The sequence below is a fragment of the Eretmochelys imbricata genome, chromosome 2 (genome assembly GCF_965152235.1).
Source record: "Eretmochelys imbricata isolate rEreImb1 chromosome 2, rEreImb1.hap1, whole genome shotgun sequence".
NCBI lineage: Eukaryota > Metazoa > Chordata > Testudines > Cheloniidae > Eretmochelys > Eretmochelys imbricata.
In genome coordinates, this window is record NC_135573.1 from 15,958,690 (window position 1) to 16,102,868 (window position 144,179).

General features: G+C 43.6%; 2 protein-coding genes across 2 annotated transcripts; one reads left to right on the plus strand and one right to left on the minus strand.

The window, feature by feature from the left end:
* The first annotated feature begins 14,625 nt into the window (after nt 1-14,625).
* On the plus strand, nt 14,626-80,015 carry NDRG1 (N-myc downstream regulated 1). The gene is made up of 16 exons (XM_077809764.1): nt 14,626-14,687; nt 34,587-34,665; nt 38,142-38,177; nt 51,760-51,865; nt 57,494-57,614; nt 60,509-60,571; nt 61,968-62,028; nt 62,443-62,529; nt 67,086-67,142; nt 68,462-68,565; nt 68,931-68,987; nt 70,522-70,573; nt 71,414-71,461; nt 75,024-75,059; nt 76,714-76,765; nt 78,150-80,015. Exons 2-16 carry the CDS (start codon nt 34,603-34,605, stop codon nt 78,413-78,415), a joined length of 1,209 nt encoding a protein of 402 aa, XP_077665890.1. The 5' UTR covers nt 14,626-14,687; nt 34,587-34,602; the 3' UTR covers nt 78,416-80,015.
* Nucleotides 80,016-94,227: 14,212 nt separating this feature from the next.
* Nucleotides 94,228-105,779, minus strand: CCN4 (cellular communication network factor 4). Its single transcript, XM_077811394.1, has 5 exons — nt 105,597-105,779; nt 103,509-103,788; nt 98,553-98,810; nt 96,362-96,555; nt 94,228-94,527 (listed from the first exon to the last, which is right to left on the minus strand). The coding sequence occupies exons 1-5, from the start codon at nt 105,777-105,779 to the stop codon at nt 94,228-94,230; spliced, it is 1,215 nt and encodes a 404-aa protein (XP_077667520.1).
* Between the last annotated feature and the right edge of the window lie 38,400 nt (nt 105,780-144,179).

Here is a 144,179-nt window from a genome sequence, read left to right on the forward strand (position 1 = left end):
TTTAGGCACTACATTCTCACTTTTGCTTGGGATTGCTCATGCACAGTGAAACTCACAGCACCAGCTATGGTGAATATGGCCTGCCAGGGGTTGGGGAAATGAGGAGGGAATTGCTTGGTTGAATGCATCTAGTGGTTTAGGGTAATGACACTGAATACTGGCACCAATTTCCACAGGCAGTGGTGATTTTAGCTGATATCTCACTCCTGAGGGTCACAAAGGCAGAGAGAGGTCAGCTGCCGCTGGCATCCCGAAGTCCCCTGGGCCCATATGCTGCTAGCCTGGGTACTGCAATGGCACCTGCTGAAGTTATCACTGAGTGGTATGGGAAAGTATCCTACCGCAGAGGAAGAAATAAGGCAGCCCTCCCCAGAAATCCCCTTGGCAGAGGATTGCAGAGTATCTCCAGGAAAGTTTCATTGAGATCTCTCAGGAGCATTCAAGGGACATCACTGTGGACATAAACTGCTCCGCATGGCCACCCCTGCCTAACTCTAGAGGAGAATGAAAAGCAGATAGCAACTCTACCTCTCTTGGTTGTACCACACTCAGTACCTATTCTAGCACAAGTAAATTAATGAAAAGTCAAGAGATTGTGACCTGCTACTCTGGGGGAGCATCTCTATAACTGAAAATTTATCTACACTCTTACCCAAGGTTCCTTCCCCTGCATCGGGCTCCCCTGTGCTTGACTGGCTGGATTGCAGTGGAGTCAAAAACAGGTCCTGGCTCACTGCACAGCTGGACTCCCCAATCGCCTGTCTCCCATACTCCTCCTCCTCTTCCTCATCCACCACTTCCTCCTCCTCATCATCATTCATGGTAAGGGCCTGTGGCTCAGGCTCCTTGGAAGTATCCCAGATGCTGTGGCGGTGGTGATAGTTTGCAGCTCTTTGTAAAAGTGGCAGGTCTGCGGCTTGTCAACAGATAGCTTGTTGGCCTTCCTGGCCTTCTGGTATGCACGCCGCAGCTCCTCGGCTTTCATGTGGCACTGCTGCTGGTTCCTGGTGTACTCCTTCTTGTCCATCCCCTGGGCAATTTGCTCGTAGATGTTGACATTTCTACAGCTGGTTCGAAGCGGTGCCTGCACAACCTTTTCTCCCCAAAAAGCCCAGGAGATCCAATATCTCCTGTCTTCTCCAGGCAGGAGCACACCTGGAGTGTGTATCTGGCGTCGTCAGCTAGGCAGTTGCACTCAACGATGGAGAACTGCTAGGTGTGCTCACCAAGCCGGGCAGTCAGGAAAAGGCATTTCAGAAATCTGCAGGGCTTTAAAGGGTGGGAGGGCTTCCAGTTTCCATGACACCTGGGCACTGGAGTTCACAATGGCGACCAGAGTGGTCAGTGTGAGGGGCCAGTTAGGGTCAACGTAAGTAAGCATCTGTGTCAACCTAAGTACATCGACCGTGGCTCTATGCCGCTCAGAGAGGTGGTGTTACTGTGTCAATGTAAACAGAGTGCTTACAGAGATGGAAGATCAATTTTAGTGTAGACACATAGAAAACCAGGTTGATGTAAACTGCCTCGCGTTGATCTAACTTTTTAGTGTAGACCAGGCATGAACCTTTTAAGTTTACACTTGTGTACATTGGGATTTGATCGTAGCTGAGTTACTGAGCTGGTAATGGAAATGGTGGAATTTTTTATTTCGATTTGCTAACCTTGGACAGACTCATGATGTCCGATTTAATAGGGAGTCATCTTTAAAGCTACTGGGTCAAAATCAGTGTTGATTTAGGGCCAATTTTGGTTATTATCTCCATTGTCTACAACAGGAGTAAGGAGAACTCAGATGAGTAGGAGCTGCTGCAGTATTTGACCCTTACATTTTGTGTAGTCAGTCAGATGGCGTGTCATTCCCGGTAACAACTAATCATCATCTCTCCCTTGTGTTGAAACAAGTAAACGCAAACAAACCCACAAACCCTATTTCTGAATATAAAACAAGGAATAAACCAAAACAAGGTATTTGTATTTGTTTACTGGGTGTTTATATTTTGAATCCAGAATCACAAGACCATGTGCTTAATTAAGGGCACGTGGTTGCAGTCCTTGTTCATACAGTCAGTTCTAGTACGCTGTGGAAACAAGTTAATTGCTTTGAGCTTGCATGAAAGTGGGTACAAAGCGGTGAGCTCAGCATTCACAACATATGACTTTAAAAACATTCCAGGGTCATCCCACAGTTTGAAAGTGTTACACGTGATTCAGGACAGAGCTGCCTGATCCAGACTTTTTCTTTCCTTCTGATATTCATTCCACTTGCTGTTGCTATGTGAATGTGCACTCAGCCTTAGAGCCCAGAAGGATATATACCTTCAAATGCAATCAGGGGCTATACATTATCTGTCTTCTTACTGACGTTAGACAGCAACTGTGCCATTTTGCTGGCCTTCCTTATAAGATCTAAGTAAAGACTGAATTCTACTTGTTTCTGAATTGTAGTCAGATGTTCTCTATAACTGATAGGCACCTGCAAGCTTGTTTCACCTGATTTCAAACCCACTCAAACTTTATGGGTTCAAAACTTCAATTTAAAGGCTACTAGGATTCTGCTTAGGAGAGACCATGCAGGGGGAGGAAGAGGGAGACATTCTGATATGGGACATACATGTGCCAGCCCAGTTTTTGAGGAGGGTTCTTCAGTTCCTAATTTACAGCACTGGCTTCCATCTAGCTAGAGAAACATATTTTAAAACAGAATCGGAGCAGGAGAGCGAATGGTTTTGCAAAGTCAAATAACAGACTAAGTTAATCACAAAATGTCAAACTCCGCTCAGTCTGTTCATCCCTTATGCATGGTATGATTCAGGGGTGGCAAAATGTTAGCCAGAAACCAGCACTGCAGCCAACTATTTAGCCTTTGGCAACCACAGTTCCCAATATGGATTGCTCAGAGTAGCCTGATGTATCAGATCAAGAGGGAGCATTGCATGCTGGGCCATGTAGTCTCCATGGATCATACAAGTGTGTTGAACAAGGTGGTTGCAAACTGCTACATTTTACACAAATCAAGAAAAGCCCTCGGGCTTGTGGCAAGTTGCCTGTACAGTCCTCAGCTGAGTAAAGCATGAATGCCCCTCAGACAGTGTCTGCTGTGGCAAATGCTGCTCAGTAAATTCATCTCATCACCAATGATTAATGAGAATCTCAGCTTTCATTTTTTAATAAAAGAAATGTATAGCCTTGATGGTTGCAGAGTAAAGCTTGGAAATGTAAAGCCCTATTGCCCGGAAGCCAAATAAAGTCCTCAACATTTATTATTGTTTTAAAATCTTATGATTTTTAAGTCAATCTAATGACTTTTGGGGGCTTGCCTCATGAATTTTGAACATTTGCCATTGACAATACTGCATCTGGTTCCATAGGTTTGAATTTAGATGAGAAGGTGTATTTAAACAACTTTTAATATATTTAAGAAGTAGCAAAATAATTGGGTTTTGTATCTTTTATAGAACCAGCTTTGAGGGATTTTAAGCTCTACGATGGAGGGCACACTAATGCAGGATAGGCTAGGCGGGGGGAAGTAAACATGAGCTCAAGTTGCAAAGTCTGGATCATATTCAAGCATGTCCAAAGTTTGGGAGACTTTAGATCCAGGGTTTCTGCCCTTTACAGCACTAGAGGTTGTAAGGATACACATACTGTTTCTTTAAAAGTTTACCAGGCAGCCTGTCAGAACAGGCTGGGGAAGCTTCTACAATGAAGTGGAAAGAGAAATGGGGTAGCTTTGGGAATAATACCCCTTTCCTCTGTCTAATAAAGTTCAGTGTTAGATGAAAAGTAACTTTCTGTTATTCTTAAGTATTATCACATCACAGATACCAAGATGATGTTCAGATCTGGATCCAAAGTTTCTCAAAGTCTGCTCAGGACATGAAGCATTTGTTTCAGGCTCAATCTTAGAAGTTTAATCACATAGATTCTATTCCCTACATAGCAAAACTGGCTGTGAGGCAGTTGTCTTGGTAAAATGCTCAAAGACTTCCTTATTAAACTGCATCTGCCACTTCAGCAAAAGAGCATATTGAAGGAGAGTGACCTTAAAGACAAATATATAAAAATCATCAGCACAGGATCTCTTCCTCTACAAATGTTTCAGATTTGACCAAGACTCATGCTCCCAGACAGAAAATGACTTCATCCCACTTATAAATTCTGCTGAATTAGTCAGATAAACAGGCCAAAAGCAGTTTACAAACTGGAAATGAGTACTTTTGTCCGGATATGAGTAATGAATTAATTTCAGGCAAGCATCAGGCAAATCTGTGACAGCAGCAAAGCAGCAGGGGAAAAGGAGGGCGGAGCTGATACAGCAGGAGGCAATCTGTAGTGTTATTTATTTATATTTTTAAATTGAGGTCAGCTTCCTCGATCCAAAGCTGCAATGGATGATTTCTAGAAGGACAATTGATCTGTGTGGGTGCATGTCAACATCACCGAGGGATCCACAGACAGCAAGGGAAGGTTCTATTACACCATAATTCCCAGTTGATAGGGTGTCTCTCGAGAGTGGAATTTCACTTCAACATATATCAGCAAAGCTCTAATATACTGTACATAATGTATAGGTTAGCTGTTCAAAATTACAACTGTAGCACTATTAATAAGCACATGGAAACACCCAGAGTTACTCATGCAGTGACTAATCATTTTTCTGGTTTCAGAGTAGCAGCCATGTTAGTCTGTACCTGCAAAAAGAACAGGAGTACTTGTGGCACCTTAGAGACTAACAAATTTATTAGAGCATAAGCTTTCGTGGGCTACAGCCCACTTCATCAGATGCATAGAATGGAACATATAGTAAGATATATATATATACATACAGATAAGTTGGAAGTTACCATACAATCATTTTACTGCTGCATGAATGTAAAGAGTGTGTAGGGTTTGTTTGTTTTTAATTAAATGCACAATGGTCTAACTGGAAAAAATGATACTAAACTTTAACTTTTACTCAGCTTTTCTTCCTTGTTTACAGCTGGCACCAGTAACACGTCCACTCCCACTTTTAACACTAGAATTGCACTGATTTATAAGTCAAAAAAAAAAAGGAAGGATGGTCTTGTGGTTAAAGTCCAGGAGACCTGGGAGCAATTTTGGGCATTGCCACAGATTTCCTGGATGAGCTTGTGCTTCAGTTCCCATCTGTAACATGGAAATAATAAGTCTACCCTTTGCTGGTCTGTCTGTATTTAGATTGCAAGTTCTCTGGGGCAAGGACCATCTAGTTTAATGTGTTTGTTCAGTGCTTATGGCAATGAAGCCCCAGTCCAGGTTGGGGCCTCTAGGCCAGTGGTTCCGAAACTTGTTCAGCCGCTTGTGCAGAGAAAGCCCCTGGTGGCCCAGGCCGGTTTGTTTACCTGCCGCATCCGCATGTTCGGCCGATCGTGGCTCCCAGTGGCAGTGGTTTGCTGCTCCAGGCCAATGGGAGCTGCTGGAAGCGGTGTGGGCCGAGGGATGTACTGGCTGCCACTTCCAGCAGCTCCCATTGGCTTGGAACGGCGAACCGCGGCCGCTGGGAGCCACGATCGGCCAAACCTGCGGATGCGGCAGGTAAACAAACCGGCCCGGCCCGCCAGGGGCTTTCCCTGCACAGGTGGTGGAACAAGTTTGGGAACCACTGCTTTAGGCAATACTTAATACAAGTAATAATCATGTCCTACATTTCCGGAATTCCTGAGTCCACCTTTAGCGCTAAGCATTATTGTTAACCTGCCTATATTTTTACGTTCCTTGCCTCAAACAGCAGCATTCTATGGAAGGCACTTAGTGCAGTTTGTTAGGTGGTATTTAGACATATTTCAAGTCCGCAAGGCACTACTGACACAAGAGACAGAGTGGGTTAGTGGATTAAATAAAAATGTGGATAGCAGGAACATCTGTGTTGTAATCGTAGCGCTGACACTGATTTGGAGCCTGATACAAGTCCAAGCCCATTGAACTCAATGGGAGTTTTACCATTGACTTCAGTGAATTTTAGATCAGGCCCTTAACCTATTAGTGCTTCATTTCCCCCCTCCTCCATTCCCTGAGGCATTTGGAGGATTCATTAGTTAATGTCTGTAAAGGCAGGTTTCAGAGTAGCAGCCCTGTTAGTCTGTATCCGCAAAAAGAAAAAGAGGACTTGTGGCACCTTAGAGACTAACAAATTTATTTGAGCATAGGCTCACGAAAGCTTATGCTCAAATAAATTTGTTAGCCTCTAAGGTGCCACAAGTCCTCCTTTTCTGTTTGTAAAGGGCGATCTAAATACCTGCTCCAGGTCTACACTCAAAAATTAAGTCGACCCAGTTATGTCACTAAGGGATGAGAAAAATTCATCCCCCTGAACGAGGTACCTAAACCGACCGTACCCACAATGTAGATAGCAGTAGATTGATGAAGAATTCTAGCCACCACCTCTCAGGGAGATGGAATAACTACTCGATGGAAGGTTTCAGAGTAACAGCCGTGTTAGTCTGTATTCGCAAAAAGTAAAGGAGTACTTGTGGCACCTTAGAGACTAACCAATTTATTTGAGCATGAGCTTTTGTGAGCCACAGCTCACTTCATCAGATGCATACCGTGGAAACTGCAGCAGACTTTATATATACACAGAGAATATGAAACAATACCTCCTCCCACCCCACTGTCCTGCTGGTAATTGGGAGTGGGAGTGGGGTGGGAGGAGGTATTGTTTCATATTCTCTGTGTATATATAAAGTCTGCTGCAGTTTCCACGGTATGCATCTGATGAAGTGAGCTGTGGCTCACGAAAGCTCATGCTCAAATAAATTGGTTAGTCTCTAAGGTGCCACAAGTACTCCTTTACTTTTTACTCGATGGAAGAATCTTCAGCTGCAGTGTCGCTGCTTTGCTGCTGTAGTGTTTCAAGCGTAGATAAGGCAAGCTCTAAGCATTATGACTTCTCGCTATCAGAACACAATAGGCAGGCGAGAGAACCTGGTCAGTCCTTTGCTCAGGAAGGAATTGTGTACAATTTCTCTTGGGATTTAAAGTCTTTCTGTATAGCTATATAGATATAGATACATAGAATCAGAGAAGTGTAGCATTGGAAGGGATCTCAATAGGACATCAAGTCCAGTCCCCTCCACTCAAGGCAGGACTACGTAATAACTAGACCACTCCTGACAACTGTTTGTCTAACCTGTTTTTAAAAACCTCCATAACTGTTAGCAATTCATCTTAATAAAACAAAGTTTATGACATCTCTAACTTACTTTAAACCACTAATGATAGGATTGCCTGTTAGGCCTCCAGCTACTTGGGCAATGAAACAGACAATAACATCTGTTATATTGCAGGTTAAAAGTCTTTGTGATAAATAGTGCCATTGCAAGTGAGAGCCACCCACACATAGAAGTGGGGGAAGGATGGTACTGCATGCACATTAGTTATAAGAGACAGACTGATGGTGGGAGCTGGAGGGATCTTGCTGTGCAGGTGCTGAGAGTGCCCCTGGCTAGGACGTGTAGCACACTGCAGTATAAATACTAATTAGCTCCATAGGGATTGTGGTACACTAGTTTGTATGGCAACTTGCGTAAGTCTCTAGCACTCTTCTGAGCCCTAGGTAGGCCTCTTGCTGTGAACTGGGGCAGCGGCAGAAAGAGACTCCTCAAAGCCTTGTCAGTGCTCCTCTGTAGCATAGGGCAGGATTTGGCCTTTTGCATAGGTTAGATATTGCATCTTCACATAGTAAATACTTCCTAATTTGGACTTCTGAAATTACTGTTTTCTCTTGCAATCCATCCTCCTGCCCAGAAAAACATCATAAACCACTATGATATTCTCAGCCTTACAATGAGTAATAAATCCCATCCTTACAATGGACAATATACCTCGGAATGTTGGCCCATTGTGGGTTTTGATTCCCAGGGTTTCAGTTCACATGGGTTTGCACCCCTTACATTGTGGATGCATCTTTCCATCTATTTTCTGTCTGTCTCAAGTATTTCTGAAGTGCTTCTAACCATGTGTAACCTAAATTTCAAATAAACTGCAAAGCTCAAAGTGAAACTCAAATGAAATGACCAACTTTTGCCTTGTTTTCATCCCAAACTCAGCAAAACTTTCAATGAGCCTGGTTAGTAATAAAACCTGAAACCAAGAGACGTTCTCTTGGTTTCATTGCAAATGTTGCCAAAGCTTTGCCCAGTTCTCGTCTGACCTCCGGTTTGTTCCACTGAATCTCTTCAATCTGCAGGACCCTTCCCCAGGAAGCACCGAAGCAGAGCAGACTGAAGAACTCCTAAGTTCTGCATGAAGATGGACTGAGCCACAAAGTCCAGATCCTGACCCAGATTGGAATTTTCCCAAAATTTGGGTGTTTATGAGCTGGGGGTTTATTTCAGGCTCATCTCTATGAAGGATTAATCCCTTGGGCAAATAGTCCTGTCTACCTTTTCCTTCCAGTGTTCTCGTTCTTATTGCATAGTTTTAAAAACTGATGAGCTATATAGATGTTCTGGCATGATCATAACAAATGCAGTGAGATTCAGTGGGGCAGTGCATTGTGCTCACCTCTTATTTTTGAAGGTTTGGATTCAAAATAGGCTCAAGTTCCAAGTGAACAGATTTGGATGGCTTCATCAGCTTCCAGGTCTCAAACTATAAAATGAGTACAAAGACGGTAGAACTACTATGTCTAATGTAAAAGACCATGGAAATGCACTAAGCAAACATGTCCATATTTTAAAGTTGTTACCTTTGCTGTTTTTGGCCAGTGCGGGGGAAATGATGTGATGAGGATATGACCTTTGCATCAAATAATATTATTGTTAGGAGTACTTTTTACAAACATTAACTAATTAATATTCACAACAACGTTTTGTTGGTAAGTATTGTAATGAACCTGCATCAACCTAGCCTTAATAGTTGTCTTTATGCTGCACAACATAGTTACCTGGAACTGTTCAGTGGAAATGGGGATAGAATTCGAGTGTTATTGTTCCAGAAGCAAAACCCCCTTCCATTTGAGGCACCGGTGTGCTGGTAGCAGCATAAAGACTATGGCCTTGTCTACATTTGTGGTGACATGTACTACGTAGCATATGTGTAGCTACACCACAGTGAAAGGCTCTGGCATGGGGGAAGCAGAGAGGAAAAACTTCTGCAGAGGGGCCCTACACTGGAGCCTTTCCCTGCTCCCTTCCCCCACCTCTCACGCTGGAGCCTTCCTCTGCAGTGGGGCTCCAGAAGCATGACACTACTAAATATAGCAGTGTAGATGTGGGAGGCACTACTAGGGCGTATAGAGACCCATACAGGGAATACATCCTAAGGTTCTGGCATGGCTTTCCTGTACTTGCCTAAGCAGTTCCTCACTGTCTACACATTTATTTATACCTATGGTAGCAGGGCATGCAGTGTCCGTATTCTACACGCCGCTGCAAGTTTAGATCTACCCCATGACATGCAACTGAGCAGTTCCGAATTGTACACACACACACACACCACACACCATAGCTTGCATTATTAGGCTTATTTTACAGATCTGAAAACCGATGCAGAGAATTTAAGGGAGCCAGTTTTAAAGCTCAGTTTAGAACTCAGGAGTTCCTGGCTTTTGTTCTGCTGTTCAGACAACTACGCACCATGAGGACACTTTATTATTATGTTAGTATTTCATAGTTCTGGCTAGTGCAGGACGCAGAACAGATACATTAAAATCAGGACTCCTCTTTGAAATAGTAAACAGCATGTCTCACAGCAAACCAGAGAAACCAAAGTAGCTCAAGCCTGTAACAATTTAAACCTACTCCATTGTGGACTTGCGGACATCATAAATCTAATACCCACAAATATGGTATTTATTGGCAATCTTTACTCAACAGAGCCCAGGCTGTTACTTGCAGAAACAGCTCCCTGAGGGGGTGCTGGCAGAAGATGTTTCTGTGGCATGGAGCATTTGTAACCCCCACTACTCTGCCTGGACCGAGCTACAAAGGTGTTATAGCCAGTGGTGAGCTGGAGCCAGTTCGCACTGGTTCACACGAACCGGTTGTTAAATTTTGAAGCAGTTTTAGAACCGGTTGTTAACCCGCTTCCGTGCAGGGGGTACTGAGGCTTTGATGGGCTCCGGCCAGGAAATGACGTAATTCTTCCTATGGCCACCGGGGGCGCGGTGCTGGGGTGGGGGGGGGTGCATGTGAGCTGCTGCCTGGCCTTGGGCACAAGCCCTGTTGCTGCTGCTGCTCCCCGGACCACTGGCCCTGGGGATCCCGCTGCTGCCTGGCGGGTCCCCAGCTGCTCTGCTGGGCCTGGGCTGCGTCCTGCTGCTCGGGCTGCTCGGAGCCGCTCTCCCCGTGAGCACCCACCACCCTGCCCGCAGCCAGCCCCTGTCTCCAGCCACCCTCTGCACCCCCTGCCCGCAGCCAGCCCGTCTCCAGCCACCCTCTGCACCCCCTGCCTGCAGCCAGCCCCTGCTGCACCCCCGGCCCTGCCCGCAGCCAGCCCTTGTCTCCAGGCAACCCCACACCCCCAGCCCGCAGCAGCCCATCTCCAGCCACCCCTGCACCCCCTGCCCGCAGCCAGCCCATCTCCAGCCACCCTTGCAACCCCTGCCTGCAGCCAGCCCTTGCCATACCCCCTGCCCTGCCTGCACGCCCTGCCTGCAGCCAGCCCTTGTCTCCAGCCACCCCCGCATCCCCTGCCTGCAGCCAGCCCCTGCCACACCCCCTGCCCTGCCCGCACCAGCCCCTGTCTCCAGCCACCCCCACACCCCCTGCCCGCATCAGCCCCTGTCTCCAGCCACCCCTGCACCCCCTGCCTGCACCAGCCCCTGCCGCACCCTCTGCCCTGCCCGCACCAGCTCCTGCCGTACCCCCTGCCCTGCCCGCAGCCAGCCCCTGTCTCCAGCCACCCCCGCACCTCCTGCCCTGCCTGCAGCCAGCCCTGCACCCCCTGCCTCCAGCTAGCCATGCCCCACACCCCTGTCTGCAGCTGGCCCTACGTCCACTGTTGCCTTGCAGTTCCCAGGGCAGTAACCCTGCAGACCTGCTTCAATGAGGGGGGCATGGAACAGCTGGGACCCACACATGTGCACACCCTAGGGTGACCAGACAGCAAGTGTGAAAAATCAGGACAGGGGGTGGAGGGTAATAGGAGCCTATATAAGAAAAAGACCCCAAAATCGGGACTGTCCCTATAAAATCGGGACATCTGGTCACCCTAGCACACCCCAGGGTGTGGCGGGGACCCACACATGTGAAACGGAGCTCATTTCTGGTTGAGGCCCATCTTTTTAAAAAAGAACTTTAGGGATGGTTAACATACATCTGTATTTTCCCAGACAGGTCAGGCTTTTTGGTTCTTAAATCACCTGAAAATACGGACGTATGAACCCTGTTGGTACAAAAAATACATACTGGGGCACATCCCTTAAATCAGAACTTTTTATAGGGAACAGGTTGTTAAGATTTTGGCAGCTCATCACTGGTTATAGCCCAGTCTTGTTCCCATTGAAATAAATTGGAGTTTTGCCATTGACTTGAATGGGAGCACAAGTAGACCGTGTTTTAGAGTACAGATGTGATATTTTGAAATTCATAGTCTTTCTGTCATACTGGTTTTGCTTTATTTTAAACTGATACTTGTACATGATACTCTTTTTACTTTCTACAACAAGATTTCACTATTATACACATTAATTTTTCAACATTTCCTACAACTACTGAGCTTTGGACCCTTTTATAAATTGCCACTGTACCCCACCTGTATCCAGTAGGTGAACTGTGAGAAAAAGGTTCTTGTGCAGGGAAGAAAAGTGTGGGGACTGAGAACCCTGAAGCTGGGTTTCTATTTTCAACTATTCCACTAGTTCACTATATTTTGGTCATTTCTTGGGACTTGATGCTAAAGTCCTTGCTCATGCTAGTAGGCCCACTGACACTGTTGCCAGCTTAGGCCCTTGATTGGCATTGCATCACACCTATCTATAATTGGAAGGAAAGATGGTCCTGTGGCTAGAGCATTAACCTAGGATTTAGGAGATTAGAATTAAATCTCTGCTCTGCTACAGACTTCCTCTATGGCCTTGGGCAGGTCAGTTAGGGCTGGTTTACCCTGAAAATTCATAGCAGCATAGCTGCGTCTCTCAGGGGTGTGAAAAATCCACATCCTCAAGAGACCTAGCTATGCTGACCTAAACCCTGGTGTAGACAGTGCTATGTTGACATAAGAATTCCTTTGTCAACCTACCTACTGCCTTTCAGGGAGGAGGATTAACTACAGCAATGGGGGAACCCCTCTCGTCCTTGTAGTGAGTGTCTGCACTGAAGCGCTACAACAGCACAGCTGCAGCTGAGCTGCATAGCAGTTTAAGTGTAGACATAGCCTTACTCTCTGTACCTCAGTTCTCCATCCATAAAATGGGGATAATAGTACTCCTCTACCTCACAGGGATGTTGTGAAGATCAATACATTAAAGATTGTGAAATGCTCCAATATAAGTAAATATATAAAGTGATTTGTAAGAGTTTAAATATAATCAGCTAAATTCATATAAAATATGATTGTTAATCTGTGTCATGAGCAAATTCCATCACACTGTTCTGTCTGCCAGAATGCTTCACTTCCTGTCCTAATCTGATTATGATATCACCATGCACTGTTAAACCACTAGTGGCCTGCTGGGTGACCTTGGGCAAGTCACGTCACTTCTGTCCCTCAGTTTCCACATCTGTAAAATAGGAAAAATGATACTGACCTCCTTTGTAAAATACTTTGAGACCCACTGATGAAAAGTGCTGTATAAGAGCTAGATATTTATTTTTATTATTATTGCATTTCACACCCAAATTGCTGCATTTCAGAGATGGGCAAAATGATCCCTGTTTATAGCTTTTATTTATTTATGTGGAACAGCATTTCCAAATGCTTTAGGATTATTATGTATAGGGCAGCTTCAGTGTGGGTTCATTGGTTCAGTTGCACCCACAGAAACTGCACACATGCCTCTGCAGGCATTGCGAGCTGGCTTATGGGGTCACAGGACCACTCAGATTTGGCCTGGTTTCCCCTCCACCCTGTGGAACAGAAGCTACTGCTGGGGGGGTGAATGTGGGGTCAGTTTGCTCTCCAGCCTTCCCCCTCCTTCTGGGTCCTCCCCTTCTCACAGGCCAGGATTAGTGCCTGGGTGAAGAGAGTTACAGCAAGGGTCAGTGTCCCATGGCAGTGTAGTATAGTGCATATATTGAATCAGGATGCTACATTCACCACTGAATAAGGATTCACACAAGAGCTGGGCAATCTAAAGCCAGGGTCCCTGCCTGAGGAAATGTATGGTTTAAGGAAACTTTTGAATGAAGGGTCCTCTAGAAATTAAACCTATTTTATTCCTACTTGACATTTTGATTTTTCCTTTGAAATGGGGGAAAAGAAGGATTTAAAAAATAAAGCTTAACAAACATTTTAAACATCAAGGAATACATTAGAGAACCAGAGCACTGGATCTGACACTGAGGACATTTGCACCCTGGGCCCAAACCAGAACACTGAATCTGAACACCACTGAACATGGGGGAAGTCAGGATCCAAACTGTGCGGGCTGGGCCTATGAGGAGCAGGGACTAGAGATTCACGAAGAGGACCGAGGCGTCACAAAACTCAACAATTAGGGCTTGTCTACATTTACAGCGCTGCAGTGGTACGGCTCCACCACTCTAGCGCTCACCCTGATCTACACTACACACTTATGTCGATTTAATGACGTCACTCAGGGGTGTGGAAAATCCACCGACCTAACCCCCCGCTGTAGGCAGCACTCTGCCGACTTATCCCATCCCATCGACACGGCTACCACCCTCTCGGGGAGGTGGATTAGCTACCCTGACAGAAGCTCTCCCCTAGGTGTAGTTAGTGTCTTCACTAAGTGCTACAGCGGCACAGTCACGTGTAGACAAGCCCTCAGCGAAGATGCCCCCTATGCCGATGAGGAGCTTCTCCTGTCCGGGCCGGTACTCCACCCCACGGGGAGGTGGTAGCTACGTAGGCGAGAGAAGCCCCCAGTTGACATAGCACTGTCTGCACCGGGGTCTAGGTCAGTCAACTGTGTCACTCGGGGGGTGAGTTTTGCCACCTCTGGTGAGGGCCAGGCGTGCCCTGCAAGCAAGCCAGGCGACGAACGCCCCCTGTGCCCATCTCGCCGGTGGCGCGTTGGCAAAGGCACCTCCCGCTCGCGGGCTGCCGATGGTGTCGGGCCAGGGGGCAGAAACATCGGGGCCTGCGGGCTTGGCTGGCTGGCTGGCAGCCAAAGGGTGGTTTTGTGACTGTCCCTGGCCTGGCCTGAGGGGCCCAAAGCGGCAGGCGGGGCCCAGCTCCCCACAGCCTCAGCTCCAGCCGCGCGGGCCTGTGACGGGCCTGGGGCCGTGGGGCGGAGGCTGCTAGCCTGGGCCTGTCACGAGCCAGGGCAGCGTCCCTCAGCTTCCGCCTCGCAGCGCGGTCCCGCGGGGCCGGGGCGGGCGGGGTCTGCGCCAGCCCAGCCGCGCTCCTCGCCCCGCCCGCGGACAGGCGGAGCCCCGCGCAAGAGGCGGCCGCAGGTAGCGCTCGAGCGGGGCGGGCGGGGGGCGGGGCCGGAGCGGTATAAATAGCTCGCGAGCCGGGGCTCGGACCCAGACGCGATCGCGGCGCTGGGTGACGGGAGCGGAGTCCTGCTACCGAGACGGACGGAGGCGGCTGTGAGGGTGAGCGGCGCTAGCCCGGCTCCTGCCTTGCTCGTCCGCGGGGTGCCCGGGAAACCTCGTGAACAAGGGGCCGACCATGCCGGCCCCCCACTTCTCCCCCCCAGGGGACGGGGGTCCTTCTTCGGCCCTTGCCGGCCCCCCATATTTCTTCCCCCCCAGGGAAAGGGGGGGTGCTTCGGCCGTTGCCGGCCCCTTCCATATTGCCCCCCAGACCCTCCTGAGGGTAGAGAAAGGGGGTTCCTTTGGCCGTGCCCCTCCTTCTCCATGTTTCTCCCCCCTCCCAGGGCAGGGGAGGGGGGACCTTGGGCACGCTTGGCTCTCCGTTGCGTGCAGGGAAGAGGGGGCCCGGTGGGCTTAATTTGGTGCTGCTGTCCGGGGTGCAAGTGCCCTGTCCTTCTGGGTGGGTGTGGGAGGAGAGTGTTAGCCCCCCTGGGTGTGGGGATCCAGTCTTCACTCCCTCCCTCCCACAGGACCTAGTGGTCAGAGCCGCTCTGCTGTGGCGAGCTGCAAGAGGCTGGAAGGAGGACTACTTAACTTCCCAAAATGTGACTCTTCTGAGGGCTGAGCATCCCAGCCACTCTGGCTCTGCTGCCCTAGAAGGTCTGTGCACTGAGCTCCTCTGTCTTTCCTCACCCTGCTTCCCAGAGCCCGGCCTGGAAAGGGACGCACCTGCCCCTCTCTCTGCGCAGCGGTTCCCGCTTGGCAGGGTGCGTGCTGGCTGTGGGTGGGCCCGAGGGACAGGGAGGGTCTGGAATCTGAGGCTGCACCCTGGGGTGGAGGGTAGTCCCTTGTGTTCCTCCGTTGGAATGGTGGGAGGGGAAGGAATGGAATAGGCAGGATCAGCAGCGTGTTGACAGACGTCAAGATGGGTGAAATCTTTGGTGTCTACCAGCTGGACCCAGAAGAACTGGGGGAAATCCTGGTACCTATGGACTTCAGTTTGACCAGTTACTACTGTATTATCTTGAACAAATTTACTAGCTGGGCTCTATATTAAATCTGCTAGGATCTTAGGGCTTGGAAATGTCACTGGAGACTTGTGGCTAATGGGAGAGAGACCAAGTACTGGCAGTTCAGGTTTCCATAGCAGATGTCCCAGATCTCCTCCCTGCCCCTCTCTGAAAGCGGTGGAAACAGCTGGAATCTTGTTAGATGCTGATGTTATGATTCAGCCTCTTTGCACTTACAGAATTGGGAAGGGTTTGGAACGGAAAAAAACTATTTCTCTGTGTGAAAGGCGTTACATAAGTTAGTTATTAGTGTAATTCAGCCATATCTACCAAATTTTCTAGCTTAACTGTAGCCTTGATTGCAACAGATCAGTTTTCATTGTTTACTCTTGTCTCATTATGTGTTTATAGCTGTAGTTTAAGTACTGTATATTGAATACTTCTGGGGCACTGTTCATGTTCAAAGCATCTTGCTTTGAAGATGGAATTGGGTGAAAGTGTGTGGCTAAGGATATTTCTTTTTTTTCCAGTGTTGCTGCCTTCCTTTGAAATGCTTGCAAGTTGAAGGCCCCCTCTGTATCTTACCCATTGTTTTAGACAGCCCACAAGAAATGTTCCTTATGTTCCCTTTTTAAGGATTGCAGCGGTTAATGAGTAAGATGGCAGTAAACATTTGTTAATTTCTCTTGAAGTCTGAGGGCATCTATCTAAAAACAAATCTCTGAGGACCAAAAGAAGTAATTTAAAGGGAAATGGTTGGTTTGGAAATGGTCAGCTTGAAATCTAGAAAATCGTAAAAAATAAAAGGTGGTTTCAGGCCCTATAGCTGTTGAGTGTCCCTGCCAAATGTGGTTATAGGGTCATGATTTCCTATATTTGACACTTTTTTTTGTCTCCTTGTGTGAAAGACATGCAAAGAGAAACTGACCGCACCGGGAAAAAAACCATGAAACTGACTTGTCAGACGCTCAAAATAAATGCTAAAAATAGGGAGAAACATTCTTTGTCTAATTTGCAGTTCCAACAATGGGATGTAACTTGTAACAATGACAACAAAAACTGAAGCAAAAATTTAGACAAATTCATTAGAAATGATGTCACTTTAAATTTAGTGCTGGAAATGGATACTTGTATTCTTGTATACTTTCTGTACTCGTATTAATCTAAAATCCTTGTTCTAGCATAGTTTGACTCTCAATGCCTTTACTATGCATGTGATAAAAACACATACTGCTGTTTGTGGTGTGTTTATGCTCCAGATACTTCTGTGGACTGCAAGAATCATACAATTTTACAGATCAAATAGTAAAACTGGGAAGCAAGAGAATAAGACTACCCAGAACACAAGTAAATTTCTTCCATGCAAGTTTGTGCATTAGTCTGTTTGGAAAGCAAGAGTTTTCAGAAACTGTGTAGTGCACTTTTGTGTGTGAGTATTCTCCTTTATGAAATACTAGTATGAGCTAGTCATTTGTAAAGGGCTCAGTACAGTGAAAACAGTTAATTCAGTGAGGATGGAATGTTTTGATGAATGTAAATAGGAATATTACAGAAATTTGTTTACCTAGTACTTTGCAATACAACCTGCCCAGATACCATGACATAGGGTTTATAGTATGGAGTATTTTCAAACTAGGGTAAAAACTAAAGCTCGGTAGTCACTTGAGACCTAAGAGTGTTGACATTTAACTTAGAAACTCTGGCCCAAATTCTTAAAAATAAGGTGAGCAGAGACATGAAAACTGTCACATGGTAGGGAAATGAACACATAGGGTAGTGGTTAGACTCAGCCAAACTTGTGGTGAGCACAGACTAGAAGTTTTTAAAGAGCTGAATCTTCTGAATTGGACAGTTTGTTTTTCAATAAAATGCAAGAAGGGGGTCAGAACTATGGCAGAAAGATTCTTTGGACAGCTAAATCTATTTGAAATTGCAGTACAAAGCAGAACTCTTGTGCTACAGGATAAAAAGAATACTTTGGCCCAAATGAAGTATTGGTGCTAGTTCACTTAAGTGAGGTTGTATTTCTTGAAAATTTATTAATCTGGATGAAAATCAGAATTTCCATTTCAACATTTGTTTTAATCAGATTGGAACAAAACATCTTTTTTTCTCTGAGCAGAAAGTTCTGTTCAATCAGTTTGGAAACATCTGATTTGAAATGTTACAATAGTCCTAAACTAAAACGTTTTGTTTCTTTGAAGAAAATCAAAACACTTTGGGTCAGTGATGTTAATCTGCATCCACCTGAGCTGCCATGGTATCTCATGCCCCCTCTTCCTTTCATAGGCTGGGCTCCCCAGCTGGACTACATCTCCCATGATGAACAGTGGTTGTCCAACCAGATATGGAACCACAGTGCGTCATGGGAGATGTAGTCCAGTTGGGGAGCCAGGCCTATTAAAAAGAATGAGTTCACAAGGCACTCAAACTAAAACTTCCATGAGACACTGCAGCAGCTGACAGATCAAAGTCAACGTTGCTTTGACAAAAATAAGTGTTTTGGTTTGGGTCAGCTCCAGAACAATGTTTTGATTTCCCTGACTCATGCAAAAAACTTACCTATGCTCACACACGGTTGGGAACAGAATCCAAGTGGTTTGATAGCCAATGCCTTATCCAGTAGACTCTATTGTCCCCCAAAACTAATAAAAACTGCACTTAAGATTTACCAACCATATACTTATGCATCATGGGTGGGGAGGCCTTTCTGGAAAGTTAGCTGTTTACTCTCTTTAGCTCAACATATGTCCTCTCCAGAGTCTAGAAGTGTTTTAGTTCTATGAAACAAATAGAAGAACCTGGGAAAGTGACTAGACGGAATTAGTTCAGACCTTGCCAGCATACAGGACCAATGAGCAAATCTGTGGTTTTCTCTAATTTAACAACAAAATAGGAATTGCAGCGTGCTCGAAGGAATATTGTGGTAGCAATGAGAACATCAAGCAGTAATTGCATGCATCGGTCATTGAAATAATGAATGACTAAATGCTGATTGATTTTTAGAAAAAACACCCCTGGAATCGTGGTCATTTTCAAACTTGCTTTATTATTTAAGGGACAAGAATGTGAAACTTAGACCTGAACTATAGAAAACTGAACAGAATACTAAAAACAAAATGCATGCAATTATCAATAACCACATTACTTATTACTTACTTACTGAAACAAAATGAAATGTTAGAAAATTTGTGTACCATTAATCAAAATTGCATGTACCATATTAATCTTCCTCCCATCACTGCCTTATAACTAATCATATTTGGAAGTTGATTGGTGTTTGGCAAATTTGTACCATCATGCAATATGCAGTTTACTCTATAGCAAAAGGAGGAAGAAATAGTAAACTCCATTCTCTTAAAAGCTGTACTTGGGTCACAATGTACTTCTCAGAGATGCATGTTTTTTAAAAAAAAGAAAATAGTTTCCTTGGCGTTGGAAACTAGTGCAGTAGCCTTAAACCTTCTGTATAAGGCTTGCAGTGGACAGCAACTCCCTTTTCAAATACTGATTTGGATGCCAGTGAAGACCACTTGAAAATCAAACTATCAGTACCACTGATTACTGAACTGTTCAGTAATGCTCTCCACTCATGCTCTCCTCCCTACACTTTTCCCTTCTGTAATTTTTCTTCAAGATGAAGTGAACAATTGGCTGGATGTAATCCCATTGCCAGTTCTGCCTGGCAAAATTAGATTTTTATAATTTTTGTTGGATAATATCAATTACCTTTAGGCAATTTAAAATAAATGCTTATCTGTAAACTTTGATTCTCAATGGAAATTTTTTTCATGTGTGCATGGTGAAACGACCCTTCCTGACACAATAAAACTCTAATCTTTCCATCTGGTCAATGATGTGGACAGGACTGAAAGGGACATCCTTTGTTATGAGTCCAGTTCCTTGCATCACAAGCAACCCAACATATGATTCCATTCATAAATGTATCCATCTTTATTTTAAGCTATGCTAAGGAATAGCAGCAGTAAGAAGCAATTCAGAACTGTTCCTGAATATGCATCACTTCAGATAGTTATATCTGAACAGAACACAATATAAACAGTGCTTGATTTTTGGTGGGTTCTCTGATCGACTTAAGAGTAGTAGGTGCTGCTTGCACAGGAGAACATGAGTCACTTACATGCAGGCATCATATTCATCAGTCTTGGGTCCTGTAGCCCCAAGAGTAGAAAAAAAAACCCTACACCTTGAACTAAAGTCAGTTTCCAGTTAAACTTACATCAAATGGATGGCGCAGGGTCAGGCCTGTTTTCTTCATACATTGCATAACAGAATGTTACTGTCTCTGGACTATCCCCAGTTCCATAGGCCAAATTTGACTTTGTACAGCATAGGTATACAGTGTGTTTGCTGATGTAAGACTGAGTAGTCTAGTGTTTTTTTTTCCCCCACAGACGTGTTTGCACAAAGCAGGATGCATGTGACTATTACAGTTCTGATTTTAATGTGTGGCAGACACTTCCTGTGTTCCTTTTGTTTTGAGTTACTTCCCTTTCAGTTGTTACCATTCTATTAAATCTTTTTCAGCTGTCAATAGTATTTCTCTGCACAGCTGGAGACTGACCACACAGTTCCTTTCAGATCTGACTTATAACCGCTGATCTGTGTTTGGAACACTCCATTTCCACTGTTGCATTCACTATGTAAACATTATGTTGAGGGCCCTAGAAATCACAATACCAAGAAAGCTCATACCCAAGCTGTACTGCTCTAACACACCTCTCCCTAGTGATCTAATCCTTACCCTTCTCCCTGTTTCCACCACTTCCCCACCCTTAACGGTTATTTTTTCTTATGTTTTTTTTAATCTGTATGTGCAGGGAAAGTGACTGGACATTATGATTGGTCCCTAATGCCTATGAAATCTTTATAGCAAGATACCAGGAATGTTACTCTGAAGCCTATGTCATGTCTGTAGAATCATTGTGAAGTGAGGGAAACAGCTATAAACATGGCTGAGAGTTCATTTTGTTCAGAATATCACCAGGTTGAATCACTAGGTTTTGCAGTCTGTTGCAGTCCAATTTAAGTTTTCAGCGATGTTCACTTTATGAATTACATCCATGCAGTCTATAGCTACTGGAAGGCATGGGTCTAGGTTATCCCAGGCCAAGAGTCTGATGTCAGAGCTAACTCAACCAATCCCCACCATTGCTCTAAGATAACTTATGTGCAGTGATTTTCATTGGTTGTGTGAGGAAGAGATGGACAGATGGATTGCCTGGCTCAGCTGCTACCCTCACAGAGGAACACAAAGCATCCCCACCCCCCCAACACAAACAGCGCATGCTGTAACCTCAAATATACACAGGTTCTCACCTCAGCACATGCCCATGATTTGCCACCTTCACAAATAAATACAGATCTTCCAGGATTGTCACTGTCATGCTGAAGCCTAAACATCTGAGGACAGGTGTACCCTGGGACTTACATCAGTATAGCTAGGTCTTTTGGGTATGAAAAATCTGTCCCTGAGGGACATAGCTAAACTAACCTAATCCCTGGGGTAGATAGAGCTAGGTCAGCAGAAGAATTCTTCCGTTGGAGTCCAAGGTTCTGTGCTGGTTGGAATGTGACTGCTGTTAAGAGAAGATGGGAGTAATAGCTATGTGGAGTAACACAGCTGGTGGTGCCTCTAGCCCAAAGCAGAAATCTGTGCACAAATTATAGGGAACGTGAACAAACTGCTACATTGCTTATTACAGCACAGTGTATGCAAATGAGCCATTTTTGGCTGTTTTTCACAATGACTCTACACATGTGACAGTCTGGGCTTTTAGCTACTAGTTGATAGTAAGATCCTCAGGGCGGAGGCTTTACTCAGAAAAGTGTGCAATACCTAGACTACAGACACAGAAGAATCATAGAATATCAGGGTTGGAAGGGACCTCAGGAGGTCATCTAGTCCAACCCCCTGCTCAAAAGCAGGACCCATCCCCAATTAAATCATCCCAGCCAGGGCTTTGTCAAGCCTGACCTTAAACCTCTAAGGAAGGAGATTCTACCACCTCCCTAGGTAACGCATTCCAGTGTTTCACCACCCTCCTAGTGAAATTTTTTCCTAATATCCAACCTAAACCTCCCCCACTGCAACTTGAGACCATTACTCCTTGTCCTGTCCTCTTCTACCACTGAGAATAGTCTGGAACCACCTCTCAGGTAGTTGAAAGCAGCTATCAAATGCCCCCTCATTCTTCTCTTCCGCAGACTAAACAATCCCAGTTCCCTCAGCCTCTCCTCAAGTCTTGTGTTCCAGACCCCTAATCATTTTTGTTGCCCTTTGCTGGACTCTCTCCAATTTATCCACATCCTTCTTGTAGTGTGGGGCCCAAACCTGGACACAGTACTCCAGCTGAGGCCTCACCAATGTCAAATAGAGGGGGATGATCACGTCCCTCGATCTGCTTGCTATGCCCCTACTTATACATCCCAAAATGCCATTGGCCTTCTTGGCAACAAGGGCACACTGTTGACTCATATCCAGCTTCTCGTCCACTGTCACCCCTAGTTCCTTTTCCACAGAACTGCTGCCTAGCCATTCGGTCCCTAATCTGTAGCTGTGCATTGGGTTCTTCCGTCCTAAGTGCAGGACCCTGCACTTATCCTTATTGAACCTCATCAGATTTCTTTTGGCCCAATCCTCCAATTTGTCTAGGTCCCTCTGTATCCTATCCCTGCCCTCCAGCGTATCTACCACTCCTCCCAGTTTAGTATCATCCGGAAATTTGCTGAGAGTGCAATCCACACCATCCTCCAGATCATTTATGAAGATATTGTACAAAACCGGCCCTGGGACCTACCCCTGGGGCACTCCACTTGACACCGGCTGCCAACTAGACATGGAGCCATTGATCACTACCCGTTGAGCCCGACAATCTAGCCAACTTTCTACCCACCTTATGGTGCATTCATCCAGCCCATAATTCTTTAACTTGCTGACAAGAATACTGTGGGAGACCATGTCAAAAGCTTTGCTAAAGTCAAGATACAATACATCCACTGCTTTCCCTTCATCCACAGAACCAGTAATCTCATCATAAAAGGCGATTAGATTAGTCAGGCATGACCTTCCCTTGGTGAATCCATGCTGACTGTTCCTGATCACTTTCCTCTCATGTAAGAAATTAAGTACCAGGGATACTTATGGTGCTAGACAAATGTAAGTCTCATGTTTGAACAATACAGGTTTTTAATAGGCATTCTTTGTTACTAAGCTAGTTATACAATGGAATAGACAGCCTGGTGGCAGGAGTACATGATTCGTAGGAAGGAGTGTGGTTGATCTTTTTGCAGATCTTCATTACTTTTCCTTTTTTAAGAATCTAGGATGTTCTTATGCTTCAATGAAGTTGTTTATGTACAGTTAAATTCTTTTCATGTTGTGATAATTTTTAGGTTATTACAAGCTTGGTTTTGCTTCTTATAAATATTTAAGAGTCATGTTTGTGGATACACTTATACCATGTTAACTTATACTTAGTCTTTGACATCAGGTTTAAACTACTTCTGCAATGACGCAACACTTGTTACATTAGCAAGCACAAAAGTCATATTGCCATTTGCTTTCACATAAAGTAACAAACTTTACACGTTTTATTCTATTTTACAAGAATTTATAAAGAGAACCTGTTACAAATATTACATATAAAATGTTAAAGTCTTTAATTACAACTAAAGATTTGTCATTCTTATCTGCTAAATGACATCTAGAACGGGGAGATTGAAGGGCCTCCCTCCTGGTCAATACATGCTGTCCTGGAACACAGGCAGAGATTTTTCAAAAGTACGTAGTAATTTTGGGCACTTCAATTTTTTGACCACCTACAATGAGGCAACTTGAGGTTTCCCTTCTCTCAGAGAATGCTTGGTACTTGCTGAAAATCAGGCCTTAAGTGTCAAGTTGGGGATTCAAAATCATCAATCACTTCTGAAGATTTGTCATATATGAAAAGATCTATTTTTCTTAGAAATTTGGAGGCTTGAAAGAGATGCTTTATTAAAAGCCAAACAGGATTCACCTACTCTTAAAACATAAGTGGCAAAAGGAATTTTGTTTATGCTAAAATGAATTGGACTCTGTGACTGGATTCCTAAGGGGGAGCCAGCTGAGGTCCCTCAATGAGGGTGAACTGCAAATAATGGGACAGGCATTCACCAAAGTTGGTGGATATTCCAATACTTAAATTTACCAAGCCAGCATAAAATAGCTTTTATTATAGCTCACTGGTTACTCAGAAGTTACCAAGTTTCCTTAAAGTAACTCTGCCTCCGGCCTCCACCTAGACACCCTAGTCAAATATGACAATTAATGAAAATATTACTCATCATATAAAGTTCTACCCATCACAGAGGATGGGACACATTAACGGATATTCTAGATCTTACCCAAATACACACTTATAGCCAATTCTTATTAACTAAACAAATTCTTTAAAGAAAAGAGTTGGTTAAACTGTACTCATGTTTGTATGCATACTGATAATCTTGAAATTCAGATTCATAACAGAGATGATGAACTTTGTTGTTGCAAAGAGTTATTCTAGAATTAATCCATTGGTTATAGTCCAGGGATTGGCAACCTTTGGCACGCAGCCCATCAGGGAAATCAGCTGGAAGGCTGGGATGGTTTGTTTACCTACAGGGTCCACAGGTTCAGCTGACCACAGCTCCCACTGCCCACGGTTCGTTGTTCCAGGCCAATGGGGGCTGCGGGAAGCAGCACAGGCTGAATGATGTGATGGCTGCCGTCCCACCAGCAGATTTCCCTGATGGGCCATGTGCTGAACGTTGCTGATCCTTGTTATAGTCCAGTGTCCAATATCCTATTCAGGGTGTACCAGCTTAGGACTGGGATCTCAGTCTTGCATCTCAAACTTCCTGTCATCACAGATCTGCTTAAGCTTCATCAGAGGATCAGGACCCAAGCCATGTTAATACAGTTTCAGGCCTTCTTTGACAGCTCGGAGCCTTTAGTCAAACAATAGGCACTCATGGGGACTTTAAAGTGGACCCATTTCCTAAGCATCGCTGGTAATTATCCATCATTAACAGATTTGCTATATATTTCAAAGAGATGAATATAGCAATATCCATGTTTACAGTTCATTTAAATGCTAAGATGTCCTTTATGCTGTATTCTGATAATTCAGAGATCAAGACAGGGACAGTTTGATTACATTTTGTGCATTACATATATATGTAGTAGTAAATAAACATGAACATTCTATCCCCATATGTCTTTAAGGATTGAATTGGAGTCATTCATCCTCCTGCAGGATGCTTAACCCTTTCTGGTTGTGCCTCAGACTCTCTTAAAGGCTTCTGTTGTGGGTAGCTTCCAAAAGTGATTACAACAGAAAAGATTGATTGAACTGACCTTTTTTCTTAATTCTTATTAGTGTGTAATTTACTTAGTATTTTGTTTTACTCTGATACCTTATCCACATATGATTCTTACCCTGCATTAAGTAGTGGGGGTCATGTTCCTGACTGGTATTAGGTTAAATGTTCTTAAACTTCCTCTTAATTCCTGTTTTTCTAGATGGTACATTTTAGTAATTTTGTGGATAAACACTACTTATTACAAACAGAGCAGACTTCTCATATGTGAGCTAAAAAAGTAATAACTGATTCTCTGTGGAGTAGCCACTAGAGAGGGATGTGTTACTTTGCCAGTGGATTGCACAACTGCCAGACAGCAATGAAATGCTTTAGAATTATGATTCCTGAGTTTTCACCCTGGCTCTAAGTGTGCTCTATTGGCAGAACAGGTGGACAGAAGTAGAAGTCTGGGGTACTGTTTGTTGTTAATAATGCTCCCAACTCTTTGGTTGGATAGTCAAATTTCACTGAAAGCAAAGTCAAGTGTGGTGACTTGGCACATGGCAAGGTGTGTGAATCTGCTTATTGATTCCAATTTTGCCAGTAGTGTCCATGTGCAACTTCAGATTGATATTTGGCTGCTTGCTAGGGTAGATGGGGGCGGGGGGGGGGTCTGCTTTATAATAAATGGTTATACCCAAAATTAACACCCATCTGTGGAAAAGGCAAGTTGCCACTTCCACATCAGTGCACCTTCCCTTAGCCCAGGGGTTCTCAAACTGGGGTTGGGACCACTCGGGGTCATGAGCTGTCAACCTCCATCCCAAACCCCACTCTGCCTCCAGCATTTATAATGGTGTTAAATATGTGTTTTTTAATTTATAAGGGGGGGTCGCACTCAGACTTGCTATGTGAAAGGAGTCACCAGTAAAAGTTTGAGAGCCACTGCCTCAGGGTAATTTGAAGTGGAGGGTGGACAGGAAAGCAAGCAGTAGGAAGGTTCAGAAAGTTAAGGAGCAAATGTAGAACAGCTTCTATTGAATATGTGCAAATGGAAATTTTCAGGAACTAACTTTGCTGAGTTTAGGGTAGAGTTATCATGGGTGGGAGAGGGAACAAGTTCTCCCATGCTGAATTCCAGGGTCCTACCTGGAACTCCTGATATGCTTAGCTAGTCAAAGCATGTTTAAAAAAATTAATATGGGTAAAACTCAGTATTTCCCCTCCACCCATTTTCTTGTCCAATCTGTGATTTCCCAGATTATACCAGTTTCTCTTCTCCCCATCAGGTCCCAGTTTTACCAGACTCCTTGTCCCAATCTATTCCTTTTCCCTCCTGCAGTCTGGCTCTCTTCCCCGTTGCATTTGGACCACTTGGCTTTCTCCTTCACACTGCTTGGCTGCTACTGAAATGGCTGAAAGAACAGGAGTAGGGCTCTGTGCTCCTTTTGTGTCTCTATCTTGGGCTGGGATCATAGATCACAGGGAAAATCCAGCTCCCCTCTATAGTCCTGGGCTGAAGCATCCTCAATTGTTTTGTGGAGCACATATGCAGTTCAATCGGTACTAAGAACTGAGAGCGGCTTGAGCATGCTCAATGAGGACTGAATTTTCAGTGATTTTTAGCAAGTAAAATCTAAGTTTCTACTGAGCATGTGCAAACAACAATTCTTCAAAGATTTATAACTTGGCCAAATTTGTGTCCTCCCACCTTTCCCCCCTCTTCTCTTCTTCCCCTTCCCCCCCATGGGCAACAGAAGGCACATCCCTGACATGCAAGCACCATCTGCCAAATTTAAAGTTTCTAGTCCAGAACACCAGGGTGCTAGAGCTCTCTAAAGGAAAGATCATCAGAATTTAATGTAGGCAAAATACATTTTAACATGTTTTTCCCCAAAAAAATCTGCCTGAGGGAGATATCCAGCATGGGAAAACTTCAATCCAAATGGTTAACTTGGCAAAGTTATAAGCAACTAAAATCAGTCTTGTAACAGGAAGTGTCAGGCAACCTTAATATGTGGCACTACCAATGTACCCTCTAATTTTTTTACCTCCATGTGCAGAACAAATTTTATGTGACCCAATATGGAGGAGATGTGTGGTGGGGGTGAGACAGAGGGGTGGGAGGGGACACAGGGCTGGGGCAGAGTGTTGAGGTGTGGGCTCTGGCTGGGGGTGCAGGCTCCAGGATGGGACCAGGGTTGAGGGGTTCAGGATACAGGCTGCCCTGGGGCTGTGGCAGGGAGAGGGAACTCCTCCAAGCCCTCTCCCCTGGCTGCAGCAGCCCTTGATAGCCTGCTGTATGGCCACACAGCTTAGAGGGAACTTGAGGCACTACCCTCTGCGCCTATAAGAAGTGGGGGGGCAAACTAAGGGTGCAGAGCCAACCTTAATTCTGGCATTTTGTAACTTGAGTGCTTTACTTTGCAACGTTAATGTTCCTTCAATGTAGACTTTGGTATGGCATCTATGGAGCAATTCTGTACTGGCAGGGGCATGAACTAGATAACCAAATAGGTCTCTTCCCTCTCTAGCTCCTGTGATTCTATGTATTTGGATTTGGCATACTGTCTCATGAGGGTTGTTCCTTGATAGATTATCTGTCCCATCCCGTCCCCCCAAGTAGATATAGCTTGGAAATATCAGCCACAGTCAGACCCAAAAAATGAATGGGGAGAGGAACATGCTATGGCACTAATGAGCTGCAGGGACAACGGCTTGCTTCTGCTGCTTGTCTGTTTGCATTCTATTCTTTGGACAGAGGCTGGCTTTTCTATGCTGTGAGATGCCTAGCACATCTTTAGGTACACAATAAAGAATATTGGGAAGCCTGCTTAATGATATTTTGTGTGTAATGAATGAAGTTGCAATCTTTAAATGGGGAGGGACCCATACTTTTGAGGAATATCTTTAGTTCTCTCACTTAGCAGAGGGTTTATGTAATTTAAATTTGTAAATATTGAGTTTGAGACCCCTTAATGTTTATGTAGTAGAAGTAGGGTGTTCCTCCTGTGATGAAGTCTGTAGTGGTTTACTGCCAGCTATGTACTGCTGTCAAAATATAGGGCATGGGGCTAAAAGAGTGAATCCTGTTCTAGAGGAGCTTCCAGTTTAAAGGCATAGCATCTAGTCTCTGCCCTGAAGTGGTTACAGTGGAACAGTACCATGGATAACAGATTATAGTGAAAATCATACAGTTCAGAGGTTAAATCAGGGGTGGGCAAACTACAGCCTGCGGGGGCACATCCGACTCTTCAGATGTTTTTAATCCGGCCCTTGAGCTCCAGCCAGAGAACAGGATTGGGGTTTTCTGTGCTCTGCATGGCTCCCAGAAGCAGTGGCATGTCCTCCCTCTGGCTCCTAGATGTAGGGGTAGCCAGGGGGCTCAGCATGCTGCCCCTGCCCCAGGCACAACCCCCACAATTCCCATTGGCTGGGAACTGCAGACAATGGGAGCTGCAGGGGGCGGCCCTTGCAGATGGGGCAGCACCCAGAGCTGCCTGGCCATGCCTCCACATAGGAGCTGGGAGGGAGGACATGCTGCTGCTTCCAGGAGCCACTTGAGGTAGGCACTGCCTGGAGTCTGTATTCCTGATCCCTTCCTGCCCCACAATCTCCTGCTTCAGCCCAGATCCCCCTCCTGCCCTGCAGTCCCAGCCCAGATCCCCCTCCTCCACCCTCATCCCCAGAGCCCTCACCCTCTCCCACACCCTAATCCCCAATTTCATGAGCATTCATGGCCCCCCATACAATTTCCATACCCAGATGTGGCCCTTGGACCAAAACATTTGCCCACCCCTGGATTAAACAATACTGGACTGGAGAAGAGTCTGGGCAGATTAGCCTCCTACGTGCAAAGATATATTTCTGGAAGGCATGATTTCATAGAAGTATACTGTGGCTTAGTATCCTTGCAGAGTTGAATTGGTTTGCAGAAACCCAGTTAAAGATCCGCTTCTGGCTCAATTACAAACAGTAGTCTCATTGTGGCAGTTTATGCTGTATACATGTTTGGCACAGGACTTGCAGATTGTCAGCTAAGATGTTGGTTTTCCAAATTGACTACCACATTGTATAAATCTACATTAAAAATATTTTGGCTTTGAAAACAAGATTTTGCTACCATTTATATCTTATTTAAAGGACCCATTGAATACTTGAACTGGTCTTATTTTTTTAAATGAAAACCCTTGCACTATTGCATGGGATTATCAAACTTAATTGTACCACAACCCTCTTCTGACAACAAAATTACTATCTCTCCATGCGGAGGAGAGAGGCCCAACTTCAGCATCAATTCCAGGTCCCAGCAAGTCTAATGCTGGTCCTGGCAACCCCATTAAAGCAGGGTCATGACCCACTTTGAGGTCCCAACCTACAGTTTGAAAATCACTGGAATAGTGCATGAAATGCTTCTGGAGTAGTTGCCAAAGGGTGACTTCCATTTAGTTATCAAATTTGCAATAAATGAAAATATACTGAAAGGTTTCTCTAATAATGTTGGCAGAATAACAGTGGTTCACAATTTTTTGTGAATAAATGAGTTTACTCTTATGGAATCATAGTACAGTAGAACCTCCATTACAAACATCCTGGGAATGGAGGTTGTTTGTAACTCTGAACAAAATGTTGGTTGTTCAAAAGTTTTTACAATGAGACATTGACTTAATACAGCTTTGAAACTTTACTCTGCAGAAGAAAAATGCTGCTTTCCCTTTATTTTTTTGGTAGTTTGGTAGAAAACAGTATTTGGTTTTTTCTCTCTCTGCTGCTGCCAGCTCCAAATGAGGGGTGTGGCTGATTGGTCAGTTTGTAACTCTGAGGTTCTACTGTATTGCCAACCCCAAATGTTCAGTAACCATTAGGCAGGTCCCAGAAAATCCTGATTGACTTAAGTAGTGATTTTTAAAGATAATATGTAGTTCTTGTTTCTTTGGTTTTAGCTTTTTAAGGTACATTTGGGCCACACTTTGAGTTAAAACTTGAATCTCAAGACTAGTAACTCTTTACTTGAGAATCCTTTTTCAATTATCACTTGACTCTGAGGCTCTATAACGCTAAATCACAAGAGTTAACACTGGCTGTTTGTTCTCAAGTATTTATTCAGATACCAGTGTAATTGAAAGTAGTCATGAATGGTTTTGCCCCAGAAAACATAGTGAAAGTGTCATTTTTGCCTGTTAAACTTCTGCTTGGTTTGGATTTTTTTGACCTATTGAAGCAATGATCCTCATGCATCAACTCTGCTGGGCTGGATATTGTATGCCAATGCCAGACTCTCACCTCCCATACCAAATCTACTCTCAGCTCACCTATGGTCAGGGATCCCATGGTGGCCAGAGGAAATGCTACAAAGGCAAACGAAGCATATATCAAGAAAACTGATGTGGACATCACAAGCTGGGAGAAGTAAGCTACCAGCTGACTTCAGTGATGCCACATCCTCCATCAGGCAGTGGCCTGCTTTGAGCAGAAGTACCTTGTCCTTGAAGCTGAAAAGAGAAGGAAGGAACAAGGATTTCTCCCAGCAGGCAGCTGACATGCCAGGAAATGTCTGCACTTGTTGTGGGTGGATCTGATATTCCAGGATGTGACTCCTGAGTCCTCTCAGGACCCATATGTAAATCTGTGGTAGAGAGCATCCTCGAATCTAGGGATTGCTGCTGATGACACCATGATGGGGCCTAAAAACATGAGATTCCCCACCTTTTCTGTTGGAACCCCCATTGTAATGGATGAACAGGTTTCCTTTCCTGTTCCCCTTGTCTTGCCATAAACTAATCTGATTCTGCTCCTGCAGGTTGGCAATCACTGATGTATGATCAGTTTTGAGAAGATTCTGTTCCAATAATTAAGGTGCATGAAGCCTTTAATTCTCCTCGTAATAATGTGTGAGCCTTTTGAAATTTAATCCTTTAACTTGGCTGGAATTGCATCTAATAACCAGGTTCAAGTTTGTGGGAGCCTACTGCTGAATGTTGCAAGGATGTTCAATTAATATAGACCCAAAAGCTGAACTAGTGAAGTGAAATGAGAACCTTGGTTTTGTTTTTTTCCCCCCCAGTGCTGGCAACTTTACACAAATGCTTGCAAATATAGATGAACTTTGTGTATTGAGCACTTGTGCAAGAGCAAACTATTTTGATCCAGGAAATTTATTTTGTTAAATCAGCTACAAGCTACAGTGTAGTATTAGAAGGCAACACAAAGCACCTATTTAAACATAATGAAACTTGCAGTGAACATGTGCAAAACCACTTCACCCAAGCCACTTTCTCTTCAGACAATAAATTGGCTCAGTGAAGTCAGATACTGTTTGCGCTTCAGTCTTTAAACCAGTGGAACAATATTATGCCAATTATATTAGGAATATTAGCATTTGTTGAGAATCTTTCAAGTGCTCTTAATTGATAAAAGGAAAACCTACTAAGTCGGAAATACCTGATCTGATGCAAAGTATGATTTGAAGATCCAGTAGATTTCCAGAGATCAAATACATCTGGTTACACACACACACACACACACACACACACACACACACACACACACACACACACAGCTTTTTCTTTTCAGATCTTCACAGAAGTAGTGGAGAAGCATGTTGGTCAGCACTTCCTAGCTTTAGTTTTTGTAAAAAAACAATGTAACAACTTTGAACTATTGCAAAAACAATTTTGATGCCATAAGATACCTAAGGTATTCTTTCTGGCATGGCTTTTTAAATCCTTTTTTGTGGTCTAACCTCCTGGAGACCTAAACCATTCCATGCAAAAAAACTTATGGGTATTTCCACCACAAATAAAAGTTGTGGTGTGGTTCCCACCTAATAATGCTGGGGAAAAATGTAGTCTGACCTTTCACAATCCCTCATGAAGACATGCTTGCATTACTTTTATGAACATGAATTGAAACTAATGGATTAGTAGCAAAGCGTGACACTTTTGTTTTTTACATTCTTCAGTCCATATTGTAGAATTCAGTGAAAGGAATACTGTGAAATAAGTTTTAGCAAGGTGTGGTTTTCTTTTTTCTTTTTTTGGGGCTATTAGACCATTGAGAAATATCTTAATGAAAAAGCTGCAGCTTTTTCATCTCTAGCTTTTAATAGTGCATTTAGTGTGAACAGTAGCTTACTATGTATTGATTGTATAGATTTCTATTCTCACGGTTGCCTAATATTTTTCCCTTACAAGCAACTGCAAATGAAGGCAGCTGACACTTCTGACTTTTTTTAGATGAGTTTTTTTATTCCTAGTCTCTACCTCTGAAACTTTTCTGGAAACATTAAGCAAAAATGGTAAATCCATTTCAGAGAACAAGATTGGATGGAAATTAGTCATGCTAGTAATTTTTTTGGTCTCCTGACCACTTTGAATAGCTTTAGTACTTGGTTTCAACTCACTGTCATAAACATGCCCAGGCTGTTTCACTTTCATGTGTATCTTTTATTCCTCTGCACTTTTACATCCAGAACATAACACACTTTGTAGCAGGAGCTTTCCATGCAGCCTTCCTCCTTAGTGCAATTGCACTTTTGCTTTCTGTTTCTTCTAATTATATCCTCCCAATTATATCCTTAGCCCCAGTAATTACCACCCAGGTGCTCATAATTAAGGCTACATTTTAGTCACAGGTATTTTTAGTATAAGTCATGGGCAGTGAACAAAAATTGATGGCCCATGACCTGCTCATGACTTATACTATATACCCATGACTAAAACGTGTGTTGCGGGGGAGGTGCAGCAGGCTCCCTACCTGGTTCCCCCACACACACCCCTTTGCAGCAGTTTGGGTGTGGGGAGGGGCAGGGGGCGGGGTATAGGACAAGGTGAGGTGGGCTCTGGTAGCATTTACCTGGGGGGCTCCCCAGAAGCAGCAACATCCCCCTTGCTGAGCTCCTAGGCAGAGATGTGGCCCCCACAGCTCCCATTGGCCATGGTTCCTGGCCAATAGGAGCTGCAAAGCCGTTGCTCTGGCAGAGGCAGTGCATAGAGCTGCTTGGTCACACCTCCGCCTAGGAGCTGAGCAAGGGGGATGCCCACTTCCAGGGAGCCCCCCAGGTAAGCACCCCCTCACACCCAAACTCTGCTCCTGCTGGGCAGGTAGGGGTGCAGTGATCCAGTGCAACTGGCTCAGGGGTTGCCTGAGCTGCCCCTGATCCAGGCACCCCAACTGCTGTAGAAGTCAGAGGTCATAAAGCACAGAATCTGACTTCAGTGACCTCCATGACAAACCCACAGTCTTAACCATAATCCCTGAATAGAAAATGGTTAACTGCCTCCAGCTGGGCCTGCGGTCATCATGCTGCAAAAATGTCTGATCAGGGTGCCTCTGCTGGCACTTGATCATACTTTGATTGAAAACCCCTTAGTGGGATGCTACTTAGTCTGCCCCTACCCTGTCTCCTGGTGCTACTACAATACAAATGATCATTGATTGGGAATTTGGAGCAGTAAATTTGGAACTGAAATTTGACAGAGGGATGGTTTTGGGAATATTACTGTCCCCTATGAAAAGTCATCCAATTTGGATGAATTATAATCCAGATTCCTAAATCCTGGAAATTGACTGTGCCTTTGCACAGCCGAACTTGTTCAACACTTGTTTCTTAGTTTTCTGGAAATCCTGTCACCACTGTTTAGGCTCAAGCTTTAAACTGCCTGCACCAGCCTATTTTCCAACATCAAAAAACATACCATCTTAGATGTACTAGTCTGGGAACCAGATGACTTGAGTTCAGACTGCACCTCTACCACTGTCATGTTAATATTGCTGTGCACGTCTCTGTCCACGTTATTGAGCACAAGATCATCTCTGGCAGAGCCAAGGTATCCAATAGAATAAATCCAGAATCCTATCCACTGAGCCACACTAACTTTCAGACTGAATGTGCCAAATGCATATCCTTCGCTATGAGGTCTCCTACTTCTGCACTTAGATTACATTCCCTTCCCAGAACCAGGAACAGAATGCAAGTATCTGGATTTCCACCTTTCTTCTACTGTCTGTCAAGCAAAGAACAGTGTGTTACATCCCTCTTGTGGCTGTCCACATGGAGGAAATCAGTTTACATTTGCTACTGGTTATTCTGTTAGCTGAAGTGGTAGAGGTCTGTGCTGTGAATCTGTCCAAGATTCAAACTGATGAGCAGGATGGCTTATACATGTACTTGAATTTGTTCCCCCCACTTCCATAAATATAGAAAACTACATGGGGAAAGCCTGCTTTGAAAAAATAGTAGGGTTACAAAAATCAAATATTCCAATTAGGACATATCTGAAGTAAGTACCCCTACAACCTTGATTATGTAACCTTTATTCTGACTCCTTGTGCATACACTTTGATACACCCTTGAGTGACATGAACACATCATATCTTTTGCTATAGAATCCCTGCCTCACTTCTGTGCAGTGTTAATTGATTTTGTAACCTTCATATTCTAACTGGGGTGGGCAGGGGAGAAGGTTTGTGTATGTATACTTCCCAGCAGATTCACAATCTTCAACCTGAAACTCTGGGAAGTGGTCTCTATTTTTTCCTTCGCGTTTAAAATGCTTTGGTATAAAATAAAAACATAAATATGCTGAAGCTTTCTTGATCTTTGCAGATATCCGCTACTAACCATGTCGACGGAGCTCCAGGATGCTCACCTCGCAGAGGTGAAACCTCTGGTAGAGAAAGATGAGGTAATTTTAACTAAATAGTTACATTTTGTAATCTGGAATTAGCTTGAACTGCATATTCTTAATATGAAAAATTGTAAAATTCTTACTCTGGTCATAAAGACAAATGCTAGGTATGTGGAAACACTGGGGGCTAATCTTGCTGTGTCTGAAAATCCGAGTAGGACTGGGCCTTGTTATCTAGTCCTCTAATTAAAAAACAAACGTGTACACAAATCCTTTTTTCTCACCCCTGCCTCCTTCATCTGTGTAAATAAAACTTAATACAGGTCATAATATGACACAGCACAAGGAAAGTTGTCCTGTTTTGGTCCCCTTTCAACCATTCCTCCTGCTTAGGGCTGGTCTGCATCATTTTTATGCCACTTTTCAGTTTAGAAACTGATAATTACACTGGTGCAATCATCTAATTTGGATGCAGTTTTATATATTTTTACTGAAACTTACAGAAAAGCTGTACTGATAGAAGCACTTTAAAACAGCACAAAAACTTTGTAAACACACCCTTACTTAACTCTTTATACCACTGTTTCTACTTTAATGTTAGTCGTCTTCCCCCATGTATTGGAGTGTTTGTGGGGTTTTTTTTAAACTTTTTTTGTCCACAGCATTCAAGTTCATTGGCTATCCTAATCATGAATAGGACTAACAGTCTGTGTGCTTCTGTGGATCTGGTTCCACATTCTAATAAATAGTCTAGACCACCTGTACGCTTGGATGGAAAGCACCACTATCCCTAGAACGTCTCATCCCAATGATTTTATAAAGCAGCGCCAATGTCTCAAAAGATGTAGGCCAGATTGTTCTGTTAATCTGCAATTCTAGGCAAATTTTGCCTTCACTTTTTCTGAGTGGAAAGTTGCTGTAATGGGAATACATTCTTAGCAAATAGTTCGCTATTGCCTATGAATGGATCCCTCAGATTTGCCCTTCTTAGTCTTGTTAACATGTGGCTGTAATTCCTGGCAACAGTAAATCTTAAACATCTTTCTGCACTGTTTCCCATGCTAAACTCTTAATTCCTAGATTTGTAACTTTCATCCACCCACCTTCATTAAGATTACACACTCCAAAACTTTGGAAATCCACTAACAAACCATTTTGTTTCAGTTGTGTTAAAATAGTTCTCTGTTCCTCTTACCCAGATTCCAAATTGTTTTCATGCAAACATTCTTGGCAATAAAAGAACAGGAAATCTCTTCAGAAACAAAGATCCTCTTTTCATGTGAATATCACCTGGAATTTAAAGTAAGAGGAGAAGCACTGATCTTAAGCGTGTCATCACTGAAGACTCCTCTTAAACATGTTTTATTTCTAAAAGATGTCAACATCTCTAACAATACACTGCAGAACTCTCTGGATCTCTGTCATGGGCAGATGGAAAATTGGTCTTTTTGAGTAAAAGAGGAATATATACATGTTCTGACCCAAGATGCTACCTTAGTTCTAAACACACAAGCAGTCTTCTAAGTAGCACACAATCTCTCTGGATGCATATTATTTATCTGCTTTTCAGCTCTAGAGTACCACAAAACCCTGTGGTGAATAAGCAAAATAGCTATGCTTTCTACCCTTAACGTTTCCAGAGCTGTCTATGACCTGTTCCTATGTATAACATTGTTCCTGGTTATAACCTAACCAAACCCATTCCTACAAGATATGATTTTTATTTATTTTTAACAGGACCAGCTCTCGGAGGTTTCAGAAACGTCTCATCCTGAAACACTAATGCTTTTTGGAGTTACAAACTTTACATTATATGATATCTTACTGCACAATGAGAGAGTGCCTAGCTACCAATATAAATAGCTTGGTTCTGTAGCCCTCTTGTAATCCAGACTCAGACTTCTGATAAAGCAATCATTCCATTGAGGCCTTGCTTGTGTTTCTAATTGATAGTTTTTTATCATGATGCCATTGGTCAAGACCAAAATGTTAGTCACTAAAGTATCCTGGTTTAGTCGTCTAGGGCCTCATTGCCTCGGGGGGGGGTGTCTGTTTTTTGCATGTATATTTCTCCTTTCACTAGTGTAGCTTGATGAATATGGAGTTCTAGGGTCCTGCTGCTCTTATCCATATTGTCCTCAGCCACCATATCAAAACTTTTTCCTTCCTAGTTAAGTTCTGTTCTTAAAATATATGCAGCTAATATATCTACATTCTTTATTTATTGCACATAGAAATATTTAAGGTGGCATACATTTAGCTCTTTATTGTCTTGAGGCGGTTATAAAGCCTCTTGGCTTGCAGGTAGAGGAGTGGTACCATATGCCTACTTCGTGTTGGGCAGCCTTTAATGGCTTGTTTAGTGTTGATGGCTAACCATAAGGTAAATACCAGGGTTAAGCATCACAATCCTTGTCTATAAAAGAAAAGGAGTACTTGTGGCACCTTAGAGACTAACCAATTTATTTGAGCATGAGCTTTCGTGAGCTACAGCTCACTTCATCAGATGCATACCGTGGAAACTGCAGCAGACTTTATATATACACAGAGAATATGAAACAATACCTCCTCCCACCCCACTGTCCTGCTGGTAATAGCTTATCTAAAGTAATCTTCAGGTTAGGCCATTTCCAGGACAAATCCAGGTTTTCTAAATGGCCTAACCTGAAGATTACTTTAGATAAGCTATTACCAGCAGGACAGTGGGGTGGGAGGAGGTATTGTTTCATATTCTCTGTGTATATATAAAGTCTGCTGCAGTTTCCACGGTATGCATCTGATGAAGTGAGCTGTAGCTCACGAAAGCTCATGCTCAAATAAATTGGTTAGTCTCTAAGGTGCCACAAGTACTCCTTTTCTTTTTGCGAATACAGAGTAACACGGCTGTTACTCTGAAACCAATCCTTGTCTATGTAAGGCAGGAGAGATTTAACCCTCAGAACAAACAAGTAGTCTCATTGGCTTAAGTGGAAATTCACATAAATAACAGCTGCATGAATGAACTGTGAAACATTAGCGCATGTTCAAACAGAGGCTCTCAACCTTTCTGAGGCCTCCCTGCTTGATGACCCCACAAAAACCTGCGTGCAGTCCCTAAGGGGTCTCGGATTCTAATATAATGTAACTTTCCAGGGTAGGGGAGCCCTAAAAGAGTGCTGTCTAGCTGCTAGAACAAGGAATGGGAGTTAAAATTCTTGGATTCTATTCAGTTCTGACTTGTTCATTGACTTAATTCATTACTTTAGGTTAAACATTAGCTTCTCTGTACTTCACTATACGTGCTATAAATTAAGCAAGTATATCTGTCAAAGCATAACTAGTGTCTGTAAAATACTTGGGGCTAAGTTGTTCACTTGCTGAGTAAAACTCCCATTAAAGGTAATGGAAGTCTTACTGTATTTTGGTGGGGAAGGGAGTGGCTATAGAATTTGGTCTCTTGTAAATTTGGGAGCTTCACTGAGTGTATATACTTGGACTAATTTTGCAGCTGCAATGCATATCTGCATTAATATGTTACAAATCTCTCTTCACAGGGAATCACTCGCCTTCTTCAAGATTTTGATGTTCAGGCAAGTAAACACTTTTTTTTCCACTCTTCCATTTGGTAAACCAATTTATGCAAAATTTGATCAAAAGTGTGACTTATTCAAAAACAATGTAATAGCAAAGCATGAAGCTGAATAGTATCAATTATTTCATAACATTGTGAAGAGGTCTTCAGAAACTGGTTCTGAGGAAGTATCCACTTAAAGAGGGGAAAAAGCATTGCAAGTAGTTTTATTTTGCTAATGAGGATGTGACTGGCTGACTGGATGAAGGTGAAATCAATTGTTATTGGCAGGTAGGTCTTGTGTGCCTTGTATAGTGTCTAGTTTCCAAGAGATTCTTGGAGCATGTTGAGCAGTGGAAAGCAGTTAATGTCTACACTTGTAGGTTTTTTTCCAGAAAAGTCCATTGTCTGCAGTTTTAAACTTGTGAATTGTCCACGTCCAGTTCAAAGAGTGATGTCTTTGCCATTAGCCACACTTGTCTTTGAAGGCCTGGTAGACTTCCCAAATTTTTCAGTCTCTTTACTTGAAGTTGTGGTGGCTCTTGTTTTTAGTAGTACCCTCTTTAGTCAAAGATGGTTGATCAGGTTAATCTAAACAAATGTCCAGAAACACTGTTGCTTATTCTTTCCATGTTGCCTGTGTTTACATCTTTGCCAGTTCATGTAACTTTGAAACAATATTTTAATGTTCACATTTTCCATTTTTCCATTTCTCTTACTTGACTCAAATGGATGTTTTGCCTGAGTAAGGACTGTAAGATTGTTCCTCTGTTCATACATCAGAATTTGCCAGAGCCCATAGACAATGTAAAAACCCCACCCTTTTGGCGTGGGACCTTAACTTATCATTCTTGTCCAAAGGATGCAGGGAGGCAGTTTCTCCATGAAATGAGTGGCATTAAATACAGTATCAGACGTCTGCTGATGAAGTTTAGGGGAGTAGATACTGGAAAGATGTACTGGATTTTGCAAGTTTGTACTGTATCTGCTGTGCAATTTTGCTATGAAAATACAGCACTTAAAACACAGGAACAAGCCTTAGTTTATTATTTACAGTAAATATCTGTTTTATAGCATCTATTCAAGTAAATCCTTTTTCTATCTTTGTGAATTCTGGCACTCTACCCTAAATCTAGTTAACTACATATATCAAAGAATTGTTGCAAAAGCAGGCTTTTTTTAAGCAGCACATGGAAGATAAGATTTCAGTTTGGGTCCAGATTGATCAATTGTTCCAAATTAATCTGAATCCCAGATTAAGTTTGCTAACTGGAGTATTGCAATATTTTGGTTAAATATGACTAGAAATGACCTTTTGTGTCCTGTCTCTATTCTGACTACTTTAATTTCAAATTTGCATGATTTATAAATCAGTCTTAACTGCAAGAATGAAACCAAAAATAAAAATTCAGATATTTAACAGCCACTAATCCAGACCAACAGGTTTTTTGTCCTGAGTGTTTAGCCAACAATAACTTTGTGTAAACTCCTGCTCTATGATCTTTCTCTTAGCTTACAAGACAGCTGCCATCTTTAGTAGCAGTTATATATTTTTCTTGAAACACAATAGTCCAGTATATTGAATTGCTACTGGTGATAAGGAAGAGCACTAGAGGTGAAAATGAACCAGTACAGGCTGGTACAGTGTACCAGTACCAGCCTGTATGCAGCCCACACTTTAACATTGCTTCCCCCCACTGACCAGGGAGGCAAAAGGGCAGCTGCCTTGGGGCCAGTGATTTAAAAGGGCCTGGGGCTTTCGGCCACTGTCACTGCTACCACAGCAGCAACCAGAGCCCTGGGTCCTTTAAAAGCACCTCTGGAGCCGCAGGCAGCAGGGGCCAGACAGCATAGATGGGCTGGCTGGGGACACTGACCCCAATCCCACACTACTAAGAATTTATTACTTTCACCCCTGAAGAGCATACATGTGCTGCTAATTAAGGTACCTAAAACTATGCATTTAAATAGGTGGCTTGATTTTTTTTTTCCCCAGAGGTGCTGAGCACCCACAAGCCAAATATTACTGGGAGCTAAGATCACCTGGGGGGGGGGGGAGGGCAATTGGCTTATTTCATGCCTAAATATGGATTTGGAGGCCTACCTTTAGATTCAGAAAAGTTGTTCAAAATCTTATGGGGCTATCTAAAGTATTTGTAAATTAGTTACTTTATTTCTTCCAGTTAATGAAAATTTCAACCTTTTTTTTTTTTTCTGAAACCCCCAACATGCTGTAAAAACACCATGGCCCACCTGTGCCACAACTGTTTTCTGCGTATAAAAGCCAGAGCCAGTGTTAAGGGGTAGCAAGCAGGGCAATTGCCTGGGGCCCTGTGCCTCAGGGAACCCTGTAGAGCCAAGTTGCTCAGGCTTCTGCTTCAGCCCTGGGTGGCAGGTCTCAGGGCCCCAGGCTTCAGTCCTGCACAGTAGGGCTTAGGCTTTCTGCCCTGGGCCCCAGCAGGTCTAACACTGGTTCTGTTTGGTGGACCCCCTGAAACCTGCTTGTGGTCCTCCAGGGGCTCCCCAACCCGTGGTTGAGAACCACTGCTATAGACTGCATCTACAATGACATTTGAATTTCAGGAGAAATTTTTAGCTGGTAATGCAATTTTGAGATTAGGAAGTAGTCAGTCTATTTTTATATACCCACCTGAACTGTAAGATTTGGGAGAGAAATAGACAGATTATGATAGTGGGAAATTATGACTGTCAAACCTATAGCAAAACAGTCCCTGTCCTGAAGAGTTTATAATATAATACAAATATATATGGCTGATACCTCCACTCTGTGGAAGCTCTCCACTAAAGAGTATAATAAAAACAAGGGAAAGTTGGTGACACAATTAACTCCTAAATTTTCTCCTGTGTGGCTCAGACATCCCAAACCCATTGGAGGGGGGGAATGCAGAAATTGGGCTTGTTTTTGGCTTAGTTAGCTTGTGAGTTGCTTGTTGCCTAGTTCTTGGCTTGTAGCTTGTTGCTTTCTACACTCTTCTCCCCTCCCCACACCCCCCAATCGGCCACAAGCAAGCAGGGGAAGGGAGGGAGAGAGTTGGGGTGCACAGTGGGCCCAACACAACAGTCCCAGGCTGCACACCAGAAGGATCTAATCACATAGTGTTGGGATTCTTAGGGAGTGGCTTGTTTTGGTCTTGTTTTTGAAATGGGATAGCTTGCTTTTTTTTTTTTTTTTTGGCTTATTGTGAAAGTTGGGGTGTGTATTTACCACGTGAAAGTTGGCAACTATGGTCTGGATATGTTGGCCAGTATTAGTGGGTACTTTACTTAGGTTTTGGAGTTATCCCTTGGAATTGTTAGACATCATAATTCATGAGCACTGGAAATTCTAGAGGTGAGCTGTTTTAACACCAATTTATGCTAAACTGATGCAGAATAGAGCATAAAATTTTTGGTTTTGCATCATAAATATAAGGCCTGGTCTAAACTACAGGGTTAGGACAAATTTAGCTGCATTAGGTCGATTTTAAAAATGACTGCGTCCACACAACCAACCCCGTTCCGTCAACCTAAAGGGCTCTTAAAATCAATATCTGTACTCCTCCGCAATGAGGGGAGTAGTGCTAAAATCGACCTTGCTGGGTTGAATTTGGGGTAGTGTGTGTACATATTGATTGGCTTCCAGGAGCTATCCCAGAGTGCTCTATTGTGAGTGCTCTGGATAGCACTTTCAACTCCGATGCACTAGCCAGGTACACAAGAAAAGCCCTGGGAATTTTTTGAATTTCATTTCCTGTTTGGTCAGCGTGGCGAACTCAGCAGCACAAGTAACCATGCAGTCCCAGAATCACAAACTAGCTCCAGCGTGGACCAAAAGGGAGACGCTGGATCTGATTGCTGTATGGGGAGAAGAATCTGTGCAGGCAGAACTCCTATAAAATAAATCAGCAATAACCCAAATTGAAGTCAATTTTTAGAATTCAGTTTTATACAGTCAATTGCATATGTCCACACTAAGTGCATTAAGTCAGTGGAGTGCATCCTCACTACCATGGCTAGCATTGACTTACAGAGCAGTGCACTGTGGGTAGCTCCATGCTTACCATGGTATGGCATCTGCACAGAGAAAAGGCACAAAACTATTGTCTGACGTTGCTCTCATGGAGGGAGGGGCAACTGATGACATGGACCAAAAACCACCTGCGACAATATTTTTGCCCCATTGGGCATTGGGAGCTTAACCCAGAATTCCAATGGGTGGTGGAGACTGGGATAGCTACCCACAGTGCACCATTCTGTAAATCAATGCTAGCCACAGTAGTGAGGACACACTCCACCGACTTAATGTGCTTAGTGTGGATATATGCAATCAACTGTATAAAATCATTTTCTAAAAATCAACTTCTAGAAGATCAACCTAATGTCATAGTGTAGACATAACCCTAAGCAGGTAAGGGTTGGTAGACATTATTGGTCATAATTTTCCTAATTATGATCACACTTAAAGTTTTATAGCTGACAACCCACTTTTGATTTACCAAATAACTGAAGGCAACTGTTTCTGCTGCACTATAGTTGTAGGTGGCAGAGATGAGTTTTAATCATTTTTTAAAAATTCATGGCTATTGGCCATCATTGTTCACTGGAAAAGTGACCATCAATTCATCTCCCCCTACTGCTTTGTCTTTCTTACAAAAAGAACCATGTCATAAAATTGACAAGAAGAGCTTCTTTTTTTCCAATACTATAGGGGCACATTCCCAGCTGATGCAAATAGTCATAGCTGCAGTGATCAGCCCCATTGCTGTGCTCTCCCAAATGGATGATTGAGGGGAGATAATGTTTCAACATCACACTGTAATTAGCAAATGGGTTAACAATCACTGGCCAGAACTAAACTAGAGTTCCTGCAATAAGGTACCAAAATCTCCTCTAGAGACATTGGTAATACAGAGTGTTATAAATGGCCTGACACTGAGTAACTACAATTGCTATGGAAGACAGTGGTGCTGAGCGCCACTGAAATCGCTGTTTAAGGTGCCCAACTCCATCCTCCTGGAGCAGGGAGGTTTTTGACCACTAAACTGAAAATTAAACATGGGGGCCTAAATTTTAAATGGATAAACTGACCAAGCTTTTACACAGAACTAAACATAGGTAAAATGTGGTGACTGTCTTTCTTTAAAAAAAAATAAAAATCCGTGAACAGTTTTAGACCAACATTACCCTGCAATTAGAGAACCAGACATTGCATGCTAAATTAGAAGTGTCAATGCTTTGTACATCTAAAAATCAATAGAGGAATAGAATGAAATTAAATAGAACATAAACAGTAGTTAGTAACTGGGATTTTAAATTTTCACTTTGTCATCCAAGAAGTTATAAGTAATGTGGATTTAAAACAAGCCTAAAGGGGAATACTGTTTGCACAAGTTCAGGTTAATATATTTTTAAAAAAAGCTGCTTCCCTAGAATTTCTTGACGGAGGGAGACCTGTGTGTGGAATGAAGTAGTGGTACACTTTAAATAAAAGCACTTCAAGAGACTATGGGATTAAGGATAAGCTTTTAGCTTTCAAATCGTGTTGATGTAGCACTAGTTTGAGTTGAAACACAATATTTGGCTTCAAGCAAGATACCTACTTAACTTTTTTTATTTAGTGTCCACAATGCTCTGAGCATATATCCCATAACTTAAACTGTAAACATATCCAGTTTAACCCCCCTTCCTCAACAGTCTAAGGCTATGGCTACACTACAAGGCTTTTAGTGGCACAGCTGTGCCCCTACAGCCATATCACTAAAAGGCATGTGGTGTGGCTACTGCTTGTCAGCAGGAGAGAGCTCTCTCCTGCTGACAAAGAGCTGTTCACTCTAGCCTTTCTTTGGTAAAAACTTTTGTCGTTCGGGGGTAGTGGGTTTTTTGTTTAACACCCCAAATGACACAATTTTGCCAATGAAGTGCCAGTGTAGACAAAGCCTTAGAGGAAATAAATGGGCTTCTTTGCATGCTAGCAGTGTACAAATTGCTTCACTCCTCTAACCTTATGACTACACAACAGTGTCATTTGATGACCAAAAAGTCTATTTTAAAATGGATAAACTCTTTTCAGACTAAGATGTCTTCTCTCAAATTGCATTATATAGAACATTACCATAACTGGTGTGAGATTTTTTTTTTTTGTTTATAGGACACTCAGTAGGGATGTGCCTCTTTTAAAAGCTAGAGATATAAGACCAGATGGCACATTTGTCTTTATCCTTCTATCGGATTAGTGTACCTTGGATTTTTTTCCAAGACTGTTTTTAATACAAACTGGTCAGTGAAGAGCCTCTTAATATAACATTGACATTGATTGGGATGTGCTGCCATCTGTTTTTGGTGCTTTACATTTTAAAACACTCATCCCACACATCGCATGGACAGATCTCTGGATCGCTAAGGATCAGTGGAGATGTGAAGTAGTTAGCGTTATATAAAGGAAACTGATTTGATTTGGCCAGGTATAAGAATTTCTGGAATTCTTAATTAAACTCTTGTGGGGAAAATAGCTTGTCGGTTACAAATCTATACCATGGTCTCCTAATAAAGACTGAATTACACCTTCTTTAAAAGAGCAGTCTTATTCACATCAACCATTTGAATTTTGTCTCCCTGTCCTACATGTGATTCAACCAAAAATAGTTTGATGCTGGGGGTTGAAATTGAGACAAACTTTAGATTGGGTAAATTGGAATAGTGAAGGGTCAGTGGGTTGCATAGGTTAAATGTTAATACCTTTGTCTAGCTGAAGTCTAAAGATCTTTCTGCCAAATGGATGAAATGGAAAAAAGTATTTAAAGTCTAATGTAGACTCTTCTATAAGAGGGGAGTTTTGTTCTTTCCAGTGGCAACCACTAAACTGGAGAGAGTTTACAGCAGCTACCATGCAGTCGTATCCCATACCAGTTACCTCTCTAGCTAGAATAAAAAATAATTGTATGATATGTGAGCTTGTACTAAATCCATAAATGCTGTAGTTCATGCCTTGTTTAGAAAATAAGGCATATAAGTGCAAAATAAGTGTCTGCATGTGTCTGATCATTCCTGTTGGAAGAAAGTGCTATTTTAAAGTCATTGTCTAGAAATTCTTACTAGAAGCTTCTTCAAAGACACATTTTTCTGAAAAGTACTGAATCTACTTTTACCTTGGCGCAGGGGGTGGGGGGGGGAATAGACCTTGAGATTAAAAGCTTTGAATTTTCTTGTATCTGAAATAGTTTAGTTTGGAATTTTGCTTCTGCCAGTGTGCATGAAGATAACAAGAGTTGCATCCAGAATTAATTATTTGACTTATGTGTATTAAGTGTGTGGAGGGTTCCCCCCTCAGAATAGGTAGGGGGTGTGTGTATGTGTTGCATTATGTACAGTGGAGAGTTACATTTTCACCTTTTTGGTAGTTGTCTGAACTGTATTGAATAGGCATTTCTTCTGGTCAAACCTGACTCAAATTCTATTTAAGAATGACGTCCTCCTAAATTTGTTTTGGTTTTCTGTATGGAGCTTCACAGGAGCTGTGAGCTTATGCAGAATAGCAGCTTGTTTATATAACCCGGTTTTCTACAGAGTCAAACTAAAACCTGCTGCTTGTTTCTGCCTAGTGACTTGTTGGATTTATATCATACTGCTGTGTCTAAAAATGGTGCTGGATGTGGAAGATACTGCTTATCTAATAAATAATGCAGTAAGTATTGATCTGGGGTGTGTAAAAAGACTTTTGAGACTGAACATTAGTGACATTGAACATAGGTGAGATAAAGTGTTATCTAAACTCACTTGGTGTTTGTGCATCTTGCATTTTTGGTGCATAAACCAAAAATGTGAATAAATGACTAAAGAAACTTGAGTGGAATTTACAAATTCTAGCATTTACTTTCAGCATTAGATGTTGAAGGTGTACTGTGTATTTAATAATATTACTGAGTTGTGAATTGGATTAAAGGTGAAGGTTTTTGTTTGTGTTTTTGACCCTATTTACAAGTATTAGGTATTCTGGCTTTGTACTGTAAAGGTGTTTGTTTGGATGTAGATGTATATTCATTCCTCTGTGCAGTCCTTTAATTTTGAGAAACAAAGCTACCCTGAAAGTATGCCTTAAGGCAAAACTCTTCTTTCTTTTTAAAAAAAAAAAAAGGGGGGGGGTGTCAAGTAAAGCATGCCTGGAGGTAGCTAGGACTAAGGTTCTACTAAGCACTATTGCTCTTACCTGAATTTCATTGCTTGGCTAGTCACTCATTACAAAAGATAATGCTCAAGTGTAGTTTAGCTTTCTTTGTTTTTATTTCAACTATCTTTTAGTACTGATTTTCACAGAAGCATAGAAATGTAGGGCTGGCCAGGACACTAAAGTAATCAAATCCAGCCTCCTGTGCTGAGGCAGGACCAAGTAAACCTAGACCATCCTTGCAGGTGTTTGTCTAACCTGGTCTTAAACCTCCCATGATGGGGATTCCACAAATTCCCTTAAGTCTATTTCAGAGTTTAACTACCCTTACTGCAGATTAAGCTCCTTACTTCTGGTTTTAACTCAGTAGAGATGGAGAACCTTCAATCATAGTCCTCTTGATAACAGCCCTTAACATATTTGAAGACTATCAGGTCCCCTTACAGCTGCTTTTTTTCCCCAAGACTAAACATGAAGAGTTTTTTAACCTTTCCTCATAGATCAGGCTTTCTAAGCCTTTCATCATTTTTGTTGCTCTTCTCTGGATTCTCTTCAGTTTGCCCACATATTAAAGGGTGGCACCCAGAATTGGACACACTATTCCAGCTGAGGGCTCACCAGTGCTAAGCAGAGTGGGACAATTACCACCTGTCTTACACCACGCTTCTGTTAGTAGATCTCAAAATACTAGCCCTTTTCCACAACTGCATCACATTGCTGACTCATAATCAATTTGTGATCCATTATAGCCCCAGATCCTTTAACAGTACTACCGCTTAGCCAGTTATCCCCATTTTGTAGTTGTACATTTGATTTCCCCCCTTTCCTAAGTGAAGCACTTGTCTTTAATGAATTGTATCCTGTTGACTTCAGACCAATTTGTCAAGATAATTTTGAATTCTAATCCATCCGCAAATGCTTGCACAAACCCTTCTAGTGGTCACTTGCAAATTTTATAATCATACTCTCCATTCCATTATTCAAGTCATTAATGAAAATATTGAATAGTACAGACCAGGAGTGACCCCTGTGGAATTCCAGTAGATATGTCCTCTGACACTGAGCCACTGATAGCTGCTATTTGAGTAGTCGTACAACTGGTTGTACACCTACCTCATAACTTCATCTAGACCCCACTTCCCTACTTAACGTATGGGAATGTTATGTGGGACTGTCAAGCCTTACTAAAATCAAAATACATGTCTGCTGCTTTGCCCCATCCCCTAAGCCAGTAACACTGTCAAAGAAGCAAATTAGGCTGGTTTGGCATGCTTAGTTGTCTGTTCCTTAACTCTAATATCCTTCTAGCTGCTTACAAACGGTTTGCTTAATAACTTGTTCCAGCATCTTTGAGTATCAAAGCTAGGCTGACTGGTCTTTAATTTCCCAGGTCTTCTTTGTTCCCTTTTTTAAAAGATAGTCCTATATTTGCTCTTCTCCATCTTTGTGAGAACCTCACTTATCCTCATAAAGAAAAGGAGGACTTGTGGCACCTTAGAGACTAGCAAATTTATTTGAGCATAAGCTTTTGTGAGCTACAGCTCACTTCATCAGATGAAGTGAGCTGTAGCTCACGAAATCTTATGCTCAAATAAATTTGCTAGTCTCTAAGGTGCCACAAGTCCTCCTTTTTTCTTTTTGCAGATACAGACTAACAGCTGCTACTCTGAAACTTATCCTCATGTGTTCTTGAAGATTGCTTCAGCTGGTTCCTTAAAATTTATCCTAAGGTACTTATCAGGCCCTGCTAACTTGAATGTATTTAACTTATCTAAATATTGTGATGTTCCCCTGACATTATCTGGACCAGTAATCTGCTAGGTCACTCCAATCCTTGATTCTGGGAGCCAGCCTTACCCTGCTCTGCTGTGAGAACCCTCACTCCTGGGCTGTTCACACACAGCCTCTAGCATGTAAGCTGCTCCCAGCTACATGAGTGAGCACTTTTGGCCAGGCACTGCTTGATTGTGCAACCAAATGACACTAGCCAATACCCCTGGTCCCAGCCACAATCCTAGGAGCCTCTCTTTTGCAGTGTCCAGTTATGACCCCTGGATGTTGCAAGCTTATGTGAGTTCATCAATTTAACAAAGAAATTGATCTGCATTAGGCTTCTTATCCCAAGAGGAGTCTGACACTTCCAATCAAATTCACTGCTTCAGGTAGAATAAACACTGTTTTATTAACTAAAGATAGATTTTAAGTGATTATAAGTCCAAGTATAACAAGTCAGATTTGGTCAAATGAAATAAAAGCAAAACACATTTTAATCTGATCTTACCACTTCCAGTGCTCTTACAAACTTAGATGCTTCTCACCGCTGGCTGGCTGCCTTTCAGCCAGGCTCTCCCCCTTTTGATTAGGACTTCAGTCAGTTGGTGGTATCTGTAGATGGAGGTGGGAGAGAGAGCATGGCAAATATGTATGTCTGTCTCTCCCTTCCCTTTTATCATGTCCTTTCTTCCCTCTTGGCTTTGCCCCCCCTTCAGAGTCAGGTGAGCATTACCTCATCGTAGTCCCAAACTGACCAAGGAATGTGGGGGGGGGGCGACTCAAGAGTCCAACCAATCCTTTGTTGCTGCCTAGGTTAGTGTCCTTTGTTCCTGTGTGGCTGGGCTGGGTATGTCCAATACATGCCCTGATGTGTGAACTGCCCCTCTGCTCTTGGAGTTTTTGTCTGGGCTTATTTTAAACCATGAGGACACATTTTCAGCTTCATAACTATATACATGAAATTGCAACCTATAACATTACTAGAACAACAATGCTCAGTGCATTATAAGCCTTCCGAAGACACTGGACATGACAAACTTTGCATTGGATACCACACAATCATTTTATAAGGATGCAGGGTGTTCCACTGAGGTATAGTGTCACAATTGTTCTTTTCCTATTTTGGCTTGCATTCCTTCCCCCTTGTAGTTATTAACTGGTGGGTAGGGTGGAGTATGCTATGGGACTGAAAACATTTGACATATCTCATGAATAAGTATTGTAAGTACATATCACTAGATAAGCATTGTCAATCATAATGTAGACAACAAACGTGAATAAAATATTTCACAAACTCCTATATTCACCACCACCACCTCTTTTGGCATTTAAAACCTAAGGAGACTTAAGTCGAGAATTTTGTACTAATGGTCACATGTATGTATGATCAGCTGAAAACTTCAAACTTTTTTTTAAAAAAAAAAAATCATGTAGATGTTAGACTTCTTAGTACAAGGTTGAACCACAACTCCTATAGCTACTGCTCCCAGGGGGCATTCTGCACCCAAAAATTAATTCTGTGCAAAAAATCTGCAACAAAATTCTGCACACTATTTTTAAAATTCTGCCAATTTTATTTGTCAAAATAACATTACATAATCACATCAGTTTCAAATATTTTGGTAATAAGTTTCAAAATACCAGTCAGTAAGTATGTCTGTAACAATACAAATACACAATTCCCCCAGGAATAGTGAGTTAAGGAAACCCCTATGAAAACCCAGTTCCAGTTTGTCGCCTCCCTCCCCCAGAGCCCAGCTAGGGGTCCAAACACCCACACTCTTCTCCCCCCCCACCCCCCCCCAGCCATGGTGCCCTCCCAGCCAGTGCACTCAAGCCCAGTTGCAGGGTCCCCCAGCCCAGGTACAAGCATTCCCTTCCCCCTGACACCTGCTCCCTCCCCCCACCAGAGCCCAGGGATCCAGAGGGAGAAACAGCCAGATACTTGGTCCCAGGCTTGCATGGAGTTGCCTGTGCATTGCCATCTCCTTCCCTCAGGGTGTGCTGGGAACTGCAGCTGCCAGGAGCCCTCTAGCTCCCTCCACCCAGCAGTGTCTTCTATGTGTGAGCTGGATCTAGTGGCAGCCAGCAGCACTGCAGCCCATTTCTGGGGGAAAGGGGGGAGAAATTATGCACACGCAACATTAAATTTCTGCAAAATTCTGCATTTCACAGTGGTGCAGAATTTCCCCAGGAGCAAGCTACTGATAACTCCTTAATGAGAAATGTAGCCCCCTAACAATGGCCTCCCTCAGAGTGCTGTCAGTCTAAACTTCGGACTAGTACAGTATAAGTGTTTGTCATTTAACACTTGTAGGCATAGTGAGAGATGTCTGTTTTTTATTTGTACTAATTTGTATTTGTTTAGTGTCTTCCTCTAATGGAGTTAAGATTTGGGCTACCACTAGTTGTTATAACACTCATGGAGTGGTTTTATCTAGTACTGACCACAGACATATTAGGATGACTGCATCATCTCTCTATCTGAGTGTGACACTTTTTTTTGTGTGGATGCTTACAGTAAAAATCAGTGAAGTTCACTGGGCACTTTGCCATAGTGAAACTTACTCTTTAAAGTAGAGGGCTATGTTTGTAGTCATGACAAGCACCACAGTGTAGCATGGCTACAACAGCACTGCATGTGTCTGTTTAACTGACTTCTGTACAGGCTGTTAATGGTGGTTATTTATTGGCCAAGTTTGCAAGGCCTTATAGTCACTTCATAGCCTTTATCTCTTTGGATAATGTAACACTAACTTTTGAACACCATATCCAGTCAATCCCAGAACTTCAGGGAGTGTTCAAGGCATTAGAGGACAGAATGTTGGTTTTTTTGGTGATAATTGGAAAACTGAAAGGAAGAAATGGGGGAGGGCAACAACACATTAGACCCTAGCATCTTGTTAGCTGAGCTAGTTGCTTCAGTTGCCCATTTAATTGTTTGTAGATCAAATAACCAGTTGATGGTGTCCGTTAATGCTGGAATGCATTAATAGTATTCACTTTAGGTCTGCCCATTTTCTCAGTACATTTTGAGAAACGTTTTCTTCCTAAAAGACCAAAGAAAGGAGAAAAAATGATTGGGATGGGAAGGGTGGCAGGCATGTGGGATTGGAGAAGCATGTAAAACACCTGGTGGGGGTAGAATGGGGGACTCTGGTGGGAGACACAGATCCTCTGGCATGGAGGGGGACTGAGGGGCGCACAACCCCTAGAATGTGGGGAATGATCAATTCTAGTATGGGGGGACATCCTGGCCTTGGCATGAAGGAGGGTTGCATTGAGTCTCTAAAATAGAGGGGAATGGGAGGATGGCATATGGAGCTTGTGGTGGAGAATGGAGGGATACAATGGGCCCTTTGCATGTGCAATAAGCTTGGCCTACAGAAGCAGCAAAATGTATGGCACCCCCCCAGTCTGTCTTAGTCCAATTTTAAAACTTCTATCAACACCATCCAGTGCTCTTGCCATCTATCCCATAAGATAAAAATGACCATGAACTTGGTGTCTGTATCAAGAGTCTGAATATTGCTGTGATGAGTTCCTTATTGTTTTTCCTTTCACTTTGAATGATGTCCAAATTATGCTGGATGTGCATGATGCAAAAGATCAAGTTAGTGTCTGAGTGAAGCATTTAAATAAGTAATCACTTGTTTCTTATTCGCAGGAGCAAGATGTTGAGACCCTTCATGGCTCTGTCCATGTTACTATGTATGGGACTCCCAAAGGAAACAGGCCTGCCATCCTAACATACCATGATATTGGATTGAATCGTAAGTGTGATCTTTCATACAGCTGGCCATCACTGTGCTGTTGTAACAGCTGATCACTTTGTGGTTCTTTAACTTACATCCTGCCATGATCCTTGCAGCACATTTGTTTTCAGGGGTAAAATTAGGATCTTGGTGTGGCAGCTTGCCAATAAATTGTTGATCAGTGCAGGTTGATCCAGACTGGCCTTTGCTGCATCCCAGACTTCACTATGAGCCATTCCATAAAACCAATATGGAGGTACAGAGGAACAAGGGGCCCAGATTTTGTTCATGGTAGACTTTGGGCTAGCTGGCAGTCAGGAGGAAGGAAATGAGCCTGAATGCAGGCAAATAGGAGCAGAAAGTGGTGCCCTTTGACAGCTTTCCACTAAGATAAATGGCATCAAAAGACTAATTGTTGGCATGTGTGGAGCCACTCTTACCTCTCAGACATGATTTCCTTAATACCCTGTTTTTAAGGGAGAAAGTGGCTTGAATTCTGAGTATCCTAGAATATCAGGGTTGGAAGGGACCTCAGGAGGTCATGTAGTCCAACCCCCTGCTCAAAGCAGGACCAATTCCCAACTAAATCATCCCAGCCAGGGCTTTGTCAAGCCTGACCTTAAAAACTTCTAGGGAAGGAGATTCCACCACCTGCCTAGGTAACGCATTCCAGTGTTTCACCACCGTCCAAGTGAAAAAGTTTTCCTAGTATCTAATCTAAACCTCCCCCACTGCAACTTGAGACCATTACTCCTTGTTCTGTCATCAGCTATCACTGAGAACAGTCTAGATTCATCCTCTTTGGAACCCCCTTTCAGGTAGTTGAAAGCAGCTATCCAATCCCCCCTCATTCTTCTCTTCCGCAGACAAAACAATCCCAGTTCCCTCAGCCTCTCCTCAAGTCTTGTGTTCCAGTCCCCTAATTATTTTTGTTGCCCTCTGCTGGATGCTTTCCAATTTTTCCACATCCTTGTAATGTGGGGCCCAAAACTGGACACAGTACTCCAGATGAGGCCTCACCAATCTCAAATAGAGAGGAACAATCACATCCCTCGATCTGCTGGCAATGCCCCTACTTATACAGCCCAAAATGCCATTGGCCTTCTTGGCAACAAGGGCACACTGTTGACTCATATCCAGCTTCTCGTCCACTGTAACCCCTACGTCCTTTTCTGCAGAACTGCTGCCTAGCCATTCGGTCCCTAGTCTGTAGCAGTGCATGGGATTCTTCTATCCTAAGTGCAGGACTCTGCACTTGTTGAACCTCATCAGATTTCTTTTGGCCCAATCCTCCAATTTGTCTAGGTCCCTCTGTATCCTATCCCTACCCTCCAGCGTATCTACCTCTCCTCCCCGTTTAGTGTCCTCTGCAAACTTGCTGAGGGTGCAATCCACACAATCCTTCACATTATTCGTGAAGATATTGAACAAAACCAGCCTGAGGACCGACCCTTGGGGCACTCCACTTGATACCGGCTGCCAACTAGACATGGAGCCATTGATCGCTACGCGTTGAGCCCAACAATCTAGCCAACTTTCTATCCACCTTCACCTTTAACTTGCTGGCAAGAATACTGTTGGAGACCGTGTCAAAAGCTTTGCTAAAATCAAGAAACACATCCACTGCTTTCCCCTCATCCACAGAGCCAGTTATCTTGTCATAGAAGGCAATTAGATGAGTCAAGCATGACTTGCCCTTGGTGAATCCATGCTGACTGTTCCTGATCACTTTCCTCTCCTCCAAGTGCTTCAGAAGTGATTCCTTGAGGACCTGCTCCATGATTTTTGCAGGGACTGAGGTGAGGCTGACTGGCCTGTAGTTCCCAGAATCCTCCTCCCCTTTTTTTAAAGATGGACACTACATTAGCTTTTTTCCAGTCATCCAGGACCTCTCCCAGTCGCCATGAGTTTTCAAAGATAATGGCCAATGGCTCTGCAATCACATCCGCCAACTCCTTTAGCACTCTCGGATGCAGCGCATCCGGCCACATAGACTTGTGCTCGTCCAGCTTTTCTAAATAGTACCGAACCACTTCTTTCTCCATAGAGGGCTGGTCACCTCCTCCCCATGGTGTGCTGCCCAGTGCAGTAGTCTGGGAGCTGACCTTGTTCGTGAAGACAGAGGCAAAAAAAGCATTGAGTACATTAGCTTTTTCCACATCCTCTGTCACTAGGTTGCCTCCCTCATTCAGTAAGGGGCCCATACTTTCCTTGACTTTCTTCTTGTGGCTAACATACCTGAAGAAACCCTTCTTGTTACTCTTAACAGCTCTTGCTAGCTGCAACTCCAGGTGTGATTTGGTCTTCTTGATTTCACTCCTGCATGCCCGAGCAATATTTATACTCTTCCCTGGTCATTTGTCCAATTTTCCACTTCTTGTAAGCTTCTTTTTTGTATTGAAGATCAGCAAGGATTTCAGTTAAGCCAAGCTGGCCGCCTGCCATATTTGCTATTCTTTCTACACATCAGGATGGTTTGTCCCTGTAACCTCAATAAGGATTCTTTAAAATACAGCCAGCTCTCCTGGACTCCTTTCCTCCTCATGTTCTCCCAAGGGATCCTGCCCATCAGTTCCCTGAGGGAGTCTGCTTTTCTGAAGTCTAGGGTCCATATTCTGCTGTTCTCCTTTCTTCCCTGTGTCAGGATCCTGAACTCTACCATCTTATGGTCACTGCCTCCCAGGTACCTATCCACTTTAGCTTCCCCTATTAATTCTTCCTGGTTTGTGAGTAGCAGGTCAAGAAGAGCTCTGCCCCTAGTTAGTTCCTCCAGCACTTGCATCAGGAAATTGTCCCGTACACTTTCCAAAAACTTCCTGGATTGTCTGTGCACCACTGTATTGCTCTCCCAGCAGATATCAGGGTGATTGAAGTCTCCCATGAGAACCAGGGCCTGCGATCTAGTAACTTCTGTGAGTTGCCAGAAGAAAGCCTCATCCCCCTGGTCCGGTGGTCTCCCAGCAGACTCCCACCACGACATCACCCTTGTTGCTCACACTTCTAAACTTAATCCAGAGACTCTCAGGTTTTTCTGCAGTTTCATACTTGAGCTCTGAGCAGTCATACTACTCCCTTACATACAATGCAACTCCCCCACCTTTTCTGCCCTGCCTGTCCTTCCTGAACAGTTGATATCCATCCATGACAGTACTCCAGTCATGTGAGTTATCCCACCAAGTCTGTTGTTCCAATCACATCATTCCTTGACTGCCAGGACTTCCAGTTCTCCCTGCTTCTTTCCCAGGCTTTTTCCATTTGTGTATAGGCACTTGAAGTCACTGATCATCCCTTTCTCAGTATGAGGCAGGAGCCCTGCCCTCTCGCATGCTCCTGCTCATGCTTCCTCCCAGTAACCCACTTCCCCACTTACCTCAGGGCTTTGGTCTCCTTTCCCCAGTGAACCTAGTTTAAAGCCCTCCTCACTAGGTTAGCCAGCCTGCTAGCGAAGATGCTCTTCCCTTTCCATTAGTTGGCACCTGTCTCTGCCTAGCACTCCTCCTCCTTCTTGGAACACCATCCCATGGTCAAAGAATCCAAAGCCTTCTCTCTGACACCACCTGTGTAGCCATTCATTGACTTCCACAATTCAACCGTCTCTACCCAGGCCTTTTCCTTCCATGGGGAGGATGGACGAGAAGACTACTTGCTCTGGGAAGAAGGATAAAGGAGTTGGAGGTGCCACATAGTCTGCAGTGATCCGCTCAAGGTCATTCTTGGCAGTATCATTGGTGCCCATGTGGAGAAGCAGGAAGGGGTAGCGATCCAAGGGCTTGATGAGTCTTGGCAGTGTCTCCGTCACATCGTGAATCCTAGTTCCTGGAAAGCAGCAGACTTCTCGGTTTTCCTGGTCGGGGTGGCAGATGACTCAGTCCCCCTGAGGAGAGAGTCCCCAACCACCACCACCTGCCTCCTTCTCTTGGGAGTGGTGGTTGTGGAACCCCCAAGCCTAGGACAGGGCATCTCATGCCTTCCCATCGGCAGAGATTTTCCCCTCCTGTATAATCCTTGTACCTATAAACAAAATTTTTCTAGATAAAAGGTGAAGGACCTCTGGGTCAAAAATAGCCTATATTTGGGAATCTTCCAAGGACCATGCAGCAACATGTGCTTGATAGGGATTTTGGAGCAGGAAAAGGGTATACTTCACAAAATGACAAAAGGGTGAAAAGAAGCTTGTGGAAGACTCCTTTTTTGAATTTTGTCCTAATGCTGCTGAGGGTTTAAGTATTTAGCTATGTATGTGTCAGGATATCTAGAACTTTGTATAGATTCAAACCAGAATAAATCAATGGATGATGAAATGGTGTCAGCACAAAGTGTGACGTTTCTTCTCAGTGCTGCATGATTTAATCTTGTATAGAGGCAATCTAATAAAACATCAGTTAGACCAAAAAATCAGATCTAATACCAAATGTTTTTGCCACTGTCACTCCACGAGACTTGGCATTTCTTTACTCAGTTATTAATGTTTACTATTAGACCCGTAAGCACTACCACAAGTAGAATTAGGGATTCATTGAACTGTGTAAACACACAGTCATGGTCCCTGCTCCAAAGAGTTCACTTTCCATCAGTAAGCCCATTGTAACTCATTTCTTCATGGTAGTTTGATAAAGTATCCCTATACTTCATTTTGTATTTTCCATGGATTAGGGAGGGACAGGTGGCCTCTTGGCCTTAACAATAGTTGAGATTTCTATCTAGGAAGGAAGAAAAACCTGTCTTTATGCTATAAAGTTTTATTGTTCATCACATTTTATACTAAAACTACTCAGTTCAGTTACATGTGGTGTTAGAGGTTGATAGCAGAAAAAAGATTAAGTAACTTTGCTGTTCCTTACCTTGCATTTTAACAAGGGAAGGATTAAAAAACTTATCCATTTGTGGTGCATTGCCTAACTTCTGAATTTCTTTTCATGTTTAACAGTGTAAATAGGTTATTTCTTGCTGGGTCTCACCCTAGTGCAATACAGCTGGCATTGGGTTTTAAGTTCAGGAGGAAATGAATAAACCTTAAACAGGCTTCTGCTGAAACCTTAAAGTGAGAAGTTCATATTTCTAAAGAACCCTAAATGTTGAGGCCTAATCTGCTTCATAGTATTCCTGTAAAACATTTTCATTTTAATGTATTCTGCTTGTAGCTAGCATAGGAAACCTCAGACTAGCATGGTGTAACTTGCAGTCCTTGGAGATAAGGACAAGAGAACTCTGCAAAAAAGATAATTGACTGTCAGCTCTACTTTGGATTTGCTTTCTTTCACTTTTATTATAACTCTAAGATGACTAAAGTGAAGTAAAATGGAATTTTTTGTTTTTAAACAAATCCTGGGATAAATGCTTCTGCCCCACCTGACTTCTAGTTTAACTTTCATGTCAGGAATTTCCTTGAGACTTTGGTCTGCCACAAATTTTGACCGAGTGCCAGAATTTAACTACTTACATGAGAATTTCTTGGGAACTGTTCAGCTTTCTGCCTCAAGGTGTTAAAGTAGTAAAGTAACACCATTTATCTCAAACTTAAAGAAACGCAGACTAAAATACTCGTACAAACTCTCAAATTGCAGTTTCTTGTGGTGTCTGCATTACAACTGTGTAAGCCATTCAGTCTTTCATCTTAATGACTGTTACATTCTTTTTCCCTCTAAGACAAAACTTGCTTCAACCCCCTCTTCAACTTTGAAGATATGCAAGAAATAACACAACATTTTGCAGTCTGTCATGTGGATGCACCAGGGCAACAAGATGGAGCAGCATCTTTCCCAGCTGGGTGAGTTGGAGCTGGGGAAAGATCTTGGTGCTTGCATGGATTATCTTGGCCAAAGTGTGTGTCTCAAGACTGGATTGCCTTAAATTAAGATGTATTTTGGATAATCAACATGATATAGGAGGAGTTGCCAACAGGCAAAGGGAAATGGGCAAATGAAGTAAGAGTTGTACTGTGTAAGAGCTAGGTATAATAGTACTAATTATTGAGCTTTTACCCATGTTATGGAAGTTGGGCTAGATCCCTTACTTTTAAGCTGTGTGAAGTCGTCTTGGAAAAGATTGTGGGCCAGATTTTCAGCTGGCATAAACTGACATAGCTCCACTGATGTAACTGAAGCAACACAGATTTTTTTTTAGAGCATCTGATAATCTGGCCTTGTGTGAATTCAGTGTACTTCTTGGTGCAATAGCTGTCTCATCTACTCAGTCTTGTGGATTTTGTGCTTCAAAGCAACCTAACCACTAACGTTGCCCATTTCCTATAACAGACTTAATAATAATAAAAAAACACACCTTGGAGTTTGTGGCTTCATAGACAAAGGCCTAGTCTAAGCTTGCTAGTTCATGCCCGTTTGAGTGAAATCCGGTATATTAACAAAGCAAGGGTACCTGGCAGGACAACTGTATCTACACTAGGGCTTTTGCCAGTATAGAAATGGTGGTTCTCTTCTCCCTCCTCCCCATCACACCCCTCGCTGACATTACTGAAAAGACTACATGTACCACAGCCAACAGTGTTCTTGCTTTCACTAGTTAGGAAACAAATGCAGTTAGGAAACAAATGCAATTTGTACATGTTGTAGAGTATCTTTTCTCTCTTTGGTGCTTGCTGTCATTTTGAGTGGCCTGTCAGGAATGTCCCTTCAGTCTCTGGCAGGACCACTGGATTAGATTCTTCACCTGTGCCAGTTTGTCTTCTGTACATATGTTCTTAAACCATGTTGGCAGAAATAGTTGAAACACTTTTTTTACAAATGCACAAACACTTTTTTTGTTTTCTAGTCCAAAGTGGGTAGAGATAGCAGTGTGGTGTCAATTCATACATTTCTCACTGGAGTGGGGTGGCAAATTCTAGCCGGTCTCCCTGTCCGGGACCCCATTCTGGTCCCTGCTCATCCCTCCTTCCAATCTCCCTGCAGAGACCCTTGTCTCTCTCAACCAGGAAGTCTCCTCTCTTTTACTCTGTGTGAGCCAGTGCCACCAGGAGTTGAGTTCTCTGGACTCCCCTGCATGCTGCTGTACTGGAACACTTTGTATGCTAGGTTGCAACAAACTTTGGCTCGGCTGCCACTTTATCTGGGGCAGCTTGGCCAACTTTGAGTGGCATTGCAACCCCATTAGCCAGTTTGCAATGCCACCTACTAAACTTTGGCCTGGCTGCTCCTCCTGTCAGTACAGAGGAATGGCAGGTCAAATTTCAGTGACATTACAACCATGTGGCCAGAGTAATGCTCCAGCAGCAATTGTATTAAGCATGGTTCTTCTTAAAAGTGGTCAGGTCATGGCCTATAGAACTTTGAGCAAGTGCAAAAACCAGGTGGGTAGGAGGGCAGGGATGGTGGCATTCCTCCTTTTCCCCCAGTTGGCATCACTGAGACAAAGCCTCCTTTGTTCAAAACTTTTAAATGTAGTTCTAACCTACAGTTAAGTGCCAGTGGGGGCTTGTGGCTAAAGGGGAAGTAGGAAGCCAAATACCATTCCTCTCTTGCCCAATATACAAAACCTCTTTCATGACCCAACATAGCTTCACCTCAAGGAAACTGATAATGGATGAAAGTAGACACTTCACAGGAGAACTGGTTTTTCTGCCTAGTGTTTTTGAGAGGCTCATCAGTTATTGAACACTAGCCAGCAAGAATCCTGAGATCACTAAACTCAGCTGTGTGTGTGTATTTTTGGAGGTGTCACAACAGTTCCATAGTTAAGATTGCATGTGATGAATGACTGACTGGTACAAAATTTGTATTTCAGATCTAAAGGGGGAGTGAGTTTGGTTTGTTTTTTTTTTACTGCCTAAAGTCAATGACCAGCCTCCTTTCTGAAGAAGCACCTAATGACCAAACAACAAGACTGAGTCAAGAGTTCTAAATTTAATTGCTCCTGCCACAAAACTAGTGGCATTAGGCAAGTCACTTACCTTGAGAGTTGGTGGTCAAATTTTTTTTACTAAACTTTTTTCTATCAAAATGCAGTTTTGTTGAAACTGAAATGTTTTGCGAATACAGATCAGCCAGGATCTGGGTAGGGGGGAGGAGTACAATAGCCAGTAGTCTGGTGGTTAAGGCACTTACCTGGGATGTGGGGGATCCAAGTTTAAATCCTGGCTCTACTTAATTCCTGCAACCCAGGTGAAGTGCCCTAGCCCCTGGGCTATACAGTCAGTTTCTCTGGGCCAGTGAGTATTTTATTTCCACAGAGGGGAATGGCTGCAACTGCAGAGATGGAGAAACTGCTGCTATAGCCTGATGGTTAAGGCACTTGTCTGGGCTGTGTCTCTGCTCCAAATCAGGCAGAGCAGGGATGTGAACCTGGGTCTCCCATGTCCTGAGTGAGTGCCCCAACCACCAGGTTGTGTTTTACAAAAACTCATGATGGCTTTGGTTCCATATATGAACAAAAACAAATAAAACTTAATTTTTTAATGAAATGTAACTTTCCTGCCAGCCCTACTTACCCCATTTGCAAAATGACTTCTCCATTGTACCAGTGCCAAGGCTTAATTATTTTTTGTAAAATCACTTTCAGATCTTTGCCTGAATTGAGCCAGAAGTGCAAAGTATTACATCTCTAACACCTATATCTTTTTACTTTAGTCTTAAATGTCCATCTGATCCAGTGGATGAAACCCTACTGGTGGGTAATTACAAATTTTACCAATACCTTTTTTCCCTGTAGATACATGTATCCCTCCATGGATCAGCTGGCAGAAATGCTCCCTGGGATCCTAAAACAGTTCGGGTAAGTAGAGTTGTATACTTGTCATTCAGCCTCCATTTTGGTCTCTGGTGTTCTGACAGTTTCTTCAGCATGTGGTATACTGAATGGATAAGCAAGTTCACCTAACTTTTGGGAGAATGTGTCCAGCTTCTAAACTCAAATTTTCATGTGCTGCTTCTCAATTTTTGTCCCAACTCTTCATAAATCCTTTTTAGAAAGATTGATCCACTGTCATTCTTTTTAATTTCCACCTTATTCCCTATATTGCACTTGTCCTTTTTTTTTTCTAAAAGTAGTAAGTTTTACTGGCACTTTTCCTTGTTTTGAGAAGTCTTGTTCAGTTATTGCTTGTTCAAAAAATTTGCAAACTATTTCAAATTTTTCTCTGGGTAGACTTCTCATTTAGTTTAATTTTAAATTGTTCATGGTGCAGACTACTTATTGCAGAAACTTGGACAGTACTCCTTTTGTCTTACTCTTTCCCTGCTCCAACAGTGATAAAGTTGTCATCTTGAAAATTTAATGTCCTCAAATGTGTCAATAGTTCAGTGTAAGACTCTGAATCACTAAATTTCTAGCATCTAGCCTCTCAGAGCAAGACATTCTAATTTGAATTCAGATAAATGTTAAACAAGCCTGTTTAGTGTATATATATTTTTTTCCCACTTCTTAATGTCACTGATTTAGAGTACACCAGTCTCGTGTCACGTTTTTATTAAAATATTGTATGACTTGTTTTGTACTGATTTTTCTCCCCTTCTACTGTAGTAAAATGCTTTAATTTGCACTGTACTGAAATTGGTACTATTCGTACCTTATTGGTATATGCTGTTCAAGTTATTCATAAGACTAGTTTCAGTTCAGTGTATTCTGGTAACTTATGTATTGCCTGATAACTGGCATAACAGCCTTTCATTTTCACTGCTGAAGAAAGAAAAGATTGGGGTGACATTGTGCCATAGTCATGATAGGAGGCTGTTAAAATAAGCCGTAGCTATTTCAGCACTTGGTATTTGCCAGGGAAATCTTGCAAATCGGGGCAGCTGATTTCCCTTCCAGAATCAGAATACTATAGCTCACCCAGTATATTTCTGTAAAGAAATACTGTAACTGTCGACTATTACTGGAATGCAGATGGACAACTGTCCCATGAATATAACTATTTAGCTGAAACCAAGAGAGCACTAAGTTACTTTGCTAACTGCTAGGAGCAGATCTGTTGTACATTTTCAAAGCCCCACTGAAGTCAATGCAGTTGTGACCATTTACACCAGCTGCTGACCAGCTATGTAATCATGAACTGGCATGTAGGAGGTGTTACCTAAAAGGGAGAAATTGATTGGATGGAACTTGTTTGTTTCAGTGCACTTTTACTGACACACTTTTTTGTTTTGTTGCACATAACTGCTCTGTATAGGCTGAAAAGTGTTATTGGAATGGGAACTGGAGCTGGTGCCTACATCTTAACTAGGTTTGCTGTAAGTTTCATGGAGCTGCCTTGAAGCTAACCTACATGACACCTGTAGCCTATGTAAATACTTCCTACCCTACCATACCCACTTATTTAAGCAGTCAAGTTTTTAAAGTGAAATAACATGAACTGCAGGATGGCTATTTCAAAAGATTAGATCTGTTAAACCCAGGGCTCTACCCAGTTAACTTGTGGATGGTGGTTTCTTAAATTTAAGGTAGAGAATTCCCATTAAAGTGAAGTTAAATACTCAAAATAATTTGGCTGGACAACTTTGATAATAAAGACAAAGCTTCTCTCTTTCACATGATAAAATTATACTTCCCAATGCCCTGCCCCAAAATGATTATCCCTCTAATTTAAACTCTGTACTGTTTTATATCTGGCGACTTGCATGATCACATGATTTCCTAAATTGCAGCTGAACAATCCAGAAATGGTGGAAGGACTAGTTCTCATCAATGTAAACCCTTGTGCTGAAGGATGGATGGACTGGGCAGCGACTAAGGTAAAAATTTTTTTTTTAAAAAATCACATGCAATCTGGCTGGTTGGTTTTTTTAAAAGGTTTGCACTTGAACAATGGGCTCTTAAAATGTCACATCAGATTTTAGCTAAGCTTTTTTCAGTTTGTATTCCCTTATTAAAATTGTGGCTGCAATATTAAGGGAGAATTGCTTTTGGTTCCATTCCTCAGTTTTAACTGGAGTACTTCCTGTAGGGTTGATAAAATATAGCTCAGTGGTCTCCAACCCTTTTATGCCCAAGATCACTTTTGGAATTTAAGGGCAACCCAGGATCTACCCTGCCCCACTCACTCCATTTCCCCCCTCACTTTCTCTGGGGTAGGGGTTTGGGAGGGGGTGCAGGCTCCAGGCTGGGGCTAAGGGGTTCACAGTGTGGGAGGGGGCTCCGGGCTGGGGCTAAGGGGGTTGCAGGGCCACACTGGCCACTTCCAGGAGCGGCATGGGGCTGGGAACGGGCAGGGAGCCTGCCTTAGCAGCAGCCATGCTGCACTGCCGGAGATTGCAATCAACTGGGAGTTCCTCTAGGATTGACCAATTGAGTGCAATAGACCAGTTGGTGACCACTGCTGTAGCTGTACCCAGCAGTGCCATTGTACTGTAGCTGTCAATTTATTGTAAATGCTTTTGTTGAGGTGGAAAAATATGTAGCTAAGATCTAGATCTGGAAACAATTTCATTGTACAAGCTAGTGCAGTATATAGTTTTCCATCTTTCAAGTGATGGTCCCTATCTATATTCCACTAGCAGGTTTATGCATTGTGACACAGCTCTGTCCTTGCCTCCATGGGTCCTGTGTTTCCTGGCGGATTTCACTAGCCTCAGAGGCTCACTGTGACCCTCCACATAACCCTTCTCTCTAGAGACAAGGGTCAGTCTACTGAGCCATTTTCATCATAACCAAGCGAGGGAGGTGAGAAGTTATCCTTCCTTACAGTCTCTCTCTCTCCTAGTCTCAGTGATTAATCAGGGGGCAAAGTGGGGGGAGCCCAGGCCCACCCTCTACTCTGGGCTCCAGCCCAGAGACCCTAATAGTATCAGCTATGGTAGCTGACCCTTTTAGAAACATGACATGTACAATTCCCTGGGCTACTTCCCACCACAGCAGCCCTCACTTCCTCAAGCTCCACTTCACCCTTACCTCAGGGCCTCCTTCCTTGTGCCTGATATGGTGTGTACTACTCAGCCTCTCCAAAAGCACAACTTCCTCCCACAGCTCCTAATGTGCACACCCACCTGACTAACTGGGAGGCTTTTAACTAGTTTCAGCCAGCTCCTGATTGGCTTCAGGTGTCCCAATCAACCTAGCATTCTCCCTGCCTTCTGGAAAGTTCTCAATTGGCCCCAGGTGTCTTAATTGACCTGGAGCGGCTGCCATTTCGCTTATCCTGGTACCAGGGATTTGTTTAGTCTGGAGCTAATATATCTCTCCCACTACTTTACTTTTCTATAGCCATCTGGCCTTGCCCCATCACAGCATGCATGCCATGTGTCCGGAGCCAGAGAATTTGAAAGTAGTAGTGTCCATTGGTTCGCACCCTGTCTTCACCTCATGGTTTTGACCAAGGTGATAAACTGGGGTGGATTGACCATGCCTCCAGTTCCTTCTCACTGCCTTGTTGTCTGAGTAGGAGCTGTTAGTGTCCTCTTGTCTGACACACTTTAAAAAAAAAAAACCACCCCAACCCGTTTTAAAATTGCATGTAGTTTTTCTTGGTTTTGCTGTTTTTAGTGTATAGTAGTAGTTTTTAGGAGAGAGACTTTGGGGAATCCATTTACCAGTCCCTATGCCTGGAAACTGGATTATGCCTGGGTTAAAGATCTGCATCTCCTGCCTACATTCTTCTCTGTACATGAACAAACATCAGTGCTGCCTGTAGTACATGAAGATAGGCTGGGGACAACACAATCTTGTGGGCAATTCATTAGTCCCATAGATGAACTGCTTCTACACTGAGTACAGTTGATCTTGTGCTTTCTTGTCCGTTTATAATAAACGGTGTCAGACACAATGAGAACATGATGGGAAAGAATGGATGAGACATGCTGTCCATAGTGCCCAGCGCTCCAGAATGTTGATGTGCCTTCTGGATTCCTGAGAGATCCAAGTCCCTTGCGTCATGTGCTCACCCCATCTAGCAAATGATGCATCTGTGAAGTGTTGGAAGAATGGAATTCTGGCACAAATCTGCCCCAGGTCTATCCACCACTGGAGGGTGGAGAGTACTTTGGGGGGAGGGGAGACACATGCGTGGATAGACTCTGGAGCCACAGCTGAAGACTGCAAAGGCAGAAGCAAGAAAGGTTGTGATGTACATGCCGTGTGGCCAATGAGGGATAGGCAAGTATTGACCAGAACAGAAGGACCATGGACCATTCTGGTAGAAACCTGGGTTGCAGGTTCAGGGCCAAGGTTGTTTCCTGGTTTTATCTCAACCAACCCATACACTTACCTACTTCCTTCACACCTCATCAGAGGAGCAGCACCTTCACTCCCTTGATGTTGCAGGACCTTGGCCTTTTACATGCAGAGGAAGAGACGAATCAGGAAACCTCCTAGACTGTCGCTATAGCTGGAATAATTAAGGGGCAGGCAATCTCCGCACAGGATTTGTAAATTGATTTTGGGATGCATTCTGCTTTGCTATTGGGATTGCCTCCACCTGTTGGGGTGAGAGCCCATTCCACAAGAGTGCAAGCATCAACTACAGCCACCCTGCACAATGTGTTGCTTCCAGATATGTAGGGTAGTACATTCCTTAGCTACGCATTACTCCTTGGCACAAGACTCTGTCACAGATGCCTCATTTGGCGTGACTGTCTTCCCGTCCACTGTTCCATCCTCTTCCTCGCACCCTCCTCTGAATTAGGTACTGCTTGTTAATCACCCTCTGCGGAATACAATGGGGACCCTCAATCAAAGAAGATGCAGTTACTTACCTGTAACCGGAGGTTCTTTGAGATGTGCAGTTCCACTTCCCACCCTTCTTCCCCTCTGCTGCGGATCTGTTCAGTTTGCTGTGGAGAAGGAACAGGAGGTCCAGTCAGTCTGCTTTGCTCTTTATTACCTCAGTTGAAACCAGGAGGTAAAGCAAGGGTGCATGCACAGACCAACAGAGACTACTACTTTCAAATTCTCCAGCTCAAGATGCGTGTTCATGTGTAAACCCTCAGTGGAATACAGATAGGGATCACACATCTCAAAGAACCTTCAGCTACAGGTAAGTAACCCCTTCTTTGCCCATAGCTTTGCCTGCCAACCAGAAATCCATAATGTGAGCTAGGGCATTGAAAATTAGGAAAAGTACATGTTTCAAAAATGTTAAGGGCATCGGGGAAAAATGCATTAATTAACTGCAATAGCCAGGAGGGTTATGACACAGGATCATCAAGAATGTGTCACTGTCTTAGAAGTGACACCTCTGTGCAGTAAAATGCATAATAATCTTCATGCATCTTCTGACCACATTTTAATCTAAAGACTAAGGGATACTAAGGACCTTAAGCTTCAAGGTCTAACGTTTAAATGAGTGAACAATGCAAGCCTAAAAATGGTATGTACAAGCTAATACTGGACAAGATGCATGGTTTTTGGACATGTTTGTAACATGTTCATATTAAGTGTTTGGGCATACTTGCACCCCAGAAAACAGGTGGGTGGCTCTAAGTCTCTGCATATAGAACTTCCAATGGATAAATGGAGGAAGTTACAAAAACTCTGGTATTTCTAGGCTAAACAACTTGTCTGCCAAGTCCTGAATTGAGCAAATCAAGGCACACCTTGTAATGCCATGACAAAATGTGCTCTGGTTCCAGAGATGGGGGGGTTGTAGGATAGTCTCTCATAAGATTGAGAGATATTTACCTCCTTGGTTTAACAACAGAAGAGGGGCTTTACTGGATTAACAAACATTACTTGACCTGGGAGGGACTGAAAAGCTACTTATAAAGATGGGCTAACTGGCCTGCAAAATAGGTGATCACCTCACCCAATAGCCTTGGCTCACTTAAATTCTTGTGTCCCATTCCCCGTGCTTCTCTCAACACTCATTCAGAATCACTGAGCCTCACGGTGGTATCATTGGATTTTGCTCCTTTCAAAACTTATTTGCATTTGTTCTGGGAACTACTACTGCACATGTCTTGGGTACCAATGTAGGAACACTATCCAGATGCAGGTTGTTTGTCCTAAAGGTAGAATTTTTGGCCTAGCTGTTTGTGGGCTGTTTGTGAACAAAGTTCTAAGAAGGAATGATTACATGAGTATGGGGCATTCTTTCCTCCATCTACTGTGCATTCACTATGATGCTTATATGCTTACACTAAGTAAACTGCAAGGATATTCCAAGAGTTCTATCCGGTGGGCACTTTTCCAGTGTGGTTTGTGCTACTTGCACTTGTAGTGCCCTCTGACATGATTACTAGTAACTAGTGTAAATATCTGACCTAATCCTGGGAGAGCAGAGATACTTCTAGCTGAAAAATCTTCCTTTTGATTATGCTGGTCAATGACTCTTGTTTAACTGTTTCTCACTGTTTAGATTTCAGGATGGGCTCATGCCCTTCCAGATATGGTCATTTCACATCTTTTTGGGAAGGTAAGCTACTTTGAGGCTTCACTTATTTAGCTCTCATATTGTGGGGAAAGCTAATGTCACCTTGATCGATTGGTCCAGCACTGATCATAACACATCATTCGTGTTTTAGCCATTCCTTCAGCTGCCTGCTGGCCAGGCTGTCAGTGGCAACGGACACCTGATTGGCATAGCACACTGCAGCCCAGAACTGCTGAGCTCAAGCAATCTGCCAACCTCAGCCTCCCAGGTAGCTGGGAATACAGGTGCGCGCCAGTGCGCCCAGTGATGCTAATGTGTCATCCTTCAAACATTTGAAAACTTGTACTTTTCGTACAATTTTAAAATACCCCAAACTGAAACACAAGCTATAACTTGTGAATAGTTTGTGGTTGAAACGCAACATTTTAAATTCAAATGTTTCCAGGTGCAACTTCCCCTATCACTGAAGTTTGATATGTAGTGTATGAAAGGCTGCATATAGCCATAGTGGAGAGATTTAATTGCTTGTTAAATTGGTGAACTAAATATCATTGTCAAGTTTTAAGCAGAACTCACTGATTTCAGTGGCAATTTCTACTCTAAACATTGATAGTACAATACAGCTTATTGTTTTGGCTCCTGATAAGAGCGCTCCTGCTGTATTTTGGCACCACAATTCCTAAATCCAGAAAACAAGTTACTGGTATAAACTAAGCTTTTTTTTGTGCCTACCTTAATGTCAGATGCTCTATTTTCTAAGGCTTGTGTAGAGTGAGACTCTTAAAGTACTAACTTTCAAAGACTGCAGTTTTTAAAAACCTTGAAGCTTTGCTGCTTGCTCTTGTCTTGCAGAATTGAGCTCAGTTTTGTAGATGTTCAAAGCTGACAAATTAGTGAACGTCTGTTTTGGTCTGAACATAATTACTAAATGTTTTTAAAAGTCTGGCTCTTAATCCTGAAGTGTGTTAGCAGTTTTAACTGTATTTCCTTGATACTATATATCTCTCCAGTGACTTTTCTTTGCATCCTTTTGGTTTGTTAGAAAGGATGTGTATTTCAGGTTGATCATCAACATTGCACAAGCAAACTGCAAACCATGCACTGTTATGAGATTAAGTGCCTTGAATTAATAAAACTATACATTAACATATTTAAGTCTGGAACTGACTTTCAGACAATTCGCAGTACTTCAACCCTAAAAAAAAAAATACTGGTACCAATGGTTTGAGAACACCAATAAGTAACAAGCTTCTTAAAGGGTCTTGCTTGTTTTATTAAGTCTTAATTGTAATTAAGCAATGCTACAATGCCACTTATCATAGTAGTATTTTAATATTAAATTATCCTATTTTTTAATCTAGGAAGAGATTCATAACAGCCATGATCTGATCCAGACTTATCGCCAACATATTGTCCATGATATGAATCAAACTAATCTTCATCTCTTTGTCAACTCATACAACAGGTAATATACTTTGTTCTCCAATTAGTCTTTACAGTGAAATCTGTTAAGCAATTAGTCAAGGGACAAGCAAATATAATTTATGCAGCAGATACAATTCTGCTTGATCTTTTGTTAGAGTGTATTGGAAACCATAACTCTATCAAAGGGTCATCTTTACACTACCGCGTGTATTGTTTTTGTTTTTTAAACTTCAGGGGCTGACTAAACTAAAACTACAAATCTAAAGAAATCTCAGCTGTATCTCTCAGTTGATATATACTTTTCTTTAAGTAACTTATATGTTTTCGTGTTTGGAAAAGTGTAGAGATTCACGTGAATACCTGAATCCCAATGTATCAATAAGCTTTTTCTCTCTCAATCTTCAGTCGAAGAGATCTTGAGATTGAGCGTCCTATTCCTGGAACAAATGTTGTTACTCTACAGTAAGTATTACTGGTTTGTATGAATTGGAAAAACGTTAAATCTGTGCTAGATTTGAGTAACTATCGGTGGCATGGATACTGTCACAGGGACAGTCATTAGAGCAGTGATACTCAATCTCAGTTCAGGAGCCAAATTAGCAATCAGCATTACCCAAAAGAACCACAGGAATGTGAACTCCTTGTTTTATTTACAATATATTCATATTTAAACAGTATATTTAAATAAAAATGGCTGACCAAATATTTTACCAGTTACAATTGGTGAAGAACATAATAAAAGCATCCTGATTGGTTAATAAGTGTTTTAATATCGTGTGCCACAAGGAGACGCTCTCAAGTTGCTCTTTAATATATCAGTGTGTTAAAGGCCTTAAAGCAATGGTATAATTGGTGGGTGTTTTTGCATATACATTCCAGGTTTTTAATTGAAATAAGCTTCAGTACACTTCAGTAATTAATAATGAAAAGGCAGCTCAGTATTGCAGATGCATGCTGCTGCTTATGGGTACAAAGGGGTCTCAAAATTTGGATTTCGGGTTTAAAAACTTGCTGCACATCATGACTGCCTTTATGAAGAGTTTGTTGTGCCTCCTAAAGTTGCAGTCTCAGCAAGTTGGCTGTAAAGTGATCCTCAAACTTGAATCAGTGAAGAGGTCAGACTATAGCATTCTGTTTAAAAACTTTAATTAGCCGTAAGGGAGGAGCAATTGCAAGCATTTAAATCTTTGCATGTGTTGTCACTCATCTCTTTCCCCCCCCCCCCCCCCCCCCCAGCGTGTTTAGTTAATTTGTCACAGGGGAAGCATGTCCATGATGGGTAGTACTTCAAGTGGGGATTAAATAGTGGAGAAGATGGTGGTGATGCCTGGTGGTGCTTTTACTCTTAACTATGATGGATTTGCAAACCTGAGTTTAAGGGGTTTAAACTGCTTTGCTTAGAAAGTGGATGTAATTGGCTTAATTTGAAGCCTTACCCCACTTAGGAAAACAATCACCTTGCAATTTGAACATAAGTATGTATAATATATAACCACTAGAAGCATGAGTGCTTTTACAAAGCTTTTGTTTACTGGGGCGGGGAGGGAATAAAAAGACAAACTTGCTCATTAGCTAGTAGAAAAAATAAGGTTAATGAAAGATAACACTTAAACTTTAAATTTAACATTAAACTTCTGTAATCAAACTCATTCCACTCTTTTTAAAAAATATAACCATTTCCCTGATAAATGCTTAAGAAAAAAGTGGTAGGAAAAAGGGGAAGATGTACAAGAATTCAGGAGAAAAGTAGAAGAAAATACATGGCTGTTCACTAATATAGAGGATTCCAGGAATAGTAATAAAACTAGTCAGGTACATCTTTAGGACATCAGATGCAAGAACTTGCTTCTACTCACTTAACCAGGTCAGGATCCTTCCAATCATACTAAAGGAGAATTTTGGGAAAAGCAGGGTGGAGGCAGAGAAAGTTGAAATGAGCATAGAAATAACCATGGCCTTGTATCTCTTCCCTCCGCCCCCCCCTCGCCCCCACCAGATGCCCTTCACTGTTGGTGGTTGGTGACAGTTCTCCTGCTGTTGATGCTGTGGTATGTATAGTCAGACTTTCATAATAAAGAGACTTCTTTTCCTTTGTATTAATCAGTATGCAAACTGGGAAGTTATAGCAACATTGCAGAAATCACACCCATATAGGAAAGTCTCCTGCTATTGACCCAGCACAGTTAGCTCTTCCCTGTCAGACCTTTCAAGACAGAGCAGTCACTGTTCTTAGATGTCTAAGCCTCTGTCTGGATACCATTATGTAATGGCTACTGTTCTAGGGACAGTTGCCATAGCAGTACTTTAGGCATAGAAGGAGCTGGTTGAGAAAAATGGTCTAAAAATGTGTTTCCTTTAGAGGAGAATCTGAATCCAGTATTGTAGCATGTTCTCTGCTGTTAAATGGAGTCTTGCAGTTGGTGACTCTGGAAGCAGTGTGTTGCTTTGGCCAATATAGCTAGCCTCAGATGGCTGCTTGACTTAAAATATTGTGCCTTAATGGGTATGTCTGTTCTTTGGCCATATGGCTGCTTACCATCTGGGATTCTACCACATGATCCCCAGTCACATGACCCAGTTTGTTGCCACTACAGTGTTTGAAGCACAAAACTCTCCTAATTCCTTGCTAATGGACTTGCTTGTACCTGTGGGAATAATAGACTATTAGAACAAAATTTGAATAATATTTTAGAAAAGCTACAGGGGGTAAAATCTAAGATGTGTAATATTTAGGGTATGCCAAACCCTTTTGGAGAACAAGGTATTAATGCAATTAACTTAAGGAAAAAGTAGTTGGATGAGAGAACCACAAAGAACTAATAAGTTCAGACTAATGGTCGTGAAGATGAGAATAAATAAGATGCTAACACGGCTATTTTTCCATATAGGTAGAGTGCAACTCTAAGCTGGACCCAACAAAGACCACACTCCTAAAGGTAATAGGAATAAGAACCGTAAATTACATATTTGCTTTACGATGATGCAACCACATTGGTCTTAAGTGAGACCACAAGTTAGAGAGCACAAATGAGCTCAGTGTGGTACATGCCAGTACATACTAAATTTGTGTAAGATTAGTTTTAAGTTAACTGGGGAAAGTGTTTGTTTTTGTTCTTGAGCACAGAGCAGTCAGCACTAGTGAATGAAATCATTACTGGAGTGGAGGATAGAAAACAGATCAGTTGCAGAAACAATATTTGGAGAGAATTTGTTTGCATGCTTCAGACTTAGGAGGGAGGGGAAATAGCTGTGGGCTCTCACACTTTTTCACCTTGCGGGGGGGAGGGGTTGGTCTTTTTTTGTTTTAAATTTAAAGACCATTTTAGTTATACAACATATGTATACAGTAATTTAAACTTGTGGACAAAAGTGTCTTTAACCTGTGGACTCACAGACAATATACAGAACCTCGGGGTTGAAACCCTGAGCTAACCATTAAGAAGAGGATGATACTGGCTGTATAGTTAGAAACTTATCCTATAATAGATTTTAAAAACTGGTACTTGACAGGATTAGGAGGGGGTTATTTAATGAAGTAAAACTGTATTGTCAGTGCAAAATGCTGCTGCAGAGTGAACTAGTCAGGCTTCTGCTAATAGGATATTTTTGCCTCAAAGGAGTAGTCACAAATAACGTTCTGGATTTCAGTAGCCAGACACTTTGTAGAATTTATTTGATCACAAGTGATCAACAACTTTCTCTTAATTGCCTTATGTCAGACCCAGGCTAGATCAGAAGTAGAATGAAAACCATTTAAATCTTTTACATATGTAAAGAAACAGACTTAAATCAATTTTACTAAGTTTGAGACCCTGACTTTGACCTGTTGAATGGTCATTTTGGAGTGGCATAATCATACCCTTTTTAAGGTCAGAAGGGACCATTATGATCATCTAGTCTGACCTCCTGCACAACGCATGCCACAGAATCTCACCCACCCACTCCTGTAACAAACCCCTAACCCATGTCTGAGCTATTGAAGGCCTCAAATTGTGGTTTAAAGACTTCTGGTTCATACAAACCTCCTGAAACCTCAAAAGAGGGTTTGAGGGAAGAGAATGGGGACAGATGAGCTAAACCTTAGTTAAATAATATTAACTTTGACTGAGGGAATGACATGCCTGATTAAATGTATTTGATGCTCATAAACCTAAAATTGGATTTAGTTTTGTTCTGGTCCATAGTTGCACCTATGTACATTGTGCAGTTGCTCTGTTCTCTTGTCTGCACGCTTTCTGTGAGCAGACTCATCCACAAACATTCTGGGCTCAAGAATACTGCAAGTAGCATAGTGACTGACTGCATAATATGTTCATCATGATCATATCACAGGCCGTTGTCCAGGGTGGCTGGGTTGCCCCACCTAAAGAGTTGTTTTCTGCTTTGTTTCCTGCACAAGTTTCAGACTGTCTGCCCTGCCCCACATTTGCATTACATGGTTGTGAATTACTGCACTCAAAGTGCTGCATTGTAATTGCTCTATGTGGACGCTGCACATGCAAACTGGAAGGTACCTAGTTTGCATTAACATTACAGCACAGCAATCTTGTGCATGCTGTAACTCTTCCCCCTAAAGTCCAAACTGCAGATTAGCATAGACAAGCCCTCAGTCGTCCTAGACTGTTAACACTGGGAGTTAGGGTTGGGATTCCCCTGTTTGTGTACAAGTACTCTCTCTACCTCTCATCAAGCTAGCACAAGTATAAATGCTGGTTGCAGCAGAGTTTGTACTTGGTATAGCTCAGTAATGCCTCCACTGCCATTTCCAGAGCTGCCATGATTATGCTGCTATTTATACTTCTACTAGCTTGAAGAGAGGTAGCTAGCAGAAGTATGTGTAACCGAGCTGAGGAAGCCCTCCCCTAACATGCAGTATAGACATTGTCTCCAATTCAGTTATCTCCTTTAAGACTTTCTAATTGCTTTTTCTGACTAGCAGATGGACAGACTTGTTAGCTAGATAGTGCCCCTCTCTCTAGAAAACATTCAACTTTCCCATTCAACTCTGATTTGATAGAATGTCCTTATCCTAAAGGAATTGGTCTAAATAATTAAACAGTGCACCTGTTCATCTGGAGTGACCCTTTAATTCAGCAAAACTTATTTGGGAGATTTCAAATAGTTCAGTTAACCTCAGGGTTCTGACTCCTGCAAAGTGCAGCGCATTCTCTGCTCCTGTAGAAGTTGATTAGAGCTGAAGGCTCCTTCTAAAAGATGAATATGCAGGCCCAAATACCCCTGGACCTTGTCTGAAACCTTTTGCAACTGACATAGTGTGTGTTGAATCCATCTTTGCAAAAAAAACTTCAATAAAGATTTCAAAAGTAAACTCATTTTTATTTAGATTCTTCTCTTCCTGCAACAACAAAACAAGCTGTAATCACTCTGTAGAATAAATATGTAATGTTCTGATTTTCATTCACTGTCCTACCTGGCTGCCTTTTCTGTTACTCTGGGCTACTTTCCAGCATAGCTCAGAATCAGAAGTGGCTTTTAATGTTTCCCTTTATTTGACACAGTGGATTTCCAAATCAAGAGTTTTGGGAGAAGAGAGCTTGTTTCTAGTATTTGCTCTTCAGTCGTGGAGTGGGTGCATCTGTAGTTTGCAGTACTGAACTTTTTTATTTAATCTCTTATAGAAAGTGTCTGGTCAAGATTTGGCGTTCGTGCCATATTCCATACTAGGATATAATTAAGAAGGCAGTCAGTACTATTGTCAAAGCAATAGATTCTCAATGTTTTGTTGCATTGGTCTAACATTAATAGAGAATTTTAGCCATCTAAATCCTCTCCTGCCCCCCTCACCCTGCAATCATAAATTCTCATCTCTGTCATTGTTCAGCTGGAGACCTCTGTACATGACCACTCTTTCTGAGATTGAGGTTATGAATTGTTATGTTCCTATAACTAGACCATTAGCAAGATTTGTTTTACTGCTAGCTAATCCCCGATAGGACTGCAGGCTTCCTGTAATTCACAATTTGACTTTCTGTTCATAGCATTCACTGAAATGTTCCTGTTCCTGTGTTTTTTGGTGTTTTTTTTTTTTTAAGGGGTGGACAAGCAAGAAAACTTAAGTGCTACAAAAAATGTGTAGACAGTCTGACTGCTTTCACAGATCTTGCTTCCCTTAACAAATCTACCTCCTGTTGGAGTCCTCCACCATCTCAGCCATTGCTGCTTTTAATACCCTCACCTGTAAGGGTATTTCCTCCTTCACCTGTGTGCCATCTTCCTGTTCAGAGCCAAGGCATACCATTGAAATCCAGTAAGCGTTGGCCATCTGGATTTCTAATGCATTAAGAAACTGGTGTTCACCTTAAAAAACCTTACCTGTTGCCTTCTACTCAAGCTTTCCTATCTGTGTGATGAGAATAAATGTCTGTCTCCAAAGTGCCAGATACACAAACCTTGAATATATTTCTTTGGTACAATCTCTGAACTCAAAGGAACTCCTGTTCTGGCACTGTGCTGACCTACCTTTTTACTTTCTTATAGATGGCAGACTGTGGTGGTCTCCCTCAAGTTTCCCAGGTATGATTTGACTGACTGAACTTGCTAATGCTTCTTACAGTAAAAAGAAAAGGAGTACTTGTGGCACCTTATGCTCTAATAAATTTGTTAGTCTCTAAGCTTTCGTGAGCTACAGCTCACTTCATCTGATGCATCCAATGAAGTGAGCTGTAGCTCACGAAAGCTTATGCTCTAATAAATTTGTTAGCCTCTAAGATGTCACAAGTACTCCTTTTCTTTTTACGGATACAGACTAACATGGCTGCTACTCTGAAACTTATTACACTAGTCTGTTTTGCAGAATGTGACAATGGGGCCCCATTCTGAAGTGTATTCATTGTTCCAAGTGTTAAGTGACTATCATTCATGAGTAGTAATGTCATTGTCACCTGATCTCTTCTTTAAAGATCAACCAAGCACAAAATTAAGGTTAGGATGGGATATTTCCACTAATTAATTAAGCCTTAACTGTGTAAGGGTTTGTATTTGGAATATAGACATTACCTTTTGCTTACTGACTAAACTAACATGGATTACTGCTTCCGGACGATCATTAAGTCAAACATTTAGTTATTTGTGCTATTTATAGTTTGGTTCAGGGTGGGAGGCAGGAAATAACTAGTCTGTTCTTACGTGCACTAATCTGGTCTAGTAGAATGCACAAGTGTTTTTGAAACCTGTTTAGACATAAATTCCAAGGCTCCTAATACAACAGACTTTGTACACTACTATTTTAACTATTGTTTAGGGCGATTCACTAAAGAAGCTGACCCTATACACTAACTTGCAGGGTATACGTTTTGTTCTAGTTTGAGCCAAATGGAGGCATTCTGAAATGTAGGTATGAAATTACTCTGAAGAAACTGGAATTTGTAAACAGCTACAATTGAAAAGAGATCAAGATTGCGCTAGTGGTGTATAATGTGATTAGTGACAGGGAGGGGTGCAAGAAAGACACTCCATCCTTGTTTTGTTTTTTTTAAAAGTTGTTTAGAATGGCAAAACCTTAAGTAAGAAGCTTGAATACCAATGTAGAGCTTATTCTGCTCCTCCTGTTGATTTTATGTAAAGTTAAACCGAAGAGCCATTATTCTCTAGATTTGGGGTGCAAAAGAAAATGTTGCATAAGTTCAATTAAAAATATTGTCACCCCAGTTTGAGTCACTGCTTTGCCCAGTAGCAGAGGAAAACATTTGTGTGTATACACACAGCAGTTCAAGAGTAGTAGCAGTCTATTAAACTATGCTTGCAGTCTCACTCATTTTATTGAGGAAAAACTTGCCAATGCAGAACACACTTAAAACTTCAGCTAGTTGGAATTGGTCTAGAAACTGCTATAAATAAATTGTTCTATGTGCTTTGAGACAAACTGTTCCTTTGAATCTTCTGTTTCGGTAACTGAATCAGCAAAACTTGGGCCTGTTGGAGGTCAGTTGGAGAATTGACTGAACTAACATGCTGTACAGTAATGTTCATGTACATAGGTATATAACAGGGGTGGCAGGGCAGAGGAGGAGAGAACAAAATCTGACCTAGGGAATTTTCTCAGTTGTGTACTCATTCTTTATATGTGTAACACTATTGAGTAGAGCCCAGGGGGAGAATAAGACTACTTATACTAGTGTTTCTCATTTGACAATTACTGTACTCAATGTGTTTCCATTTCCTTTTACAGCCTGCAAAGCTTGCAGAAGCTTTCAAATATTTTGTTCAGGGAATGGGATACAGTAAGTATGTATTTATTAAAAGAATGCCTAGCTATAATTAAGTTCTACAGTGGGGTAATAGAGTAACCTGTTTGTGAAAACCTAGATTACACCACAAAATATCTGCTGTCTGAGGGACAGGGCATGTGGACCACAGCAGAGTAGCATGAGGACTTAGTCCAATCAGTAATATTGGTGCCCACAGGTGATATATGCAGTGATACCTGAGATACCGTAGTTCTCCTATCTTGTCCCTGCTATCTCAGTGTGACTTGACTGTGACCATTGTATGTACTTCACTGGTAATAACTTGCCATGGTGCCACCTGAGAGGTGGTTTGGCTGCATAGCTTGTAAAGATGCCCTTAAATAAAGTGCTCCATTCCAACTAGAAGACAGAGAATGAAATATTCTCATGCTACTATATTAAATCTGCAGAGATGAATTGAACTAAGTTGACTCCTGAACTGTGTGAGCTGTTGCATAGCATTCCTGGGAGAGTTGCAGCATGAGCTATTGAGAATCTCTTTACTGCCTTTTATTCCCCTTTCTCCATTTTTTGCTTCATGTATTGGAGAAATGAATCTCTTGCATAATTTGAACCATAATTTCAGAGCCTGATTCAAACGCCACATGCAACTGTGGGTCATCGCTGCACATTTAGCAGGAGTGCACAAACTTGCAAACATCTGACCTGGCTGTGTAAAGACCAGGTAGATATGACCCTGGCAGTCAGTCTGCCCAATTAGAAATGTGTGAATTTTAAAAATGCATGCACAATTTGGTTGCAAAGCAGACATTTGGTATTTGGTTTCTGTGCATCTCCCCTGTGTGCACATAATGCATGGATATTTAAACTGAATTTTAATAATGAGGGGAAACTCAACCCCTCCTTGTGAATGTTTGAGTTAGCATCTTTTGTATACAACATTAGCTCTGCTGTGACATGCATAATACGTGTATTATGAGTCTAAAATGACTTTGCTTTAGAAATTACACATTTCCTTCCATTGTAATAACCATCAGACACAGGTGACTTGAAGTGTGTATATTAGAATTGAAGAATAAAGGTCCGTTGTTGGCATAAAATTACTAGTCTGCTTTAAACACTTGTGCGTGAATTGAAGGGCAGTCTTTTTCTTAATGCCTATCTAAGAAGTTAATTAGTCCCTGTTTTTGTTCAGTTTTGTACCTGATTTCCCACATGTACTGTTCTACTGAAGCCCTCTTTAACTTCATGCATTATGAACAGCGGGACTACTTAAATGTGTTCAATTAAGCATGTGCACAAGTGTGTTCGGGATCAGGGCCTTAGTCTGTCAGCTTGGGAATTCAAGACAAGGGCTTGCTTTCAAACACACTGAATTATTCTAAACAAATCCACTAATACAAGACTCTTCTTTCAGTGCCTTCAGCTAGTATGACCAGGCTTATGAGGTCCCGTACAGCATCTGGTTCCAGCGTCACATCTTTGGAGGGACAGAGGAGCAGATCCCACACTGGGGAAGGAACAAGAAGCAGGTCCCATACCGGTGAGGGTACCAGGAGCAGATCCCATACTGGTGATGGGTCCAGAAACCGCACCCACCCAGACGCACGCATTGAGCTCACTCCTAACTCTGCAGGCAATACTGAACAACCTAGTCCCAAATCCATGGAAGTTTCTTGTTAAATACCTAAAAAAAGAAAATAAAACACACAAAAACCTGGATGTAGTTTGAAACTGTAAAAGTTTTAATGACTGCCCACTGTGTATCGCAACACATAGCTGGTATTAATATCAAGCTTTCCTGTAAGATGAACTCTGTTTACCAGTTTGAAAGAGACCAAAGAAAGCAAACATCTCAATTGCTCTATTTTTATTACTTAATACAGATGGTTGCTGCTATTGTGCCCTCCTCCAACTGATGCCAAAATTTAAGGGCTGCGTGCCAAAAGTTATATGGTTGTGAAAATTTCAAAATCAAACCAGACTTACCCAACATCCTGTTAAAACAAAGTTTTGAAGCTACGATATGCCCACTTATCTCGTTTTCTTTGGCTAAATAAAGTGACCCAGTTTCTGGCATGTTTAAAAAAAAACAAAACAAAAAACAAACCTAAGGCTTTGTTGGTGGAGGGGAAGCAGTGCTTTATGGTTGACTTAAAAATGGTACAGCCTCATGTTGAAGCTGGAGTTAAACTCAAATTGTATATAGTTTAATTTCAAAGAGTAGGAAAAAATTAAACTTGTGCATTTATAGACCTCCTAATTAGTATTTGAACCTGTTTTTTCCTAAGTACAATAATATGCTACTAAAATAGGCAAGGTTTTTTTGTATTTGGGGTTTTTTGAGATTTAGTTCCTATTGCCCCCACCCTCCTGGATCCTAAAAACCTGCTTAACAAGACCCAGTTTAACTTTTAAAAGCAGGTTAATATTTTCTCTTTGGCGGGACCTTGAACCAAAGAGCTCACAACTTGGTGGCAAAGCTTGGTGGCAAAGTTGACACTTACAGCAGCTGTACTTGACCATGATGACTGCTCAGTGGAAGCAGTTTTTACTTTCACATTGTATGGCTTTTAATTGTTGGAGTTTGAGGTTTTTTGTGTATTCAGCACAATTGTAAAACTCAGAATTCTGTAAACCAAGCCAGATACAGCTGTTAATTGTTGAGGAAAGATGAAAAACTGAAATGGTTTGTAATTACTGTGCACTCAACTGTCACTAATTACTAGCTCCTAAAACCTCTGACTTTGAATTTGCTGGTGCTGAGAAATGTATTCCACAGCAGTGGGAGGGGCAACTTTGTAATTGATAAACATAATATTTAGTGACTGTAAACTTAGCAATGCATGATTCTGCATCTTGGTGTAACCTACTGATATCTCCAGGTTATCTTCTTTTGGAAGTAAGTGGGTATGGCACCTTTCTACCACCCACAGGTTTTCATAGTGTTCAGTTTTTCTTCTATACATACTGGGACAGTCTTTCATTTGCTTTGATACATATTTGCTACATCACAATTCTTATGTAGCTATGAAAAGTGAGATACTGAGTAGTTAAATAGCAAGTGGTAATACTTAAATATTTTGGGTAGTTCTTGTTCAGAAGAACACAATTTAGGTTACTCCACATTGACTTAACTTACACTCTTGTGCAGAGTTTCCTTGGTGGTTGGTAGAAAGAACAAACATTAAAGAGAATAAAGCTATTGTGTAAAGTCTATCAAAAGTTTTTCTTAATGAACTATTTGTATTTATTTCAAAACAAATAAATTTGTAACTTTGCAGTGTCTTGTCTTAATCCTGTATCCTGAGCACAGATCTTTTGAGATGATTGCACTTTATCCTTTCCACATGCCTTAACTCTCTCAGGCTTAGCTTACCCTGCCTGCTGTCTAGCCCCTCATAACTGACATACTGCTTCACATTTTCATGAGCATAGTATCTACTTTCTAAAGCCATCCAGTAAGTGTTTTTAGTATCCCTGCACAGTAGGGTGACTATACATCCTGTTTCAGCTGGGACAGTCACTTTTTGGCAAAATGGGGGATGCAACCACTAGTGGGGTGTGGAGGAACATTCAGGGAGAGGAGCAACAACCCCAGGTCTACATGGGAGGGCTGGCTTAGCCTAGGTCAACCCCAGGTGGGTGGCTGGTAGGGGGGCTTGGGCTGGCTCCACACACTAGAGGGGTGGCCTCAGGTCAGCCCACAGTGTCCATTTTGAAAAATATAGTCCCCTTACTGTGGTATGCTACTTTATACTGGGGTGGGAGGGTTAAGGCATCCTACCCTCTTCTGAACCATCCTGGAGGAAGAACAGATGAAAGTCCTAGAGGTAGAGTGAGCAGCAAAGTTCTTACCAGCTATTCTGACAGGATCTGGAAAAGTGATAACATGAAGTGCAGGGATGCAGCATCAGAGATCACTCTCTTCTTGCATTCTGTTCCTTCCCTTTCATTTGTCTAATGTTCCTAGAATTCATTCTGGCTCTCCTTCAGGCTGCCCAGCCCTATTATACATTAGTGAACTAGCAGGCCTGATTCCGGCTATAGTACAAGAGCAACAGACTAGTTATCAGTGGTTCAGTAATGCTTAAAGCGTATAACAAGTTGGGTCCTGCAGGGACTGGTTCTGGGTCCGATTCTGTTCAATATCTTCATGATTTAGATAATGGCACAGAACACACTAGCTGGGAGAGATTGTAAGTCCTTTGGAGGATAGGATTAAAATTCAAAATGATCTGGAGAAATTGAAGTAAATAGGATGAAATTCAATAAGAAAAAATCCAATCAGTTCCATATGTACAAAATGGGAAATGACTGCCTAGGAAGCAGTACTGCAGAAAGGGATCTGGAGGTCATAGTGGATCACAAGCTAGATATGAGTCAACAGTGTACTGCTGTTGCAAAAAAAGCCAACATAATTCTGGGATGTATTAGGATTATTGTAAGCAAGATTCTTTTGCTCTACTCTGGTTCCCAGCCAATGGGATCTGTGGGGGTGGCACTTGGGGCAGGCACAGCGTGTGGAGCCTCCTTAGCTGCCCCTGTATGTAGGAGCCTGAGTGGGGACATGCTGCTGCTTCCAGGAGCTGTGTGGAGCCACAGTACATGTGGAGCAGGGTGAGCCCGCAAGCCTGCTCCCCAACTGGAGCACCAGAGTGGGGCAAGCCTGAGACTGTTCCCCAGCTCGTGCTTGAGGGCCGGATGTGGCCCCTGAGCTGTAGTTTGCCCACCCCTTGTCTAGATAATACTTAGTCCTGCCTTGAGTGCAGGAGACTAGACTAGATGACCTCTGGAGGTCCCTTCCCGTTCTATGATCCTCTTCGCCCTTGCCCATTGTTGCTGTAAGCTGTTCAGTGCAAGGATTGTTTTCCCATGTGTAGGCATAATGGGGACTTTACATAGGATGTGGGATCATTTAATACTTTGGATTTCAGGTCCTGTGACCAAGTGCTCCACAGAAGTTGAATTCCACAACACCCCTGGGGGAGGGAGATGTTATTGCCACTTTATTATAAATAGGGGAAAATACTTGGCCAAGGTCACATGGGAGTAAAGCTGGGAGTGGAATACAGGAGCCTAGACTTGCATTCCCTTGGTGGAGATCTGGAGAAGATCCCTTAGTCTCTCTTCCCCCCCACCCCCCTTTGCAGGCATAGGACAATGGTCTTGAGTGCTGAACTATACTTTCCTCAGTCCCATTAATAGACCTGTCCAGAACATATCTCAAATACAGCTTCCTGTTAACTAAAACCTAGGTCTGTTCTTAAACTAATCTACACCTACACCTAATTCCATTTTAAAACTAATCAGAATTGTGTATTTTTCTAGGCCACAGGATGTTAGACATTGAGTGTCTACTGCAGAACTCTCGTTTTGTTCTGCAGTGTAGTGGCATAAAAGTCACATGAAGCCTGAATTGGAGTCGTTCTCCCTGGGACAGCCATGACCTTCACACTCCACTGAGAAGCAGCCCCTGCAAGCTCTAGTTAGCAGTGGAGTTCAAAAAAGATACGTAGAGCGAGTGTTTGACAGAGGAGAGCCGAGGAAATATTGATCAAGTTCAATGTGTGCAGGTTCTGCAGAGAACTGAAGCAGGTTAACAGACGAAGGGCACAGGTGTGTGTGTGTGTTGGATAAAGAGAGCTTAGTCAGTACATGTTGGATAAATCAACTGTCCTTACATGGGGAGCGATTTAAGGATCAGGATTTTCAACAGATGGATTTTCAGCTTTGCTCAGACTTTATTTTGGTCCCATTTTTTTCTCCCTCTGGTCTAAGTATAAACGATTTAAAAATCATTAATGTACCTGAGCCCGGTAACAGCATTTCAGGCAGCAGTGATTAGACAGTATGGACCCTAAGAGCTGGACTTGTTTTTTAATAACCAGTCTATAAAACCTAAGTATGAATGTGTGCCCAACCATCCTATGAAACAAGGGTACAACTGTGCCCTTCTCTCATCTCTTCCAGGAATGGGTAAACACTCCTACCAGGGAGTGTAGTCTGCCTGTTAAATAAAAATTAACTGCTTGGCTTTAAGACGAGCAGGAAGCTATCCAATCCCTCTTGCAATAAAGAGACCTGCTGCTCAGGGCCTCTATGATGAATGGCAACTTTGCAACAAAAGCACTCATTTGGTAAGGAACAATGCTGAACTATATAAAGAGCTAGGCTTGATGCTGCTGAAGAACTGTAGCTTTTAGGGTGAGTTAGCACTTGGATCTCATAGTAGGGTAACTTACAGATATTTAATCACAACCTGAATCAACATGCGCTTTTTCTTCCCACAGTTCTTAAGTAATTCCTCATGATCCTCCTCCCAAGTCTCTGCTGCTGTACTTGGAATCCTTCTTTCACATCCCTACTTTACAAATTGTGTTGCTCGGGTGAATTTTTGTTCAATATGTACAGAACTAAAGAATCATCCAGACTCAAGGTTTTTGAAAATATTGATTTTGGGTGCCCAAATAAACATGCCTTAAAGAGGCCCGCCTGAAGCATCCAAAATTCCCAATCATTTTACCAAATTTTGGCCAGCAGACTTTTCCTGTTGAGCTACAGCAGAATTTACCTAGCTAGCATCTTGTAGTGATATCAGTCCTACTACGTTACTAAGGCTTTTAGTATGTGTCTCAGGCATTAATGCCAGGGTTGGTAGATGTCAGTTTTCAATAGGTACATTAGCCAATACTATATATTTAAATAGATTTTCTTCTAATAACTTCATGGCAGGATGCAACTACATGTATACAAAAATTATAGGTGTTCCCCAGTGCTTCAGAAAAGCTTAAGTTACTAGGAGAATGCGCCTTTCATCTGATTAACAAACTGTGGGACTGGCCTGTCAAAGTTTACTTGTGTTTTCAGATGTTTAGTAGAGCTGGTTTAAGAAGTAACAGTCTCCTGCTCAAAGAGGACAAACTAGTCCTTACGTGACTTATTCTGTGAACTTTCCTTCAGGTCTCTTGTGGTGTAAATCAGTGTGCTGGGGTGAGATGGATCTGACTTTCTGTTTGAAAAATGACCAATTTCCTCTGTGATCAACTGCAAAAGGTTTCAGGGCCCTAAGAGTGAAGATGTGTGGTGGCTCTGTGAAAGGGTGGGTATGTAGTCAGCTAAGACTAAAGTGATGCAAAGGGTAGGATATAACAATTCCCCAGTGCTGGTCTTCAAATGACTTGTCTTTACTCCACTGAAGGTCATGGCGTGGCTTTTGAATGCATTTTTAAATCTGCTTTAGGGCCCCTACCTGGAGCTCAGAAGATGTGTGCTCTGTGTTGCTTGCCTCATGGGAGGCAGAGGTTAGACTGGCTACTCCAGTACAGGAGTATTAATTCACTTAGTGCTCCACTCTTCCTAGCCAGTCTCCAACAGCCCATTCTGAAATAGAAGCAGTTGTAAGGAAGGAATAAACTGGGCTGTGTATCGCGAACCACAGGGGAGGATCTTACCTGAAGAGAAGCAGTAAAAACTTTGACACACAATCCCCCCCACCCCTGTCCCAGCAATCCTTCCATGCCTGCTACCTGACAGCACCAAAGGCCAAAGTGGCCCTGCAGGCTCACTGACAGCACTGTCATTATGCTAGTTCCCAGATACTGTACTGAGGGGGCCCATGAGAGATATCACTGGTTGCCATCTGGGGTAGCTGAGACATCACGCTTTCTCTCTCCACACTCAGGAAAGGAGAGATATTATCTCTGAAATCTGGGGGTGAATGTTGCTCTCCCCTCTCCCCCCCAGGGCCACCCCTCTGGAGAGTTCTGAATAGATTTTTGGCCCAGATTTCCCCCTCTGTCCTTTTAAATGCAGAACAGTAACAGCAGGGCATGAGTTGCTACCTGGCTCCTGTTGACACAGCAAAGTGTGTGTGCTGAAGGGAGCTCGTGTACATGTTGCTGCAGGCCAAATAGCTGGAGAGCTCCAGTTCCAGCTAAATAACCTAGATGTGATTTTTATTAGTGTCACGTGTTGCTGTGAGTGATGGGCCAGGCGGGAGAAGCAGTTTTCAGTAAAGCTGCTTATTTTTCTCCCTGCTGTTTGGAATCCTCTTCGTGTCTGTCCGGTACTTCTCGGGCAACAAGCAGCTGCTGCAGCATTTGACATGGTTTTAGTATGTTCTGCTTTCAGCTGTGCTGTCCCGTAAAGCTGTGACTCTAGCAGTATGGGTTATAACTGGCCACTGCGCTGCTACGTCTCGTGTGCATTCTGCCTTCCTGGCATCATCGGCTAGTACGGGTTACTGACAGTCTCTCTGCAGTCCGGGCCCCTGCATATGTGAGCAGTTGTTGCTGCCACAGTAGGCAAGGTTTTAATGTGTGGATATGGTATTTCCACTCAGCCATATGCAGGTTTTATGTTTGGTAACTAGTGACCCCTATGTCTGATATTTAAACAACTCAGAGCGTGTGCAACCCCCCCTACCTCCCCACCACACCTGCTGACTAGTAATAGCCCCAAAGGGCTTGTGCTTGCCTAATCTGCTGAACACCCTACGTCCGTTTTCTGCAAGTGGGCACAGGGGCTGTCTGACCTGCCCAGAGCCAATTGGACTAAAGAGGAGACTTGCTGAGTCTTTTGGAGTATGGTCAAGGAAGCTTCCCTCCCTGCTGCAGCTTTCCAGAGTTAGGCATGTCTGGTGATGGAGCTCTTATCTCAGATTAAACCCAGCCCAGCCAGGGTCTAAGGTGTTGGGGCTGTTGAGAGCTGGGAAGCTGAGATGCCAGCGGGGCAGGGCAATCCCAGGCCTCAGCCCAGTGCTGCCAACCTCTGTGATTTTTTGCTGACTGGGCTACTTTTACAATGCCTTAGCCAGTTAATCTTGAAGTGGAGACGGGTAACTTTTTGGCTACTGCTTTCTTGTGGTGAAATTTGGGCAATTTTACCGAGCACCCTGCTGCTCCCCGGTTCCTGACTCTTTGCTGCCACCTGGTGGCCCTATAAATGAGCAGCCATGAAGGTGCTTACACAGATGGACCAAATCCACCTTCCTTGCCGAGCAGAAGCCATGTGGCACAGACACTGTTGACAACAGAGTCCCTTTGGCCATGGCAAAGTGAAGAAGATGAAGAGCACAGTGTCCTTTCCATGTAGCCGGAGCTGGTGGATACAACTCCCCTGTCATTTCACAGTGTGGGAGCCAGTGGGGAGAGCAAGATGCCTAAGGGGATGGAGGGTGGTGAGCGGGGGCGGGGGGGGTCAAGAGAATGTGTGGGGCACGAGGAAGCCAGAGGGAAGTGGCTGGGACAGGTTGGGGAGTTGAGGGATAATACAAGGATAGGAATCTGTGGGGACAAGGGAAAGGTGCACCAGAGAGGGAGACTATGAGAGGCACCTGACTGATGGAGGAAGAGAGGGAGGGAAAATCTGGAGGCGATCAGTATACGGGAGCAGCTGTGGGACAGGAGATTGTGGAGCAACATAAGGGGAAATGGGACTGGGCAAGAGACAGGGAGGGAGGAAGTGACTGGAAGATTAGGGAAGGAGGCTACAGAGTGATAAGGAAGGCACCAGCTCCCCTCCTCTCAGAGATTAGAAGCAGGGGAAATTCCTCTAAATAGGTAGATGGGCAGCCTGCAATTTTGGGCCCGCATTTCAGGTTGACTCTTGAATCAGAAAGGATCAGCTACAAACTGGAGGTGGGCTGCTCCGCACCGAAGGCTCAAAGGGCAGAAGGCAGGCATTATACAGACTGCTTTAACAGCCACAAGGTTCTGTGTCTATCTCGGCACTTTGGGTGGGAATCTGACTGGTAAAATTTGAATGCTTGGTCCTGACAATACTGGCCCGGATGAAAGCTCATCTTGCTCATCCAAAGAGCCCCTCCTGAGGCTGTTCCTCATCCGCACTAATTATACTATCGATGTGGCTGTGCTCCTCTTTTGTTTTAACTAGTTGTGGGCTCTGCAAATAGAGAGTTTTACCAGGCCATGTTGTTTTAGGTAGTATTTTTGTGTTTTGTTGTGGTTGTGTTCATTGAATTTGCTCATTCTGAGGCTGGTGAGTGATACGGATTGTGAGCTTTTCTGGTAAATGCTTGTCTCATGTGCAGGGCTTAAATTCTGGTAATTTCCTGGAGCGCCTTTCCCCTCCCCCCCAACATGCTATTAAAAACTCCTGGGGGGCTGAAAATATTTACTGGAGCTCCACTCGGGTCAGCTCCTGCTCCGTCAGTGGGCCCTGCCTTAATAAAAACAATTCATTGTGATATCACTGGAAGCATGAGGATAGGGATCCCACGGTGCTAGACACATGGGGTTTTTAGCACATTTGTGTTAGGCATAGTTTGGGGAAACAAAATCTAAATGAAATTCTTTTTTTGCGAGGCAAGCTGAAGAAATGAGACAGCTCAGTTCTGTGACTTTGAGAGACAAGAATAAAGCCTTGATCCTGAAAAGTTATCGGCTTGTGGGACTTGATTCCCAATAGGGTGACCAGATGTCCTGATTTTATAGGGACAGTCCCAATTTTGGGGTCTTTTTCTTATATAGGCTCCTATTACTCCCCACCCCTTGTCCCGATTTTTCACATTTGCTGTCTGGTCACCCTGATTCCCAAAGACACTTAGGCTTGGTGATGCTGAGCTTTCCCACGCCTAACTTCTAGGTGCTTAGAAAAATCCCTGGGATTCACAAAGCCCGAGTTCAGCATCTCTGCTCCCTGTACAACAAACGGGGAGAGACAGGCACCTCAGAAGGGGAGTCACAAAAGCCAGCACACTTGGAGGCTCCCCACCTAAGGTAGCTGCCAAGCCAAGGGGTGTACGCCAAGCTCTGCCCCTTTCTTAGATAGGCTCCCAAGTCTGGGCTGGAGGGAGGCACCTCCCGCTGCTTGGGATTCTCAGCTGCAAGCCCTCTCTTGGTATGAGGGGCCTATTCCATTTTAGCAAGGGTGGCGGAACAGGAGGCAGCAGTGGCAGCCCTCCCCCTCCCTCTTAACTTTAGCCCAGTGGTTAGGGTACTCACCTGGGAGATAGGAGGTCCCTGGTTCAAGTCCCATCCCCACCTGGGGGGGAGAAGGGATTTCAGCTGGGATATGCTACTTCTCAGGCAGGAGCTCAAAGCACTGGGCTATGGGCCAGTCTGCTGTAGTGGTCTCAGTCTCTCCTGTTGAAGCAGTTCCACTGGATAAGCAATGAAAGAATCGCTGTGATAGAGAGAGAGGCCCCTGTGCCAATGAGTTTTTGCACTGCACATGCTCTGAGGCAGAAATACAGGCACCCAGAGAGATTTTACTGCAAAAAAAAAAAAAATGTCGGGGGTGCTCAGTGACTTTAGGCACTTGTGGGCTCAGGGGGGGGGGTTGTGAATCCCGGTGGGTCCTGACTCTGGGATTTAGGCACCTAAAGGGGCAGTGAGGCACGCAAGTCCTTTCGCGAATCTTCACTTGAGCAGCCTCATTTGGTTCAGTGGAACCTTATCACATGCATAAAATGTGACAAGTGTGTCCCTCTTCCCAGAGACGGGGTCTCAGCATGCAAAGTATAGATGACCCAGACGCAGGTGGCTTCCGTAATCTGGTTCAGATGTGGCCAGTGGGGAAAAAAAAAGGCCGGTGGCTGTCAAACGGAGACCACACGCTTTGGGGGATGCCACGTGTCTGGGAGGAAGAAGCAGCGGACAGCTGTTTCTCATCTTGTCTGAGGAGCTGACAGACAAATTTGCTGAGAACCTAGTAGCGACAGGAACAGTAGTGAAAGTAGCTGAGAGACAGCCAGGGCTATGCATTCACTGTCTGGGGAATCAATTTGCTGGAGCAAGCTCCAGGATCGGTTGTTGCAAGGCAGTTCTGCCCACCCCAAATGTGAAAAAAACATGGGATATTTAATACATTTAGGTCTCTTATTTGTATTGTCTTATTTGCAGTGCCACCTAGGAGGCCCAGGCATCGAGCAGGTGCCCATTGTGCTGGGAACAGTAGCACAGTGCTGCTTGGTTGCTTTCTGGAGCTGAGCCCTCAGGGCATGTTTTCATGCTTTTCCTTGCAACTACCAGATGTTTGGGCTTTGACTATGACAACGATCCACTGAAGCCAAAGCTGCCTTGGTTGAACGAATGAATTAACAGAGTCTGCAAACAAAACCTGGGGGGAGAAACTGAGGCTGCTTCTTCGCGTGAACATCCAGATGTTTTCCACCGTTGGGATGCCTGCACCTCCACCCCCATGTATTTGAGATCAGACTCTCTTGATCAGTAAAGCTGGGTGGAAGTTTTCCAGATGAATAATTTATTTGAGGGGAAAACACAGCTTTGGTCAACCTGAAACTATTTGCAAATTTGACATGAGTAGTTTTGGCTGTTCACAAACTGGGCAGAGAGGGAACTGAGGAGTGATCGGGCAGTGCAGGGCCAACCACCCCTCAGGTCCCTCTCAATGGCTGTGATTCAGAATGCCCCAGCATGCACCTCTCAAGGCCCTTTCTTTTGAACGTTAGTGTAAATACATGGGTCCCATCAGTGAGCACTAATGTGTTAGTGCAGCTTGTCCACTGGCAATTCTTTCATTGTGGAGTGATTTTGTCCGATTATTGGCCAGAAGATTTTCCCTGGTACCATGGTCAAGCCTCAGGCCTCAGCCTTTCCTTCTGATGGCGACCACACTAGTTCCTGTTTCTGCCTTGGGGAAGGTTATATCCCTGAAAAGCTCCGTTTGTAAGTTTTTTTATTAAAAGTGCCCCAAGGGCAAGAGAGGTGGGCCTTAAACTATCCCAGTTAGCTCACTCTGTGTGGCCTTCCTCTCATCCAAGCATGATGCACCCCTCCCACCGCTCCCTCCGGACCATCTCAGTCTACGTCCATAATTGCATCAGTGAGCTCCGGATCAGCATTGAGTCCCATCTTCTAAGCCGGCCATGATGGGGACTCAGGTAGGCACATCACTCCTCTGGGGAGAGTGGGAGAAAGATCCATTGGAAATTCCCCAGCAAAAAGAGATTCAAAGTCACTTCCCACTCCAAGGGGACTTCATGGAGTGGGATGGGTACTGCTGGAGCCCCAAGTGTGCACAGTACATCCTTGGCACCATCTCTGGCACCATGACTTGCTGCCTTGGATACCAAGCCCATAGTGCCATTCTCTGCCCTGGTACTACTCACTTCAGTGCCAGTCCCTTCACACCAAATCCCCAGGCTCCCTTGCACCTTGACAGGGTTTGTTTCAGCGTTGTTCACTTCCGCACCACCCATCCTGGTGCAGTCTATTCCTGCATGGAGATTTGTGGCACCATCGGTGAACTGAGGACCTTCGTGGTACCAGGAGATCTATATGTGATGGCGGAGCTGGCATTTCTATTAATCTCCATGGTGAGGAATACTCCACCCACGGTGGTGGCTGACACTGCAACTGGGGTACGTACCACCATGGGGTACCATTGGTACCAGCTAGGACTCATGCTGTGGTGCAATCAAGGCCCTGAATTAGGGCAGCCCCTCCTTTCGAGAAGGTGCATTCCTCCTGTGTGTCTGATACCCAACAGCATGATATATTCTGCAAGGCCCCGTCCCTCTTGAGTCTTATGGCTTGGAAAGTGGGGTGAGCGTGTCTATGCCTTAAGGAATATTAATAAAAAATATTGCCTCACCCATCACGTCTGTCTGATATCCTGGGACCGACACAGCTACAACATGCCTCAGTCATAGAAGTTACAGATAGAGGCATCTGTCCTCATACTGTCCTCCTTGGCCTCCAAGCGCTTTTCCATAGAACAGTTGCTCCCCTACAGTTCCGCTTGGTTTGGGTAACCTAGCTCGCGGTGAGGTGGGGATGGTTAGTAAAAGCTGGTTTAGGAAAAAGGTGACCAAACTTCGCACAATAATGAGTTTTGTCTGTAGTTAAGCATCTTCTCTAGCTTAGGAGAAGTGTAAATCTAAATATACTAATAGCTTCTTTTAATTCTTTTTTCTGTCTGTTGTGAATAAATCTTGTGTGGGGATTGCAAGTCGTTCCTCCCTAGTAAGGAAAAACCCTGCACCCTCCAAGGGGAGGCGTCAAAAGGCATTATGGAGTCCAAACTACCCACTCAGGCTTGGGCAAACGGTAGGGACTGGGTTGTCCTGGTCCAGTGACATGTATTGTACAAGGAAGGAGACCCGTAGATACAAATCAAAGGGTAGTTGGGGCATGAGGGGCCTTTTGCTAGAGGAAAGGATCCCATCACGTTTTAAGTTTCCTGAATGATTAATTTTTTTGTGTGTCTTTCATTTTGGGTCTTTGACACACATGACACCTCATATTTGGGCCCTGCAGGTTGAGAGGTACAGAAGAGAAGGAAGGAACAGGACAGATGTATATGTTTGTGCGTACGCCCACACACACCCTTTCTAAATGTCTCTAAATAAGGAGGCAGTTGTGTATTAATTCACTGTTTTTGCAGTTATTTATTCCCTTTAAAGTGTAGCTGTAGCATTTCAGCTGGGAAAACACACACCGTGTTGTACAGCCAAGTCCTACGTTTACATTTGTTATGAAGCTAACATAACTCAAAGGCTTCTTGACCACAACCAATTGCACCTTCCCAACAAATTTCTAAATACCTCAGAACAATGATACGTACAAATACAGCTCTGGCAGTTCTATACATAATGAAATCACAGTTTGAAATGATATATGTGTATGGACAAGGCTGTGCTTGGATTTAATTTGTAACACTGAGCATTCTAGTCCCATCATTTTAATACGCTGCTCTTCTTAAAGTACCTTGCACATTTTGGTCTTCCTAAACAAAACAAAAAGCGGGGGGTGGGTAATCAGTGGCTTAATTTAAAATATCGCTTAGTATTTATGAGCTCTGTAACTTCCGACATTACCTATATACAATACAATGCTAGTGATCATATTACCGACAGAATAACGTGCTTGCATTTTTAATTATGTAACGCTGAAGACCCATAAAGTAGGCAGCAAAGATCAAACCTGGGACCTCTGGAGCTGACTGGCACGTGTCTGTTCTCCAAAGCTGTAGCAGGCTTATGGATCTCTAGGTGGCCTAGCCACCACTGGAGGGGGACAGAGTGCCACTTCTAGCAAGCAGGGGTTACAATCCCATATACGTTTCCCAGTGTTTTTAAGTTCTAATTGACTCAGTGCAAAGGCACCTTGTTTAAGTTATATATTTGGTACTTTTATTTTTGCATCAGATGTACTTATTGCTTTAAATGGTTCTAAACCACTGAGGCTTGTGCCTTCAGTCCTTACAGAGGTAAAGCACCCACAGAGGGTGAAACATCACAAATTTACCGACCTCAAAGCCAACTGGAGGTTCGCTGCTGATGGCAGCGGGAACAGACCCTCAAATTCCACACACATACCCCTCCTCATACAAGTACATGAATGTCCATGGGATTCTGTGCCTGGAGTGAACAGGGTTTTGGCCAAAGGGCCTTGTCTGTGGCCTCCCCCCAGCACAGAGTATTTTAGCTTTATCTTTGCTGTAGAACGTAGCACCAAAAGAATTCTAGCACCAGCTCAGAGATTGGTATTTCCTCCCTAGCATTACTATTGTGTTATTTGTATGACTGTAACACCGCGAGGTCCCAACGGAGATCAGCATCCCATTGTGCTAGGGCACTGTATAAACATACAGCAAGAGTCAGTCCTGCCTTGAAGATCTTATAGTCTAGATTAACTAGACAGACAAAGCCTAGAGAATAAGATTCTTGTTGTTCCTATTTCACAGATAGGGGAACTAAGGCACAGAGAGATTAAGTGACTTGTCAAAGGAAGTTTGTGGCAGAGGCAGGACGTGAACCCAGATGTCCTCAGTCTCTGCACCACAAGGTTCATATTTCTCTTGAAAGTATAGGAGAAGGTCTCCATCTCAAACCACAAATGGAGTTTACCTCCTTCCGCTATTATTCTCTCAGTTGGTACAAATGAAACACAGAATTGTCTTGATAAAAGCTCTGTGGCTGATAGGCATTCACTTCACTTGAAAATGGCCGTATCCTGGAGATGATGGTCGTGTATCAGTTCACAAGAGCGTCTTTCAGCCATTGATGTAAACAATGCGTCACGTCCACTGCCAACAGTTCATTCTGGCATCTCTAATGTTTAGCTAATCACACTATGAAAAAAAGTTAAACAAATGCACCCTAGAGCATGATTCTGGTTATTTTATATCCTTTGATCATTTTGCCTGGTCCCTCTCTTTGCCACTGAAAGTGTCTAGGAGAATATGTTATGGTGCACTATATGTAAGTGTGTGTGTATATATCCACAAACAAGGGCCCGGGGTTATGTACATGGTTTTACAGATTGGCCTGAATCAGAACACTGGATTCAAACTCTCTCAGACTTGGAAAAGTTTAGCTCCTGATCTTCACTTCACAGCTCAGGTACATCTAGCGTGAGGGACGACCTGGAAGCCCAGCCACAAACCTCTTCATCCCTTGGAGCCCTATGGATCAGGGTTTAATTTCTTGGCTCTGGCCACGCTGCATTATAGCACCATAAATCTTTTATGGTGCATTATGGAGTTTTAAGTGGAAAAAAGCATGATCATGTGGGTCTGGTACGAAGGTTCATGAGCACTGATTTGGAATGATTGGCACAACTCACACCTGCCCCCCCCGTCTCCTCCAGACAGCAGCCCTTGCAGTCACTGAGTTCTAGGACTTCGACATTCCTTGGTTCCTGGACGTTTCATGAGGTGGGGGTGGGGATGGAGGGGTAGAGTGGCTCTTTGCATCTGCTCCCCAGCTAGTGCACCCATGCAGGAGTCAGGTGCACCTGGGGCTGGAGACTCAGAGCTAGAAATGCCACAGCTGCACCACTACAAACACTGCCTATGCTGCCGGGAGGGGTTGTCCCATCGGCACAGTGAATCCAACTCCCCGACAGGTGAAGTCTGGAGGAATGGACAAATTCTACACTGGGGGGTTAGGTCAGCATAACGCCGCTCGGGGGGGTGGATTTTTCACACCCCTGAGCAACACAGTTAAGCCAACAATTTTCTAGTGTAGACCAGGCCTCAGTGAAACCTCAGAAAGAACTAATAGAGGGGTCTATAAATTAAAGAATGATTGACTGCTAAGGAGAACAGAGATTGGGGCTAATCCTCACCTCCTGATACAAATGTATGGACCAAATCCTTAACTCTTTACCCTGGCAGAATGCCTATTGCAGGCCAATGAGAGTTTTCCAGAATATTGGTTAAGTAAAAGGAAGTGCATCAGGATTTAGCCCAGTGGTAAGTGAAAAGCCAGCAGCAGCAAGTCAGCTGGTGTAGCTTGTTATAGCTCCATCCATCGAGCTGCAGCATCTGCCCCAACAGCTCTGGTTGGGATTTGCAGTGGGTTGGGGGCCAGATTTTGTTTAAAGGTATTTCGCTGCCTAGCTCCCATTATTTAAAAGCCTCTCAATATAGTGGGATAAACAAAGGAGACTTAACTCTGACTTTGAGAAACAAATGTTACATTGGCACTGGATGGAAGATTCTCCTTTATTTTAAAACCTCTGTAAAATCAGAGCAGTGGTTCATTCCAGCATTCGGCCAATTTAATTGGCTATTTCAGAGTAATCGTGGTAATGTGCCAAGTCAGCAAAGATGTCATTGGGGTTCTTGCAACTCAGGTTGCAAAAGCAGGCGTTGATCCACAAGATTTTCCGGAAAAATCCAGTTCCATCCGGGCACTCAAACCTCACTTCAATAGTCTTCGACTTGTACGGAGAGCAGCACCTGTTGTCTGTGCAGACGCCACAGTATTTTGGCCGGTATGTACTTTTGCTCACACAGCCCGATATGGTGTAGTTCATTGGTTCATCTGCCCTATACACGGCCAAGCATTTCTTCCCAGGCTAGATTGAGAGAGAGGACAGAAAGAGAGGCAAAGGTTAATTTTCATTGCTGGGTGCTCCCAGATGCTGCTTTGTCCCACGTACGCAGCACTTCCCTGAGGGTGGCAGTAAAGATGGTCAAAAACGGAAAACAATTAGTGAAAAATGTTGATATTTCCAAATGGTTTCAAATTCACAGGATTGAAAACAAGTTTGCATTTCAAATATGTTTTTAAAAAAATTCCATTTTTTAAAATTTATTTTTCTCACCCATTCCCCCAGAGAGTGATTAAAATGAATAATGCCTATGGTCCATTTCTTTTAGTTTTTTCATTTTTCCCCCTTCCTTTTTCCACTCTAATTTTTCCAAACTTCTCCTACTTTGGAAAAGTAACCATTTTTTGTTTTTGTTGTTTTTGTTTCTCAGACACTTTTCCAAAGTTGGAGACATATTGAGAAGGAAAAGGAAAACACGAAGAGACAAAAAACACCTCAATGCTCCTCATTTTGAAAATTTTTCTGCTTTTGAAAAAACAAATTTTGAGTCAAAGCTAAACAAGCATTTGTTTCATTTCAGATTTTCCCACAGAAAACAATTGAAAAATTTAGTCAAATGATCTTTTCTCATGAAAAAACTAGCTTTTGATAAAAAGCAATGGGAAAATTTCTCGTACTGATAAATTTCTACAAACTCTAATTAGAAGTCCTTGCCTGCCATGTGAGGTTAGCATTACCACACCAAATACCACCCTGTGCAGAGAGCCAACAGCCTTTAAGTGCTGCATAAACCCTTATTTCAACATATGACATAGGTACTTGCCTATGGTTACATGTTTTTTGCAACATTTCTCAAGGAAAAAAAATACATATTTTGTTTCAAGCCGTTTTAAGGCCCCAAAATCTAGCTGCTCAAAAGTTGTTCACAAAATGGCAATTTTTGCCTTGGAGCATAAAAATCTTTTCATGTGTTATTGCAAAGACAAATCTTCAGTGATGAAATGCTGACCTTTTCTGCTGAAAACTAGGGCCGTACCTCTCGTGTGTGGAAAAAAATATTCACTGCTCGTTTTGATTTTCACAACACAGAAAAATCAAAGTAAAATGTAAAATCCCCTCTAATTTCAAGGATTTTTAACTCCATCTCCACCCCCCCACACACACTTTCTCACAGAATATTCCACACACCTGTCTCCTGTAGGTGCTGCAGATTTACATGCATGGACTTGCAAACTCACTCGTGGCAGGCTGGTTGCTTCCAAACGGCAGAGTTTACACCAGTGGTTCTCAACCTATTTACTACTGTGGGCCACACGTGTAGATGTCTTTGTTCTTTGTGGGCTGCACCCACACAATATATATACTACTTGTATGGCCCCGAGGATGTCACATGGGCCTCAGCTGGGTACTGATTGGGCCGCAAGTCGCCCATGGGCTGTGGGTTGAGAACCTTTTTTTACACCTACAGAGAGCATTGCTTCATCACTTTCCGGCTAGCCCAGTCATGGGCACATCTGAACGAGTGGCTAGTATGCTGCTGTCATCTGTAGGGAGCTCCTGGCGGGAAGTAAAGCAATCTTCCCACAGTGGGAGTTATTTCCATCCTGCAATGGAAGAATAGGGTCCCTACTGGTCCAGGGAGGAGAAATTACACCTATCTGCACTGGCCAGACTTTATTTAGGCCACAGGCTGCAATTGCTAATCAGCTGGTCAGTGTTTCCTTATTTCCCATCCCATTCATTGTCAGAAGATCCACCTTATTACACTCTCCAACACGTAGCTCTCAGTGCCCTGCACCTGGGCAGAGAGGGGCAACCAATCAGCAAACTAAAAAGGCGAGCTGTGAAATGGGCCCACCTTAATGTGTTTGTTTATATCCACCTCACAGGGCCGCATGTTGCAGAGGCGACTCTCTTTCATGAGCTGGCACTGGTCGTTGTCATTGGAAATTCTCATTGATATCCCCAGCCCACAGGTTTTCGAGCAAGGGCTCCAGGATGAGGTGTGAATAATGCAGTTCTTCTGCCAGGATTCATTCTCTCCTTCGTAAGCTACAGACCAAAGTCATATGACATCATTTTACCCCACAAACATAATTTCTAAGGCTCATTCTAACTGCCAGGCCAATACACTGAATGACAATTAAATCAAATGGAAAGGGCTCCATTTTCCTGCTTAGCTCTGTTCGTTCATCCCATGCGACCTCCTAGATTGTGACCTCTTTGGGACAGGGGTTGCCTCCTTTATTTGTCTGTATAGTACCTAGCACAATGGGGCCCTGGTCTTAGACTGGGGCTCCCATATTCTACCACAATATGAACAATTAACAATGGAAACATGTACCAGTCACTGTAGGAGTGAGATGAGATTTGAGTTTATTGTGAAAGTTTATTTCTGTACTGATTCAGCTGACTCAGGGAATGGTCCACAGTCCTTGTGGAGGGCTGGAGTAGCCCAGAGCCTTTCATTTGTAGATAGGGATGAGGGAATAGTCCACAGAGAACTCAGAAGGCACTCAGATTGACGGTGGGGTCAGGGTTTAATGTATTCACAACCCTTAGCTCAGGTTTCCACGCAGTTTGCAGAACTTGGGCTGGTCTTACCTGTAATTCAGTACAGCCTCCAGGTCCCAACAGAGAGAGAAGCCCCATTGTGCTAGGTGTTATACAAACATAAAGTAAGAGACAGTCCCTGCCCTGATGAATATATATTCTAGATAGACAAGACAGACAAAGGCTGTATTAGGAGAACTAAGTGACTTGCCCAAGGCCACACAATGAGTCGGACAGAGGCAGGATTTGAACCCAGATCTGGAGACCCATGCAGAACCTAAGTTACACTTTTTTGGGGTTCAAGGTTGTTTGATGAAGAGGAAAGATTTTCCAGTGTTTAAGACACTAGTTTAATCCATAGGAAACCTGGACTCAAGTCCTTGCTCCACCACAGACTTCCTGTGTGACCTTCAGCAAGTCCCTTAGCCTCTCTGTGCCTCAGTTCTCCATCCATACAATGGGGATAATAGCACTATGCTACCTCACCAGGTGTTATAAGGATAAATACACTACTAAAGACTGTGAAGCATCCAGCTGCCATGGTAACTGGGATTATCAGTACCTAAAGTAGCTTTGGGCAGTCACCTCTCTGCCTGTTTTCTCAGCCTCCATGCTTTAGCTAGGGCTCATACAATCCAACCTTTTATGGCAGGATGTTCCATACACTCCAGAGAGGAGGTTAGTCAGACATGGTGATGTTGCAGTGCAGTGGGAGTGCGTCACAGCTACCCTGCTGCATGCGTCAGGGTCAATCGGAGGGGGGAGCCCCGTGTTGTAGTTTAGACCCACGCTGTCCCGAAGTCTGGGGGAGGAGTTCAGATTATGGGGGGTAGGCCACTATAGTGATAGGCACCAATCCCCACCCAGACTGTCTCAAAATTCAGGGCTGCATGGCTGCGGAATGGGCCTGTTTCTGGGTATGTCTACACTGGCGTGGGAGGCGTAATTTCTGATCGAGCTAGTGTGCTAAGAATCAGCGTGCAGCCATGGCAGCGCGAGCGGCAGGAGGGGCTCGCCGCATGTGTACGATTCTGTCTGAGACCCGACGTCCCTGTGTTGATAAACTCTTGCATTCTAACTCTAAGCCTGAATGTGACATGGGCAGAGCTAAATGAGGAAGCAGCCCATGGCACTTTCCCAGTGCTAGAAGTCTTAGCTTCAGTGACAGCTCCCCCCTTTCCCTCCCCCCTCTTTTGCTGTGGTTAATGCAATTGTCAGGAGCACTTGGGCATTTTGCAGAAACCTGTCCAGCAGCTGTGCTACAGGGTTTGAACACAGCAGTGGCCTGCACGTAACCCACTCTGCAGGGTGAGTTACACAGCGCTCTCTCTGCTGCCTGATTCACAGGGGATTGGAGTCTGCTGCAGCTGCCAGCTAGGGGGACTTAATTTTTTAGCTCAAGCTGCAGAGGCTGCAGAGGCTTTAGCTCTGGCAGTCCCGGGTTCAATTCCCCGTGACGATCAAGGCGATGCCCATTACCCACACACACACTCTACCTGCAGAGGAGATATGTCGTGGAGATGTCTTCCTGATCTTCTTTGAGTCATCACAGATCCACTGCTCGCAGCACTTGCCTGCTATCTTAACTTGCTTTGGGTTCGGGCACCAGACGAGCGGGGGGCGTGAGTTGGTGCACAATGGCAGACAGCCCACAGCCCCATTAATGCATGTGCAATTGTACTTGCAATTGGGCTGGAAGGTCTCTCCGTTCTTATACCGGATTCCGTTAAGGACACAGCCCACGCCCACAATTTCTAAAACGGGGAGAGCAAGAGAGAGATCGAGAGAGAGACAACACCACAAAAATCATGAACGGTATTCAGAATAGCTAGTTTCTTTAATGGGGAACTCCCCAGACTGACAGGGCCAAAATTTAAGTGCCAGCACCATTCTGCTGCAGAACAAAGCAGGTCCATATAATTTTAGGCCTTATCATCACTAATAGGGTAGCTCCCCCTTATGAAGCACAGCTGTGGCAGTTTCCTTCTTAGAGGTCTGAAGAACATATTTTATTCCTTGTTGGATCTGCCAGGAGTCACACATGCATCCACGGAGCTTTTCATTGAGTTTCAAGTTCCCCTTACAAACAAGCAAACAGACACAAAAGGACTGTAATAATGATCCAGGGAATTGCAGCTTATGACTGCAAAGCTTATGACTGTTGATTGCTCGATTATTTTATAGGACTTGAAGGAATTCCCAGCCTGAGAGCCAGGAGCAATAGAACTACTGAGTTTTACCTGGCCTCATGAATGCTCCACGCAACTCTTACACAAACAAATCAACACGGGTGCTCTTGGAAACAGGGCTTGTGAGCCTTTGGGGCAAAGTTCTGAGTTCGCAATGTAAAGCAGACTTAGGCACGTTATGGGAGCTCTCATTCTGTAATGAAGGCTAGCTCTACAAGGCTCTGATTGGAATCAATTGGCAGTCAGGGGCTTGTAATACAGTAGCAAGTTAAAGCTGCAATTTCACAATTAGTCCCAGGGAAGCAGTGTGCTACATAAAGCATTGCCGTCCCCCTTCTATTCTCTTCATTGATGAAGATGTTCTTGCATTGGCACGATCACAAAGTTTTAAGGTTGGTTAAAGAGGGGCCTGAACCAAACCTCACTTCAACTGCCAGGTGATTTGAAACTTTAGATTCACATTTTGCAAAAAGCCTCTTATTTTTAGAATGGATCGAACAAAATCCCTGAATCCAACTCCCGCCCCAATTTGAGTTGTTTGAAATCCAAATGCAGATTCAAGATGCTGGGTCCTGTGCCCACCTGCAGTTGTGAAGAGGGTGTTTCTGAGTGAGGGCACAGAGACAAAACTCAGCCAGAGAATTCCAGTGATACGCTGCAATCCTTGCATACACACTATCGGGAAGCAAGTCCGTGGTTTCAATTTGCTGGGGGGATTTGTTGCAAACATTTCCCCCGCATGATTTATGCAGGCTCACACTGCCTTGTACCCCTCACACTGAGAGTTTCATTTGGAGTTATCCCAAAGCTCAAACAGAAAAACCCATCCAAACCCTCAGAAGCTTGAAGGTTTTGACTTGAAACCACATGCAGTCACTGCATTTTCCATAGGTTTCACCCCAAACCTCAAACTCATCCCAACACCTGTATATCTCCTTCAGGTGTTATATTATTAGAAGATTATACTATATACATTGGATGGACAGGACCAGATGCATAATACTCGCAATGAGCAGGGACAGATGCTGCTGCTGAATAAGGAGCTCTGCATGGCCTTTACATATAAGGGCCAGTTCCTGGAACATGCTGAGTGCGTTCAGTCCCCGGGGCCCCAAGTCCTCTGTAGGATCGGTCCCGAAGTGTATTCGCTGAAATGCATGGAGAATGGGTAGACAATCCCAAATAAGGAAGCAAGTGCCTTGAGAGCAGGGAAGGAGCCTGAAAGGAGTGTGAAGGTGAAAGGGGTGTGAAGTGTCACATGAGAAACTGCTGTGTCCTAATTGACTTGGTCAGCAGGAGACCCCTAACCTCCCTCTACCTGGCCAGCCTCAGGGTTTTCAGGGTCCCTTGCGAGACTTGAGCTGGGACCTCAAGCTGCTGAGGGTGAGGAATCAGGCCAAGAGATGACTGCCTCTCTGATCCTCTTGGCAGAGCAGCAGGCTGCATTCTCCTTTGGGCCCCCGTGGCAGGGATGAGTGGTGGGTCTCCCTATGGCCCACCGTCCCAAGCATGCGCCTGTATTGCTTTGGTCTGAAGCCAGCCATGTGTATCTGCCAGCCAGTCAAGACATCTTCCCTGCCTACTCAACACACTGAGCATCACCTACTGTTCCAGGGAATGGAGGAGCATACAGCTGTAAATCGGAGGGTAGGACTGGGCCTCCAACTGCGGTGTCCTTCTTACTCCTGGCCACAGCCAACTCAAAGAGCAAGACCCCTACAGTCACCTCTCAACTAACTAACAGGCTGGAGAACCAGCAGATCTTTTTCAGGGGCAGGGGGAATGGAAAGTTTACAGTCAAGTATATCTTGACTTTAGTAAGTCTTTTGATACTGTCTCGCGTGACCTGCTCATAACAAACTAGGCAGCATCGATGGAGCTACTATAAGGTGGGTGCATAACTGGCTGGAAAACCATTCCCAGAGAGTAGTTATCAAGCTGGAAGGCCATATCGAGTGGGGTCCTGCAGGGGTTGGTCCTGAGTCTGGTTCTGTTCATAGAATCATAGAATATCAGGGTTGGTACCTCAGGAGGTCATCTAGTCCAACCCCCTGCTCAAAGCAGAACCGATCCCCAATTAAATCATCCCAGCCAGGGCTTTGTCAAGCCTGACCTTAAAAACTTCTAGGGAAGGAGATTCCACACCTCCCTAGGTAACGCATTCCAGTGTTTCATCACCCTCCTAGTGAAAAAGTTTTTCCTAATATCCAACCTAAATCTCCCCCACTGCAACTTGAGTTCATTACTCCTTGTTCTGTCATCTGCTACCACTGAGAACAGTCTAGAGCCATCCTCTTTGGAACCCCCTTTCAGGTAGTTGAAAGCAGCTATCAAATCCCCCCTCATTCTTCTCTTCCGGAGACTAAACATCCCCAGTTTCCTCAGCCTCTCCTCATAACTCATGTGTTCCAGTCCCCTACTCATTTTTGTTGCCCTCTGCTGGACTCTTTCCAATTTTTCCACATCCTTCTTGTAGCGTGGGGCCCAAAACCGGACACAGTACTCCAGATGAGGCCTCACCAGTGTCGAATAGAGGGGAACGATCACGTCCCTTGATCTGCTGGCAATGCCCCTACTTATACATCCCAAAATGCCATTGGCCTTCTTGGCAACAAGGGCACACCGTTGACTCATATCCAGCTTCTTGTCCACTGTAACCCCTAGGTCCTCTTCTGCAGAACTGCTGCCGAGCCATTCGGTCCGTAGTCTGTAGCGGTGCATGGGATTCTTCCGTCCTAAGTGCAGGACTCTGCACTCGTCCTTTTTGAATCTCATAAGATTGCTTTTGGCCCAATCCTCCAATTTGTCTAGGTCCCTCTGTATCCTATCCCTACCCTCCAGTGTATCTACCTCTCCTCCCAGTTTAGTGTCATTTGCAAACTTGCTGAGGGTGCAATCCACACCATCCTCCAGATCATTTATGAAGATATTGAACAAAACCGGCCCCAGGACCAACCCTTGGGGCACTCCACTTGATACCGGCTGTCAACTAGACATGGAGCCATTGATCACTACCCGTTGAGCCCGACAATCTAGCCAGCTTTCTATCCACCTTATAGTCCATTCATCCAACCCATACTTCTTTAACTTGCTGGCAAGAATACTGTGGGAGACCGTGTCAAAAGCTTTGCTAAAGTCAAGGAACAACACGTCCGCTGCTTTCCCTTCATCCACAGAGCCAGTTGTCTCGTCATAGAAGGCAATTAGATTAGTCAAGCATGACTTGCCCTTGGTGAATCCATGCTGACAGTTCCTGATCACTTTCCTCTCCTCTAAGTGCTTCAGCATTGATTCCTTGAGGACCTACTCCATGATTTTTCCAGGGACTGAGGTGAGGCTGACTGGTCTGTAGTTCCCAGGATCCTCCTCCTTCCCTTTTTTAAAGATGGGCACTACATTAGCCTTTTTCCAGTCGTCCAGGACCTCCCCCGATCGCATGAGTTTTCAAAGATAATGGCCAATGGCTCTGCAATCACATCCGCCAACTCCTTTAGCACTCTCAGATGCAACGCATCCGGCCCCATGGACTTGTGCACGTCCAGCTTTTCTAAATAGTCCCGAACCACTTCTTTCTCCACAGAGGGCTGGTCACCTCCTCCCCAGTGCAGTAGTCTGGGAGATGACCTTTTTCGTGAAGACAGAGGCAAAAAAAGCATTGAGTAATTAGCTTTGTTCAATATCTTCATCAATAATTTAGAGAATGGCATAGACAGTACACCTATAAAGTTTGTGGACAATACCAAGGTGGGAGGGGTTGCAAGTGCTTTAGAGGATAGGATTAAAATTCAAAATGATCTGGACAAACTGGAGAAATGGTCTCTTGGGGGAAGGAGGGATGCAGACAAAGGCAAGGGTGGAGGGGGGGGCGCAAGGTAAAAAGTCTGGGGACCACTGTGTTAACCTCTGAGGATAGGACAAGAAGCAATGGGCTTAAATTGCAGCAAGTGAAGTTTAGGTTGGACATTAGGAAAAACTTCCGAACTGTCAGGGTTGTTGAGCACCTGGACAAATTGCCTAGGGAGGTTGTGGAATCTCTGTCACTGGAGGTTTTTAAGAACAGGTTAGATAAACATCTGTCAGGAATGGTCTAGTTATTATGTAGTCCTGCCTTGAGTGCAGGGGACTGGACTAAATGAACTAAGGAGGCATCTTCCAGTCCTACAAGTCTATGATTCTGTTAATAGACAAATCTTGGGTACATTCAGAGCAATAGGAGGTGTCAGAGCTGTGTATCTAAGCCAAAAATATACATACATCACTTACGTGCACATACTCCTATTTCGTACCTAGGTCTGTCTCCACTGTAGTCACAGTACAAGCCCCTATGGAAGTCACAGGTATCAGCCTCTGTGCAATTCTCTCCAATCTGTTTGGCACACGTCTTGCAGCACTCGCAGCCATCGGTGATCAGGCTGACCCCTGCCGGGCACCGAGGGGGCCACTTGGGACACTCGCATGGCCACTTACAGTACTGAGTCCGTGTGTAGCCCTCAGTCACGACGGTGACGATAGGGGGCATGGTCGTGGAGTCCTGGGACACGGCCTACAAACGAACAAACAAGGCTCACAGTCCTTTCGGGAAGGGCTTTGAAAGGTTTATCCACTAATTAATCCATGTCAAGTTCAAAGGGACCGAGAAGGAATGAAGGGGTCACAGCAAAGAGCTATGGAGGCGGACCTCATTTGGAGAGCAGCCACCTCCCTCTTGTTGCGTAATCTCCATTACCAGCCTTTGGTAGAGGGTCAGGAGTTTGGAGAAGCACCCAGCTTGGATGGTCTTATCTGAGTGATACTCAGCCTTTTTCACATGGAGACCCATCTCCTACCCAGCTGGGATGTCTCTCCATTTAGCAATTGGGCGAGGGCAAAGAGGTTGTGACTCCCTGACACCTCTTCATGATCTGAAGGCCCAAGAGCCCTAGCTTATCTGAAACTCCTGGGCCTGTTCCTGAGCTGGGGCTCCTGTGAGGACAGGCTGGTCTCCTGAGATCCCTGCCACTTCTCATTTACAGTCAGGCTACAAATTGCTTCTTGTACAGTATTTCAAGACTTCAGCCTCAAATACGGACCCGCCATAGGAAGTGCATTAGCTAGCGAGGGGGAAAGATATGTTCATTCCTTCTCTGTTACCCAAACATTTGGTTCTTGTTTTACCAAGCTGGTTCACCCATGCCAGTCCATGAATTCTTAGCTCCCCCGCATGTCCCAGTTGTAGAACAAGTCACAGACAATCAAATTCCTTGGCAGCGTCCCACATCTATGTGGCTTTGATTTACGCTAGCTCTAACATTTACTTTAAGTCCTATGGGTGGGGTCCATGAAGGTACTTAGGCACGTAAGTCCCATTGATAGACACCACTGTGATTCACAAAACTCTGCTTCTGCTTCTACTTGGCACCCACGTTTTTCCTCTGGGCATGCCTGGGTGCCTATCTCCTGCCTGAGCATGTGCACTGCTTCCTCTCTCCAGGCATCCAGACCTATCTCCCACCTGGAAAAATGGGTGTTTGGCCAGTGCAGTAACATGCAGAGGCCCAACCTGGTAGGCAGCCAGCCCCCATTAGAGCCTTTAGCCCAGTGGGTAGGGTATTCAGCCAGGATGTAGGAGATGCCCCCTCCTACCCCAGTTCAAGTCTCCTCTCTTCCAGAGCGGGAGAACTGGGCTCTGCCACACCTCAGGTGAGTGTCCTAGCCATGGGGACTATAGGATATTATGGTGTAGGGCTCCCTCAGTCTTTCCTATTGAAGCTGTTCCACTTTAGCTAAACAAGTCAACAATTACATATTATTTGGGCTAGTGAAAATGACTATGTAGGCCAGTGGTTAGAGCACTAACCCGAGTGGTGGTAGATCCTTGTTCAACTCCCTTTGTCCCCAGAGAAAGAAGGACTAGAACTGGGAGACTCCCGAATCCTAGGTGAGCACCTTACCACTGGGCTAACAGCTATACAGAATGCTGTTCACCACCCCCACTGTTTTGGGTCCCTCACACAACTTAGGTGGCCAAGAGCCTGTCTTCCCCTGGTTCAGGGGAGGCATTTCCCTGCAGCCTGGGCTTAGGCGCCTATCTGCATGAGAGGGGTGGGGCTTAGTACACATGATGGCTTTGTGGAGCGCAGGCTGAGATGCCTGTCTCTCCCCATTCCTTGCATTGGGAGCCTACCTGCCTAACTCAGGCTTTGTGGATTACACGGGTTTCCTGTGATTTTCTAGGCACCTAAAAGTTAGGCGCTGTGATGCCTGATTCCTTTTGTGGAGCTGGGCCTGTGTGACTTAAACCCTTATTCATCCGTGTCAGTGTCAAAAATACCATAGGTGTATTGCAGCCATCTCTGCCTAATTGTGATTCACACTGGCATCAGGTTGCTGTCGCAATTGCATATTCCTCTTTGATGGGCTCTTGAGGCACTCACACTGATGGTGCCTTGTTTTCTCTTTTTCTTTTTTCCCTAAGGCTCCACAAACAGCCGTTGGGACATTAAAGCGGCGAGCTTCAGCCCTTGCCACTCGGCACATGGCTGAAATGCCCTGCATATCGGAAGAGACAAGGATCATTTTTTGCAGAGCTCCCCAAGTTACTGGCATACACAGACCTCCCAGAATGGGGCATGCTGAGGCAACAGATCGTGCAGTGAAAGTGCTGCCAGGGTCCCATTTCCCAACCCCCCTGTCTTACAGGTAAGAGTTGAACCAATATCCTGTAAGTGTGTAAAACCGAGAGACCGTAAGCCTCCCCACAGCCAAGAAGAGGAGGGTGACATCACAATCCTCAAGCAGGAGAGAGGATGGGGCATGGAAGAGACGGGTGTAAATCTTGACACTGCCCTATTATATATTGATAATATATAATGTATAATATATCACTGCAGTCATGTAACATCACATTGCAGTGCGACATCTGGTTGTCCTGAGAGTATGGAGGGGCCCTCTGCTACTACAGTAGTTGAATGTTTCCTCAGCTGGTACAAGGTGGGAGATCACTGCACTGAGGTACTCGAGACAGATTCAGAACAGGAGACCGTCAATGAAGAGATTATGAAAAAGTGTTTGTGCTGCAAAGTTAAGCCATGAGAGACGGCCGCAGGGTGCATTAAGGGCCGCTATCCCATAGAACTTTAGTGACAAGTATCTAATATATCCCAGCCAGCTGTACTTTCCATTTGAAAAGACATATTAATTACCACTATTGCCAACACTGGGAACTACAGGAGTTCCAAATCCCAGTCAACCCTTTGGGAAGGAAATTCTGCACGGCTGTCTGTGGGCTACAGATTGCTCCCTTCCTTGCTCTGCACATGGTGGCTTTGTAAAAACATCTCCCATCAATCAGAAATGGACAACCTCCACTGGGCCTGGCTGTCAGTGGCCTCTAAACCCAGCCTCCGTTTGTGCACATATCAATTTGCAAATGCTTTCCAAGTAGCTCGACACACAAATGTGCTGGTGGAAAAGTGCATGCCTGGGCAAAGAACGTCACTGGCCCAAGGGAAGGGCAGGGTAAGGAAACCAGGCCCTTGTGCTCACCTAGCCTAAGGAGAGAAAATACTTTCAAACGAGTTGCATTGTGGTTAATCATTAGAACAGTTAATGATCAAATCCAGATATAAAAAGAAACTCTACAGCAATGTAATGAGCGCATAATCACAGCACAACCCTATAAGTAAATGCATTTGCAGTGACCGCTGCCAAGCTATTGCTGGTTTAGACAAGAGTGAGCCAGTAGATTGGCTGGCAAAGGTTGCATCCTGTACAGCTATGAAACTACGGCTCAATCAACATAGATAGCAAAGGCGAAAACAAACGAAAACCCTCAAACCATAGTTCTTCTGGTTTTAGTTCAGAGAAGATCATGTTTATGTTATAATTTGTGCACGCCCCCCCGCCCCTCTGTCCCAAACAGTGAGCTATTAAAAATGTCCACCTCTGACAATACATATTACACTGGGGCATCATAGTTTCTGGCCATCCTTTGGATAAGAAATAACTGGGGTGGCTCCTGGCATCAGGTGTGAAGCTGAAGCATATGTAATTGTTTGCTCAGATGTCATCAGTAAAATACAGATTATGCTGGAATTCCTTCAGAGCTCTAAGAACTCCTTGTTGCATTAGTGTGCTGGAAGATATGCATTAGTGGTGGGTCTGAGCACAGGCTCCAGTTCCTGGGATCTGGAGAGGCTATGCCAGATTCAGGAGAATTTATCCACAAGGTACGTAGATACAGTAGAACCTCAGAGTTATGAACACCTCGGGAATGGAGATTGTTTGTCACTCAGAAATGTTTGGTTTCAGAGTAGCAGCCGTGTCAGTCTGTATTCGCAAAAAGAAAAGGAGGACTTGTGGCACCTTAGAGACTAACAAATTTATCTGAGCATAAGTTTTCGTGAGCTACAGCTCACTTCATCGGATGCATTCAGTGGAAAATACAGTGTGGAGATTTATATACATAGAGAACATGAAACAATGGGTGTTACCATAAACACTGTAACCAGAGTGATCACTTAAGGTGAGCCATTACCAGCAGGAGAGTGCGGGGGGTGGGGGGCGGAGGGGAGCCTTTTGTAGTGATAATCAAGGTGGGCTATTTCCAGCAGTTGACAAGAACGTCTGAGGAACAGTGGGGGGTGGGGGTGGGGATAAACATGGGGAAATACTTTTACTTTGTGTAATGACCCATCCACTCTCAGTCTCTATTCAAGCCTAAGTTAATTGTATCCAGTTTGCAAATTAATTCCAATTCTGCAGTCTCTCGTTGGAGTCTGTTTCTGAAGTTTTTTTGTTGAAGTATTGCCACTTTTAGGTCTGTAATTGAGTGACCAGAGAGATTGAAGTGTTCTCCGACTGGTTTTTGAATGTTATAATTCTTGACGTCTGATTTGTGTCCATTTATTCTTTTACGTAGAGACTGTCCAGTTTGACCAATGTACATGGCAGAAGGGCATTACTGGCACATGATGGCATATATCACATTGGTAGATAGGAAAGTAGAATGAATTATATTGAAATTATAATTCATTAAAGAAATGCTACTTGAAGGGTTTGTTGAAATATAGTTGTCAGGAAGAGAAACATTAAGGAGTGTGAGACAATGGGTCCCCAAACTAATTAACTTAGAGCTTCTACTGAGGTAGGAGATTGGTAAACGTTAGTATGCAAATAAGATATGTATGTATATTTGTCAGTTTCTGCTTCCTTTTGCCTCTCATGTTAAATTGGCTTTGGCTTGTCTGTATAAATAAATTAGCTTGAGCTTTTGCAGGGACTCACAGATCTGGGTGCATTGGCAAAGCGCTTTGCTAATAAACAGAGTGGTCTAACAGATTATGTGAGTCCTGAATCTGACTTTGACAATGTGCAGGTGAACAAGCCTCTGATAGTGTGGCTGATGTGATTAGGCTCTGTGATGGTGTCCCCTGAATAGATATGTGGACACAGTTGGCAACGGGCTTTGTTGCAAGGATAGGTTCCTGGGTTAGTGGTTCTGTTGTGTGGTGTGTTGTTGCTGGTGAGTATTTGCTTCAGGTTGGGGGGCTGGATGTAAGCAAGGACTGGCCAGGTTCCCCTCTCCCCCCCTACGCCTGCTCTCCTGCTGGTAATAGCTCACCTTAAGTGATCACTCTGGTTACAGTGTGTATGGTAACACCCATTGTTTCATGTTTTCTATGTATATAAATCTCCCCACTGTATTTTCCACTGAATGCATCCGATGAAGTGATCTGTAACTCACGAAAGCTTATGCTCAAATAAATTTGTTAGTCTCTAAGGTGCCACAAGTACTCCTTTTCTTTTTGCGGATACAGACTAACATGGCTACTACTCTGAAACCTGATGGTTGTTCTTGTAAAAGTTTACAACTGAACACTGACTTAATACAGCTTTGAAACTTTACTGCGCAGATGGAAAATGCTGCTTGTAAACACCTTAATTTAAATGAAAGAAGCACAGAAACAATTTCTTTACCTTGTCCAATTTTTTTTTTAAACTTTCCCTTAATTTTTTAATAGCTTGCATTTAACACTGTACTGTATTGGCTTTTTCCCCCTCCTGCTGCTGTTGCCTGACTGCATACTTCTAATTCCAAATGATGTGTGTGGTTGACTGGTCAGTTCGTAACTCTGAGGTTCTATTGTAATTCCTCACAGGAAGTATAACTGTAGTCCCAGAGCAGTGCTCCAGTCCTAAAAAAAAGAAGTGTCAGAACACACTTTCAGGAAGTGAAAGTACCGGACATACTGGAAGGCCATTATGGCTCCCCCGAAAAGTGTCAGAACGGTGTTCTGGAGTGTTCCATCACTGCTTGAGCCCTGAATCAGAGTGTAGCCCACACTAACACAATGTAGTTCTGTCCCCTATAATGGCTAGCCTGCCAAGTGAAGTTTAAAAGTCTGCTACTGGCTTTAAGTTAATGGCTTTAGTCATGCTTTCACATTCACAGGTCCCAGGTTTGAGTCCTGTAAACAACCTGGTGACTGGGTGAAATTCTGTGGCCAGTGTTACATAGCTGGTCAGATTAGATAACCTAATAGTTCCCTCTGGCCTAAAATGCTAGGAATCTACGACCTGACCAGGGGAGTTGTGTCTTATATGGAGAATTGAACTGCTGTGAATCTCTGTCACTCGGGACAACACTTCAGAGACATTAGCAGACTCAAAGCTCTATCTGTGGTCTAGCCAGAGCCACCTTGCGTTAGCATGGGTTGCATCACCACCCCACATACATTAGTGGATTTATCTTCACAACATCTTTGAAAGGTACTGGAGCATTATTAACACCCCCATTTTACAGAGAGGGAGCCGAGGCAGAGAGATTGAAGTGATTGCTCAAGATCAGGCAGAAAGCTGGCAGCCTCTCTTTTGTCAGCACCTTCACCACACGATTGTCTTTGGAGTCTGATTTACTGAACTCAACCTTGTATTTACAGTAGAACATTAGAGTTATGGATAACAGCGTTACAAACTGACCAGTCAACTGCACACCTCATTTGGAACTGGAAGTACACAATCAGGCAGCAGTAGAGACCAAAAAAAAAAAAAAAACCCAAAAAACCCAAACCCACAAATACAGTACAGTACGGTGTTAAATGTAAACAACTAAAGGAAAGCAGCATTTTTCTTCTGCATAGTAAAGTTTCAAAGCTGTATTAAGTCAATGTTCAGTTGTAAACTTTTGAAAGAACCACCATAACATTTTGTTCAGCGTTAACGGACATTTCAGAGTTATGGACAACCTCCATTCCTGAGGTGTTCGTAACGCTGAGGTTCTACTGTCGCTGTGACACACTGATTACCTTTCCCAACCTCAAGAAGAGCTCTGTGTAGAAGAGCTCTGTGTTCTCACCAGCAGAAGTTGGTCTAATAAAAGATATTCTCTCACCCACTTTGTCTCTCTGGAGACTGATGTTAAACAACAGAACAGGTATCTTCCTCCTATTGCCCCAAAACACACCTCAACCTTTACCATGGAAGAACCAGCTCTGGGGATCAGAGAGGAACTCAGCCTCCAGCTCGTTCAGTCAGCTGCTGCAGCAAATTATCTATAATGCATTTAAGCATCTATTCAAAAACACATCCCTGTAGCAGTTGAGAAATCTAAAGGATGCCATTCAATCCCCACAGTGATTGTGATGCAGACAGTGACCCACTAATAGTGGCTGTGGCTAAATACTGTGGGCAGTGACACTTTATGAACACCTCGACAGACAGAACTTCGTTCACATACACCACCCAACAGGCATCGTGGTGGTTCTCACTTTCATTCTTTGCCATCTTTTGATTTAAAAAAAAAACAAAACACAATTTCAGATGCCAGTTGAGCTTTTAGAAATCCCTTCATGAGAACATCAGTACATACGGAGTCCACAAGATTGGGTTACAGAGCGATTCAAAAAGGCAGGCTAGGGGATGACGTTGACTCCAAAGTCCCGAAGGGCTGAGTTCTTTGTCATCTATACTCTGGAACCCCCAGAATGCCAAAATCAATTTCTCTTTTCAGCTTTCAGTAATTAATTTTGCACGATTACACTCCAATCCTGTAGTCTGGGAATACGCCATCTTCGATGTACAGGAGAAAATATTTCAACACTAGTTATTTATGATGACTTCTGATTTTATTTCTTCCAAGTTACCAGCCTGTGCTCATGTAAGGAAAACACAGGGCGCCTCGCACTCTGTTATGGCTGATAGGTCTCTGTTAAGGTCACTTGTTACTTCTATTTGGCAGTCTGAACTGCCTTTTGCACCTGCATAGAATAACACATCTCCAGCCAACGGCAGCTAGCTATTTAATATGTACCCATTCCGGGAGGGAAGAAAGAGAAGATGATAAGTGATAGCATAACGTGGCCACAATCTCAGTGTTTATAATGGCCAAGCATTTTTTGTACAAATCTTATTTAAAGGAATCAAGTAGATGGCAACCATTCAGTGGTATGTCTTACATGATGGCATTGCTTTTTACCAGTTCTCTAGGAAGCACAGTTATTGAAAGTTAGTTTTGTTTTTGAAACCTTGATGGTCTGGGTTATTGTGCTGAAACTGCTGTTTAGCTTGGCTTTCAAGCCAGTCACAGCAATAATAGATGGCTTTTACACCAAGCGTAAGGGAATCTCCAGCCTTCTTTCTTCAGTAGCCAAGTCCCAGGTTTACTGCTGTGTCATCATTTTGCTTTCAGTTGTTATGGCCTTTTCCAACAAGAAAAGGAGTACTTGTGGCACCTTAGAAACTAACCAATTTATTTAGTCTCTAAGGTGCCACAAGTACTCCTTTTCTTTTTGCGAATACAGACTAACATGGCTGCTACTCTGAAACTTTTCAAACAAGTTTATTCACTCAATTGCCTCCGTGTCGCTTGAGGTGTTCTTCTTTTATGTTGTTTTTTCTAAAGATAAGCCTAGACCAAACCCTGAGTCACATGGGAGACCAATGAGATATAACAATCTGCAGTGCCTCTCGATCACGTTAACAAGGGAAGGCTGTTTACCTAAAGAACATTAATACTTGTCACTTACTGGGCAAAATCCTCAGCTAGTGTAAAGTGGGGGAACTCCAAAGGTCTCTCCCTGTATATGTAGCCCCTTTCATGGGAAGATTTCTAAACACTTTAACTACATTAATTCAGCCTTGTAATATCACTGTGCGGAAAGCAAGTCTTTTTATCTCCATTTTACAGATGGGGAAATGGAGGCATAGAAAGGTTAGCATGCCTTGCCCTATATTATATTCACCATATCATTGACAGAGCTGAGACTAGGATCCAGGAGTCTGGATGGAGCTTGCCAGTGCCCTGCTCAAATCACGTCCTCATACCCCACTCCTGTTTCGCTCCTTGGGATGTAAATATTAATAACCATTCAGAAGTTACTGACACTCCCTTCAAGGTGCAGTTTGTTGTTCTAACAGGAGTATGTTGCCAGAGCTACCTGTGAATTTTGTAAAGACTAGTTAGAGGTTCCCAAACTGGTCTGTGGAGAGCTGGCTATGCATGCATTTCCTGCTGTAGCCAGGTAATATTTATAGTAGGAATTAGTAGATAAAGGGTAAGGAACCAATAGCAAGAACTCAAGAGACCTGCAGACCTAGACCTATAAGAATAGTTTACACAGTTAGCATAAGGCCTTATAGCCTGAGTAGCAATAAATTAGCATGAGTAAGTAAACCAACGATGACCTTAAGTCATAAGATGGCACAAGAGTTTGTTTATTGTATTGTAATAATCACAAATGCTGCAAACTGCTGGTAGGTAACCGCAAGAAGGCAGTTTCAACCAGTTTAGAGTATTTTTGGAGAGAAATATAAGCAGATGATGCTCAGCTGTAGGTAATCACAGTCATCCAATTGACATCTATGTTAATAAGCATAAGCTAATTAATATACTAACCTATAGATTAAGGACTCCCCAACACTGTAAGGGTGAGGAAGGTCAGGGATATGGTAAAGGATGGAACAGCTGTACATACATATGTATGGGGGACAACAAGGCCTATAGAACATCTGGTCTCCAATGCAGCCATTGGAGTTCCTCACAGACATGCCAGAGTCGGACTAGGATCTGTCTCAACCTTTAGCACTCTCCCAAAGGATAGAGTAGGCATATACATGTAATGGTGCCGGTCACTCTTACAGTGTTATATTATCTCACTTTACGTGTTTGGATTGTTTAACTTATTGGACTAATCATTGTCATAATAAAACTTTGACAGATACAAAAGGTCTGCTGCGAGTGTTGTTGTCATTGCTGTCCCAGTGGGACTGCCAAAGCAATAACTCTGATAATATTGGGCCTGATCTTGGGACAAGACCTACCAAATTTACAGTGTGCTACTTGGGCAAACTAAATCAATAACCTAATCAATAAACAACCAATAGATCAGGCAACTGAGCTCATAAAACACGGTTGCTACTCTGAAACATTTCTACTATTCATTTTCTATGTAAACACTTGCTATAGTTGATAGAGGGCTGCTAGGGGATCAGAGAGGAGGTGGTCCAGACAATCACAAGTTGAAGTGGTAAACAATGGGGTCTCTAATAAAACTGTGGTCCCCACTATAAAGGAGTTTGAGACCCCCAACAGAGACTATTCATTTAATTGGACTGATTTGGGGTTGGATCCTACAAGTCCTTTGACCTACAGAACTCCTAATGGGAGGAGCATTTGTCAAGGGCTTGCAGAATCAGGCCTGTTATTAGTTAAGACATTATTCTGTATTCTTCCAAATTTGCTGTCCTTAGTAATTACGAAGCAAATAAGCCTGGGATTTCAAACCATTCAAGACAGCAAGGCAAGTGAAACCTCAAAAAAGGTCCATGTTTTTATGCTCTATATCCACTAGTCACCACATACAGTAGAACCGCAGAGTTACAAACACCTCAGGAATGGAGGCTGTTTGTAACTCTGAAATGTTTGTAACTCTGAACAAAACATTATGGCTGTTTTTTCAAAAGAGTGCAGCCAAACGTTGATTGAATACAGCTTTGAAACTTTACTATGAAGAAGAAAAATGCTGCTTTCCCTTTATTTTTTTAGTAGTTTACATTTAAACACAGTACTGTACTGTATTTGGCTTTTTGGGGGGCAGGGGTTGTCTCTGCTGCTGCCTGACTGCGTATTTCCGGTTCCAAATGCTGTGTGTGGTTGACTGGTCAGTTCATAACTCTGGTGTTCGTAACTACAAGCTACTATTGTATCCCTTTTCTATTGGTTCCACCTAGTGGAATGAAATATCCTAAAATATATGTGCAGACAGTTTAGCTGAACCAGCTGTAACATGATGCAGCAGCTGCAAGCCAGGTCTTCAGTGATTTAGAATTGTTGAAAAAGCACCACGTCCCTTCTGTACTCATGAAATTGCATGTTTCCTAAAGCTGCCCTGACTTGGCCCCTCTGGAACAGGGTTGCTCCTTGGAGTATTAAAATAGACAGACTGGTCAAGCTACTTGATGACATAATACGTCTGCAATTCACCAAGCTATTACCGTGACTAGAGTCTCAACCTCTCTGCTCAGGCAACAAGGTGGCCACAAGAGTGCTAATTTTGGTGGTGGTTTGGTGATGTGAAGGCTTATCTCCTCAGTCCATCTGCTCCAAAGCAAGTACAATCGTTTAAACCCTGCTAGGAAAGGAGTAACTGCCCAAACACAGTCCTAAAGTACACTGCTGTGATTTAAAACTTTTGTCTCTACCAACCGCCTTGTGGCTGTCTGACAGCATCAGGAGGCAGCTGTCCCAGATTCCCCAGTAACGCTTGGTGGATCTCAGGAACATTGCATCTATACATATACACCCAACTACCAAAAGTATGTTGGAGTTTGCACTGAGTATGAGGAGGGCTTTGATCATGACACACCACACCTGTTACACAGTTAGGAACTTAACAGAAAAGCAATACAAATAATAAAATAAATACTAAGAAACTTGTAAAAGCTAATGAATGAAGGATGCTTCAGTAGGACTATACAGCTTACAGAATGCCTGAGCACCCTACTGTCCCAGAATCAGTGGCAATCTGGCTTGATCTAAACCAAGAACTGAAACTGCACACGGACAAAAAGAAAAAGAAACAGAGCAACTGGAGCTCTCCATTACTTAGCCAGCATGACTGGTCTCAATATATGAAGGTTGCAGGTTCAGCCCAGAACAGGAGGAAAAGCCTGGCAGCACATAACACTGAGTCCCTTCCTTCCCTACTAACATTTAAAATTAAAGATCTAGATTTCCACTTCCAATCTATATTTGCAAAGGAGTTTGTGTCATTATTCAAAACAGGGAAAGTGACAGATGTCATAGAAAACAAGACAGCAAAGTCACAACTTAATCACTTTCTAAAATATGTGCACTCATATCTGGCACTGATCGATGCTATTTTTTGCAAACTTGTATTGATTTGGGTGAAACTTCAGGAAAGTCTGTGCTAGGTAGGGAAAAATAATTTAGTATAAGTGTATTGCTATCTAAGGGCCTCTCTAGTTGATATAGCGAGGACTCAATCATTGTTATCATGTTTTACTCATAGACTAGTAATATTTGCATTCACTCCTACAGTCAAGGAGCAGAAGAAATAACGTGACTTAGCTGATCAATCACACAGCATGAATAGTGAATTAAAAATAGTGACCACTGTAATCAATAATCATAGCAAATTGGCTGCAAACCACTAGAACCTGAAATATGTTTGTATAAACCTAATCATGTAAAATAATAAATATGTTTGGAGCGGTTAAAATCTGACCAAGGATGATTTGAAAACAGAAAATGGGGTTGAATGTGTCAAAAACAAAACAAAATTAACCCCATCAGTCCCCCACCCCAACCCAAGTTGTTAACTAGGACGAACTCATCAGCTTCACCCGTGATTAAGGGTGAGACTGAAGGCACGAATATAACATACCCACAGATGACCCGCTGCATCAGTATTTACAGCAAACTTAAACAGACCTTTTCCACACTTGGTGCCAAAGACACTGAGTAGTGTTCCATGAATCAAGTATCCCATGGCCAGCTTACATCAACTGTGCATAAACGTAAGAGTTCACTTCACATTCACATCTGAATGGCTCAGGGCAGCTTGGTGGTTCAAAAGAGTGAAAGATAAAACAGAGAACACATCATCGAGGATACTCCTACTTGAAGAGGTGGCAAAGAGTCCTGTGGCACCTTATAGACTAACAGACTTATTGGCGCATAAGCTTTCGTGGGTGAATACCCACTTTGTCGGATGCATGTAGTAGAAATTTCCAGAGGCAGGTATAAACATGCAAGCAAGAATCAGGCTAGGGATAATGAGGTTAGTTCAATCAAGGAGTATGAGGCCCTCTTCTAGCAGTTGAGGTGTGAACACCAAGGGAAGAGAAACTGCTTTTGTAGTTGGCGAGCCATTCACAGTCTTTGTTTAATCCTGAGCTGATGGTGTCAAATTTGCAAATGAATTGAAGCTCAGCAGGTTTCAGAATAACAGCCGTGTTAGTCTGTATTCACAGAAAGAAAAGGAGTACTTGTGGCACCTTAGAGCAGTTTCTCTTTGAAGTCTGGTCCTGAAGTTTTTTTGCTGCAGGATGGCTACCTTTAAATCTGCTATTGTGTGTCCAGCGAGGTTGAAGTGTTCTCCTACAGGTTTTTGAATATTGCCATTCCAAATATCTGATTTGTGTCCATTTATCCTTTTACGTAGGGACTGTCCAGTTTGGGCGATGTACATAGCAGAGGGGCACTGCTGGCACATGATGGCATATATTGCATTGGTGGACGTGCAGGCGAATGAACCGGTGATGGTGTGGCTGAACTGGTTAGGTCCTGTGATGGTGTTGCTGATGTAGATATGTGGGCAGAGTTGGCATCGAGGTTTGTTGCATGGATTGGTTCCTGAGTTAGAGTTACTATGGTGCGGTGTGTAGTTGCTGATGAGAATATGCTTCAGGTTGGCGGGTTGTCTGTGAGCAAGGACTGGCCTGCCTCCCAAGGCCTGAGAAAGTGAGGGATCATTGTCCAGGATGGGTTGTAGATCACCAATGATGCGTTGGAGAGGTTTCAGCTTAGGACTGTATGTGATGGCCAGTGGAGTTCTGTTGGTTTCTTTCTTGGGCTTGTCTTGCAGCAGGAGGCTTCTGGGTACACGTCTGGCTCTGTTGATCTGTTTCCAGAGCCAGATGTGTACCCAGAAGCCTCCTCAATGAGTGAAGGGCTCCCAGGGCACCATGTAGGGTGACCAGATGTCCCGATTTTATAGGGGCAGTCCTGATATTCAGGGCTTTTTCTTATATAGGCACCTATTACCCCCTCCCCCGTCCCAATTTTTCACAGTTGCTATTTGGTCACCCTAGCAAGGTCTGGGTGAGGGAGTCTCTCTACCGTGGTGGTAGGGGGCAATGGGGTAGGGTCTGTGGGGGAGAGGGGTAGGCAGGAGCCGTGTGAGGGAGTCTCCCCCGCAGCAAGGGGCAGAGTCTCAGGGATTATCCCCAGGAAGGAGTGGGAGGCCGCACTCATTGAAAGAGCGCGGTGCCCGTGAGGTGCTGGTTCCCGCAGGGCTTGGGAGGAGGTGGCTGAGATGCCATCTCCTCTGCTCCGGCTCCGCTGCATGCGCCCCGCCAAGCCACCCCAACCCAGCCCAGCCTTCTCCTTCCCCACCTGACTCTGGGCCAGGCTGTGCCTGCAGATTGACATCACTGGCTGCCGCTGCTCAGGCCTCCCTCAGCTAGGTGGGTTTGCCGTCTCCTGTCTGGACACTGTGCCCCCGCCTTAGGGCCGAGGGCCGCCGGCAGGATCATGTAGTATGAAGAGCGTGGAATGGATTTTATTATGATTTTGTGACTATACACATTGGTGACTTCATTCTCTGAATATCACTAATCAGCAGTGGAAGTCACTAGATTTGTCGTGGGTCATTTTGGCATTATTTCCTTGCTAGGGAAACCAAAAAGTCTCTAAGTCTAGCAACAAAATCATTAAGTTAGCAACATCGTTTACTGCATCTGGTACACAAGGCTGGTTCCTTTTTGTTACGCCGTTGAAGAACAGACTGTCAGGTCACGGTGTGTCCTAACCCTGAAGACTTTTCATGGCAAGTGTGGTTCTGTTACTCTGACAGCAACACAAGGCCAAAACCACTCAGGCCTAGAGCCTCCAAAGGAATTTAGGAACCTAATTCCTAGTGATTTCAATGGCAGTTAAGCACCAAACTAAATACTGTGCAGGATCTGGGCCTCATCGGCTATGTGGAAGTCCATGGTGATCTTATTATGGAAAATTAACCCTTAGCGTCCCCCAGTTTCCAGGCAAATGACTCTGGGTGCTTTCAGAGGGCTGGGAATATGTACAGAAGGGTGGGGACATGTCTGTATTCTGTGATTATATACAGGAAACTGGGTGCCAGGTAGGACAGGAAAAGGAACATTTCTGTGGTTAGCAAGGTTTTTTGGGAGGGTTGGGGGGGGGCAGGGTAGACCCTGAGAGCTAAGCAGTGAGGTGGGTTGACCTGTATTTCAGAGGGGAAGCGGATGGATGCTGCAGCTAGGAGAAAAGGCATGTCAGTGTGTTTCTGTGGGTGTAGTGGAAGAGGTTCTAGCACTGGGTAGTCCAGGTGAGCTGCAGTGCATTTCTAGGTTTGTATTGGGAGCTTTGCTATTGACCTCAAAGGAAGTAGGACCTGGCCCATTTCAGTGGGCGTTGGAGCTGGCTCTTAATGCACAATGTTGCCTGCTGACCTGGCTCCAATTTGGACCCAGGACCTAGAGCTGAATGTCATTTATTATTTGTATCACCAAGGAGCCCCCGTCGTGGACAAGGACTCCACTGCTGCTTTAACACAGAACAAAAGAATGGTCCCTGCCCCACAGAGCTTACAGTCTAAGTATAAAAGACATTGGGTGGTTATAGACAGACGGATGGGGAGCATAAGGCAACAATGAGGCAATATTTGTCAATATGACAGGCAGTGGCATCAGCACAACTGCTGCCAAGCTGTCGTTAACCACAGGAATAACGCTAATTACCAACCTGCTGAGCTATTTGACACTCTTAAACTGTAGGCAATGCTGAATGCAGGACAGCTTGCTTGCTGCACATGTATGAGCATCAGAAACAACAAACTATCAAGAGATCTGGATGAAATACAAAGATACGGAACTGTAAAAGGCCAATATCGCTATAGGGATTTCATTCTCCTCTAGACACATGTTCCACCAATCTGAGATGCTGAGGACCTTATAGAAAGGGATCCAGACATGAAACTCCAGAACCCTCAACAGTGTGTAAATTGGCAGATTCCAAAGCCAGTCACCCAGTAGGTAAGGGGCAGTCGTAGAGTCATCTGACTTCAGATGGCAACGGGATTCATCCTAGCTCTGCACTGTACACTGTGCTAAGTAGAAGGGATGGGGAGGGGAGAGAAGAAACAGGGTCTGTCTTTACTGAAATGAAATGCTCACTAGGCTGAGAAAATAAAATCATTTATCAACCCAGTCATTAATATTTCCATGGATTTGATAGCAATGCGCAATTGATTTCCAGTAGCATGAGCTGGGAAAGATATCTGTGTGAAAAACGCAAGCAAATGCTGGAAAGTATTCATCCCTACTGGAACTCATCTATTTAAAATGTAAGGATTACAAATGTTCAGCTGTTTGCCAAAAATATTGCTTATGCTGCCACAAGCACTGGGGCCTCAGAATTCTTTCACATTTCCCCAGAAAAGTATCCTCGCGTATTTTTCTAATTGTTTAGACAGAAAGAACTTGGCCATTAAAAAGGAGACTAGATGCCTCCTGCAGGTTTTCCTAATAAAGACCAGCGTTTTATTAGACCAGGGTCACCTAAAATTCTGCGGTGTCACTGGTGAATTGACAGCCATACAAAGGTCACACCCAGTGTGCATATGAGATGGAATATTTTATGTGCTATAAGAACATGTACGTTTCTATCTCTGGATTTGTTTGCTTTATGAGCTCATCTGGCAAAATCAACAGAGATTATAAGATATGTGCTTTGCACAGTTTATTTATTCAGTAACAGGATGACTTTGACAGATACAAGTCAATTGGGAAAGTCTGAGAAGCTGCAAAGAAAAGTCTCCAGTAGGGATGGGTGAATCACACACTAAATGTGGAGAGCAGCACAAACTTTGGTGCTATTTGGCAATTCAAGTATTATGAATAGGTTACAAATGCCCACCTTAAAGCTGCCAAGAACAAGAGGTTGATGAATGAGTCAGTGGCAGATGTTGGGTTTCCCTCCCAATTCCAGCTCCAGAACGAGGCCACACGGCTAGTTTATTGGTGCCTGGGGATCCTTTGCACAGTATCTATGTGCTGCATTTACTTCTCCCTTTGTATTGCAGTCATTGCCCCTCTCCGGTTTCAACAAGCCAGAAGAATTATTCCTCCAGATTACCCCGCCAGGTAGTAAATCATCAAGGCACCATCTAGTAGGACTTTTAATCTCTCTCCATGTTCCCACCACTGTTCAGTTTATTTCAACTTTGGTTTCCTGATTTTCCCCCATGTTGCTTTTCTTTGTCTATATATCTTCCTTGCAGATGGCTATTCACAAAGCAGGGAACTTGCTCTCAGTTTGCAAGTGGCTTAATAATCCAGGCACTGATGGGCACAGCCTCAGAGTCTTTCCATCCCCAGTCTTTGAATAGACTGTCAAGTTACAAACGGCAAAAACACACCCATGAGGAGTCTGGTTAAAGAGGCCTATGGAGTGCATCCGTTGCTGTGATGTGTAGCCCAAAGCAACCGACAAAATATCATCAGCCATTTAGCCTTGAATGACATCATCTGCAAGGTGGGTCTTGCAGAGAACAGTAAAACAATCCTTTCTGTTAAATTGCACAATAGACTTAATTCAAAAGATAAGACAAAGTGCAGCCTCTGCATTAGGTCTTTCTTGAGCGAACTGATGTTCCAAGAAAAAAAAAATATTGTAAAAGCAAAGGATTTTTAAAAGTACATTCTTTAATGCGGACAGAGAAACACATCTCTGACCTCCCCATTTCTCCCCTCATGCAATTCACCCTATAAAGTTGTCTAGTATCTACCTATTATCTTATTCAACAGCAGAAAAACTACTGGAAGGATGCTCTTATAGCTAAAACACGTGACAGGGAGTCACGAGATCGAGTTTTCATTTGAATCTTTGCCGCTGATTGGTTATGTGACCTCAGACAAGTCACTTAACCTTCTTGTGCCTTTGTTTTTCCATCTGTAAAATGAAATAATACATGTCTACCTCCCAGGACTAGGGCTTATTTTGGTTACATCTTCCATTTGCTTTGAGATCATTAATGGAAGTGCTATACTAAACTAGTGCAAAAGTTATTATTGTTCAGCTACTCAGGCACTGCACTAAGAGCAGAGGGGGAAAAGGATGATCTTGTGGTTAAGACACTGGACTGGGACTCAGGAGATCTGGGTTGACCTCCATCATAGTCTTCTTGTGAGACCTTGGACAAGTCAATCTCTCTGTGTGCTTCAGTTTCCCAGGTGTAAAATGGAGATAATACTTCCCTATTTCATAGCGGTGCAGGATAAATCAATGTAAGTTTGTGAGATATTAGATATTACAATGACAGGTGCCATCTAAGCACCTATCTAGACAGATATTTCTGGGGGACTGACTGACTGAGGATATTACACATTATCCTGGCAAGAATCTGGCATAACCACAGCTGCAGTTCCTGGTTTTATAGACAGCGTACAGTACGTCTACACTGCGTTTCAAAACCCGCAGCAATGAGTCTCAGAGCCTGGGTTTACAGATTCAGGCTTGCACTCTGGTGCTAAAAACAGCTGTGTAGCCAGTTGGACTTGGCCTGGAGCCCTCCCCAGGCTTCAGAGCCCAAACTCCAGGCTGAGCCGCAATGGCTATGCAGCAGTTTTTAGCGCCGTAGTCAGAGCCCTGCATGCTCAAGTCTGTAGACCCCGGCTCTGAGACTCGCTGCTTCAGGTTTTAAAGCCATACAGAACCAGGCTTATGCTTGAATATTATGCCAGTGCATGCATGCACCAATGCTCCACAGCTGGACTGTAAGCTGCATGGGGCCGGGATAGTCTTTGTTTTCTAGGTGTGTAGTACAATGGGGTCGTGGTCCATGACTGGGGCTCTCAGGCACTCTGATAATACAAATAATAAATAGCTTGCCATTTAAGAGAGCTACACAAAGAGGAATGTCTGCCTGGCACAGGCTGTGCACAGATTCTGCCTGGCTCCCTGAGAATAGCTGCTGTCTTTGGGTCACCGACAGCCTCGCTCGAATCCCGGCTGAGGCAGTACTCAGAACACAGCGAGTTCTGCCACCAGCAGATGGAAACCTGCCGCCTGGTTAAATCTGCTCCAGTGGGTGTGGTCAAATACACAAAATTGTGAAGGTCTGGCCTCAGATTTTTTTTAAAAAGCTTGAAAATAGAGACTGAGCTGGCCCCTACTAGGAGTTGAATTTGTATTTTTTAGGGACTGGAGAGATGCTTAAACCCCTTTACTATCCTCAACAGCTTACGTACAGATACATTCAGTCTCTCTCCCCAGGGCACTCATTGCTAGTTGCAAACATGTGGAATGCCTGATTCAGGGTATCATTTCTATGCAGAATGGGAGATATAGCAACTGGCCAAACGTATACTTACCACAAAGGCCATGAAATTCTCTGCTTTAAGCAAACAGCAGAAAGGCAGAAGGTGGAAAACATGCCTTAAAAACCAGCAGTGGCAACTTTTGTAAGTCAGACAGTAATGGGAAAGAACACAAGAAGCCCGCTGGGCTAATAAAGAGAAACAAAACTATTTCAGTGTTAAGCTATTACTAATTGTAGATCCCCTTTGGAATGGCGGGGGCATGTGTGTGTTCTTCCATAAAGCACAATTGCAATTCAATAGACTGCCCGCCTTATCTCCATGACATCTCAAGGTCCTTTGGCAAAAGATGCACAGGGAGTAGAAACCAAAAGGAGTCTGCAACTCCTAACTCAAAAGCAGCAGCAACTTTGGGATGGGAGCTCCAGAGGGAGACCTGCTCTGTGGGACAGATATGACAATATTCTGGACAAACCTTATGGGATTACATTAAATCTTTGTGGATTAAGTATTTTAGGAGTCCATTGTATTGTTTGTGTGCTATTGTGGAGTTTGTCAAGCTGTCTGGAGTAGCTCATGACCGTGAGTGCCAACCTCAGGGCAGATTGTTAAGAAGCAGGGCAGAAACCCCAAACTGGTTGTGTGTGCTATAATTAGATTTCACCTACCAAGTATCACGTGTGAACTCCTCAAGCACCATAACAGCCTTATCATGGAGTCACAGAGAGCCCCCTGGGGTACTCTGGTCTATCTTGCGACCTAGGCAAGCCTGCTTTTGTGATAGATGGTCTCTTACCCCAAAAATCATGTCAATATTCAGGTTACTCCCAATCTCTAAGGACCAGTCACTTATCCCAGGTCAAGTGCAGCCCAGATCTCTCACCAAAGACAATGCTTGTAGCCAATCCAATAATAAACTAACTAAAGATTTATTAACTAGGAAAAAGAAATAAGACTTACAAGCTTAAAGCAGAGAAACACACACACACAAATGAGTTACACTGTTAGGTTTCAAAAAGTAACAGACGCTGCTATAACATGCCAGCTCAGTATGTCCTTTAGGGTTAATCCAGACTAAACAGCTAAGGGTCCCTAGCTTATGCTTAGAAGTCTTGTCCTCTCCCTGACATCCATGCAGCATAAGGATAACAATTTCTTCTTTACAGGGATTTTTATTCCCTTCCCCCAGCCTTCAAGCTGTGATGAAACAAGTGTTTCTGCATGTCACCCCTTTGTGGGTATGGGGGTAGCAATCAACAACAGATTTTGTTCATTGATGTTCCACATGGGTTTGTCTGGCCTCTATAGGCCTTCTTTTGTTGGGCTTGAGATGACACCTCCTGTGGTAATCTAGTATTTCATACTTCTCTCTTGAGTGTGGGGGATGCATTTTTAGAAACACTTTATAGTTACAGCGCAAACTCTTAAACATTACCTTATAACATGGGGTACACATGTTATTATAAGAAAGATTTAATACATTGGGCATCTTACAAGCATTTCATAAAATCTATGAAAATCTGAACACATTCTTATAACTCTAATATCTATGTTGACAATACCGATACACATAAGGGAGACCGGTTTTCAGTTGTGCATTTGTCAGTGTTCAGTGAGGTCTGGGGGACCTGGCATGATCTGATACCTGGTCTGCCAGCATCACATGTTGCTTCTCTAGGAGATGCAATTAATGCAATCTCTGGGAAGTGTTAGGAAGTTCAAAGGTCTTTTGGGGACAATACATGTGAAGTGGATTTCCTACCCAGGCAATACTTGGAGTGAAGGGAATGCAAGTGAATGAAATCTCTTTAAAGCTTCACCTTCAAACCATCGTCTGGCTGCTTACCCATTCATGGTGTCTTCAAAGGCCCAAACTGGATAAATGAGTGACTCAGAGTCATGAGTGTGCTCGTTCTGAGCTGAAGCTGTGGTGAACTTGTGAGCACAGGAAAAACCCCTGTGTGGGGTTTGAAAGATTCACCACCACCCAGAGCCCATGCTGGGGTTGAGATGATCTCTGCTAAGTTTATTAGCATGCATGTAGATTCTTGTATTGTTTTAATATTATTTTTCTGTATTGCCGTTACCGTCAGAATAAAATGTGCTTGCTTAGAAATAACTGGGTTGCTTAACTATGGCGATTACACTGTGTACCATCTCTGAAGAGAAGGCAAAACAGACAGTCTTTTGCTGGGATATCACAGTTCAGTCTCGGGGCTACGCAGCCTGGAAATACGTTGGTCAGAAGGGAGAGAGATGTGTGACTGCACCCAAGAGAAGCTACAGCTGGGGAGCCAGGAGCCTAGAGTGGGAGCCTTTGGTGGACTACAGAGGAAGAACACAGGTGTAAGTGCCCTGAACTGTGATATTCAGTTGCATTAAATGTGGCATTTTTTGTACCTGTAACTTAAGCATCAGTCAAGCTCAGGTACTATTTTATAGCTGGAGGAAGTGAGGAGGAGGATGAAAGGGACGTGCAGGTCAGCAAAATATCTGGAACCAAGATAAGATTGGTTTCAAAGTAGCAGCCGTGTTAGTCTGTATTTGCAGAAAGAAAAGGAGGACTTGTGGCACCTTAGAGACTAACCAATTTATTTGAGCATAAGCTTTCGTGAGCTATAGCTCACTTCATTGGTTAGTCTCTAAGGTGCCACAAGTACTCCTTTTCTTTTTGCAAGATAAGATTGTACATCAAGAGGCCCTGAAACTAACCCAGAATCTGAGCCTGCAAGACCCAACTTGAAATTCCATGGCTCATTCCATCCTTCACCAGGCAGAGCTGTGGCAGCAGTCTCTCAAAGCAGCTGACTTCTATTAACTATGAGTGCAGAGAGATCTGTAAAACAGCATTAACATGTCTGAAACAAGACAAACCACAGGCATCCACAGGGACTGCTACACCAACTCGAACATCTGACCTTGGTGTAGTCTGGCCATATTCCTGAGATGAAAGCAGTTTTCATCAAAGAAACATGGAAGCCAAATGTTAAACCAGCATCCAACTGACACCTTAGGCTACTAGCTAGAAAGCAGCATAAGCGATCCAATGAAACAGAGGAGGAGATGAGTGATTGCAGATTGTGTCTAGAGCCCATAAAAGGGTTAGCCAGGCAAATGTCCAGAGACTATGGGCTCGATTCTCCATTGCCTTGCACTTTCTGTAGCCATATACACCAGTGCAAAGACACTGTAACATGCTACCAAATCCAAAATTGTTCACCACTCCCAGGTAGAAGTGACAATACAAGGTGGAGGACAGTGGAGAAGCAAGCCTGTATTGCTGCAGCCAGTATTGATAATGCATTACATGTGGTCAGCCTGCATGCTTTTGCAAAGAGATAAGGTCTGATTCTCATTTACACTGCTCTGGCAATGTAAAGTGCTCTCAAATTGCATGTCAATAGGGTATAGGGGCCTTACTGTGAAATCAGGTCCGCTGACAAACGGGAAGGAGTTCAGTGAAAACCAGTTCAAGCAATTGATTGGCTGGAGGGATAAATTGATGAGGAAGATTAAAAGTTATGTATACATCCCTTGGCTCAGCAATGACCATGCAGTCCCATCTACCGAAACATGGAAGGAGAAAGCTTAAGGAGGGAGAGGAAGTATGTAGGGTGTTAAAAGGCTGTATTACGAGGAGTGATGGGATTACATTAAGCAAAGGAAGAATGTAATCTGAAAAGCATGAAATACTTCCAGGCATTGAGAATATTAGGCTGTGGAATAGTCTCCCAAGGGAAGCAATAGAAGCTGCAATGCCTTGAAACACTTAGAACTAGACTAGTCTAAGATACTAAAATATGTGGTTAGGGGATGGATGAGATGACCAAATTAGATGTTTCAAGAAGGAAAAAGATGCATATAATTCTATGTCATTAAAAATCCCTTCACAGATACAGATGCCTGGTAACAGGAGAGAAAAAAGATCCTTCCAAAGGACTTTTAGGGTTTGCATCAAGTCCCAAGAGAACAAAATGACTGTGTTGCTATGGGCAGAATGATCATTCTGGACTAACAAGGAGGTTCATTTATATGTTGGGGCAGAAAGGGTGCAGTCTACATCTACTGTACTTTCTGCTCAGGTTCCATAAGGCTCCATGTCCTAAATTCCTTCTGACTGCACGTTTCTAACTTAGCTCCACAGGTAACTTTTCCCTACAGCTTTCAGAGCCTTGCTGAGTATTTCTAGCCCATTTCCCAATTTCTGTAAATCCCTGTGCATCTGCTACATTAGAAGAACCCGCTGAAGATTCAGTGATCTGTAAGACAGAATAGAGAAGGTATGGCATGAAGTGGATGCTGCTTTAACCACTTCCTTGAAAACATGTGTTGTTTGATTTCCTAGAGATGTATCTTCCCAGTCTGCTGTGTTGCTAGATCGCATAACAAGCTTTCTGTTGTCCTACAAGGATACTGATGTCGAACCCCTGCCTCTTAAAGCCTCTGCTGCTGGATTTAATTAATTTTTTTGTCACTGTGTTTTAGCACATGCCAAAATAAAGAGTTAAAAAGGAAATATGAAACCTCACGTGACACCGCTCTTTGATATTACAGGGGAGCAGCAAGCTGCAGAATGTGAAGCATACAATCTGCTGAGTTCTTTGCCTTTTGACTCATGACAACATAAAAGAGGACAAGTCAATGGAATCTGGGAGAGATTTTTTGATTTGAGATTCCACTGAAAATGTTGGTGCAAGCACTGGGTGACGTAAGATATCCTCTGCCCCTATCTTTTTGCAACTGCTTATTCCTTCCACAGTGCAGTTGTGGAATTAATGAACTTTGACATATGGTGTCCCAGTTATTACTCAAAACCAGATTGTACCAGATTCTGCTCTCACTTTCACCAGGTACATCGGAAATCAAATCAACCTAAATATTCCTCCGACCCACACTGGCAAGACAACTATGGAAACACTGAATCGTTACTGGAACAAGTTAGAAATTAAAATGAGATCCAAACATAGTTGATTGTGAAACTAACCCACTAACTTTAATGTGGTTGTCATGACTAACTGAAAACCACCTCCCTCATGATTCTACTTCCCTCCACAGAGCTTATCTGGTCCTAGTTTTTTAAACTAAAATGGCCTAAGAGAGGCTGTTATCAAACAGTGTTGAGATTTATGCATCTACTGCTGTGAAGTCTGCATGAGGCATGTCCATACATACTATGGTGGAAGTCACGTGGGTTAAAGCCATATGGACAGTGATTTTTTTTCCTGAGAACTGTGCTATCTAAAGCCTACTCTGCAGCATGCAGAGAGCTGTTTACAGAACAGTTTTGTAACCACAAGGGGGTAATTGTGAGGGATGCTTGGAGGCCAACCAAACTCAGCATCCCATTGTGCTAGGCATTGTATGCACAGGTAGTAAGAGACAGGCCCTGGCCCAAAGAGTTACAGTCTAATAGGCAAGACAGACAAAGGGAGGTAGAGGGAAGTGTTATCCCTGTTGTACAGGTGGGGAACTAAGGCACAGACACACTAAATGACTTGCCCACAGTGACAGGAAGTCCATGGTAGACCCAGGCCTCTTTATCCAGACCTCTCAAATACCAATCCAATGTCTTAACCATAGGAGCCTCCTGATGTAATGTAGGACTGGAAGGGATCTTGTGGGCCAGTAAGTCTAGCCTCCTGCTAATACAGGCAGCCAAGCTGTATAATCCTGTCCTTAAACTGATCAGACTCCATTTTAAAACTAGCTAGCTTTTTTTGCCCCCACTACTCCTTTTGGAAGGCTGCTCCATGACTGATCCCTCATTAAAGCCTCTGACTTATCTGGATAGTTAGAGCATGAAGAAAAATACTCCTGTTCCTTTTCCTAGGCCTTGTGGGGACATCATTTTGCAAAAAGGAAACATGGAGAGAACAACTGTCAAGACACAGCTCTGACAGCAGGGAAAGAACATTGAGCTCCATTTTCTCTATGAAACTTCTGACTGTCATTATTAGCAGTCTCTCAGTTAAAGAAGAAACTCCACCAAATCTCAGCTGGGAAAGGGCACTTGGTTACAAGGGAAGCATTTGGAAGGGCAAAGCCTTTGGGTCACAAAACATTCTGCAGTGCAATTTGTTTCATCATTCGAAGTGACATTTGTCTTGAATGACATTTTTTTGGTTTTTCATTTTGGCGAGAAAGCCTAAAAAAAAAAAACCCCAATTCACTTTTGGTTAAAAACTAACTGATATTTTGGGGCTGAGGTGGAGCGGTCAGGCACTGAACTGAAAAAAAGCCAGTTATTCCCTCAGCTTTACTAACTAAAGTTGTATACAGAGGAAATGCCACCTCTCTGCTCCTACTTGATAATACAAGTCCCCCCTTGATAATACATCCTAGGGTCACATTTGCTCTCTTAGCTGAGCATCGCACTAGACGAGCATGTTCAGATGTTAGCTACCATTCCACTCAAAGGAGGGAGCGGAACAGAGGTTCCGGCAGCCTGGTGCTGTTGATGAAGAGCCATGCTGGGGAAGAGCCTTCTCATGCGTGGGTCTAGTCCCACCATCCTCAACTGTCTCCCTTTCCCTACCAGTGCAGTTCTTGGCAGGTTCACCTTCATTTAGCCCTTCACATAGGCGAGCCAATGGGAGCCTCTGCTTCCCCTTAGCAGAAAGAGTGAGGAAGAGATTTCTCTTCCAGTCTGCTCTGAGCATCATGCCCATGACTTTACCAGAGCAACAGCCCCCACTCCTGTCTTTGCAGAGGCTGGAAAAGGGAATACACAGTCTCACATGGAAGAGTGTTAAAGAGCCACCCATACAACTGGGGCTCAGTACACAGCTTCTAATCTGTACCGTTGTGAGGGGTGAACCCTCTCCTACTGTGTGCTATTAGTGACACAGGTACAGGATTTTGGGTCATCTTAAATATTATTTATGGCAGAAGTGACCCTCTAATTTGAAAGAAAGCACCACAATAATCCACAAGAATAAAGACCCAACTGGGGAGCAGAAGCAAAAAAAGTCATTCATGTATTCGAAGAAAAAGGACACCAACACTTTCACCAGTGGCCGTAAAGAGGCTAAGCATTCATCACATAAATACTATTTTAATTGCTCCTTTGCTGTCTCAGGCAGAGAGGAAGGATGGGAGCTAGCTGGGGATTCAGGAAACCCAGGTTCGTGTCCTGGCCTCACCACAGACTTCCTGTGTGACCTTGAGCAGGTCAGTCTCTCTTAGCCTCAGTGCCCCGTCTGTACAATGGGGATAATAGCACTGCCCTACTCACAAAGGAGTTGGGAGGACAAATTCTTTGAAGACTGTGAGGTGCTTAGATATTATGGTGATGGGGGTCATTAATGTTGCCGAATAGACGGATCGGCACAGGAACACTATGCAACAACCCATGTGAGAGGAGGCGACTCCTGCTACCGTGACTAGGAAGGGAGGTGCCTACAGCACCTCTATTAATACCGGTAATATCTAGCTATTATACGGTACCTTTCATGAGCAGATCTGAAGCTCAGATTGTAAAAAAAGTCAGAATCCCTGAGCTATTTAAAAAGAAAAAAAAAAGAAAAAAAGCTCTGTATCTGTAGCTACGTTGGCCACATGCCAAACAAGTAAACCCCTCTGTCTCAGTTTATACATGGACACCACTATTACACCCAGCATTCAGTTTTCTGCAAGCTAACCTGTGCAGGGTGTGATTTGCAAAGGTGCTCAGTTGACTTGAACTGAAGCAGACAGACCCAGGGTAAACACTTTGGAAACTTTCAGCTTTAGGCAAGAAGACAGGTCTCCCATCTCCTATCCAGAATTCCAACATTTCGTGTAGTAGCAATGCGCGTCCAGGGTAGGAAACATGATGTTCCCGCCTGGCCACCACAGCCACTCACAGCTCCACAGAAATAGCAGAGTGTGACTGGTAGGTTCTAGTAAGATGCTCAGGCTGACCATGGCGGGTCTGCTCACAAAATGTGTGTGGATACTGCAATGGCAGCAGGATCATCCATGGAACCAGGCACAGCCATCCACAGGTCTATTTTTTAGGCTGGAACCAGACCCAAGTCCACCAAACCTGACCCAACCCCAGCCTTTTCCACCCTGAACGAAAGCCAGGGCTGGCACCAGTTCCTGCCCACGGGGCTGGCATGGCAGTGGGCGCATGCCCTGCTTCTAGCAGCCGCTGCCCCCTACTGAGCTGCGTGTGGTGCTGAGCGAGAGGCTTCTTGGCACACTCATTCCACAACGCAGCAAGATGGCAGTGGTGGCCGACAGTAGTAGGACATGCAGACACTGCTCTACTGAACCCACAGGCAGGAGGAGGAGAACCGACCCCACCTGAACCCAAGAGGGTCCAATTTTCTTCCCACACGACTCATACCCAACAGCTGTAATCAGATCCCAGGGCTCTACAGCCATAATTATGTTCATTTTGGTATGACGAAGGTCTATGAAGTACCTAGCCCCCCCCTAGAGACTCAAGTCCTCAAAATATGGCCTAAACCCTCACATGGCTTCAGATCAACTTTAATAGCTCATAGGCCTCTTGCTGCCCCCGTCATATGACTGAATTGTTTAAAGAACAAATGTGAAGTGATTTAATTTAATTACATTTTTCCTCCAGGAACAGGACACCAAAGAACAAGAGTTGCAGCTATTTTCATCAAAGGACTGAAGCATTTTCATCGACTGCAAGAGAAAATCCTGTAAATTTTGATCAGGCTTTACCCAAACTGAGCTGCAGCATGATGTAACAGGTGTGGGGATGTGCAAGAAGGGAAAGAGGGATGGGGGCGGGAAAGGGGAGAGGAGGGACAGAGAAAGAAGAAATCATTATAATGAGAGAGTCCCAGAATACTGAAGTAGCAAAAGAAAAAAAAAGAGGAATTAAGAGCTAAACTCCCTTTCTCTGATCTGTTGTATGTTTGCTAAGACATTAAGTGGCACTCATACAGCTGTATCAACAGGAAGATGGATTCTGGAGTCAAAACCACATTTTTAAAATTGCCCTTTTCTTTCCCCCCTTAAAAAAATTAACAATGGAAATTTAAAACACAGATATTCAACAGGAAATGCAGCAGCAATACTGCTGTGCCGGAGCTGCCCTGAGGGGGTGGAGGCCAAGGTTGAGCGTTGTGGCTTTTGGACCGTACTCGCCAGCACTGGATTCTGTTTTCTAGATTTTAACTCAGAAAGAAATCTTTGTAACAGTCAGGCAATCCCACTATGGGCATTTACTGGCCTGGCGACTGGCTCAGAACTAGGAGAGGCAGGAGACCAGTACTTCTCCGTTGGCTCCCCATCAAATTGTGCGGGGAGCCATTTGAACATTTCCCATTTGCCAGGAAGGAGAAGGGAAAAGTTCTCTCGGATCCTTACAGAATAAATGCTGGTTTGGTGCCATATGGAAGATTTGGATTAGTATCAGATATGCCAATTCGATGCCAGTAGTAGTGTTTGCAAGGCTCAGCATCATTGCCCAGAACAGACACATAATGAACAAGTAGGTTAAAACCAAGTGAGATGATATTTTGTCCTGTCCATACCAAAGAATAAACCTTCCATGATCCACTATGCTAGGCCTCTTAGAGTACATCTACACAACAGCTGGTAGTGAGGCTCCCAGCACGGGTAGACAGATTCATGGGGCTTGAGTTAGTGCCCTAAAAATAGAAGTGTAGATGTTGTGGGTCTGGCAGCAGCTCAGGCTCTCAAGCCCACCCAACTCCCTGAGTCTCTGCCCAAGCCACAACATCCACACTGCTATTTTTAGCACACCAGCTCAAGCCCCACTAGCGAGAACCTGTCTGCCCAGACTCAGAGATTGGATCCCAGCTGCAGTGCAGACATACCCTTAGTGCATCACTGCTCCCCAGCTCTACTAATGATGACAGCTTCAATGGCCCATTTGTCCATTTCTTCCATAGCCACCTCTGGACCTTTCCCCCAGAGCGTGGCATGCCATTATTGAAGTGACCTGCCAAGACACGACCTTTCACTCATTAAGATCCACTTCCCCCCATAACTCCTGCAATACGCAAGTCAAACAAGAATTTTATTCAGAATAAAAATGACCTACCTACCCACCCACCCACATACACCCTTTGCCGAGTCCCCTTATAATCTCAGGACTGAGATTTCTGTTCCTCCCTGCCCACCTCCATCCAACGTTTTGTTATGATAGTTACTCCTTGCACTAAGCTTCCATTAACTACCCAAAAAGATGGTCTAAATTCAGTTTATCCTTATTAGTAATTAACCAGCTTCTAGGGTACAAAAGTCTTTTTCTGCTTTTCTACTGGAAATTACTTGTTGGTCCAATAATAGGCAATGTTCTTTGTATACTTGTAAGGAGGGTAATTATTCACTGTTCCTTTAAAACCCTTACATCTGTGGAAAATTTTAGTGAAAGGCAAGAGATGCACTTGGCTGTTGTTGGATTTATCATGAAGGCAGTATCGAATATGCATTCGCTCACTCAGTTGCATGGCACTTTGAATCTATTTCCCACCTAGCCTCTCCAGGAGAAGAAATGTTTTTACAATGGGATCAATATTACAGTGAGATGAATCTTAACACGTTAAAATATATTACTGTGCCTCTCTCTCTTTTGTTCACGGTTCATGATTTCAAAGTAGTTACAAATCAAGGGGAGTTCTGAGCTTGACTTCAAGGGGAGCAGGATCACACCCCACATTAGCAGAGTGCACAGCCACTGTGCATAAGAACAGAAAACAACAGATCTTGGTATCTGAATGAGGAGAGACAGGGAGTCAGCTCTCCTGGACCCTATTCCCACTCTGTAGTGTGTCCTTGGACAAAGCAACCTCTCCTTGCCTCAGTTTATGTATCTTTAAGAGAGATTTCGGGCCATACCCGGTGTGCCTTACACAGGCAAGTAGTAGTGTTGCCAATTTTGTTGGACGTATTCCTGGAGGTTTCATCCCATGACAATCTTTAATTCCTGGAGATGCCAGGACAATCCTGGAGGCTTGGCAACCCTGGCAGGTAACCTCACTGAATCTAATTCACTGAGTAAAACAAGCAGGATTTGGCCCCTAATAAAACCTAATTCTACGTTTGCCATGAAGCTTAAGCAATGTTTGTTAAGCTCCTGTGTAAGTACAGATTATTACCCTGCTAGCAAAGAGCAGACACGCTCTCCCAGGAAGCACTTGTGGCATTTAAAGGTCTGGGCTCCCCTATCACTTCTGGGACAGAAGCGTCATCTCCAAGTCTAGGCCATTCATACAGCTCTCGCAAAACGCCCAGTGGAAGTGTTAAAACGATACTGTTCCCCCTGCATCTTAGAACTGGAGAGACAAGGCTTTATAGTAAGCACCATTGTGGGGCAACAATCATCAGTTTGGTGGTTGCAGACAGCATGGATTTGTGTAATAAATTTAAAAAAAAAAGGTAGGTGAAGAATCAATGGGGGAGACAGAACAGACTGTTCCTGAATAGCTGGCCCAGAAACAGCAAAGGAACAAACTCAGACACTGGGAAGGAGGGGACTAAGAAGAGGCCAGGTTAGGCTGTCAAACCATCCTTCACTTTCAAATCCAAAGGCTCAGGACAAATGCTATTCCAGAGCTGTTTTGAACTTGGATCTTATTTCTGTGTGCAACAGAGAAACCAAATATTTATTTTATATATATATAAAAACCATCCAAACAAATGAAAGTTGACACACTGGGAAAAATATAACTGTAGATTCGCCTTTGGCTTGTATGTGGCTTTTGGGACAAAACAGTTGCTTTTTGATGAAATAAAATGGAAACTAGAATACCACCTGGAATAAATTCACAAAAAAGGAGCAAAGTTGGAAAGTTACAAACAGCACTGGAGACCCCCTCCCACTTCCAGTGAAGTCAGTGGAAACAGAACTGAAATGTGGCATTTAACTAAAATGATGCTAGATATCAGACAGCCTGAAATAAAAGGTGATAACACCAAAAAGAAGTTCAAGCTAGACAAAGAGGATATCTGCCTTCCAGAGAGGCCTGTGCATGGATTATCTGAAAGGGTGACTAACGTACATCAAAATGCTTCACATTTTTATTAGTGCCTTGTCACTGGAGGAATTCAAATCAGTTCATAAACATTTTCTAGGCATGTCACTCTTAACTTTGAGGGAAGAAGTATTAAATACCCCTATTTTATCGGGGGGAAACTGAGGCACGGAGAGGTGAAATCAGACAAGATGTCTGTGGCAGAACCTAGATTTCTCACTCTCATGCCTTACCCACAATACCAGCCTTCCTCCCACACATATTTAACAAACTAAGTTGTTGAGTTCTACAAGTTGCAGAAAATAGATCCACTCAGTTGAGCCTCACAAATTTTGTGTAGAACAATGAGGAAATTGCTTTATTTTTGCATCTTGTAAAACAAATGGCATAGGAGGGTCTGCATGATGAAGGGATTAGAGCCATTCAGCACCACAACACTGGTTCAAATCCAACACAAACTGGCAACAACAAAAAAGTTTACACCCTGATGGCTGTGCGAAATGGGAGGAGAGGGGGGGTGCTTAGTCCATTGCCTGTTAGACATGCATCCACCACAATCTGCACAGGTCAGTAATGTCAGAAGGGGCCCTGGGTTAAATGGACCTGGAGATTAATTCCCCTCCCAGCACAAGAGATACTCTGATGCCATGGTGACAAGCATGGCATAAAAACCAAGGGCCAGGTCCTCAGGGGAGTTCCAACAAGTTGTGCCAATTTATAGCAGCTGAGGACCTGGCCTCCAGAGTAAGTGGTCCCTCCAGGTCAGAACTGAAGCACACTGGTGGATCACATGGATCAGTTGTGCTATGAACAGAGGTCTTCAGACTGTTAAACTGGGACATCTAAAAAGCACTACATTCACAATTGCTATCATTTCTCACTGCCCTATATAGCCACGTTCCAAGTGAATGGAAGTATCTCAGTATTTAAATGATTAATGTACTCACAAACTTTCCCAAGGGGCAGACAAGCACAGCTGGCCACTTGTGTTTTTGTCCTAGCCTCGTAGAGAAAACTTCAATCACACGAGCACTGAGACTTTTCTTTTTTAACATAGAATTTTATTGTAAAATTGGCTATTGCTGGCTGCCAGTAGCTCACAGCATTTCATGTTGCAGTCACAATTATAAACAGAGAGCCTATGCATCGACACCTTTGGTTGTACCAGTAAGTCTGTTTCTTAATTGCACAACACCTAAACACAAGGGGGCAGTATTGAGGTAGGAATGACAGAATGCTGAATGGTTTCAGAGCGGTCGCCGTGTTAGTCTGTATCAGCAAAAACAAGGAGCAGTGCTTGTGGCACCTGAGAGACTAACATGTTTCTTCCCAGCTAATAGTTTACAGCCTAAGGTGGGAGTAGTCAATTATTTTTTTGTCAAAGTCCAAATTTCTTGGTCAAGGTATAAGCAAGATCCAGATTTCAGATTAAAATATTAAAAAAAGAATAACAATAAAGATAATAATAAGTAAATAAAAAGATTCTGGGGTCCGCTCAAAAGTGTCTGGTGGTCCAGATTTGGCCCGTGGTCCACCTATTGACTACCCCTAGACTAAGGCCTGGGCTACACTTAAAAACTGTACAAGTATAACCATGTTGGTTAGGAGTGTGATCAGCTATTGCAGTATTTATACCAACAACCCCTAATGAGGATGTGGTTATGCCTGTATATCTTATTGCTCTTTCCATATGGGAATAAGATACACCAACATAAACACCTTTCAACTGGTATAACTGAGTCCACGGTGTAGGTGAGGGGTTGTATTGCTTTAACTATACCTGGAGAGATAAAGTGGTACAACTTTCTAGCACGGACAAGGTTCTAGATTAAAAACAAGAGAGGTTTTGGCTGTGCAGCCTGCATGTTCCTTTCATTCATCTAATTAGATGCTGCAGCTTCACTCCCTTAATCAAGAACACAGAGCGTTGCATGTCAGGATGGCATCACAGAAAGGATTTTGATCTACCTCAACACACACACAACCAAAAATAAGTCATGAATAGTGACATTGTTGAAAAGCTATTGGCTCTATTTTAGGTTTACATAAGCGGCCTTTTAAATATATATCTGCTTATTAAGCATCTCATCTGTGAGAAGCAGAAGATTTCATAGCTGAATCTGAAAGCAGATGTGTATCACATACACATTACAAACTCAGACGTCAGCCTAAGTTCAGTGAAGTCCTCGAACTTAGAGATGGCCAAGAATTCAACAGCCTGATGGTGCACCTTGGAACTTCCCTTCTCAGGGAATCCCCAGGGTAGAAGGGGCACTGCTGAAAGAATTAAATACAGACTCTGGGTTATGTTTCAGTTGGGTGAGGCACGGAGAGACATGCACCCCTTCATCTCCTGCACACCAGTTTCTCATGCCCCCAGATCCACAGAGAGGCTTCCCTTATAGAAAAGCCCTGTAGAATTTAATAGGGATTAAACATACCGGGTATTACTCTAAAAGCCAATGACAGGGGTGCTGGAACAATTTGTGTAGTGGGGCTGCTGAGAGCCACTGAACCAAACTGTAAACCCTATGATGGAAACCACTTCAAGGCAGGGGGTGCTGCCACACCCCCAGCATCCCTAGTTCCAGAACCTCTGGTATGATCTGGCCTTGGGTGACTATCCAAATCCTCAGTAACAAGCTAGTCAATTTCCAGGAGGTTTGCTGGCGAAGCCTATATCTCACTTGTTAATGGCCAACTCTGATTAATGGAATAGGGATATTCTCCAAGCTGATTTTCCACCACTTAACTCATCATATAAACCCAAAAGGTTTATAGTGTAATACATTTGAGGACTCTAGGCATTGTAGCACTGGCTACAAGTTTTGTGCTATACTCCTTCCTTGCAGCCGCTAAAATTCCACAGCTGTTACTCTGTCAAACCTGGACCTCTTTTTCCCCCCACAGCCAGCCAAGCACATGTACCCACTTTCTTGAACAGCATTTATTTTTTCCCATATGAATTTGGATTTCTCTGCCTGCTCATCAAACCGGAAATTCAGCCTAGCACGTGCAGAAAACGCCTTAGTGTGGTAGCAGAATCTGCTTTTGCCAATTACAATACAAACTCAAGATAACAATTAATTAGTTCTGATTTACAGCCAGCAGGATCTTGGAAGATTTAAAAACCCTCTTGTTGGGAACACTGGGGCATGGCCACTAGGTAACTCGAGGGGATGGAAGACCACGAGTGTCGATGAAGCCCCCTCGCGCTAGGCCCCAGTGTCCTTGGCCCCCCTCCTGCCTGGAGGCACTCGCAGCAGCTCTGCGTGCTAGGCCCAAGTGTCCTTGGCCCCCCCGCCTGGAGGCACACACAGCAGTTATGCTGAGAATCTGCAACAGTATGTTGCGATTCAAATCTCCCTGTACCTTTTTGAAGCTTCAAATAAACTTTTCTGCTTCTCCACCCCGTTGTGATTATTGGGTGCAGCACACCGGGTAACGAACCACTCAAGCTGTTGTTCAGCCTCTCGGCACTGGGTGCCGGCAACACTCTGGCAGTACAGACAGGCATTTGCCATCTCACTTAAAATAACTAGCTAATATTCTAATATATTTGTGGCAACCTAGTATATCATGGTTGTCATGATGCTGAATACAAAGACCTCTTGGAACATTACAGTGACATTGATATTAGAATTCTGATTCTCCTGCTATAACTGTAGACTCCTCTTCCATTTAAAGTGAAGGAAACTCTCTCCCCGCAGTTAGCTGTATAAGGCCATGGCATACAGTTCTGATTTGAGACAGTGGTACACAACACTAGCCAGCTGGCTACAACATAATTTTCGTGTAAAGCAAATAGGAATTTTGTTCTATTAGTTCCATGTGAAAGGTATCTTATTTTCCCTAGAATCATCTAGGCCTAGAGCTGGGCAAATGTTTTCAGATTTTGAAGAAATGTTCATCAGTCCCCTCCCCCTAGCCCAACCTAGGCTTTTACTCAAAAAAAAGTTTCAGTGTGGAAACATGAAATAAACAGGAGCATTTGTAATCTAAGAAAGTGTACAGTACATAAAGGAATCAAGACTTTAAGCAAAGCAGAAAATAGCGTTGGATTTGGTGGTGCAATTCCTAGAGAGGGGGAAAAGGGCTGTCTCTCACACACAGCTCATTTAAAAGTTGCTTTCTTTTAGTCTAGCTCATCCCTCTCTGAGACATTCAGCGCAGTTTGTGTCAAAATTGTTTAGTCTACTTAGATTGTAACAGTCCTGGTAGCAAGGAACATATTTTCTGAGGAGTTTTCTACAGATCTAAGCACAATGTTGCTCAACTAAGTAATGTATTAAATTCAGTAACTACTGTAGGCAGTAGTCTTGTACATCTAACTCTAACTGAATACCTGGGTAAATTCGGTTAGATCATTATATATTTGGGTGTGTGGGGAATAAAATCAATACTTCATGTCCAGTCTGGTTTCTTAGTCTGGGATGAATGGCTCATAAACCGAGAAAATAAAGACACACCCCACCTAAAATATTTGTGATCATTCAGTGACCAGCAGGAGCAGACCTTTGCCATGCATATGAGCCATTCACAGCATTCCAAGTGCTGTAAACTTTGTCCACTTGAATATAAATGGCGCTGGATTACTCTGCCATACATCCCCATCACTGAATATGTGTAAGTCATTTTCTCTTATGACTTTTCCAAAACGATAAGCTCTTAGATTCCAAACCCGGCGGACGGACCCCTGTGCCTGCACAGAGCTTGGTGCAGAAGGCGAGACTTCCTGTGCTGAGCTGACTCAGTCCCTGATGCGCTCAAGATCTTGCAGAGTTTCTTTGCACAAACCCCTAAAGTCTTTCTTTGGCCTTGCCACAAGACATCCCACAGGACATGAACCATAGGATTCCTTGCCCACTCGTCTCCCATCTTCATTCTCCTTCTAGGCTAAGTATAATGACAGACCCAGACTAATAGAAGAGAAGCTGTCTTGTAGACTAACCTGGGGAGCTATTGAGAGAGGGCAAACTGATGTATAGATGACCGCACAGGGCTGGAATGTGCTCGCAACCTGAGTATTAGAAATTCGTTATTCGGGTTTTGTTGCAAAACATATCCTTAATGTCACTTTTCTCCTGCAGCTGTTTCAGCCTGAGCACTCCCCTCCCCTTTCTACTCATACGGACAGTTAACGCACACAAGCCTTCTCTCCCTCCCCCACATCTGGGACAGAAGTGAGGCTCAGAACTAGTAACAGGCCAATATAGGTCTATTAAAAATAATACAGGGCACAAGAGGTTCAGAGATCCCTGGAAACACTGCCCTCACATCAGGAATAAGCAGCACCTCACACATCTAAGAAGGAGACCCCTAGGGCTTCTGGATAGAAGCAGTAGAAGGAGAAGGCAGCAATGGGGAGAAGGCTTTTCAACAGCTTTGGGGCAAGGAGGGTAGGTAAGAATCAGGACTTCCAACCCAGAACTAGCAAGGAGATCAATTACCTTTGGGTATTGCAACATAAATCCCACCCTAGAAGGGTATCCTTATCAATCAACCCATGTTGGGCTACTACTGATTCGGAACCCCCGTTTTTGCTTTTAAATTAAACACCCAGAAAGTGGGGATCAGGGAGCCAGCCATACCCTAAGGAAGCAGGGAGTGTGTCTCAGGAGACTTGCATTCTATTCCAAGCCCCATCACTGCCTCATTGTGTGATCTGGGGCAAGTCACTTACAGACACCTTTTTTTTTAAGAGCCCTGATTTTGAGCGTCCAGCACGAGTTACCCGATTCTCAGAAGGGCTGAACATCCCTTGTCTTTAACTGAAGTTGTGACTGCTCAGTTTTACTGGAAAAAAAATTCAGATACAGGGGACAGATTTTCAAGTGCTCAATACCAATTTTTGCAAAGAAGTGCAGCTCCCCTTCAGGTGTCTAAAGCTACGTCTACACTACAGACCGTACAGCAGCACAGCTGCGCCGCTGTAAGGTCTCCCGTGTAGCTGCTCTACACCTGCCGGAATAATTAAACCACCCTCAATGAGCGGGGATAGCTATGTGGATGGGAGAACGTCTCCCGCTGATGTAGCACTTTTGTCATGAAACTTATGTCAGTCGCGGGAGGGGGAGATGCGTGTTTTTCATACCCCGACTGACAAAAGCGTTACCAACAAAAGTGCTAAGGTAGACAAAGCCTAAGCAAGAGACGGGCAGACAAGTGGGCTCAGGACCCAGCAGTTCCCATTGTGATACATAGAGCCAGATTCTTCAATAAGGTCAGCACTCAAAATGCTGAGGGGTGTTTTTGTTTTTTGCTATTTTTTTTTTTAAATCTGAGCCAGTGTTTATTAAAAAAAAAAATCAGACCCCAGCTGTGTGGTCCGGACCCTTTTGAAAACTCTGTCCCAGGTCGCCCACTTTGGGTTCCCAAAAATGGAGACTCCCAAAACCATGATGTCATTGAGATCTTTCCATGAACATGCTATGTAAGTGAAAGCAGGCTTATTAAAACCAATCACTCTTAGCACGTTTCCTCAGAGAATCTCAAGACCCCTGGAAGGAGTTCCCCAAAGAGGCACAGGTAGTCAGAGGCAAAGCTGGAAAGAGAACCCAGGAGTCCTGGCTCCCAGGCCTACCCTGCACTCTTTGCAGAAATCCAGCTGCTACAGAATGAAGCTGAAGGCAATCGGCACAATCCCTAGTTTAGGGATGGATGACAGACGTTATGAAAAGTACAAAGGAGCCCTACTACTTCTGAAGTCAATGAGGGTTTTGTGAATGGTTTCAGTAGGAACAGGACTGAGTCCTAAATGAACTTCAAGGAACCATCTTAACCTCCAGGCAGTGACATGTCCCGGACTTTGCATTTGAAAGGGCAATTATTTGCTTGTGCATGTGTGTGGGCAAAAGGGGAGTTTCTAAGGCTATGACTACGCTAGAGAGCTTACAGTGGTACGGCTGCTCTAAATGTAGCTGCTCTAAGCTGACAGCTCCCATTGGCCTAACTTCTGCAGCCCCTGAGAGTGTCAGTAGCTATGTCGGCGGGAGAAGTTCTCTCACTGACATAGCGCTGTCCACACTGGCTCTTATGTCGATGTAACTTCCATCGCTCATTGGGGTGGGATTTATTCACCCCCTGAGTGACAAATTATGCTAACATAGGCTGTAGTGTAGACACAGCCTAAATCAAAAGCTTTTTAATCCAAAGCAATAAACACGGTGCAGTTAGTAGGTGCACTTTAGCGAAGCCATTTACCAGGTTTCCACTACAGCATATACATTTTCAAGGTAGCCGAATAAATTAAACCTGATTCTCGGCTGGTGTGACTCAGTGTAGCTCCCAATGGCACTTTGTCAATTCATAGAATCATAGAATATCAGGGTTGGAAGGGACCTCAGGAGGTCATCTAGTCCAACCCCCTGCTCAAAGCAGGACCAATCCCCAACTAAATCATCCTAGCCAGGGCTCTGTCAAGCCTGACCTTAAAAACCTCTAAGGAAGGAGATTCTACCACCTCCCTAGGTAACGCATTCCAGTGTTTCACCACCCTCCTAGTGAAAAAGTTTTTCCTAATATCCAACCTAAACCTCCCCCGCTGCAACTTGAGACCGTTACTCCTTGTCCTGGCCGTCTTCTACCACTGAGAATAGTCTAGAACCATCCTCTTTGGAACCACCTCTCAGGTAGTTGAAAGCAGCTATCAAATCCCCCCTCATTCTTCTCTTCGGCAGACTAAACAATCCCAGTTCCCTCAGCCTCTCCTCATAAGTCATGTGTTCCAGACCCCTAATCATTTTTGTTGCCCTTCGCTGGACTCTCTCCAATTTATCCACATCCTTCTTGTAATAATTGATACCAGCTGAGGATAAGACCCGTTGTCAAGAATGGAAGCATGACTGCTGTATGTACGGGGGGAGCAAGTCACTACTGAAGTATTATTATTTGCATTGCAGCGATGCCTAGCAGACCATTGTGCTAGGTGCTGTACAAACACAGAACAAAAGGATGGCCCCCGACAGAATAGCAGTGGCAGTGTAGATGCTCTGGGGTGAATGTGACAAGTCAAGCTCTTCTCACTTTGAACACACACTGCACGAAATTATCCATGTCCCAGGCTGTAAGCTCCAAATACAAAATTGATGACCAAACCTGAGTTTACCTCCTCCTAACATCTATGTATTGCCAGGTCCCTGGAACTCATGAAATGATTAAACACCAGACAAGCTGCCAGTGAAAAAAATAAAATCAAATCCAGGCTGTTTTTTTAGTTCAAGATTGATCAAAATGTGGGGTTTTTTTGGAGAAGGAGTCCAAGAAATCACAATCAGTTTTTCCTGCCATCAGTTCCAAATATTTTACAAATGAAAACTTCTTGGACCCAAACCCATGGCGGTAAATCCGAAAAAAAGGAGAAGGCAAAGCTACACATTACTCTTCTCAAAGCATCCTACCCATAGGTCTAGGGCAGCCCATAGCTCAGATCAGTGGCAATGATTATGAAGATCTAGGGATGTAAAGGGAGGTTGGCACATACACCCCTGCTCCCCACAAACAAAAACCACAACGTTAGTGTTTGGTTGGTGCTCTTTCTGCTGTTCACACCAGATATAAGTGATGATGTCCCCAAATAAAATATTATCTTTCCTGCTGCTTGCATAAGTGCCTGCTTATTTAGGGGGGCAATAGCACCATTTACTCTTTGCCCGTGGGACCTGTTTACCAATGTGATTTGAGGAAAAAAAATCTCAAGCACACCCCCTCCCTCCTTACATGGTGGTGATATCCACACAACCAACTGCATGGATCACACACCATTGCACTCCGACTGCTAACCGTCTCCAACAAGACCACTTCTAACATTCCAAACCTCTGAGCAACCTCAAAGAGTTTCCTATCCCCCCCCCCCTTAAATTTTGATTGCTTTATTTCTCCTTATGCGTGGAATTTCCCCCTCCACAAAATCATCCTGCTCTGAGGCCCAAGACAGGAAATATTCAGTCCTGTGGAAATGACAAGATTCAAATCTCATGACCCATCAGGGCTAGAATCGGAAGAAAGGGAAGATTCTTGGTCTCCCAGTGAGAAGCACAGCACTTGTGGGTCATGTTATCAAACTCCCAAGTCCTGCCATTATAAGTCCCACTTTCAAAAGTGACAGACACTTTGAAGAATCAGTTTTGTTGCAAGTCAATGGGAGTTGGGAGGCTAAGTAGCTAAGGTGCTTTTAAAAGTTTTACCCTATGTCTAGAACAATCTATTTTAGGAAATATTTAGAAGTTTTATAGGCAGTAGAGTGTTGTAGTTTTTTTCTCTCTCTCCCTGTACAATTGCACTCCTAGTACTAGGAGAGTTTGGTCTTAGAAGTGGAAGGGGAAAAGATAATCCCAATAAAATGTGTAAGAACTCACTAAAACGTTAATAAGATGGAGCAGAATGTGACACATTTACAGAATACATCCACTGT

Excerpts from the sequence above, each read along its gene's own strand:
- CCN4 (XM_077811394.1), bottom strand. The coding sequence starts at position 105,779 with ATGCAGGGCATTTCAGCCATGTGCCGAGTGGCAAGGGCTGAAGCTCGC. Across the intron at positions 96,556-98,552 it reads ACGACATATCTCCTCTGCAG|CTTACGAAGGAGAGAATGAA; the intron begins GTAGAGTGTGTG and ends TTTGGTCTGTAG. Across the intron at positions 94,528-96,361 it reads ATATAAACAAACACATTAAG|CCTGGGAAGAAATGCTTGGC; the intron begins GTGGGCCCATTT and ends CTCTCAATCTAG.
- NDRG1 (XM_077809764.1), top strand. The coding sequence starts at position 34,603 with ATGTCGACGGAGCTCCAGGATGCTCACCTCGCAGAGGTGAAACCTCTG. Across the intron at positions 51,866-57,493 it reads CCATGATATTGGATTGAATC|ACAAAACTTGCTTCAACCCC; the intron begins GTAAGTGTGATC and ends TTTCCCTCTAAG. Across the intron at positions 75,060-76,713 it reads GTCTCCCTCAAGTTTCCCAG|CCTGCAAAGCTTGCAGAAGC; the intron begins GTATGATTTGAC and ends TTCCTTTTACAG.